Source organism: Perna viridis, chromosome 2 (assembly GCF_037379345.1).
Source record: "Perna viridis isolate PV_CMFRI_1.1 ecotype Kerala chromosome 2, ASM3737934v1, whole genome shotgun sequence".
NCBI lineage: Eukaryota > Metazoa > Mollusca > Bivalvia > Mytilida > Mytilidae > Perna > Perna viridis.
Genome location: NC_142446.1, coordinates 6,547,235 through 6,676,069, shown reverse-complemented (window position 1 = coordinate 6,676,069; position 128,835 = coordinate 6,547,235). Strand labels below are relative to the sequence as shown.

At 33.4% G+C, this 128,835-nt stretch overlaps 3 protein-coding genes across 12 annotated transcripts; 2 read left to right on the top strand and 1 right to left on the bottom strand.

The window, feature by feature from the left end:
• Nucleotides 1-15,620: 15,620 nt before the first annotated feature.
• On the bottom strand, nucleotides 15,621-40,332 carry LOC148623474 (uncharacterized). Its single transcript, XM_088565282.1, has 5 exons — nucleotides 40,054-40,332; nucleotides 38,052-38,127; nucleotides 31,074-31,564; nucleotides 23,701-23,763; nucleotides 15,621-19,139 (listed from the first exon to the last, which is right to left on the bottom strand). Exons 1-5 carry the CDS (start codon nucleotides 40,138-40,140, stop codon nucleotides 19,026-19,028), a joined length of 831 nt encoding a protein of 276 aa, XP_088421408.1. The 5' UTR covers nucleotides 40,141-40,332; the 3' UTR covers nucleotides 15,621-19,025.
• Nucleotides 40,333-47,237: 6,905 nt separating this feature from the next.
• LOC148623473 (uncharacterized) lies at nucleotides 47,238-64,706 on the top strand. Of its 4 annotated transcripts, none has more exons than XM_088565278.1 (2): nucleotides 47,238-47,395; nucleotides 63,847-64,706. In XM_088565278.1, the coding sequence occupies exons 1-2, from the start codon at nucleotides 47,271-47,273 to the stop codon at nucleotides 64,541-64,543; spliced, it is 822 nt and encodes a 273-aa protein (XP_088421404.1). In that variant the 5' UTR covers nucleotides 47,238-47,270; the 3' UTR covers nucleotides 64,544-64,706. The 4 variants fall into 4 exon arrangements, with proteins under 4 accessions (XP_088421404.1, XP_088421407.1, XP_088421406.1 ...); XM_088565281.1 differs by lacking the exon at nucleotides 47,238-47,395 and adding an exon at nucleotides 51,961-52,061; XM_088565280.1 differs by lacking the exon at nucleotides 47,238-47,395 and adding an exon at nucleotides 56,747-56,897.
• Nucleotides 64,707-64,781: 75 nt separating this feature from the next.
• On the top strand, nucleotides 64,782-121,726 carry LOC148623472 (mirror-image polydactyly gene 1 protein-like). 7 transcript variants are annotated; one of them, XM_088565274.1, is made up of 13 exons: nucleotides 64,794-64,918; nucleotides 66,035-66,221; nucleotides 81,375-81,614; nucleotides 95,443-95,504; nucleotides 95,673-96,145; nucleotides 96,435-96,543; nucleotides 98,366-98,495; nucleotides 99,954-100,017; nucleotides 105,909-106,073; nucleotides 106,507-106,578; nucleotides 113,843-113,937; nucleotides 116,603-116,794; nucleotides 118,465-121,726. In XM_088565274.1, the coding sequence occupies exons 3-13, from the start codon at nucleotides 81,583-81,585 to the stop codon at nucleotides 118,529-118,531; spliced, it is 1,461 nt and encodes a 486-aa protein (XP_088421400.1). In that variant the 5' UTR covers nucleotides 64,794-64,918; nucleotides 66,035-66,221; nucleotides 81,375-81,582; the 3' UTR covers nucleotides 118,532-121,726. The 7 variants fall into 7 exon arrangements, 6 of the variants coding, with proteins under 6 accessions (XP_088421403.1, XP_088421400.1, XP_088421399.1 ...); XR_015919445.1 differs by lacking the exons at nucleotides 64,794-64,918; nucleotides 66,035-66,221 and adding exons at nucleotides 71,008-73,075; nucleotides 111,785-111,837; XM_088565277.1 differs by lacking the exon at nucleotides 66,035-66,221 and having other exon boundaries at nucleotides 64,782-64,918.
• The last annotated feature ends 7,109 nt before the right edge of the window (nucleotides 121,727-128,835 follow it).

The window sequence follows — 128,835 nt, the reverse complement described above, 5'->3', positions numbered from 1 at the left end:
GGCCTTCTAATTCCACATGGAAATACTATACAAAACACGGAGTATTTATACCAAAATAAAATACTACTCACGAGTGGAAAATTTAGGACATCCAACCCCAATGTATAATTTAACCAGTAACAGTAGTGAGAAGATTTTAGGCACAATGTGAAGTAAATGCAAAATACAATGAAGCGTATAGTAACTCAAACCACTGTAGAGAACAGATCAAATTTAAAAGAGTAATCAAGGGAACCAAGATTATAGCGGTAATCAAAAGAAGGTAATCCAGGGACAAAGACCAGACATGGAAAACAGACATACACAACAAAGAACATAAAGTAACTAAAATCATACATACAAAGTAACAAAAGTAAATGAGCAACTCGGACTCCACTAAAAACTGGGAGCATGGACCAGGTGCACCGGTAGGGTAAGCGTCCTCTGCTTTTCTAGAAACATCCGCCGAGTTGCTCATAAAAAGTCAAGTCCGGAGTAGACAAATGAGGAAAGGAAAACTATGACCCGTTGAATAAATCAGGTTTCATGGTGGTGATGGATACACCATAACGATCCACGAGTTCATGATGACGACCATAAAACTTCTGTAGTGATGACTTCAATCTTGTAGCAATAACCCTGTTCCAGAAAGAAATGGAATATAATGGAAAACATAATTATTAAACTAATAAAAAATCAGCTTGTCCACCTACTCCCAAGCTGAATGATTATCGTCTCGATACACAATGGAAAATCTACTCCACATACTCCCTTCAGTAAGCGGAGTATTAGCAAAATGTAAACACATACAATCATCAAAACCAAAATGACAAATGATTATAAAAAAAAATATGGTAGTCAAAAATACTAACTACTTATAACAGAACATACTGATAAATAATACTAATAAAAAAATTACTCTTGTACTACATCTTGGAACAATTGCAATATATATATGTATATTTTCTTTTAATTTCAAGTTGGATAATCCGCACCCTATATATCAAGTGTAGTTGCACTGATTTCAGCCCAGCAGTTTCAGGTGGTATATAAGGTCAATATCTAACTTAATTAAACCATAACCAATATATTCATACTATAACATTTATCTTAAATAATGTCATTTTCAATTTTTAATAAAAAAAAATATATAAATGAATTAAAGTAAAATTCATCTCCTGAGGTGGGGTTCCACAATGCAATATATTTATACACATCGTCTCACATTTTATTTTTTTAATTTTTTACTAGTACTATTCATTATTCTTTTTTATTATTCGGACGAGTTCAAAATGGGACCCGCCTCCTCATTAGCGTCGTCCTATGCATTGGAATCGTTAATTACATAAAACCACTCCTTCATTAGCGTCGTCCTATAGATTTAAATGTGTTAATCGCGACCAATGAAATTTAAATGATTTTAATTGTGACCAATACAGAGATGTTATGATAGGGTCGATTACAAAGCCTTCGTCCATATATGATCCACAGAACACTGTTACATTACAAACGTATTTGTATTCGGTCTCCATTTGTCGTCGTGGATTAGGACCGTTTCAGGAATATTTTTGTACACGTATATAACTCAAGTACTTCGATCACCTATGAACATTTTAATATTTTTGTCGTATTTGATAATTGATGGATTAATTGTTGTAGCTTGATATATTGGTGTTCTTTCTATGTATAAGTAAGGACAGTGCCCCGTATGGGGTTCTGCGAATGAATCGTGCGTAACTTACATCTTGGTACCTCTATTGACATGTTACTTCCGCCATCGGCTATAATCGTTAAATGCCACTCCATTTCTATACAAGTATTGGAGGATGGGGAAAAATTGTATTAAAGTTATTGCACAACAATGTATCTGCCTTTTCGATACCGCAACTTCATAAGTCTTCTGTTGTATCTTCTCCCTTAAAATTTACTTTCACAGGGACTCTCTGGATTGCCGTCTTTCTCTTGGTATACTGTGCTAACTATTTTGTACGACACACAAGTTTGATTAATGTTGGATAGCTCCAAACGACAGTTATAACCAGCTCCATGGGTCGAGTCTTCTTGTATCTGTCTTCTTTTATCTGAGAAATCCATGTTGATCAACCTTGGGTTTGGTCATTATCAGGGAAATAAGGCTTCTCATACGAGAAAAAAAAAAGTGTTTTGAATTGAATTGAAAGTTTTACAATATCATCTTTTATGACTTTATTAAGGTATCTTGCACTTTATGTCCTTGTTTTTAGGTCCAGCCTTCAATTTGGGTCCTAATTGTTTATTGAGGTCATCTTGTACAACACATTTAATGTATATCATACTTGTGACTATGTATAAACTTTTTTTGTGTATGAAACAAAGTTTCAAACATCTGTCTAACCCGTGAGACATCTATTCAAATTACACAATCTTTGAACACAAAGGAAATCAAATCAAAATTTAAAATCTATTCGAACTGCCCATTCAATTTGATATTATTACACAAAGACAATGAAATTACAATTAATTTACAAAAAAAATGATTAAAAACCATTAAAGATAATGAAAATGTAAAATAAAAAAATATATAAACAAAGAAAGATAACTCTTGTCATAATACACTCCCCTTTTTATACTTATCTATTTATAGTATACTATATAATGACACTAATTAGGACACTTAATGAGGATATCAATGGAGGTGGTTTCCCCCTTCCCAACATTTAAGCCCCTCCCTTTCCTACTTCAAAAGGTTCCCCATCTAAGTCCACTTCCGGTCCCCTCCCTCTACCGGTCACTTCCTGTCCACGGTCACCGGATGTGACGTCATGCGCATTGGGGTGCTCCACCCGAAAAATAATAAGCCTAGAACTCATAGTATACTACTTACACTTGTTAAATTCTAAAATTTGATAAACCAATGATAATCAATCCAGTTTTCAAACTTATATAAAAAAAAGTTGCTCAACCCATTCACCAGTAGCATCAGCTGGAACGGTCTTGTGTGGCGTTAGTAAAACTGTACTAACGTCGTGTGCTAGCACGGTAAAATACCTACGCCCGGCTAGACAAGGCAGTCTAAATTTACATACACTTTGGCTCGGCATAAACTTTTCAGCATTCTAAAAAAGCATACATCTTTGGTTACGAAAACTCTAACATGATCAATTATTAAATTTGCACTTCGCCTTTGGATATTCACCAAACCACACCCATTTAATTCTAAAACACATACACTATTTGGCAAACTAAATCACACAGGTCTTCAGGTATTCCGCCTTCTGGCTCCGACTGGTTGTCCTTGGCTCTTCTCCATCCAATTTGGCATTTTCCTCCTCTACATGGTCCATTTTCAAATTTCATTTTTACTATTTAACATTTAATATCTAACATTTCAGCTATTCATAATTTACATTACCTTATTCCTATGTATTTGTTTTTGTTTTTGTATTTGTTTTTCTTTTTGTTTTTTTTTTCAACTTATTATTTCTTCTTTTTTGTTAAATATACAATTTAAATAAATAGCAATATTATTTAAAGCCCACCAAATTGAGCCATCCGTGCGAGACCCGACAGGGTAGTCAAGGACGTTAAATATACATATAATCGGCTTGGAACGGGGGAGCCTCGCATTTCCTACCCGTTCCGTCGCCTCATCACATATCTTCAATAATTTTCGACAATGTACCTATATTGTTTTTATCCTGTTATATTAATAGTTTTGTGCGTGTGTTCATTTTTAAAATAAAATTTTAAAATGCATATCCCCTAAGGAGCCCCGATCGTTAAACCCGAAGAAAAAAATTAATAGGCATGGCGCATGACTCAGTAAACTTTGAAATTCAATCCACACCATATAATCCGTCAAAGCTGTTTGAAGAAAATAAGCAATGTATCAAAATGTATTTAATTCCAAGAGACAAATAAGTAAAATGAACAATAAATACAAATATTTTGAATGTTGTAAAGTCGATTTTAAGAACATTAAAGTTTTGAATTTCGCGAGGAAGGTGGAAGCTGACTTGTTTCTGTTTGGTATATGGCAGTAGAGTTCAGGGGTGAAATTTGTGCACTAGTTTCTTTGGGATTTGAAATATTTGTTTGAGATTTTTGAAGAAGAGGAGGGAGTTGTATGGGCAGATCTATAATGTAGTGTTCCTCTGATTCATTATCTTGGGGTTTAGGCAGTAATAAATCCAAGACCATAACAGTTTCCTGGTTATTTGTCTATTCAAGACTTTTTATCATATTATAATGCTTCAATTTCTTTAAGTGGGGACCAGTTTATGTTAAATTGTGACGGACACTCTGGCTCCGAGTTCGACATGACTGAAATGACAGGGGAAGTCGTCTGCAAACTGATAATGAATCAAATCTGAACGAGATATGGGATTTGCCATATATATGACCGTGAAAAAAATACAAACAAAATCATTATTTGGTTTAAATAAAATCTTTTATTTCATTCAGGTGAAAACGAAACAAAACAGCAAAAAAAAAAAGATTAACCGGATACGCAATCGCAATTTGTTTATATCGTATCTATGGTGGAGGCCATGAGTAACTTACGCATACCAGAAAAAAAAATAGTTCCGCCGATCACGTGAGTTGGGAGGAGCCAGAACGTCGATAACCTGCTAATGTACGGATACAGCAAAAAATAACCGTATACCTTTATTCGTTTAACAAATAACCTCATTGCAGGATAAAAAAAGTTCATTCTTCGAATGTCAAAATCCTTTGATCTATCGACAATTTACCTGTAAAATTTTGTTGACGTTCAAGGAATAAGTGTTAGTGGTTATAACAACAAAAGTGCATGCTTATCAAAACTACTTAATTAACAGATAGGTAAATTACAGGTGACTTATTTCAGTTCATATTTCAGATAGTTATTCCAGTTATTATTTTATTTATTTATTTTTTTTTGGTTGTTTCTAATCAAGCATTTCTTCACAAAATTATGCATGTACATGTATAGCACAATAGACTTTTGAATTAGTTTTGTAGTCCAATAACTTGGATATTTCAATCTATCTTTCTACTTTATGTAGGAATACTAGTACTAAGCATTAGTACTAGTTACTAAGTATGAGGTTTTTGTTCAATTTAATAAAAAATATTTGTAATTGCTACACAATTTAGAAGATCCATTTTTGTTGCAAGTGGTTTAAGGACTATAGTCTTATTACTATAATTTGATACCGTATTAGGTATAAAGAGTAGAAAATAAATATATTCATATTAATTAGTTAAAACGTTAGAATGATAAAGAATGAAATTAATCATAGTCGTCAATAAGTTCAGAGTTTAAAATAATTTTTATTGATGTTTAATTTCTGAAGTTCTTAAAAAGTAAAAAAATGTTAATATTATATTTTCATAAATTTTTTAATAATTCAATTAAATTATATTCTTACATATTTTTAAAAATCTGCTTTTTCATTTAAAACTTCTATTGTTATAATATAAACATCTATTGAAATATTTTTGTTGGCATTCAAGGAATAGGTAACATATAAAATATTGACATTCGAGGAAGACACCGTTAAAAACCCCCTTAGTTAGGTAGTCCCGTTGGGTTCACTCTTCACGTTGACGTACTCCCAAACAGTTAGAGTGGGGAAACGCTCTCGGACCCACGCGGGGTCTGGGAGTAGGCCAGAGCATCAACACAGCAGCCCAGCCGCTGGTAGGACATACTCTGAGTTCTTCGGTCAGGTATCCCGAAGGCTGGGCTCCGCTACCTTCTACTACTAACCGGCATTACTAACAGAATGGGGCGGTCGTGCGAGGTCCGTAAGGATAGTCAAGACCGTAAAAACCCCTAATCATCATCCCGTTGGGTTCGTTCGTAATTAAGTTTTGTTTGCACTGTGTACTTTTTCATTTATTATTCCATTTTTAGTTTTTAGTCTATTTTTATACCACCCCATATATCTTTTAATTTATATATAAAAGTAAAAAACCGCACTATTTGTTTTTTTTTTAAATCTGTTTTTATTTTTATTAAAACATAATATAAATATCCACCGTAAATCTCATTTGTTTCAATTTATTTTTTTTTCTTTCAAAACAGGAGGTTTGATGTTGTATTTTATCAAATCTTTATCAATCCATTATTCATTATGGCTAGTATTAAAAGAAAAGACAGAAGCCCAACAGGCCCAAAAAGAGTTTCTTGCTACATGTGCCTTCAGGAACTATAAGATCAAAACTCTTATCTTTAAATAAATTAGGTTCATTTACGGTAAACTTTTCCAAATATGATAAGAATCATAAAAATAAAGTTCAAACTCGCACCACACTTCAAGGTGACAAAACTAACTTTACTCAAAAAATAATTAAAGTCACTTGGAATCCCATCCAGGTACAATTTTTAAACTTAAAACAACAAGAAAACTTGTTGAGACAAAATGGGGTTGACATTAAACTTAAAATGGGCAGTAATCCAAATTTTATTTTGGAGAGTCTGGATTACAAGCACAAGGATTTTTCCACTCTTCCATAAAAAAAGAAAATCTTAGAGTCTGAATTGATAAGGTATGTTGGGTACATAATCTTAATTATGAATGCCTAAAATATGAGTTTTACAGTGTCGGTATGCTGTGAATGACAATCATGTTTGATACTGAGACCAGTTTTCTAGGGGTAGGGATACTATTTTTATCATTTTGGAAAAATTCTTTCTTGAAAAATATTTTTTCGTGGTTTATTTTTGTAGAAAATTAAATCATCTATCGAATCATACCAATTTTGAGACGTTTTAGTGGAGCAATAACTTGAAAAGTAGAATTTATGTGAATTTTTACGGGAAAATCGAAAATCCCATTTTTTGCATTTTTTGACAAATTCTGACTACGAAAATTGTCACTAGTCATCAGCAGAACCCGAGAAGTATTAACCACAACTTTCTGGATACCATTGTATGGCCGAAATATTGGGCTACATTTTACTTCAACGAGCTAGACATAAAGAGTAGCCAAAAATACAAAAATGTCTTAGTTTATCTTTTCTCGACAAAATAATTCGTTAATGGGAGATATAAGGGTAGCTAAAAATCATATTTTGTTTGGGGAGTGGTGGGTGTATCTCAGCCCACATCAACAAATAATCCACAAGGAGTATAATTAAATCAGTGGGTTAGTTCCTGAAAGTTCACCAAGATTGGTTCATATAGTCAATAGTCTAATCAACGCTATCTAGTAAACGTCCAGAATATGGTAATAGAAAAGGATTTATAGTCCGTATGTTTATTCTGAAAGACAATTCATCAAATGATCAATGGAATCTTAAGGAGGGAAGTTAGTCATAGCTACTGTCTTTAATACCGCTACAAAATGTAATTCCTCGTATTAAAGAAAATAACTATTTAATCGACTGTGTATGGAAACAATTTCTTTTCAGATATATAGGTAATCACAATATATATACTTATATATTTGTTCAATATGTGTACTACTATATATATATATATATATATATATATATATATATATATATATATATATATATATATATATATATATATATATATATATATATATATATATATATATATATAGTGGGATATTGTGAATTTTTTGGAACCCTTCATTCCAAAAAATTCACAATATCCCAAGAAGTAGTCTGTTACAATACAGGGCAAAGAAAAAATGTAAAAGAACCCCTTGTGTTCTAACATACCACCCCTGCCTTAAAAACAGCCACAACACCATTCGTGAGCACTGGGCCTCTGTCGAGAGAAACTCAACATTATCCAAGGTCTTCCCGAACCACCTATGATTGCTTTCAGACAGCCAGGCAGTTTGCGTAGTCTACTTGTGAGGGCTGAAATATCTAAGCCCAACTTGACTCCAGGCGAGAGTCGCTCCTGTGGTGACAAAAGGTGTAAATGTTGCAACCAAATGCACCACTCGTCATCATTCACCAGCACAGTCACGGGGAAACGCTACAAAATATTTTGCAACGTGCACTGCAAGAGCGCTAATGTAATATATTTGCTCCGCTGTCCTATCTGTGGCCTTCAATATGTTGGTGAATCTAAACAGCCTTTTCACAAGCGCTTGAACGGACACAGGAGCGACCTAACAAAAAAGCATTTACTTCCAGTGAGTCAACACTTCAGATTACCTAACCACTGCCTCGATGATTTCAACAAAATGAAAATCTCCATCGTGGAACAAAACACGATCTGGAGCGATCTACAGAGAGTGAAGCGGGAGGGATTTTGGATAAAAGAACTCCGTGTTTTATACCCATACGGAATTAACAAAAACATTAAGTTCTTTCTATTCTGTATAGTTTCTTATAACAGTGTTTGTAAATATTTTTATTTTTATAGTTCAGTATTCAAGATCAACATACAACGTGTGTCTATAGCACAATGTTCAAGATCTTTGTTACTGTCGGTAAAATTTTATACGTCACAGGTATTCACCTGATTAGGTAGTGAGTTGTGTTCACAGACCATTTACTTTCATACACACTCAGTTTATTTTAGGCACTGAAGAAGGTCATTTGTTGACTGAAAATTTTGCCCATTATATACTTAATTATAGTGTGTTAACATTTTTATCGGTATCGTTGTACAATCCTTTAGACTTATATAATTATTTTTGTTTGTGCTGATCGTCATGACTGGACGATCCGATACCCATTAAGTTTGCTGGTTGGCAGATTCCTTTAGACTATATATTAGTTCGTGGAAATCAAACTATACGTTGCAAAATAAGGAGTATCCTTTTCTATTACAGTAACCCTTGGAATTATATATTTACAGGTCACACGCGTGACACCACCCCGAAGTGCTTTGTTTAGATTTTGAGGATATCAAACCTGTTATAGAGCATCTTTGTAGACTCACTGTTCTGCGGAAAACCAAAATAGGTGCATCTGAAAAGGTTTTAGAGAGCCTGTGAATTCCTTATTGCATCTGGTTCATATTGATAAAAGCAGGATGGTATAAAGGTACCCTCTTGCCTGTTTTTAGCTATTTATTTTAGAAGATTATTACGGCTAATGCTGTTAGGTCGTGAAAATCCCCTCTCTATGTAGACTGATTTGTAGCAATTCTTAATGTCTATTTACGGTCTCGTCAGATAATTAAATGAAACAAAATCGGAGAGCTTGGCTGTATTGTATGTTTTTAGAGCAGTGTTGTTCGAGAAATGTATTGGCGACTATCGGTTGATTCATTGTATTTTGCCGTCGATTAGTGAGTGTGATTTTAAAAACCATCTACAAAAAAAAAAAAAAAAAAAAAACAACAAACAAACTAGAACTAGACTCTTTCGTCAGTTACGGTGTGTCCATCCCCCTTAATCTGTTGCACCATCATACTGTGTTACGGCATCAAAACTGCTCAGAAATATGACTGTGAAATCAACATGTTCCTAAAACATTACTCTCTATAAGTCAAGTTAAAAGATGGTCGGTCAGAAACCAAGATGTTCCTAAAATACCACTCCCTATAAGTCAAGTTAAGGATGATCGGTCAGAAATCATGTTTAAAAAACATCACTTCATATTAGTCAAGATAAGGATGGTCGGTCAGAAACCAAGATGTTCCTAAAATACCATTCTCTATAAGTCAAGCTAAGGATTACAGGTCAGAAATCAACATGTTCCTAAAATACCACTCCCTTTAAGTCAAGTTAAGGAAGATAGGTCAGAAAGTAACATGTTCCTAAAACATCACTCCAAAACTATTTTTTTACGACGGTTATGATTGCATTTGTTTGTAACAGTATAAAGAAAATAGAGGTTATCTATTGACCTTCTATAGCGGTATTGATTGGGTCTCAGCCAGTCGGATCCAAAGAAAAACCACTCTCTGTTTACCCAGAATGAACTTAAAATTGTCGATTTCTAAAAAGGCTTTATTACTTTTTTTGTGTATGTGAAAAAAGATGGGGGTTCGAACTAAAAAATGGAGCGTGGTGTGGAGTCTTTTGATAGTACAGCACCAGAGTACGGTCAACATTCACCCTAAATCATATTCAAATTATATATATATAAATGTCGTTAACGGAATTTCAGAATTTGCATTGTTGAGAAATCCCCCTTCCATTCGTATCGAAGGTAAGTTGAATTATTTCTTTTTTTTTAATCTATCAACAAGAGGCCCCGAGGAGCCTGAATCATTCACCTGGTTAAATTTTGCCTTTCAAGGGCAATAACTTTAACCAGGAGTTGTCCGACAATTTTGATTCAAGAAGACGTTGGTATGACTTACAATAGGGACCATTTCGGCAATTTAAAGTTTGTTTATATCTATCATATTTATCAAGATATTGACTGAAAATTGTAAAAAAGGTAATTTTCACCTTTCAAGGGCAAGAATTCTAACGAGGAGTCGTCCGACAACTTTGAACCAATGCAGACTTTTGTAGGCCTTATAATAAGGACCATTTCGGCAATTGAAAGAATTTGGCTAAACCTAACGGTTTTGGAGATGTAGTGAGAAAAACTTCTGACTGACCCCTTTGTTCTGTTTTTAGCTCACCTAGCCAAAGGTCTGTCGAAAAGCATGACCGTCGTTACTAAAAATAGAACATAGGGGTCAGACAGTAGTTTTTCGCATATATCTCTAAAACCGTTCGGTTTAGCTAAATTTGGGTAAAAGTGTCCAGCACGATGAGATCTATCTGTGGTCAAATTTTCGTTATAATCTGTGAAGCCAAGTTGGAGTTATTGCCTTTTTTCGACTTTTTTTTTCGCAAATTTAATGTTATTTCTTTCTAAAATCTCCTCTGGGCTACTTGACGAATTATAACCAAACTTGGTATGAATGTTCTATGGGGTATCATGCACAAAACTGATGTGGGGATTTTTGATCTGTCGAAAAACATGACCGCCGTTACTAAAATAGAACATAGGGGTCAGACAGTAGTTTTTCGCATATATCTCCAAAATCGTTAGGTTTAGCAAAATTCTTTCAATAACTGAAATGATCCTTATTATTAGGACTACAAATGTCTACAGGGATAAAAGTTGTCACACGACTCCTTGTTAGAGTTATTGCCCTTGAAATGGGAAAATGACGTTTTCCTGTTTTTTTACGGTTTACAACCAATATCTTGAAAACTGTGATAGATAGAAAGAAACTTTCAATTGCTGAAATAATCCGTATGATAAATCCTACCAAAGTCTTCTTGAGTCAAAATTGTTGGACAACTTCTTATTAAATTAATTGCCCTCGAAAGGCAAAATTCATCCAGGTGAGCAATTCATGCTCCTGGGAGCCTCTTGTTTTTGATTTTTTAAATGTTATTTCCATCAAGAATCTTCTCTGACACTACCAGACCAATTAGAATCAAACTTGGTATGAGTGTTCCCTGGGGTATCTTGCATAGAACTGACGTGGGGATTTATGATCTGTTGAAAAAAAAACATGACTGCCGTTACTGAAAGTAGAACAGGGGTCAGACAGTAGTTTTTCGAAACCGTTAGGTTCAGCCAAATTCTTCAAATTGCTGAAATGATCCTTATTATAAGGCCTAAAAAGTCTCCAGGTATAAAAGTTGTCAAACGACTCCTTGTAAGAGTTATTGCCCTTGAATGGTGAACAATGACCAGTTGCGCGATTCTGGCTCCTGGGAGCCTCTTGTTAGTAATAGCGCCCATGGTTTTTCCGATGAATAAAAATCCCCAATCAGATCTATGCAGAATACCCTGAGGGATACTCATACAAAGTTCGGTTCTAATAGGTCTGGTAGTTTCGGAGGGGAAAAATTTAAAGAAATAACATTAAAATAGGGAAAATGTAGAAAATGGACAATAACTCCAACATGGCTTAAAAGATTAAAACGAACATTTTACCAGAGATCTCGTCACGCTGAACACTTTTACCAAAGTCAGAATTTGGCTGAACTTAACAGTTTAGGAGATATATACGAAAAATTTCTGTCTTAACCCTTTGTTCTATTTTTAGTACTAGTGGCCATGTTTTTTCAACGGATAAAAAATCACCACATCAGTTCTATGCAGAATACCATTAGGAACAGTCATACCAAGTCGGATTATGAGATAGTAGTTTCAGAGGGGAAGAGTTTCGAAAATTTGTTGACGACGACGACGGTCTCCAAGCGATGGCAGTTATACTCACATAAAAGGGCCAACTGAGCTAAAAAAAAAAAAAAGCGAACGTGGCTTGGTAGGAACACGCAACTAAATTGATGTCGAGATGCTTTTTAGTTGATTTTTCGTGTTCCAAAACTTACCGTCACGTGATTTCTTTGATTACACGTCATTGACAAATGCACAAAATATTAATGGGACTAATACGAGTTAATTACAATAAAGGCTATGAGTCCATATATTGTAATAGTTGGTCATAATTGAAGCTTTTGCTGTATAAATATCATGCATTATATTTATGCAATTATACTTTCTTTAACAGGATAAAAACATAACCGATTCAGGGTGTATTTACAATTAAACTCAATTTGTGCACTAAATCGGAGAAAAATCTTCCAGTTTGGCACATTTTTATGTCCTGCCTTATGCTTTGGGAGGTTACTTCCTTTATCTTGTACAATTTACTTCCTTAGTAAAGACAACCTGGTACAGTTTACTTCTTTCGTAAAAGTAAAGACAACCTGCTAGTTTTCCGACCCACTGACGTCAGGTTAGGTTTGCCTAAGGTAGTACAATACAGTTAGGTCATTTCTGAATATTTGGTCGCATTTTGTTGAAATAAAGCTATTTTGAGGCAGTCCATACAGAAATTATGTTTTGTCAAAAAAGTGCATATTTTTGAAATACTTGATGTGTGGAAGTTCAAGTCATTTACAAGTAATTAAGTGATTATTGTTATAAAATCTAGTAGCCATGGTAACATACTGAAAAAAATATTACTGAGTTTTAGTACAAATCAGGGGTGCCTTTCCAAAACTAACAGCCAATTACTGTTTTATAAAGTATCAGGCACATAGACGCTACCACAGGATGAAAGCATGCATGGAGTAGTTGGGAAAAGGGTAAAAATAATAAGACCTTTTTCGATTCATTCTCTCACAATTTTAGTTCCAAAAGTTCGTGCGGAATAAGGTATTTTGAAAATCAGCCATTTGATGCTGAGGAGAGAACCTAATACGGCAGGGGACTGAAACGTTCCGGATACCATTCTTCCCTTAAATTACACCTTTTTACCATTACATATATTACATCTGTCTATGTATAAATGCTTAATTACATTTAAACAATATATGCACCAAATTTCAACTTTTAATTTTAAGTTTTACAAAATTTGACCGGGGTAACTTGGTGTGCGAAACAGTACGCCTTAATGTAACTGTGTAGTGCACCCTAAATGCTTAAAGGCTTTCGGTCCAGATTGTTTGTCCGGAATGGTAAGCAGATGCAGCTTGATACGACAGCAGGGGTAGAACCCTGAACAGTTGGGGAAAATATGAACTTAGCATTCAAACTTGCTGTGAATTCTTAATGCGATCTAATGTTTCACGCAGGAAAAGAATTTGACCAGAATCAAAGAGACCCCTTTTTGGCTAATTATTCAAAAATTGTTCCTGTCATAACCACTAAAACCAACCCAGCCTTTGCTTTGTTGTAACTATAAGGATCATTTCGGCAATTGAAAGAATTTGGCTTAAACTAACGGTTATATGGCAATATAAGAGGATCAAAGTGCTGTCAGCAGTGGCGTTTTTTGATTCTTGTGAAAATTGTAGCATAAAAAAATTTCGAAGATTACACGATGTACATTGTAAAATAAAACTATGATAATAAATTTGCATTTTGTCGTATTTAATATCAAGAACAGTTTTTTTCCATGACATGTATAAACTGAATGTCAATCCATACTTCGGATCAAAGTACACAGAAATACAAATTTTGTTCCATTTCACATTTTAACATAAAGTTTTAATTTGCATTAACATTGAAAAAAAACTAAAGTAACAGATTATTTATTATACTCAAATAAAGCCAATTTCAGCTTAAGAAAATAATTTCCTTGATTAATATAAGATTTCCAAACACTTGACACTTTTATCAATTTGAATTTTCCCGCCAATTTTACTTAGTTAAAATCACTGCTCTTCACTTCCTGTTTATTAATAGTAAAATATTAATGACAGGATGCAGAATTTGACTAATAAGTGTGTTAAATGGAACACGCGCAACACATTTTATGCTTCTTGACATATTACTGCACGAGTTGAATATCCTAAATGCAAATTTATTACTGAATATCATTCAAGGCCAAAAAAAGAAGTCCCTCACATCTTCAGTTGATATGAAGGCTAGATCTAAATTCTATTTGCAGAAATAATAGAATCTTATTGAGCTGAATAATTGCAAGAAACATATTTACTGGTTATAAAAAATGGTTTTGAATGATATGAAAGGAATGTCATTCGGACTACATTTTTGTGTAGTGTTCAGAAATAGTAGGGAAGTTCCAGTGATAGACCTGCAACATAAGGTATTTTGATCCTGAAGGATCAAAACCCCAAAAACTTCTGACTGACCCTTTCGTCATATTTTTAGTAACAGCGGGCGTGTTTTTTTTTCACAGATAAAAAAAACCCATAACAGATCTATGCAGAATACCTCAAGGATATATTCATACTATGAGTTGCAATTGGTCTGTTAGTTTCAAATGAGATTTTTGAAAGAAATGGTAATGGGGTTAAAAGATGGAAAAGGGAAATAACTCCAACATGGCTTAGGACTCACTTACCACTTCCGGGTCAAATGGCCAACCGTATGTAGTACCAAAAACACAATGACCCAAGATCTATGCACTGCAAGTACTTAATTTGTGTGTATGATGATCAAAAGTAGTCAAAATAAAGCTGAGAATGTGTACCGTAAAATCATATTCGTAATTTACTGCAAAGGTTTAAAATGTTTATGTGAGTAAATGGCCTCCATACTGTCAGTAGAAAATGTAACATGAGGCTCCCAGGACCCAGAATCGCTCACCTGGTTCAATTTTTGCCTTTCAAGGGCAATATCTCTTAACAAGGTCTAGTCCGACAATGTTGACTCAAAGAAGACTTTGGTAGGACTTATAATAAGGATCATTTCATCAATTGAAAGTTTCATTTCATCTATTATGGTTTTCAAGATATTGGCTGAAAGCTGCTAAAAACATAATTTTTTTTGCCTTCCAAGAGCAATAACTCTAACAAAGGATCGTCCAAAAACTTTGATCCCCATAAACTTTTGTAGGCTTTACCATAAGGATCATTTCAGCAACTGAAAGTTTCATATCACTTATTATAGTTTTCAAGATATTGGCTTATTCCTGTGAAAAAAAAGAACACATCAATTTTGAATTAACACCAATTTTTCCCCTATTGCAGATCAATAATGTCATTGACCCCATTTTAAAAAAGCAAGAAACAATACATAAAGAAATCACCACATTTGGTTCAATACAACTTAAGTTATCAATGACAACATCATAACATAATATGACTGCAATATTTGTTGTCATATAAACCTCAAAATACCTGTAACCCAGAATCATATATGAAAAACCAGGGAGACTTGGTTCTATTCATTACCAATATAATACATCAATTCTATAGAATATACTACTGTAGAACCAAAGCATCTTTTACTTAATTAAGATTGCAAAAGTTCTAATGTTTTCACACTCTTCTTGACACAACTATATACTATGTAACAACAAATCAAAACATCTTACTTTATTCAATAAGTATTACAGTGTAACACCATACCTCAATCATACATTCACTTGAGGTAGAACACGCTGAGAATTTATTTCAATATCCTATATCTATAAAATTAATACTTCATTCTATTATCCAATATCAGCCCAACTAATACCTTTATCTACAATGCATTATTCAATATCTGCCCAACCAATACTTTGATCTATTGTCCAATATCAGACCAACTAATACATCTATCAAATGTTCAATATCATCCAAACTATAAACTTGATCTATCACACCTTATAACCTTTGGAACAGCTCATGTGAGATATTTTCCCCATTGTCTTGTGAAAGCAAACTTAACCTCCCACAAATCTTACATTTCTATGTGGGAAATTCTAAAATTTTCAGTGATTTTACAGCAGTCCCTTAATGTTGGAAGGTTAACAGGTATGGGCCTATTATCCAATATCAGCCCAATTAATGCCTTGTCAAACACCACTCAATCAGCAATACACAGATCTTCATTTCTTACTTATTTAATCTTGTATGGAACTATGAATTTTTGAAAATATTATTATCTCCCTTGATAAATATCACACATAAAATTATCCTGAGATCCTTTCAATGTAATAACTGCTAGTATAAACAACAAAAATGGTTCAAAATTATCTGGTTACAATGCAGCTTAAGGAGCAGAATGGGAAGACTTATCAACTCACTTATAGTCCATACCAAATGCTGTGTAGGGTGCAGCTTAATACAACCACAAAAGAATGTTTAATTCTGAACTGTAAGGGCTAATACCACAGATGTAACACAGAATAGTTAACACTGTCAGGGTTTCTTTTTATCAGCTATTTTTTTTTTAGTAACTTATATGTTGGCCCCAATGTTTTATCAACAACCCCAAACATAATTTTAATAAAATGCTTCAAATGGTACAGCTTGATGTGACTTCAAGTTGAATAAGAGTTCTGACTTTGGATTGTGATGGAAAGTTAGACATATAACAAGATTTTGACCAGAATTCCTAAATGGTTCAAGTCACAACCCTCAAAATCATTACAGCATTATTTTTGTGGTGTGGCACCTTGTACAATTTCAAAAAGATCCATACACTTGAGTTATTATCCAGACTCTAAATGCCTATGGACGCCTCCTCAAACAATCTTGCCATACCAGTCTGTTTATCATGGTGTCCCCTGATCTCCAGCACAGCTAAAACAATACACAGGTATGGACTATAACTGTATAGAAGTAGCATTCTTAGAATGTATCAATAACTGATGACAATATATCATACTAAAGTTCTTAATATATTAAGAGATTTTCATCAATTTACAGAACAATCAAAAAATATAAGCTGCAAGTAAAGGAGCCAGCTGTGTCCCTGATTCTCTATGGCACTTAAAAAATCCTGAGAATTGACCTCTACTCATTTGCATATCATCTAAAATTAGCTACCTGTGTCTTACTGAATTCATACTTAATCAGTAAGTATGGCCTGCCACATCAACAATAAACTAATAATCACTACAAAAATGACAAAAAATCATCCGCATAGTAATGAAATTAACCCTTACTTTATTGAAAGGGGTAGGGTGTTTGATAAAGTCTGTGGAAAATTCTAGTGATCATGACATTCAAGAACAACATTTCAAAATTTCTTTCCGTCATGAAACACACACAAAAAAAAACCATGGTGACCTTCAAGTTCACTTAGTCTAGTTGACCTAAAATGCAAAAAAAATCCAAAAAACAGGGTATGGATCTGACATGATGATATACCAATAGTTAAATCATCCTTTTTCTTATAAATAAAGTCCGAAACGCCATAACAATAAAAATTCAAAATTGCTGCTGGTAGTTTTTTTTTACTTATTTTCAGAAAACCATTCCAATAACTCAAAAACATAGAACAGGAAATTTATAAAAATCAAAACAGAGCTAATGTTGATTAAAAAACAATTCACCAAAGTTTCATGAAAATTGGAGTGTTTTTGAGTTATTGTGCTGTGTGAACCACAAGACAGACAGACTATGAATACCGCTTGTGAAAAATTTATATACACATGCATACATGTCATTTTGAGAGCCAAGGGAGGGAATTCTACCACCTCGGTCAGTGACTTAAGATTGATATGGCATATTGTCTGTTTTCAAGATAATAAAGATGCCAGAGAGTACTTATAGTCAAGCGTTAAGAAAATAAAGGTTCATAAATTGAGAAATATCACATAGTTTTCAGAAGCAGATTTTGCATTCTATTAGGCAGGTTTTCATCAGTTGAAAATTAAAACAATTAAAGTCACATTATTGCTCTGTTTCATAAAAAAATCACCAAAAAATTTAAATGGCAGAGGGTCAAAAGCCTGTATTGCCAGAGATTCCAATGGCTTATTTGGATGCCTGATTATAGCAGAAATATGTATGAAAATATAGATGTTATTTACACACATTATCCTCTTTAATCAGGTATCCAAACAGGTCATTTAGTTGACATGTAAAACCATGACAGACATATGAAAGATTGACTGAAATATGAAAAGACTGACAATCACCTGACAGACATATAAAAAGACTGACAATCACCTGACTGAAATATGAAAAGACTGACAATTACCTGACAGACAATTATCTGACAGACATATGCAAAGACTGACAATCATCTGACTGATATATGAAACGATCACTTGGTATGATAACATCAAATGTCAATGCATTATTGCTTCTCATTATTAATTCCTTTCTCTGTACATAAAATAAAAAGTTTTAACATTTAACTTCCTCAAGTGTCTCTTCTTAGGCTTACAATCTGTTCATCAAACAAATTAAATGTAATGCCAGTAGTGTAGGTCTGGGCTTCTAAAATAAATATACTTTTATGGGTCATAAACAATTTTTTTTTACTTGTTCAATTTATAATGGTTCTTTGACTTGGGAAACTATTCAAGCATTGTGGAACTGGAGTTCATAGTACACATCAGTAGCCTGGATGATGTAATGCTAATTAGGATCTGTTGTATGTGTGCAGCAAAGGTCTGCTGAAAGAGAGTTGTACTGCAAGTCAAAATTTGTTGCCTGTGTGATGTAAGTCAGGACAAGATTTTGATGATCTAATTTCATTGTAACACTTGTTTGATGGTATGCAAGCTCAAATTAGTTGATTGTGAGATGTACTGCTTAATCAGCATCATCCAGTCTGTTTCCTTTTAAATAATCACTTTACCAAGATCTCCCACTTATATATTGTACAGTATTGTGCTACAAGCCAAAATCTGTTACCTATGTTTCTAGTTCTAACTGAAGACAACTGTGGAAGAATTGCTTTTTAAAAGTAAGAAAGCACATGGCAAATCCTCCCATTGGAGATATTGTATACAAAAGTACTTCTATGTGAGTTGTTGCCCTCAATAGTCAGAAAGCACATGATGGTTCTTCCACTGGAGTCATAGCATTGTAAGAATTACTTATAGATTTGAATGTAAACATCCCTGGTTCTGGTTTACAGTACTTATTGCCATTAACTGTCTGAAATAAAAGATAATAGAATCACTAGACAAATAAATCTATACAATTAAACAGGAGGAAAAATGTGGGTATCACAATTATCCAAATACACAGCAATGCAAGAGTTTAAAACAGAGAACATTTAGTGACATAACAATATGAGAAAGAGACTTGCTGAAATTCTAATGCAAGCTCCATTGGCAAACATTCAGCAAATAAAATAGCATTATAGAGTGAATCAGTCATAATCATACATTCCTTTAGAATATTGGAGGATTAACTGTGATAAAATAATTATAATGAATTATGGTGAACATTATTAGATAAGTATGTGGAGAGATATTAACACAGTGATTACATAATGATTCCATCAATATGATTTGCAGGCATCCTATAAATAGTAACAGCTAGGTATCTCCGTGAGAAAGTTTTCTTGAACCACCTGTCTATAATATCAAAGTAAACTGAACAAGATCAGGTGCTATCCTGAATGTTTTGCCCATTTCGTTTCTCTCAAAAAGATCCAACCAAAGTGCCTTGGACAAAGCTTCCAGACAAAATTAAGGAAAGAATCAAGTGTTAGAATGTACTGAGACGAGTGCAAATTAAAGCTTTTAAACTTCTTCATTCAAAAAACTCACCATTGAGTTAAGCAACATTTAATAAGTGCAGTTGTGTACTTGTACCATCTGCCACATGAAACAAGTCACTTCACATATTTAAAAGTCCAAGGCAATGTCATGTACATTGTAGGAGTATGGAAGGCATCAAGATGTGGAAACAATTATTTACCAGTGCTTATAGATAGAAGTAAGTGAATGCTATACAAATTTCACAAATGACAATACAGTAATGTCAATTTCCCCTTCAATATTCAACATTTAAATACAGTATTGTTTTAAATTTATAGAACAAAATTCTTCATAGGGCATAGCTTGACACAACAGTAGAGGTTGAACCTTGAAGAGTTTGGACAATTAATTACGACTGTAATCCAATGTTTGACAAGAATGAAAGTGGTCCAACTACATTAAAACATAAAATATGAGCAATTTATACAAATTTAATGAAATGCTTATTTATGACTCCTTCTTGGCCCTCATTTCCTGAAATTTAAGCGCCATAACCTTTTAAATCAAAGTCTATATTTTTTGGTATGAAACTTTATTTCATGATTTCATAGGGATTACGGGTAATACACCTTTTCTTCTGTTTGTTAAAAAACAAGAAATATGCTAGTTTTTAACCTTTACTAAATGGTTCTGGTCATAAACCCCAAAATTAACCCAGTCAGATCTTTACAGTATAGAATTTTATGGTACAAAACCATAAAGCTCCACATGCTTACACTTGAAGTTGATGTACTATGACAAGCTTGTTTTGGCCACTTTTTACCTGTAATTCCAAATGGGTTTGAGCCATTATCAGTACCGGATCCAAAGAGGGAGGTGCAGGTGGTTGGCAACGCCCCCTTTTTATAGGAAAATCTGTCATTTCCATGTGTAATATTGACAAACAAGAGGCTCCCAAGAGCCTGAATCGCTCACCTTGTTAAATTTTTCCTTACAAAAAGACATAACTTTTTGCCTTTCAAGAGCAATAACTCTGACAAGGTTTCGTCCAAATACTTTGATCCCCACAAACTTTTGTAGGCCTTATCATAAGGGTGATTTCAGCAACTGAAATTTTTATTCTGTATATCATAGTTTTCAAGATATTGGCTGAAAACTGAAAAAAAAAACATAATTTTTTCACCTTCAAATGGCAATAACTCTTACACAGAGTCATCAGACAACTTTAATCCCTTGGAGACTGTTGTGGGCCTTATGATAATAATCATTTCAGCAAATGAAAGAATTTGGCTAAACCTAATGGTTTTGGAGATATATATGAAAAAACTACTGTCTGACCCCTTACTTCTTTGTTTAGTAACAACAGTCATGATTTTTGATGGATCAAAAATCGCCAAATCAGTTCCATTCAGGATACCCCAAGGAACATTCATACCAAGTTTGGTTCCAATTGGTCCAGCAGTGTCAGAAAAGACAATTTTTGAAGGAAATAACATTAAAAATAGCAAAAAAAAAAAAACATTGAAAAAGGGCAATAACTCCAACATGGCTCAACAGATTAACACAAAAATTTGACCACATACAGATCTCATCATGCTGAACACTTATATCCCTGTCAGAATTAGGCTAAACCTAACACTTTTGGAGATATATGCGAAAAACTACTGTCTGACCCCTATGTTCTATTTTTAGTAACAGCAGCCATGTTTTTTGCCGGATTGAAAATCCCCATATCAGTTCTATGAAGGATACCCCAAGGAACATTCTAACTAAGTTAGGTTCCAATTTGCAAGTAGTGTCAGAGGAGAAGAATTTTGAAAAATTGTTAACGATGACAATGGACGATGATGCCAAGTGATGGCGATCCAAAATCAATCTAAGTCTGACCATGGTCATATGATACCTTGTGATAAAAGTTTCATAAATCTATACAATAACACTTTAGTTTTCAAGCTGAACTTGAAAAAATGTCAGTTTTTCATCCCCTCATAACTCAAATAAAATTCATGGAAGTGCTAAGGAGGATGTGAATGTGTAAAACACTAAAACAACTGTAAAATATTATCTTAATGAAAGTTACTATGGTCCTTCTTTCTAACAAATAGGAAGTGTTCAGGTAAAAGTCCAGGTACCTATTGGTGCACATACAAAGGTGTAACTATCCACTTTGTGGCATAAGATCACATTGTGTTAATTACATCAGGCCTAAATGGTCATGGAATCCATGGAAAACATTTAGTATGATCAAACAGAGTATGGATATCTTGTTATATATTGTTTGTACCTGCCAAATTATTCTCCTTCTATCTGCTCTGATAAAAACAATATTTGTGTAATTGTTGAATCAGCCATTTCAAATTAGCTTGGCAGGATCTCTACAAAGTTTGGCATATCACCAAATAGTGTAAAATTTTACAGATATAGTAAGACTAACTAAATATTTGTAAAATGATATAAATTCAATTGTCCAACCTGTTTTGTGTATTTTTAGACTAACAAATTTGATAAGTTACTGTATTATAATTATGTAAAATCCTATGATAATGGTTAAGTGGTTCAGTTCAATCCTCTTTGGAAAGGACTGGTTTCAGTTTTAAATGCAAATTTCAGTTAGCATTTGTTATACTGATTAGAAATTCAGCTTTATATTGTAATGTAAATGTAAGAGATAAATAGCTGTTGTGCATCAGTCCTAACAAAGTATGATAAATGGTTACAATAGACACCTATTGGTTCAATCACAGTAATAAGGAAACAGCTGCACCCTAAAAGGCCTTAATTCCATTTGTACTGCAGTCTTGACATTAATTCAATGTGCAGTGCATTTAGTTTGGTAGAACAGTATGTTATCAATTACCATTTATAACCATATAGCCATTTTTATCAAAATTCTTCGGATAAAAATGCCCTGAAAGATCTACTACAAGATACACAAATTTTTAAGATTGATCAAGGCAAAAAAAAATGGTCACCAGAGAAGCTATATATTTTTTTCCCATAAGAATATTTTCTGGAGACTCAGAAAAACAAACACATTTTCTACCTTTGCATAGCCATGATACCTGTACAATTTTTTATAAACTATGACCCAATTTACAAAGAGAAACCTGGACTAAAATATACAATGTCCATATAATAATGGTCAATCATTCTAAGTTTTAATAATACAAAAATTCATTGCATACTGGTAATTAAATACTTCATAGATTTTTCGCCAGTCCCAAGTCAGAAATTTCTGGCCCCAGTATGGTTTGTTTCGTTTTTACTTTCAGTTTCCTATATAATGCTGGAGTATATGGGGACAACTATTTTGCTGTAATACTGGTATGTTGTTTTGGGGCAGCCTGCCCTGTGGTGTGAGGGTTTCCTCATTGTTCATTGAAGACCCATGGGTGGCCTTGAGCTGACATTTTTCATCCTGGAGGAGTTTCCATTCTCATTATAAATTCGTATTTTTATAAAATGCTTAAATGATTACTAAACATCTATTTTTCATGTGGGGGCATAAAAAGTATGAATATAAAGCCAGAGAACATAACACAAAACAGCTAATCAATACATGTATATAGTTAATGTGACATTTCCAATAAAATTTACATTTTAAGGTATTTCAATGACCTTACTTCAGATAAATGAACATACAACTGTTCACAATATACAAAAGTCCAATCAATAATAATCTGGTAGAAAATAAACATAATTTACATACAAACATCAATTAATCACAAGTCAGTTATATACAACATATATTGTTTTTTCAAAATATCAAATCTTCATATCTACAATGAAGGATCAACTGCTGCCTTCTTTTATTTAAGTTTCAAACTGAGTTCATATCAAATTCTATGGATTACACTAATCATTTTTTTATTTTTTGCCTTTTATGGAAATAATGACAAGTTTTACAACCTTTTGATTTTTGTAATTGTCAGTTAAGTAGAACTAGAATATAATAAGATTTTCTATTTCAACGTGGAAGTAGCCAACATGTTATATATTCATGTACAAACCTTAATTTTCACAATCTTGGCTCTGCCAATGCCTTGTGTACACTGTTTCTTCACAGCATTTTTCTACAGAAATAAAAATATGTGGAATGTCAAAGAACTCCTAAACAATAACTATATGTGTGTCATACTAAGAATTATACATTTTGTCTTGTGGTATTCAACATGATTAGAAAAAAGTAAAAGTAGCAGTCTTGAAAAGATAATTTTTGGTGAAGCTAAGAATTTCAATTTTACATTGTTCAATTAAATTGCAGTTAAGATCTGTTCATATTTAAGGAATCTTGTCATGCATGGCAAGGGTAATGCCCCTAAATCTGCTTGTTATAATTCAATGTTGATTATCCACAACTTAAAATTCTGAAACTTCATTACCTATTTCTCATTAAAAACACAGAAGAGTGCAATCAAATTTACTATGATGCATTATAAGCTACTTATAACATGTTCTTGTTTTGATATTGTTATTCAATGTTTATTTCCAACAACCAATAGAAAAGAGATTTAATATATACCATTTAATATTTTTGGATCATCGCTTTTAGTTAAGATTGATGATTATACTAAAACAAATATTTAAAAAAGCACAGGTCACCATCACAGTATATTTACATTGTTCATGCCATTAATCAATTGAAAAAAACTAAAGTTCCCATTACACTTTTTGTCAATTAAGATTGAAGATAAGAATTGACAAAGCAGTTGCCTGAGTCAAGAGATATGTAAAACCTAGAACTTCTACTGCAGTAAAAACTTCTTTCTCCAAGTCCATGGGATTTATATAACTTTTTTTCTCTCATTATTTTAAACAAAAATGTATATAGATAATTACATGTTATGAGACTTAATTACCAACATGTACATGTATACAGTGTATGTGCAGATCAATTTTACTTTCAGATCTAATCAGTGTCTAGGTTTACTTTATCCACACCTGACTTCCACATTTGTAGTTCACTCATTCATCAGTGACAGTTGTAATTTCAATATAAGGACATCATAACTAAGGTGTAAAAATAAATGGGACACTATGACAAGTCACCCCTAACAAGTACCTTTACTAACATTTTGCATACAGGTATTCATCATATGAATATTGTTGTGATAGAGAATTTCGTGCAATTGCAAGTTTCTCTTTGATATACATGTATACTAAATGACCAAGTCATTCATGCTAGCAATATTGATTGGTGCAGTATTGCAACTGACAACCAAGACAGCAGTGGTGATTGATGGAAAATATTCCACTGCTGCAGTGCTGTGATTCACAACCAAGACAGCAGTGGTGATTGGTGGAAAATATTCCACTGCTACAGTGCTGTGATTTACAACCAAGACAGCAGTGGCGATTGGTGGAAAATATTCCACTGCTACAGTGCTGTGATTCACAACCAAGACAGCAGTGGTGATAAGTAGAAAATATTCCACTGCTACAATGCTGTGATTAACAACCAAAACAGCAATGGTGATTGGTGGAAAATATTCCACTGCTACAGTGATGTGATTCACAACAAAGACAGCAGTGGTGATTGGTGGAAAATATTCCACTGCTACAGTGCTGTGATTCACAACCAAGACAGCAGTGGTGATAAGTAGAAAATATTCCACTGCTACAATGCTGTGATTAACAACCAAAACAGCAATGGTGATTGGTGGAAAATATTCCACTGCTACAGTGATGTGATTCACAACCAAGACAGCAGTGGCGATTGGTGGGAAATATTCCACTGCTACAGTGCTGTGATTCACAACCAAGACAGCAGTGGTGATAAGTAGAAAATATTCCACTGCTACAATGCTGTGATTAACAACCAAAACAGCAATGGTGATTGGTGGAAAATATTCCACTGCTACAGTGATGTGATTCACAACAAAGACAGCAGTGGTGATTGGTGGAAAATATTCCACTGCTACAGTGCTGTGATTCACAACCAAAACAGCAGTGGTGATAAGTGGTGTCTACAGCACAATGGACATGCTTATTTATCTTGCTTTGTTTTGTTGTGAATACAGCACAAAGTACGTTCCCATTTTTTGTACCTCTGTATTATTGGCAACGCTAATATCAGTGACGTCGCCGTGAACTATATCTTGTATATTAATAATGATTGAACTTGACAGTCAACTTGTTACTTTATTTCAAGTTACACAACATCTTTATGTTAACTGTTATTTTATTCTCTTTCATTCTGAGTCAAAGATTTGATCTTTAATGTGTGATTCGTGTATTTCAAAGATTTATCACCTGAATATTCATGAATTATGGTTTTCAATTTTGTGATACTGCAAATTTCGGTACATAATCATTTATATAAACTGGGTCTGACAAGTCTGACTACTAGGCTGGTGAATACTCTCAATGCCACTTTGGAAATGTAACCCTGAATAGTAGGGAAGATTGTGTGGACCCTAACCTTATTTGATACCATGATTTAGTGTTTGACACAACATCGTTTCTTAGTGAACAAGAGGCTTCTAGGAATTCACTAACCTACAAGTGACGTCTTAATACATGTATGGTTTAGGTAAACCAACACAAATAAAACTAGTAATACTGTGAGCAAGCTCAAAAAGAAAACACTGCCACTTCAACTGGAGTTAAATATAAAATACATGTACTTCTGATCAATTATCTCCCTTTGAAGTCCCCATGAAGTAATATATTACTTCATACACATATTTAAAGGATGCCATTCTTCCTAAAAACATCAAAAACCTTCGATTGTTTTTAGGGAGAGTAGCCATATGAATATTTGATGTCAGGAATAAAGAAAATATTCCAAAAATTGAAACCAACCATGAACAGTTGGGACAAGTACTAACAAACCATTTAAGCTTGATACACCTCTGAAATTTTTATTCAATAAGAATTTCACCAGAATCAAAGTTAACTATTATTGGCCTTTATTCATAAATGATTCTAGTAACAAACCCCAAAATCAATCGCAGCCTTCTTTTGGTGGTATGGCACCTCGAGATCCATTCTCTTGTCCAGACATACATGTAATGATAATTCTTGTTTCTGGCCACTTTTTGGCCCCATATCACAAAACAGTTACAGTCACAACCCTAAATATCATGTCCAACCTTCTTTATGAGCTATGGCACCTTGTGGTGCTAAGAGATTCATTCACTTACATGTATAGTCAAGTTATTGTGCAGCATCATGAAAATACTTCTTTCTGGTCACTTTTAGATCCCTCATTCCTAAACAGTCAATCCAAAAATAAATCCCTGCCTTCCTTTAATGATATAAATCATATCATATGACACATTGTGGTACAGTTTAAAAGAGATCCATTTACATTAATTAAGTTTTAGTCTGGACTGTCACATCATGAAATGTCTATTTCTGGCCCCTAATTCCTAAACAGTTTATGTCATAAATCCCAGATCAATCCAAGCCTTCCTTTTGTGATATGGCACTAATTGGCACCTTGTGATTAAATTTAAAAGAGATTCATTTATATTTACTCAAGTTATTGCCGAGACATTATGGAAATGCATGTTTGTGTCCCCTTTTAAGACCCCTAACACTTGAAGGATCAAGTAACAACCCTGAACTCAATCCTGCACTTTTTTTATTGTGCCTTAAAAATGTTTATTTTTGGCCCCTTTTTGGCCCTTTATTTCTAAAAGGTTAGGGTCAAAAACCACAAAAACTCAATCCCAGCCTTCTTTGTGTGGTATTACACCTTGTGGTATAATATCACAAAGATCTATTCACTTATACACTGTATACTTAAGTTATTGTAAATATGAAATGTTTACAAACTACAATGATGCCATTGCTATGGACAATGACAATGACAATATGATACATATGATGGCAAACTCTTTATGGTCATAAAAACTGCCAAAAAAATCATTTTCTGCCATTTTAATGGTAATAACTCATCTGACTCCGTGGAGACTTTAGGAAAGTTCTTCACGCCAAAGCAAGAAAGTCATTTTAATATTCTCAACCTACATTTGGTATCATAGTATTTTTTTAAATACACTGTCAACCAAAATTTCATTACTTTTCAAGATTTCTTTTTCAACTGAGAAATGTTATTAAACTGCTAGAACCATTAAATATACCTTAAAAAGTATAAAGACAGGAATAGTAAACTACAGATAATTTTTTGAAATGGTGACTCCACTGTGGAGAGTAAAGAAATTGAAATTTTTGTTGACAGTAGGGCCACACTATTTAATTTGTTGGTTTAAAGATCCGCCGACTTGATTTTTACAGCTCAGGGAAAAAAGATAAAATTGGAATTTCAGTTTTCCAATTTTTATTTTTACTGCCACCAACTACAAAATTCAGAGACTGAAGTCTTCAAAGTCGCTTATCATCAAATATTCTCTGCCATTGATTTTGGCTCACTTCCAACATCCAAAATGGCACAAATGTGATATGCTCTAAAATCCAGTGACTTCCCCTTTCGTTACCATGATGACCCAAATGATTTCAATCAAAACAACTGGTTTCTAGAAAAACAGAGGACGCTTACCTTACCAGGGCACCTGGTCCATGCTCCCAATTTTTAGGGGAGCCCAAGTTAGTTATTTACTTTTGTTACTGTATTACTATATTGTTAATGTATTATTTTAGTTACTTTATGTTCTTTATTGTGTTTGTTTTCATGTCTGGTCTTTGTCCCTGAATTACATTCTTTTGATTGTCAATTTTGATTCTCTTTAATGTAAACTTCCCGTTCTCATACAAGCAAAAAACACAAATAGACATGTGTATGATATTTTTTAAAAGAGGTACATTTTAGCGATCTTTGGTTTGCTTATGATATTGATCAAGGAACCAGATTAGGACCCAGATTAAACTATTGGTAATGCCTATTTATAGACATAGAGCCCAGCTAATGTATATGACCTATATAGTCTTGTAACAAGCCCCTGTGCCTGAATCTGAAAATGGGTAATGTTTAATGCTAACCGATCATTTCATGACAACTTCCCATTCCCATACAAGCAAGAAACACATGTAGAATGCATGTGTATGATATTTAAGAGGCACATTTTTATAATGTATGAAGTTAGAACTATGATGCAGTGACGGTAAATACAACACAGATCTGCAGCATAAAGTGGAGTATTCATATATAATTATGCAAATAAAATGAAAATATGTTTAATGCTAACCGATCATTTCATGACAACTTCCCATTCCCATACAAGCAAGAAACACATGTAGAATGCATGTGTATGATATTTAAGAGGCACATTTTTATAATGTATGAAGTTAGAGCTATGATGCAGTGACGGTAAATACAACACAGATCTGCAGCATAAAGTGGAGTATTCATATATAATTATGCAAATAAAATGAAAATATAAAGTACTGAAATTATGAGTGCAAGGACAATATTAGCGACTTAAAAATTGGCAAGTGCAAAATTGTAAGATCTACTTTTTAAAATAAAGTCACAGATGATTCCTACTTCTAGTTTTGTTCATTCAACAATTTGACAAAACAAACAGAAAGCTGAATGAAAATGGCTGCACAAATTTCACCACTTCAATAAAATCATGATAAAGGGTTTTGGTAGTTTGGGAAACAAGTAAACACTGGCTACAGATGATAAAATCAAAATACCTTTAATTGAAAAGAATGTAAACATTTCCTGTAAATGATTTTTGAGTTGAAAAACCTTATGGGTCTGTTTTATTCCCAACAGGAAGTACATAAAGGGGAGGTAAATGGCAGGAAAATCAAAGCTATGAAGTTTTGTGTGGAAATATAAAACAATATCAACATTAAAACATGACTTGTTGTCTTCCTTTTTTGAAGACCATTTCACCCTTTATAATTATTGAAATTTCATAAATAATTTTTAAATCACAGGATAACTATAAGGAAATCATGGTGAAAAAAAGACAACTTTCTTAGTCCTCAAATTAATGACAAATTACTAGTTTTTCATGTATTTTCAGATTTAAAAACCATTAGTCAATTTAATTTCTTATTAAGCTTTTTTCTTATAAATGTTACATGTATGAAATTCCTCAGTATAATTGTTAACTGAAAATAGAAGACAAATTTTTTTTTTATTTTAATGAAATCCGTCTGCATACTCAATTTTCTGTCCATGAATTCATCCTGTACCATGTTAGTTTTTTTTTTTCAATAGTGACTTTTCATCAAGCCCTTCTGTAACACAACTTGTTTACACCAAAACAATGCTCAATGATAAATTAAACAGTTTATATTTGGACAAACCCTGTTTTAAAACTTGAATTTCCACTTTGATTTCAAATGTTAAGTCACCTTTATCTTAACCTACAGTGTAACTACATGTATATCATACTGTAAGGTCTCACTAACCACTTCTGGGTCAAATGGCCACTGCCTATGTAGTACCAAAAACACAATGAACCTAGACCTATGCATTGTAAGTGCATTATTTGTGTGTATTCTGATCAAAAGTAGTCAAAATTGAGATTGTGTACTACAAAATCACATTTGTACTTTACCACAAAAGTGTGTGAATATTGTTAACATGTGTGAGTAATTAGCCTTCTTGCTGTCAGTTAGCAATAATGTGGATTTTCAGTATTATTTATTCAAGTAAATTTTGTGAAGAAATTCAATGATCATTGTACCATTAGCATAATGATTTTGAAAGTCTTATTTTAAAGCTTTGCAATGGTATGCAACTTGAAGATGTCATTTGTCATGGGAATTCACAGTGAAACTTTCAAAATTATGCTTTTAACATGGAAATTAATGTAAACATTAGAAGTGGTTAGTGAAACCTAAGGAAGGTTATATGCCATACAAAAAATTAGAGGAAATTATCATTGTTTAAATATTGCACATTGAATTTATTGGACATTTAATCAACTTGAATGAGAATTTGTGTTTATAAATAATGTGTAAGTACATACAGTAGATTAGAATCCCACTTCTAAACCATGTCAGGTTAGAATGGAATTTTTAAAAATAGAAAAAAATGTCTTTATTTAAATTAGAAAAGGTAAGTAAGTATTTCTGGTTCCCATATTAATATTTTTTTTGCTGACCGACTGACCCAATTTCTTCCAGTCAAAAATCAATAAACCAAACTGTGGCATAGTGTACATGTATACATCACAATAACTTTGAAATAAGTGGCTTTACTCTAATGTTCTATCAATAGGCATGGACACCTTGTTTTTTCACAGATCAAAAACCAAAACACAAATTTCGTTGAATATACCTGATGGAATACTTAAAGGTATGTAAATTTTCATTAAAATCAGACCATCGTTTCAGAGTAAATGTTTGAAGAATTGTTAACAGACAATGACAGATACCAAGTCCATTTTTCAGCTGACAGTCTATTGAAGCATTGCAAGTTACAAGAAAGCTAAAATCATAACAAAATAATTACCTGCATTTTTTCAAAATCCAGACAAGGTCTATGAAAACTGGACTCCTTAGGGGAATCAGAGGTAGTGTTACGTCTAAGACGTTTCCGTGACGATATTGTCATTACTGTGACTGGAGTAGGCATGGAACAAGGAGGTTTCTCCTGAACAACTTTTGGTGGGGAAGAACTGAAGTTTATAGGTTGAGGTTGTAACATGAATTCCTTAACCTCTTCATCAGAACAACTATCACAGAGACGAGTTGGTTGCAAACGTTTTCTCTTTTCTGCAACAACCTCTTTATGAATAATTTCTAACTCCTCCTCAGAACTATGATGTTCGAAGTCTAAACTTTGTCGCTCATAATCTGAGGTACAACTTATACTGTCCAGATTGTAATCAGAAGTGAAATCTAAATTGTGTTCACTGATTTCATGCGTAGAACATCGCTCTACAGATTGATGCTTTATAGCAATGGGTTGAGATCTTTGGAATTTATTATTATTATATTCATCTGAAAGAGAGAAACAACTATATCATTATTTTAAGTAAATGCAGATCTCTATAAAATATTCATCAAATATTGAATTTTGATGCTTGCATTTTGCATATTCAATAATACCGATGTAAAAAAAGCTATCAGTGCAGAACAATAACTAGTTATTAGTCCAGTACAATAAAATTGAAAGTAAAACTACAAATAATGACATATACATGTACCTGTACTTCTTTTGTAATAACTATTTATGATCAGTGCCATAAGTCGCAATTTTTTGTAATAAAATAAAGAACTAAATTTCATATTTACTTTGTTCTTTCTTGATATTTACATGTTTGGTTTATTTACATTTAGTAGGAGTCTTTATAAAATCAGAGAGGAGGTGAATCATGCAAAAACCCACCAAATTCATTTTGTCAATGAAGCCACGACAGTGGCTGAAATTGACCTAGGCATCATGTGAAAATCTTGCTAAATATAAAAAATTGTGAATTGCGGTAGCACTCACATCTCACATGCATCCGCGATCAATACCATTGTGAATGGAAAAGAGTGAAAAGGAAAGGAGTAAAAATAACCATGAAATTGATAGTCAATCAAACAGCATGCAAAGGAAATTTCGCATTTCCATTTTATATAGATATCCATGTAATATTTACACACTATTTAATGACTTGTTTCTTCGGACTGTTGATCACATGAAGAAAAATTGTTATAGTCACCGACCATCTCATGCATATCAATATCTCACGTGACCTTAGAAGAAACGTTTCTGAAGCTAAAGGGGACACCAAACGGGAAATAGTTTGATTAAATAAGGTGGGTTACTGCACGAAAGCACTCCCTAATGTAGACAAAATTCTTTCATTACAGATAATATTTGCGAACAAGTTTTGATTATCTTGAGGGAAAGAATGGATATTTTTTGCTGTATCTGTAGCTCCCGCTAGTACTCTTGCGTCATCCCGCCACCTTGGATTTCTCCAGTTGCACATCATGACAAATCTAAATATATTGTTTAATTTGCCTGACAATTTTCAGATGTAGACTTAAAATAGCTAAATATAGTATTTGTGAGACAAAGTTTTATATATTTTAATATTGAAGGGAAAATGAATCCTTTTTTTTTTTTGCCAGTCAACACGTTAGTACAGTACTTTCGCGTCACCCCACATGCGTCTCAACAGACGAGCATCATGTCAAATCTTCTGTATTAATCCTGTTTAATTTTTTTAATATCATTGATGTACAATATTTGTAAAATGTTCTTTGTACTCTGTTAGTTTATGATAAATAGGTATGAATCTATCATGAGCTCATAGTCCTGATAATTTACCCTTTTTTTGCTGTGTAATGTATGATTATATTCATGTTACAAACTTAAGAAGGTTTGAACTTTTTGAATCAGTTTATAATTATGCAACAACAGCTAAGGTATAGGTATTGCATGCTATACATACATTGTATGTACCAACAAATACTTGTAATATGTATTCTTTTACCAACGCAGTTATTTCCAGAATGAAATGAAGAAAATTATAAGTAAAAAGAACAAATTTTACTGTGTTCGCTTTTTTTTTTTTGGAAAGATAAGACTTGTTTACAATGTGTTACTTGTAAACAGTACAAAAACTTAGTTTCAATTGATGTATTCATATCATTGTTTGTCATCTTAATACATATACACATATTTACAATTAACAACACATGTTGAAAACTGTGCAACGTACTTGTTTTGTCTAAGTTTAGAATAGATAGTAAAAATGTTATTTACCAAAAGTTCTCAGTTTCTGTTTATTTAGAATATTCTGACAGCATTGCATTTAATAGGGATGGAACTTGCTAGTTACCTGATTTAGCCATTAAACAAATATATGGGGTCCATTAGTACTGAAAGATACAAGTTGTTTGAATGACATGAAAATATAGATAGTTTCTATCACAGTCTTGAATACCCTTTTTGCGTCTCTCAGGACTGCTCCATTTTATGACTGTTAGTAACTCTATTTAGTACAGGTGAAAGAACCTTGACTTTGGGTGAACTACTATGTTGATGCTTTGGTCTGATTGTATGGTCATAATTCATTTTGAAAATAATTAGACAGCAAAAATGGCAAATTTACATGCTTTGACACAGAAACACAGGATTAAACAGTGGTTTAAGAGTCTTTGTCCATGTATGACTAAGGAAGAACTTGGAGCTGTATAAATACATGTATTTGCTACAATTCTATGATAAGTAAAGCAAAAGCTATGTAGTAAAGCAAAAAAAAACGTGGAAGAGTGGATTAACATGTATATTTTATAAATGTGTATCGTCAAATCTGTGTGTGTGAAAAGTAAGAAAAGGTTGTGAGTCATTTTCCCCCATTTGTCTTGTTAACTCAAGAAGCTACGGGTGCTCGGTTAATAAACAGTCTTTGAAAAAAATTTCTTCTGAAAAAAAAAGAATGGTAAAATATTACTTTCCCTACAATCCTTTTTTATGATTAGAAATGTGATTGTGCACTAAGAAAGAGAGCAAACTATGAAGGATTCGCTGACTCAGTACTTCATTAATTTGATTATTTCTAATTCAGATTTAGTTACAGACCACAGAACCACTTTACTTGGTCATTCAGTTGTTGCACTTCTGATATGAAATTTTAAAATGTTGTGATCCTGCTTTTCCTAACGTTAACTTTCCCAAAATAATGTTCTTACTTTTCCCGGACTTTTATAGGGAATGACGTAAACTTCCGCCTAAGGGATAACAGAAGCAAAACAGACAACAATCTAAATGTGGACACTTTATAATATTGCTGTAAATGATGTGTTCTTATGTATAAAGAAGTGGTGTACTTTGATGATCCAGCTTTGATATTCATTTGTACCTTTAGTTTAGTAAATCAGCTTTTTATATAGTTATCTGTGTTCGTGATATTTTGTTTATGGAAAGAACTACCACTCAGACTCTTTCCATAACAATTGTGTATGAAATTGGCACTTTGCAAGAGTAATCGTTCTTGATTTTGTTTGATTTCAGTGGGAGATGAATGTATGGTTTTTTCAAAAATACCAATCTGAATGCAAAAAGCACTATTGTTATGTAAAAATATAGCAAATGTAGACTGAGAAAAAAAATTTTTTTCAACACCATGAATCACCTCTACCCTTGGCAGTGTCTGAATTTTATATGAACAGGTACTTAAATTGTTGATTATTTTAAGCCATACATGTAAATAATAATAGGTTATTACATGGAGGTATCCACATCAGCCTGATATCAGCTTAATATGGGTGATATGGATCAAAGTGCTGTTAGCACTGCAGTTTTTTATTCTAGTGAAAATTGTAGAATGAAAAAAGTTTAAAAGGTTACATGATGTAAAATAAAACTATAATCATACATTAGCATTTATGGGTAATATTGATTACATAATTTTCGTAAACATCTGGGTACCATACTGGAGACTATAAGGCCAAACCTATATTGGAAAAGTTATTACTTAATTATCGAGACTAGCAAATATTTTCCGAGACTGGTTTGGCTCTCAATCGCACATATACAGTATACACAAATGAAGCTGCCATTATGCTGTTTTTCAGCTCCTGAAAATGCAGGTACAAACCGGATATTCATGCTTTTTCTTGCCATAAGTATACAAAACCAAGTTGATAATACAACCATAAACGTTCCCTTCGGGAGCGTATTACTGCATATCTAAATCTCAAATCTTCAGTCATTATAAAGACGAGATTTTAATTTTATTTGCAGGAATAATAGAATATCATTGAGCTGAATAACTGCCAGAAACATATTTACAGGATATAAAAGATGTACAATGATATAAAAGGAATTACATTTGGACTATATTTTTGTGTAGAATTCAGAAACAGTAGGAAAGTTCCAGACATGAACTGGCGACATAAGGTATTTTGATTAATCAAAAACCCAAAAATGCCATGTACATGTAGTAATAAATAATTATTGACCTACAATGTATACCCATCTACTACTATACATCATACATGTACTCACATGTACCAATAATCAATAAAAAATTCCTTTGATAGCCAACAAGTAGGAGTTATTATATGAACGTACATACAGTACTGTACATGTACATGTATTGTACATGTACTTTTTTGTAAATGTGTGATAACTAATGGAATTTATAATGATAGATATATGAAATAAGATCATTTGCCAATTATATTAAGTTCACCTGTTAAAAACCTTGATAAAGAAAATACAACCATAAGAGTTAATGCTTGATGGCACATAGATTTATGTACATGTAACCACAGGTCAAACCTTGAACAGCTGGGACAACTAGGAACACTATATTCAAGCATAATTTTCTAAATTTTTATAAAATTTTCAAAACAAGATAGGTTTCTGACACAATTTAATGTGGTCATGAACTAAAAAATTGATATTAGACATAATCAATTATACTCAAGTATTTTCAGGACATCAGGAAAAATGTTTTTTTTTTCCTCTTTTGGTCATATAATTCTCAAATGCTTCAAGTTACTACCCCCAAAATCAATCCCAGCCTATGGCACCTTGTGGTACAACAACAAAGATATCGATTTACTTATACTCCAGTTATTTTCTACTGATAACAACAATGACAATGAGCATTAATTTATTATGGTATATATATATATACATGTACATGTATCTGGAAATGTTTTGCCTAAGAATAAAAACTACTCTTTGAAAGATGCTCCTGCTCCTAATCCAGTAACTATATGAATAATAATGGTCAAAATATAAACAAGGTTGTCAAACAGCAAGTCTATCAGAGTACATGTATGTTGCTTAAATCTAAAATTGAATCTGTTCCAAAGAAAACTGTAATAATAAAAATGTGGGCAGATGAACATCATAATCACTAAATATCGCTGGAAATGTATGCCCTTTGTCAGTCTGTCAAGCACTATTTGGGTAAAAAAAATAGGATATCCGGAAATAATTTTCTTAAAAATCAGGAGGTTATCAGGAATTTTTTAATATAAAAACTCACGTTATAATACAAAATTCCATGAAAATGGCCTCCTTCCACCCTTCTAAGTAAGAGCTTTCTAGAAATGTAGCAATTTGAGAAGCAACACTTTGAAAGAAGTTAGAACTCTTTGAATAAAATACTATGGTATCATTAACCACTTTTAACGTTTTCATTACTTAACATGTTATACAAGTAATTTTCAATGTTTCACTGTGAATTCCCAGGACAAATGACACCTTAAAGTTGCATACCATTAGAAAGCTTGGAAAATGAGGCTTTCAAAATCAAATGGTACGATGATGGTAGAAATTCTTCACAAAATTTACTTGAATAAAAAATACTGAAAATCAACATTAATGATTGTTACCTTTTCTGCTAAATGACAGCATAGAGGCAAATTACTCACACATGTAAACAATATTCATATACTTTTGTAGTAAACTACATATATGATTTTAAAGTACACATTCTCAGCTTTATTTTGACTATTTTTAATCAAAATACACACAAATAATGCTCTTACAATGCATAGGTCTAGGTTCAGTGTTTTTTTTTTTTGGTACTACATAGGGGGGTGGCCATTTGACCCAGAAGTGGTTAGTGAGACCTAAGTAAAGGATGTCATATAAAGTCAAAGTTTGTCTAATATACTAGAATTTTCCTCACCTCCTTTTACTATGCTCTACATAACAAAAGTGAAAAAGGATCAAACAAATTTGATTTTAATGTTTTGGTGAATATTTTGGCCTATAACATATTTTGGTCTATGAGTATTTTAAATAAAACCAAAAACAAAAAACAATTCATGATATGATCTACAAGTGTATCAAGTTTCATAAAGATTAATTGTCCTCCAGTTTTCAATATCAATACAAAGATATAAAATAGACAGATAACAACAAAAGACAATCCCTACTATAGCTGGCTACATGATGTGACATTGATTGAGGAAAAGTCACAATTCTAATGTATAACAGAAACCCAATGAATACACAACATCATTCTTAATGATATACATTCAGTTTTACTTGTATAACATTATGAAATAAATAAATATTTCAACAATTTTTTTTGTGGTGTAAAGATTTAAAATCAGGAGATATCAGTAGCTTCTCTGGAATAATCAGGAAAGAATCAGGAATTGCTAAAAATCAGGAATAATAAGGAAAATCAGGAGACAGACTGCTTTGTATACTGGTAGTCAGTGAACTAAGTTTCATCAAATTTCATTCAGTGGCATAGGAGTAACAGATAAGAGATGGATACCCCTCTATGTAATGGAAGGAGGAAGGAAGGAAGTACAAGTGTATGGATAGACAACCCTATTACTGTATTTTTTTGTATAAACCCCAACTTTGCAAGTGAGGGGTATTTGTAACATGGATAACTAAATAAATATACAACCATTGTTTGTGTACAAATGTACATATATGCTGGTAGTCAATATCTCTTCTATCAAAATAATAACAAGGTACATTGTATTTGTTTGATTATATTTTCATTACCTTCTATGTTGTCATCTTCATTTTCTTCATCAGATTCTGTTCCTGAGTCATGATCATCATTATCAACATCATCATCCTTAAAAAATAAACTTTTCTAAGTAAAAAGTCAGCCAACTAAAAGAAAATTCCACCATAAGACATGACAACAAATCATGAAGAAACATTGTGCAAGTAACGGGGGTATACATGTACATGTACTACAGGAGTTTGACTTTATCATTTTGTATATTCATGTCACTTGCTCAGTTGTTATGTCATGCATCATACGATTATCATATGAATCAAGCACCATATGATAATCATAATCTTTAGTGCTTTAATCCAATAAGCTTTCTTTAATTGTACATGCACTATGCCTTAGTGTTTTCCCCGGGAATTTGATGATTGGGGGTTTTTACGGTCTTGACTATCCTTACGGATCTCACACGACCACCCCTTGCGGGGATTCTGTTAGTAATGCCAGTTAGTAGTAAAAGGTATTGGAGTCCAGCCTTCTGGATACCTGACCGAAGAACTCAGTCAGAGTATGTCTTACTAGCGGCTGGGATGCTGTGTTGACACTCTGGCCTACTCCCAGACCCCATGTGGGTCCGAGAGCGTTTCTCCACTCTAACTATTTGGGAGTACGTCAACGTGTAGAGTGCCCAGGACTTTGTGACAGCATGGTTATTTAAGTATTTTGAGGGCACTCAACTGTCACAGAGGGTTTCGTTGGGGGCACCCCACCTTGACACTAGGACAATTTATTTACTGAAACCTGCAATAAACATCCTTCACCCTGGTATGGTATTGTAAAAGTATCACAAATGGGTGTCAACACAACAGGAGTACACGTTAACATGCAAATTAGTTCAAAATAACTAAATTAATCTTTTAACTTGAGAGTTGAGTGTGGCCACCTGGGGGCACATTGTAAAATTCATGATGATGGCAGCATGGTGCTAGTAGATGAAGGAATGATGCAGCACCATGCTAAATTGATCTAGGGAAACCTCTATGCCTGTTGTTTTTAGTGTGTTTTTTTTCTTCAAGTACATGTACTTACAGTTTAGCTTGTAAACTAACTGGTAACCCTCTTGGAATAAAGATATTATTATTGTTATCGTTATACAAAGTTCACTGCACTGCACATTATACAATGTACATCCAAAATTGATACAAGAACCCAACAGTCATAGCACATTTGATCCACTCAACCATTGTATTTTCATGTTCAATTCTGTAAAATGCCCCCATTGAGTCACTGATTTGTGAATTAAGCATTTGTATTCTTGTACCATAAGTGCCAACTCTCACACACTTTGCATGAGACTAACATATGATATTTGTGCATTTTGAAGCTGATATGGGAAGGTTTTCCTACGATCTATTGTCTTTTTCAAACTTTTGCTGAATCTTTGAAAGCTTGGCAGCCCTGCATGGACATTTGTACAACATTTCCTGCTATGTTAAAATCATGTAGGTAAACAAAATGTTAGAAGTTGATAGACAGCAGATGACAGTCAATGGACACAAAGTCTCATTTACATGTACGTGAAAAATATTGTGTGCAGTGTTGATACATGTACAATGTATGTGTGTAGTGAAGATATGTGTACAATGCACATGTATACTGAGACAAAATATAAACAATATCCTCCCTTGTTTAGCCAAGATATGTACCAACTATACAGATACAAAATGTATGCACAAACTGTGTATACACATGTACTGAACATAAAGATCAATGTCACACAAAGAGACTTGGAATACAATTGATAATTAATCTCTCGACTAGGTTACTACTGTGTATTTCATACAAGTACATACACATATATTTAAATAGATTTTTTTTCAATTTTACTACGTCGTGTGTGAAACAATCTTAAGCAGGTCGTGTGAATGCATTCTATGCCCCTATATACTGACTGTGATGGGGCCATGGTAAAAATAATATTTTTCTCCCCCCCCCCCAAATGGCCCCTATTAAAAGGAAAAAAAACAGATATATAAGTATACTTACTTTTTCTGTGTATGGTTGTACTTCGTTTAATGTTTGAGATTTGAGTTTCTGGGTGAGGAACTTAAGCATGTTCCGTCTGGACGACATGTGAACAACATTGGAGGTAATGTCCCTAAACAATAAGCACACTTTTGTACTGATAACAATATAAATCCACCACTATTAATTTATTTTGTTGTCACATAACTCCAACAAGTATGTTTTACAAACTCTGCAACTAAGAATGTGTAAGAATATTGACATTGTTTATTGGTAAATGGCGCATTAGAAGGAGAAGGGGTAGTAGGTTCTTCAAAATATAGGTCAAAGTAAAATACACATTCGTAATCATATATATAATAGTACTACACATCAGTTTGTATTTTTGTTTTTACGTCATATAGCATCTTATTGACTTTACATTTACAAACGAAGTATTTGATTAATTTCCATTTACCCTAGATTACCTTTTTTATTGGAACATTCCAAATTTTTGTTGCATCTGATTGGTTGCCAGATACGCGAAAAAATAGTTGGCTTTTTGCCAAAAACAAGGTCGCCGAGTGGATGAATGAAATAGTTTTTTTTATTGAAATGCTAAAACAAAATGCTTGGTGGTTATCATTACTAAAATTTTATTAATAATAAGTCTCATTTACATGTAGTTTTATTTTCGATTATTTTCATAAAATACAAGGTGATCAAATATCTCTAAGGGTTTTCTTTCCTATACATGTGTATACACCAAACGTGATAACTATTATCTCGGCACTGTAATATTAGAACAAATATTAATTTTGGAAAAAAGTATTATTGGATTATAAGAAGCGGACCAGAAGACGGGCACAGGGCGTCAAGGTGATCAAATATCTATATATATATATATATATATATATATATATATATATATATATATATATATATATATATATATATATATATATATATATATATATATATATATATATATATGGGTTTTCTTTCCCATACATGTGTATAAACCAAGCGTGATAACTCTATTATCTCGGCACTATAATATTAGAACGAATATTAATTTTGGAAAAAGCATTATTGGATAATAAGGAGCGGACCAACGGACGGGCGCAGGACGTACGCACATTCCAATAAAACGGGGGAGGGTACATGAAATCTTGATTTTTCACTAATATTCTACCTCCAAAAATTATTAATGACCCCTAACCTTAATACAACGTTGTTTCCCCCATTACATAACAATAAAAACTTTAACTATGGCTGCTGCGCATGCTGAAAAAAAAAACACACGACACCAAATGATATTACATAACATAACCTGTTGTATATTTTATATTTTTTACAGATGTAACCAATAGTTCCAGCATTCTATATTATTGAGAAGTTTTATTTCAGACGAGTCTTTTATACTGTAAATAAGGAAATCTTCTGTACATTATATATAAGCTACCCCTTTACAACGGGGGCACCAGCTACCAGGCTAGAAGTAACGGTGCGTTTATCATAGTTACAAAATGTACAACAGCACTGCTAGAATATTCAGCTGCAATAACAATAGAAAATATCATCGTTCATCAATATAAAATTCCTTTGAGAAACACATGGTTATCATAGTACATAAAATGTTATTTCTGTGATTAAAAATATCAGCAATTTTCAAGAACATCATCGTGCGTAAAATATCAATCTCAGTGAATGAGTCGTAAAATATCAATAAAATCTAGTTTCAGAGTAAAAGATGACATAAAAAAACAAAAACCATCATTTCCATTAAAAAGTACTAATTAAGAATACTGTGACGAAAGTTGAATAATTCTACAAGGTACATTCTACCATAAAAATCATACGACAAACCAACATCATCGCTAAAAGCATAACCTATATCACCAATAAGAAATAAAACTTTGGCACTTGGCGACAGTTCACTGAAGTTCAAGCCAGTATTTACAACCGAGTTGAAAACCGCGTTATATTTTGACCGTATATGATCGAGTGCTGGGCACATAAGTAAAAAATGTTCTAAATCCTCGGCGCTATTCGAATCGCATAGCGAACACCGATCAGTTTCAGACATCTGCATTCTAGAGAGATTCTTATTTAGACTTAAGCAGTTCGTTCAGGCAAGCAGTTTTAACCGCGAGGATCTAAAGTCGCTAGTGTAATTTAGGTACATCTGCATTCCAGTTTTGACATGGCAGTGCTGGTAGAATCCAAGACTACTCTTCGATGCAACATCAAGAAATAGTCTCTGTCTTGTGACACTGCCATACTGCCGATCGAAATTTTCCAGACAGGTTTCACCCATTATCGTGTTAATCTCATCAGAGTAATTCCAAAATTTTTTGTTCCGACGAATCATTTCGTTTAATACCCGCTTGCACAGTCTGTCATTTGGAAGGTCAGCAAGACGTTTAAAGTATGCAACTTTTTGTCGTTTTATGAAAGCGCTGACTGGCTCCTATCCTAGTTAAAGAAAAAGAGCATTCCACGGGATGCTCATCTTTGTATTCATGACTATCTTGGCGACGCAGTACTGCCAACTGTCTAATGGGTCTTCATTTGTGGCTGACAGTGGCATCGAAACGGAGCATGCATGTGCCAGAGAGGCCGTACAACCGAATTCCACAAAACGTTTCCGAAGCTTACTCGGTTAAAATCTCCGTGCTCTCCAAGTAAATGTACAAGGTAATTCCGCATGTTATCCATTTTATCTTTCAGGAAACTATTTACGAGGAAATTCGACTTTAGGGTTCTACTCATATAATAGCCCAAATACTTGTATTCATTTACCTCATAGATTTTGTCAACCAAAAGGATCCAACTACTATCGTGATTTATTCGCTTACCGACAACCAGAACTTTGGATTTCTCATGGTTGAATTTCAGATTCCATTTAGTTGCAAAATCGTAAGATATATGAAGTAACGTTTGAAGTTCCTGTGGTGATTTAGCAATGAGGACAACGTCGTCTGCAAACAAGAGACAATTAAGAAATTGTTGTGCTAAACTAAATCCTATACCATGCTCACTGAACATATTAACCAGGTCGTTCATTAGCACTAAATATTAAATATTGCTGCTCGGACGTTAAACCCCAACAAACAAACAAACAAACATTAGCACCAAAAATAACGTAGGTGATAGCACAGAACCCTGCTTAACACCAAATTCCTGATCGAATCTCAATATTTCCAAAAAGAACTTTATTTTCAACATAACTATAAATGTTTCTCACTAGACGCCAGACTTTACCTTGTATACCGCTTTGCCATAATTTGACAAATAGACCATCTCGCCACACTCTATCGAATGCCTTCGATAGGTCTAGAAAAGCTAAATATAAGGGCTGTTTAGCGGAACGTGACACGGCACACATTCCCTGCAGAGCAAAAATTTGGTCTTCGATGCGTCTGTCTGCTCGGAAAGCACCTTGACTCTCGCCAAGAACGTTATTTTCTCGAGATAGTCAACAATAACCGATTCCAACGTTTAGGAAAACAAATTATATACATTGGACGAAAGAGTCACGCCTCGATAATTGTCTAACGCGTATTGTGTAGCGGTTTTATAAGACCCTTTTGCCATTCTTTTGGAATTTGCTCAAAGTCAGATATGAAAGTGAATAGATCGCAAAGCGTTTTTATCATTATATCTTCGCCATATTTCAAGAACTCGTTAGGAATTTCATCAAAACCAGGTGCCTTTCCTGCTTTCAGCCAACGTAGAGCATTTTCTATTGATTCTAGTGAAAAAGTAACAGATAAATTATTCTCGCCCCGACCGCGTGTTTCACAATTTCAGATAACTGATCAGTAACTAGTGATCTGAAAGCGGGATTCACATTTGTGTCTTTACCTATTTTACTAATTTGAACTTTATTCTCTATATAGTCTTCTCTGTTATTAGGATCAATTATTCGACTCGGGTTTGTGTCATCCCGTGGTCCTCTCAGCAATTCCAAAATTGCTTCGTATTCGTGTTCTGTCGCATATTCTTTACGGACAGACTTCTAACTTTTCTATCTAGCTCCTTCCGCTTAATAGCTTTGTGTAACGCGTTCTTACGTTTTTTTATAAACCTCCGATAAGTGTCTGCCGAGCTGACTATCATGCTGTTGCGTTTTATTACGTAGTCGTTGTAATCTATTCGCGACAAGCCTCTCCTTAAGCAGTCGATCGAGATCTTTGTCCCAAAATGATCTATAATTTTTTTCACCACCGGAACGCTTTTTATGATTGTTTCAGCGGCAAAATTTACATTTGACTTCCAAATATCCCAGATTTTATCTACATCGTTAGATGTTTCGTGCCAATTTTCACTGAAAATCTGACATAGGTTCCTTTTGAAAAAATCCCAGTCAACACCTCAGTTTTCCACACGAAGCGTTTTGGGTTCTGTTTCTTTCGGGCACCGTCAGATGTTTCACAAAACTGGACACGCAACAAAACATGATCACTGTGGAGGTATAAAGAGCCTAACTCATCTACGAAGACAGATTTCATGCCATCACATAGTCCGTCCCAAAGTAAAACGCAATAAATGGCCGATTTCTGGTCATTTAATATTCTGGTATAGAAACCATCACAACATTCGAAAAGGTTTACAAGTTTTAAGCCAGCGGCTTCTTTAAACTGATTAAGTCTAGTTCCGTTGTAACTTTGCTTTCCGTCAGAGGCTGTCGTTTTGCCAGTATACTCGAATTTGTTGACACACCTGCCATTGAAATCACCCGTTAGACAAATTTCGTATCCAAGACTGTTAAATAAAAAACAATTTTCGAGGAGTTCGAAAAACAATTTATCAGTAGTAGGCTTATCTACTCCGTCGTTTGGGAAGTAGGCAACGCCCAAAGCCGTTTTAACGTTATTTAAGCAACATAAATCCAAAGCCGTTCTAGATCATCATTCTTACTGCCAACGAAATTATCGTCAAGAATTTGGAATGGGGTACCCCTGGCGTGTTACATGCTGGGTTTGTCAGGCTATAATACGGAAAACCTGACCGCAAACCATAGTGGTGCACCGTGTTGGGAAAGATGCCACGTTCCTCGCACGTTAAAGAACCCTACTGTGGTATTCTCCCGGAGTAGGAACCATAGGGCTCCGCCACAGGAGGCTAAATTGCTCGACCCTACCCACCTCTCCCTATTTCCAGTGGCAATCAAAATTTGTCGACCCCATTGTCCTTGTGTCCAATCCCTTTTTCATTTCATCATCTTTTCATGTTCAATTTATCATCAATTTCATGTTCATCGTCTGAACAAAGCTGAAATATTGCTGCTCGGACGTTAAACCCCAACACACAAACAAACCATTTCAAATCAGAACAATTACACAAATATGAATTTGCCACCAAACTGAAACATGACCAAGATTATCCAATAGAAAACATAATTTAAGTACTAACTAATCCAAGGTCAAATGTCAGTGCATGTACATTGAAAATGTACCTATTAAGGACAGTGTTCAGTCTTCACTGAACCATGAAACTGTAATCAAATATCTATACAACAATGACAATTGTTGACAATGGATTTAAATTGAAACAACAAATTAAATCATTGCATATGATTTCTTTAATAGACATAAATGATAATATTCAAAATCAAATCTGTACAAAACAAAAAAATATTAAAATCACCGGTCATGTGACAATACCACATATACAAGGAGAAGACACTATAAAAACTTTCAAGTCTTATTATGGGACATATATACAATTTGTTGTGTCGCAGTTAATTATAAACTAAGAATAAGATGTTTTAAGAATTTTACACTGCTGAGACTGCAAGACAGATAAATCTCAGACATTTCAAGTTCTCTAACGAGGCACTATCCAGTTTGTGAAAATTGAAATCTTACCCTAGGATGAAATTTCCTTATCTTGAATTATATTTGTCCTATTGTCCAGTGGCGGATCCAGGGGGTTACAGGGGGTTGGCACCCCTTCTTACTGAACAAAAAAATTTGACACTTCATGTGAAAAATTGACAAAAATCGCAAATAATGTCATAGCACCCCCTTTTTCTGACAGACCTTGTCTAGCATCCCTTCCTTTTCAAAGTGTCTAGATCCGGCCCTGTTGTCTTAAACTGATATCCATGAATAAAAAGATTCCAAAGTTTAAGGTTTAAATTATGAAAATATTACAGTAGTATATTTTTTCACTTCATTTTCTAATATATGTTTATTCTAATCTAGGTTTACAAAGAATCCTTATCCTGGGTGACTTACAGTCAGTAGTCTTAGAGTTAGTGTACTCTTTGAATTGTCCGATGAGGCGTGTTCGTGACCATAAGCGTATTCTAACCATACTTTCACATACTCACTGCGATCTACTAGTTATTTGCACATACCCATACAGAATGTATTTATCCAAAGAAATTTTTAAAATGTGTAAGTTTATTGGGCTATCTATTTCAAATATAGACAAGGAAAAGACACTTTTTTTGTCAGATACACATTGTGTCAAGCTTTTGTTCTATATCTGAAACGCGAGCCTGCAAAATATATAGAAGCTGAGAAAATTTACAAATACGGTTATTTTTTCACCATCTACGTTTCATCAAACATGAAGTTGTGGTGGGACAGAACTTAGAAAAAAGAGGAAGACAGTTAAACTCGTCAGGTCAAAGCTGTGTTCCAAATATGAAATAATCGAGAGAAACAGATATCGGACGAGCAAGGAATTGAAGGGTTAAACGGACAGACAATAGAAAAAAAGAACAGATATGCCGGTGAAACACCACAAATGCACCATCGTATAACCTTGAGTAAATGCTTACAGAGAACACAAGGTCAATAAGTGTACACACTTTAAGTAAGCTCTGAAAGGCCCTGACAACGTTAGTAATAAAATCCATGGTAACAGAACGATGACACTTCTTACAAATAAAGCTTAATAAACTGAAAACTGAAATTACGACACGAAAACACACTAATGACCAACATCTCTTGACTGTGGACAGGCGCATGTCTGCGGTGGGGTTAAACCGGTTTTTATACGGCTTTAACCATCCCCTCTTCAATATAAGGTCAAACATGAACTGAAACAACAAATAAATACACCGTAAAATTCACTCTCCTTCATTGAATACTTCAACATAAAACGAACAAAAACCATCAAAATTTCCAGCATTTGAAATAAGCGGTGGTGGACTGGATAGTAAAAAATGAGTCAGATTGACCTAATTGTTTATGTTATTGTGACGAAGTAGTTGGTGACGCTGGAAACCGCAAGATCGTATGTGGCTCCGTCAATGGGCTAATCAAATGTTTCTTCATACTCAAACAGTCCGTGATTTATTAGGACTCGGGAGTTGCACGCCACGAGACATCGGAATTAGCCATGATGTTCAAATTACTAAGAGGTGAGCCTGATATTTATTGAATCATTGACTCCACTCATCAACTATATTATGTACCTATAAACCTAGCTCCCACTTACGTTGTATAGGAACATGCATAAAAAATACTATTTTGTGCACACAAAGTTTCTATCTTTGGCTCCACATTGTACACAGTTTAAATTAAAATAGGATTTGAGTATTCTTCGTCGACAAATTGATTCGTAAATACTAAAACCATTAAAGACAACAGAACTTAACGGCATACAGGATTGATGGCAGGTCGAGCTCAAAAAATAAGCACGGTACATTCATTGTTAAACACCAAATGTTAAATTTTTCAAATCGTTCATGTGAAGTATTGCCATGTTTATTTAGGAGAAAAAATACAATGAACAGTTGCACCACGAGTGCATGATACGCCCGTCGTGTGAAAAAATACATCATAAATGTTTTTGGAATAACACGGGGTTCTACAGGATATCATGCTAAGTATATCCTGACTCATTCCTTATTCCCGCTCAATAGGAAGTTTATATAAGAGATCGACAAAAATGCTAACATCGTGTATATTTGATACCAAATTGAAACAATAATTCTGATTAGGGACCAAGATTTTTGCAACGAAAATTTTGCATGTCAATACATAAATTGAAAATTTCAAAATTCCATAAAACGGTAAGTTGATAAAGGAGAAAAACAAAAAAATTAGTTACATGTTTCAGTGTTCATGGTATAATATTTCTATTAAAAAATTCTTCTTCTTTTTGAGGGCTATTCAATCAATAAATATATGGGAGGGTTGGAAGCCAGTTTTTTGTGATCCTGCCACCCATTTAAGGATTAATGCACCCCCTGAATTCGCTTCACACGGCGTGAAATATGAAAAAAAACACCCACCTTTTTCATAAAAAAAACTCAATAAAAATAAAAAAATAAAATGAAGAATCATCACAAAAAAGTATACAGATCTTCAGGTTAATATAATTAACAAGTGTGTAAAGTTTTATACAAAAAAATCATAAATAGTTTTTAAGATACGGCGCGACATTTGAAATAAACACCCCATATTTTAGTTACAAAGTCCCGTATACATCAAAAGTATACAGACCGTTTGATCATCTGTAAAGTTTCAAAAGTAATCAAGGGAACAAATCAAAAGAATGTAATCCAGGGACAAAGACCAGACATGGAAAACAGACAAACAAAACAAAGAAAATAAAGTAACTAAAATAATGCATACAAAGTAACTAAAGTAGATGAGCAACTCGGGCTGCACTAAAAACTGGGAGCATGGACCAGGTGTAATGGTAGGGAAAGCGTCGTCTGCTTTTCTAGAAACATCAGTCGGGGTAGAGCACAGGTACTTGGGGTCGGGATTTTTAAAAAAAAATTTTGTTAAAAAGACAAAAACGAAATCATGAGTTATAGCATCGAACAGTGCATTTATACTATCCATATGAAGTTTTCTGATATATGGGAGTCGACTGGTATATAGGACGTAGAAGGCTCGCAACTCCGTCATCCACCATATTATTTTCATCACCACGTCGATGGGGTTTCCCATTATTTATATATTATTAAAGCATTTGCCTGGTCTAACTATCGCCTGAGAACACTGACAAAATCCTTTTGAGTTGAATACAGCCCCATTTCAGTGCCAATGATCTCCGACACAATTGCTTCATTTGATTGTTTTCAACCACCGAGCAGTCGTTTCAAACATCAACGAACGGAAGTAGTCAGAGTGATATCTTTAGAATTAGAAAACCCGCGAAGACTTCTTCCGAGTGTTTAACTTTATACGGTAACGCTAGAGAATTACTATTGTGGACGAGGACCAAAACAATGTTCTGAATTTAGCTTTATGAAAGCTTCGCCCTGAAGCAACAAAACATTTCACGGAAATATTAATTCGATTGACGATCATGCATTAAAAAAGTTCACAAACGGTAAAATCTATCAGTTCAAATCATTTCAAATTAATCCCATGGCATGTTTCCGATTTATATGACGAAAGATATAGGACATACGGACACACGAACATACGAACAGCAGTAAAACCTAATGCCCCAACTTAAAAGGGCTTGAAAGATTTCAAACATTTATTACATTGGAAAATTTGAAACTTTAGACCCAATCCAAATGCACTTCGTCATATAAAGCTGTTTTGAATTGTAATATTTAAAAAAATGCCAAAAAACAAGTAAATGAAAGAAATACGAAATTCCGAAAATTAACCCTCTTTAATCCACCTTCTAGCCTGGGTTTCTTGAAAAATCTCAAATAGGCCTGTAAGTCGCGTTCTAGTTTCAGTTTCTATTCCAGAAGTTCCGAGGTAGAACGTACTGAAATCCGAAGACCGATCGGTTTATTATTGGGATCTCGAAACACTGCATTACAATGCAAATCTTCTATTTTACGCTTTTCTTAACAATTTTATCATGTAGATAAATATTTTGTCATTTTTATCGGTATTTTTACACTGGAAGACGTTATACTTTAAATACTGAACTCATCGATTTGAAATAACAGTTTCCATGCCTTTGAATGGTAGGTTAACCCATTCTTGTGAAACCACGGAGTCAAGTGAGGCCTTACATACCCAAATACTTGACCTTAAAATCTTCAATTTCAGGTGATTTGATTAGTCGAAATTTGAGTTGAGGAAGGATTTGAGGAGAATTTCAATTTTGAGATTCGTTTATGAAACCGGGCCCAGAACTGATGGGACATATTAAAATTATAGGCTACTACACCGCATTTTCCTTATCGCCCTCGGTACATGTATCAGCCGAGACTCCCATATCCCAACAAAGACGTAGTCGAGGGTTGGTACCAGGGCGATTTGATAAAAATCGCATACATTTATCACATATTTATGGTTTTAAATATACGTTCATAGTAATTAACAATTCAATAAACCAAAAATGTACACATCAACAAAACAAGAAAGAACAATAGCTCTATTCTTGTCAATATGAAAACAAGATCTATTTTATCACTAAATTTTGTCATTTACGTGGTTTTTATCATAATTATAAATATTATTTGTCTCATTTTCAATAGAAGCATCATGAATAATTAATTGAAAATTTGAATCCAAGACGCTTTAAAGCGTTTATATCTATGTCATCTTTTCCCCCATTTCATTACTTATATAAGTCCGATCCATAATATTGTATTGTCTTTAACGATATCATTATGTGCATGCTTATTCAATAACCGGGACCTAAAAACCCGCATAATCAACTCCGGGCTTGTGTTAGTCTGTTTTCCATGTCTTGTCTTTGCCCATGGATTACACTCTTGATTTCCGCATAGTATCTTGGTTCCCTTGATAACTCTAGTAATAATATATGTTAATAAGTATGTAATTTCATATTGGCCCTTTATATCCTTTTAGTATAAAATGGAAAATTTTTTTGAGTTCCTGCAGCTTTTAGTCCTGATGATCAAAGTTCATGAAGTCCAATTCTAACTCAAAATGGCGGTGTCAAACGACCGGAAGTTATGATGCCGTATTGGCCCTGGTTTGACCCATATTGGCCCCGTATAGATGCCCGGTTTGAATTCATATCAATTGGTCAGTTTTTGACATATTTTTACGTATTTTGGTTAGTTGGTTATTTAAGTTATTTCGAGCAGCCGAAATGCAGATATGCTTTGAAGAAGAGTTATATAAATATCTGTTTTATAGGGTTATGCTAGTGGTAATCTATTCAGTTGTCATGCATAAAGGATCAACTGTTATACTATTAAGCAAATAACTATCAAATAAGCCATTTTTCATTGAAGCTTAAATATTCTAGGGGTTACTTTGCCAGTTTGAGCAATGCATCTAAATGATAAACAAAGGTTACATTTGCAATTTTCTTAATACCACATCCAGTAAGAAAATGAAAAACTTACCTACCATTACTATACCCATATATGTATTGATAGAATTGACTTCTTAAACGCAGAAGTTTGAAGAATAGAAATACGTTTGTGTGTGTGTGAGTGTGTTTTGTCTTCATTTATGTTTTAGGGGATTATATTGGTGATAATAAGCGTACCAAAAGACCGTAACCTTGTTTTAAAATACGTAGGGTTGGATGGGTGGTCGGAAGGGGATTATATTGCAGCGCCGCAGCGTTGGTTGCGTGGTCGTACGGGGAATCACCTCAGCCCGCGTACTGTAGCGGTGGGTTGGTGATTGCACGGTCTCAGTCCGTGTGCTGTAACGTTTGGCTGGACGGTCGCATGGGGGATCACATCAGCCCGCGTACTGGCTTGATAAAAAGCTTGAAACAAGAAAGCAAAAAACAAAATTTGGAAAGACTGTATATTTATTTGAATTGACGACCTCAGCTCATTCTACGCAACAGAAGATAACATGAGATAACCTATTCAGTCTTTCAATTTTGATATTGAAATATATTTCGGTTCATTTTTATTTAATCAAGACATTTTTTACAAACTAAAGATTTCAATTAAGTCGTTAATGAAAAGATATCGTGATTCTCTGTTGATGATAACGTCACTCAATAGGCCTTTAATACTAAAGAATGTGTAATGCGGCTTTGTAAAAACTGTGTGTTTAACTGAAATAACAACATATCTTTAAGTATTTTATCTGTTAATAACTAGACATACTATTAAAAGTAATAACGGGTGGGAATCATAGTGGAAGTTTACATCTAAAAGGGTAAGTCAAGAATAGGTTCTATATATTCATTTTGTCAGTAGTCGATAGTCAAACTGTATGGATGGCAGTCAGTGGTTAAACTGATAGTGATAAATATGACTGGTAGTCACTAGCTGAAAGTTAAACTGACAGTGATAAATATGACTGGTAGTCAGTAGATGAAAGTTAAACTGACAGTCATATGTACTACAGGTAGTCAGTAGTTGCAGGTTGTAATGCTTGTTCGGTTGTAGCAACTTACTGTCATATGTATGACTTGTAATCAATAATTGAAAGTTACACTGAACGTTTGGTAGTCTGTAGTTCAAATGACTGTCATGTGTATGTATGGTAATCAGTAGTTGACAGTTCAACAGTATATTTGGTAGTCAGTAGTTGACAGTTCAACAGCTCTTTGAGTAGTCAGTTATTGGTAGTTAAACTGTATTTTTGGTAATAAGTAGTTGACATATAAATTGTATGTTTGTTAGTCAGTAGTTGACAGTTAAACTGCATTTTTGGTAGTCAGTAGTTGAGAGTTAAACTCTATTTTTGGTAGTCAGTAGTTGACATTAATTTGTATGTTTGTTAGTCAGTAGTTGGCAATAGAACTGTATGTCTGGTTGTCAGTTGTCTATAGTTAAACTGGCAGTTATATGAATGTCTAGTAGTCAGCAGTTAACAATTAAACTGTTTGCCTGGTAGTCACTAGTTGACTGTTAAACTCACAGTCATATGTGTGTCTGGTAATCAGTAGTTGACAGTTAAACTACATATTTGGTAGTCCGTAGTTGACAGTTTAAATGTATGTTTCGTAGTCAGTAGTTGACAGTTTAATTGTATGTTTGGTAGTCAGCAGTTGACAATTAAACTGCTTGTTTAGTAGTCAGAAGTTGACAGTTAAACTATATGTTCGGTAGTCATTGGTCGACAGTTAAACTGACTCATATGTATGCCTTATATTCAAGTACTAAAAGTTCAACTGAATATTTGGTAGTCAGTAGTTGACAGTTAAACTGCATGTCTGGTAGTCAGAAGTTAACAGTTGAGTTGTATGTTCGGTAGTTAGAAGTTGACAATAAAACTGTTTGTTTGGTGGTCTGTAGTTAACAATTAAACTATGTGTCTGGTAGTTAGTAGCTGAAAGTTCAAATGACAGTCATGTGTATGTATGGTAATCAGTAGTTGACAGTTCAACAGTATATTTGGTAGTCAGTAGTTGACAGTTCAACAGCTCTTTGAGTAGTCAGTTATTGGTAGTTAAACTGTATTTTTTGGTAATAAGTAGTTGACATATAAATTGTGTGTTTGATAGTCAGTAGTTGACAGTTAAACTGCATTTTTGGTGGTCAGTAGTTGAGAGTTAAACTGCCAGTCATATGTATGTATTGTAATCAGTAGTCGAAAGTTAAACTGAACGTTTGGTAGTCAGTAGATTACAATTAAACTGCTTATTTGATAGTCAGTAGTTAACTATTAAACTGGCAATCATATATCTGACTGGTAGTCAGAAGTTAACAGTTGAGTTGTATGTTCGGTAGTTAGAAGTTGACAATACAACTGCTTGTTTGGTAGTCAGCAGTTAACAATTTAACTGTTTGCCTGGTAGTCACTAGTTGACTGTTAAACTGACAGTCATATGTATGTCTGGCAGTCCGTAGTTGACAGTTTAACTGTTTGTTTCGTAGTCAGCAGTTGACAATTAAACTGCTTGTCTAGTAGTCAGAAGTTGATAGTTAAACTATATGTTTGGTAGTCACTGGTCGACAGTTAAACTGACTGTCATATGTATGCCTTATATTAAAACTGAACGTTTTATAGACAGTATTTGACAGTTAGTCATATATATGTATGTTTGGTAATTAGTGGTTGACATTTTAATTGTATTTATGGTAGTCAGTAGTTGACATTTTAATTGTATTTATGGTAGTCAGTAGTTGACATTTAAATTGTATTTATGGTAGTCAGTAGTTGACACTTAAACTATGACGAGAATAGGTATGATGAATATGTCAAAGATAATTGTCCCTATATACTCGAGTAGCATAAAAATAAATTGAGGTTAAAAAACGAAACATGACATACAGAGACTAGGAATTCCTAACTTCGGACAGGCGCAAAAAATGCGGCAGGATTTAAGTACTTTGGAGAGATCACAACCCTCTCCCTTTTAATCTGGCTACTTTGGAAAAAAATATTACGCAATTAAACAGACCTAAAAATCAGTTAAAGAAGGTCTGAGTCCCTTGTTACAACGGAAATAAAGAAACTGAATATAAATTACACAAATGTACATACTAAGGACTACTAGCATTTAACTGACAAGCCAACTCCAGACCTTATTAAACCAACTAAAAGTTATGTGTCCATTGTATGTGAAATAAATTTTTCCTATGTGGGGTTGAGAACCCTGGTACATCGTAAGTCATACAATAAGGACACTACCCATTTCATAACAAAACCTGCTTTTATATAGAGTGTTTTAATTTCTATGCAACGACCCTATGAGCGAATAAAAAATGCTATTCTTGACATTTAACAACAATATCATAACTATTACGAATAAGCCTATTCAGCGGTTTAATTAACTTACTGCTTTTCGTGCTTTGTGTAGAATATATACCGTAAAACAAATGGCGGGAGATACCCGCACGTATTAATCCATACAAGTACATCTATATTTGAGAACGAATTACTTGTATCGGTTGAAAAATTTTGTGAATGTTTTTCTTAGGAGCTTGTGATATCGAAAACCTTGATGTAGTAATTTCTTGGTTATATAAAGATTTCTTTCGCGAAATATTGTTACAAACACGAACAAATCGAGCCAACAGTGATATGTTAACATCATGTGAAGACGACGTCACTATCTAAAAACGGATAGTGAATGAAAAATCATCCCTATAATCGTAAATTTTAGTATAAAGCTTACCACTATCGATACTAGAGGATGCCCGCAAAATCGCGGTCGATTGAGCAAAGTGTGGACACAGTACTAATTTGACGGATCCAAACAAAATGAGTAATTGCTGTAAATGGTCTACGATCATCTATCATACATCAATGGTGTACAGTTTTGTTCAAATTGCTTTAGTGGTTTAAGAGGAGTTGACCTTTCAGGAGGACTTGGTTTTCTTTTTGACTCAGTATGGTGTTTTTTTTTTGCGCCAGCGCGCAAAACTATGTACTTTTGTAACGCATGTAAGCGAATTATTGTTTTCTTTTTTATTCACATTACGTATTGCTTAACCCTTCTTTACCAAATTATCTCAAAAGTCAGGATCGAGCTATTTTTATCAACCCCCCAAAAAAAACCCTGGAAAAATTGGTTAATTCTGGTACTAAGAAGCTGTTTTATTGGTTCTAGGTTTAAGACCCAGGGGTATGGGAGGAGCTGATATTTTACGACGACGATGATGACACCGACAAACGCGAAGTGAAGACTTTAAAAGTTGATATGGCCCGTTTAGGGAAAAAATATCTATTTAAATACACTTGCAATAAACAATCTGAAGGTCTACCCCGGACTTCAGGTGCAGTTGACATGTTTTTATTACACATAAAAGGGGAAGGTTTACCTCGACACATTCTAAATGTGTGAAAATGTCATTTCCTGTCTGTTTGTGATTGATGATCCAGTCTTTTTTTGTTTTTGTTTTTGTTTTTGTTTTTGTTTTTTTTTTTTTTTTTTGGGGGGGGGGTGGATTCTTAAATTACTCAAAACAGTTGGTAGGGGGTTTAACAGTCATGCCAGTTTACCCATAAAAAGGGGGGTCAGAACTTCGGGCGCAGATGTTTACACATAAGAAGGGGATGTTTATTTCGGTGCTTTCTACGCCTATCCATGTCTGGACAGTTTTGTACTACAGGAAAATGGTAGATGTCGTTTAACGTTTAATTAAGCAGAATAATGAACTTGCAATACTCGTGTAACACACGTACACATGATCCGGGCAGTACGTCGATTGAGCATGCGCGAAAGCGTATTAACACACGGACCGATAAATGTCTTCGAATTTTGATATTTTCCAAAAAAAATTGACGTTTTCCGCAGAAAAAAATAATTTTTCAAGGACAAATTTAGGATGTACGCAACACTGCATTTATACCTCATGTCACAAATATATTCGACCTTGCATGGTTTCAGAGGAGTTGCGGCTAAAAAAAAATCAGTCTCTTGCTTTAGTAGTATAGAATATACAAATACAAATATTTACTCGTTCAAACACATTACGATAAATAGTTATGACACAATACACAAATCCAAACATACAATAAATGACAGTTCTAATAACAACCATATCGAAAAACTGGAGCGGAGGTGCCATAAACTAATACTTTATTTAATTGACAAGGCTATACATTTATTTATATATTCAATTAAGGCTTTTAGAATAATCACACAGTTACTGTTTGATTTTAAAGATATATTATTTTTTGTCATTGAAAAGAAACTTTTGTCTGTTTTTTATAGATTAATACTAAGATCAAGAAACGGGCATTTATTATCAATATAAGCTTTATTCGAAGAGAGTTCTTCATGACCTACATCTTTAGTATAAATATTGAATCATTGTTGCTTATAGGCACACTATCGTCCAAGAATCTAAAGGTGTTATTTTTCTACCAAATTTCGTTTGGAAGGGTCTTTATTTATCCTAACCATAAATTGTGATTCATAACAGTACAGAAAGGGGTCCGCAATAAGTGGTGCACAATTCGGAATGGGAATTTCCAATAACTTGACGATAAGCTGTTTCGCCAAAGCGTACGAAAATGTTCCGGAACATATGGACATTCAAACAGGGAGAAGTCAGCCTAGATGCACGCGACAACTAAATATTGCACAAAACTAAGGTATGCCGATATAGTATCAATATACAATGACCATTATTGTCGTAAATAAAATCCAGATGTGTCATCCAATTTGTCCCGAATCTTTAAATTTATATTTTTTATAACATTTATTTGTGTGATTTATTATTTTTTAACTCCCATTGGTTACTAGAATATTAAATTAGTAAGCTTATTTTTTTTTCTAACTAAAAACTTTTTTTTTTAACTATAACACATTTGTATGTGTAATATTGTTTAAAAATCATGAAATATTATTTTGCCTTTTTATCATATAAGTTACTGTTAATTGTCAATAAACAGAAAAAGCTTTTGAAATATTCATACCTTACAAAGGTACGACTATCTAATATATCCAGGACAACTTTTTACAAATATAGGACAAATAGGTATAAACCAATTCAGGTTTGGTTATGGTAGGTCTATTTACGGAACCCGAGAAATACAGATAATAACTTTCACAGTATCGGGCCGAGGGAGTATCATTTTTGTTAATAAAGATCGAAGATCGGAATTTACATAACCTGAGCCGAAAGATATGTAAAACTGTTAGAGCAATCCGCGGAAAATTGACAATTGATTGAGTCATCGATTTTATTGAAATCAATAGATATTTGTGTTCAATCTTTCAAAGGAGAAATGTATAAATACAGGTACCTTCGTATTATGAGACCTAATTACCACAACATGTACATGAATATGTGCAAATTAACTTGCTTTCTGATCTAATCGGACTCTGCTTTCTTTATTCGGATCTGACTTTAAAATACGTAAAATTTATTCATTCATAAATCTTTGTGGCAATTTCCATATAAGGACACAATAATCCAAATGTAAAGAAACGAATGTTTTGGACAGTCGACACCATTACAAATCGTCCCGTTTCTAACTGTAACCTTTTTAGCATTTTGTCATGACAGGTCTATGATTTAGCAAGCACCTATTCATTATTCATATTTATTATATTGTTGTGAGCATTTATCAGTTATAATGCATGTCTAACGAGCAAATTAAAGAGATTTAATTTGAAATATTTACTTTAAATAATACAAAAAATACCAATTTACTGCTTTCATCAGCAGCATTAATATAAAAATATAGGAATATCTAAATCCAAAAAACGATTGTATACAAGAAGTACTCTAAACTATCAGGAAGCAACATACACCATATGCAATACCTCCTTGAAGCCTCAGTGCTTTAGGTCTTTTGAAATTTGTAATACTGCAGCGAAAACTGCCCCAAAGTCGGTCATTTCGCGTAATTGAAAATGTATTATTAATTTTACTCGAACAGGTATGCCTTAGGCATGTTTCATGCATATGATTGCATACAGGTGTTTCGTGTGTTAGAACAATAATGTTTTTATTACTAACGAAAAATATATGTAGACCACAAGTACATTTGAACGATATCTAGAAAATTAGCCAGTTAACGAAATCTTATGGTTTGTTTGTTGTAAATTTACCGGTTTCCATGATTTTTGTTGTCGTCACCTTTGGCACTGACTAAGGTTCCACTATACAGATAGATCACGGCAGATAACTTTATGACAATTTGAGTAAATAAAACTATATTGAGACACTTTAACAGGCAAATACAACATTTTTTTCTGTAAAATGTATATATCTTTTAAAACCGTACATTATGGAAATCCATGAAAAAAGATAGATGTTCTTTTCTATCTTGTCATGAAAATCTGTATCCATGGTAACATAAAAAAAAACATATCAGTTATCATAACAAATTTTGTGGTGCCTTCCCAAAATTAATTGTCAAAAAACAGGTTTCCTAAAACATCAGGCTATTTTAAACTGCCAGAAAAGTAAGCGGGCATGGTATTATTGTAAAAAAAATAAAATAAAAAGTGTACCTTTTTCTGCTCATTTGTTCATGATTTTAATTATTATTATTATTTTGCCTTTTTGAAAACAACCAGTTGGTGCACGGAAGAGAACCTGAATCTTTCCGGATTGCTTAAAGCATGCATTTAATTTTTTACATCTCGTTACCTTCACAAGTATTGCATCTATTTATGTGTGAATGCTCTACTACCCACAATCTATATTTCCACCAGGTTTCACCTTTTATTTTTAAGTTGCACGAAACAGTGCACCTCAATCCCATCTGTATTGTTCAACCTAAGTTGTCGAATACAGCCAAGAAAGGCAGTTCACTTCAGATAAAACGTCAAATGTATCCATGATGCTTGATTAAAGTTGTAGAATAAAGAATATTGAATAAATATGTCTTATTTCAATTTGCATTCCCAATGTTGGATGTGTTACCGACAAAGGATCACTACGCTGACTATGTATCTTACAGACATCGGCTCACCACGCTAACTACGTGTCTTACAGGCATTGGCTCACCACGCTCACTACGTACCTTACAGACATCGGCTTACCACGCTCACTACGTACCTTATACAGACGTCGGCTCACCACGCCAACTATGTATCATACAGACATCGGCTCACCACGTTAATATGTATCTTACAGACATCGGCTCACCACGCTCACTACGTACCTTATACAGACATCAGATCACCACGCTCACTATGTATCTTACAGACATCGGCTCACCACGCTCACTACGTACCTTATACAGACGTCGGCTCACCACGCCAACTATGTATCATACAGACATCGGCTCACCACGCTCAATATGTATCTTACAGACATCGGCTCACCACGCTCACTACGTACCTTATACAGACATCAGATCACCACGCTCACTATGTATCTTACAGACATCGGCTCTCCACGGTCACTACGTATCTTACAGACATCGGCTCACCACGCTCACTATGTATCTTCACGTAAATTAATGATCATCCCCTATTCCTATTTTATAACCTACAAAATGCGTCTTCTCAGTCCAATGAATATAAACAAAGTGTTTGGTGGTCTTTTCATGTCTTAATCGACATTTTCAGACATCTAATCATTTTATAACTATAATACCTTTAAACATTCAAAGAGAAAACTCGAAACAAAACCTTAGTCCAAAAATAAACTGTTTAGAGAATCTTTCGGAATATTTAATTTAGTACTATTGCGATTACGAATTTTAACCCTTAAAATTATAATTGAATGGATAAGACAAAACAAATAAATAGACTTTCAAAATTTGGGCTAACAAGTTAAAACTGGCCAGTTTGATATCTACCACTTGTTGACACCGCCCTTTAAGCTTACTTAACCTTCATCGCAGGTATTATGTAAGTTATACAGAATATATTTTCTTGTTTTTTTTTCTCCTTTAGAAATCGGTGTTTTCGATTTCAAACCCACACTTGAATACCGGTACACCCCGTGCTACATGATGCAACCATAATGGAATATACGATCTAAAACTATTTGTATTTGACAAAAGAGCTAACTGAATGAACAATGTGTTTTATAAATAGTTGTTAGTATTTGTATGATCCTGTGAATATATATTAAGTATACGATCATTATATAAATGGAGTTATCTCTCCGTTCAGTTCAGTTATTCAAACGGTTCATGACTTAGAAGAATAAAACCAACATCGTTGTGAATACGTTACACTCCAATACAACTCTAAAGATTATTACAATGCACAGTAAATAATATCACACAAACAAAGTAGAAGTTTAAGAAATAATCAGTTACCAACAACCTGAGTGTGGTATAACTTTAAGTGATTTTGTGAAAATGTTTGCCAAGAAAACGGCTTTGTTCCGCAACGAGTAAGTGATAACTTAAGAATCTCGTAACTCGGTTAATAAACTATCAATTGCACTCTAGAAGTGCGAATTCTCGGTGGAATCGTTTCTGATATGGATTAGATAAGACTTTTTTACACTAATTTTGGCCCGATTTCAAAGTCCTACTTACGAATTAAATTTGCCGTCAAAGAATATTCTCGTGTTTTTTTTTTCATTATAAGCCTTTTTTCATTATAAGCCTATCTTTGTACCCCACTGGGTCAAAAAGTCAAGATTTTTCGGACTCCATTGCCCGAGCGTCTAAGCCATCACTGGGACATCAAATACGAATAAACTAAATATAGAAAGGAATAGTCGCGTAGCACAATGTCTCAGCTTTTCAGTGATATAACAAAGATGCTCTAACACTTGCGCTTTTTGGGTTATATGTGAAATATGTACCCCTACCCCACCGAAAATTTTATATTGTTAAAACCCTTAGAGTGATGAATTACTTATTTGGTATTTTTTATTATTTCTATAACAATTGATATTTCTGATGTTCTTTTGGTGACTTGTGGCGATTTTCATAGTTTGAATTTACCAGAACTTGCTAAAATTGGGATTTTTTTAATTTTCCATAATAAGTCATATACATAAATTCGATTCTTCAAGTTATTGCTCGACAAAAACGTCTCCAACTCGAAATCATTCGATAGATAATTTAATTTTCTACATCGTACAACCAAGAAAAGCTTATTTTCATGAAAGAGTTTTCCTAGAATATTAAATATACCCCTACCCCTAAAAACAGGTTTAAGTAAATAAAATGCTAATTTATTACTTACCAACAATGTAAAACTCATATTAATTACTTCCACATTTAAAATAACGAAGTATCCACCATAGGTGTTCAGTTGAAGGTGCATAGATTTTCCTTTTTGGTGTTGTAATTATTTTATAAAGGTATATGAAAGGTGACTTTTCAGAATTTCTGATTTTCTTCTATTTCATCCGTTTTGTCAATATGCTGAAATACCGTAGTTCAAACAAGCTTTTATATTATACAGTCTTAGTTTTCAAGTGAGCCAAAGTAATACATATTTGAACTATTTCACTCCATTTGGGTGAAAAATGCTGCCCCAACACCTGAAAAAATCACCTCAACATGAACCAAAATGATAACTTTTTGCATATTTAAACGCTTTACGAAAGACATTTTGGCCACTGCATGTTGTTATAGTTATCAACGTATCTATCATATCTTCTAATTATAGGTGCTTATTTCTCAGTTTTAAAATAACAATATTGACTTTTCTAAAGTGAGGAATTTTCGGAATTTTATATTTTCTTCCATTTTACAGTTTTTTTTGTCAATTTGTTTTTATATGATACAGTACCTTTTTATAGTGTCTTACTTTTAAAATATAAATATCTGAACCATTTCAACTCCATTTAGTTGAAAAATTATTAACCTATCCCTGAAAAAAACCACCTCAATGTGAACCAAAATGCTTATTTTAGCATATAAACACTGTATAAAAGACAAGCCGGGCACTATTAATACATGTACAAATATCGATGTATCCAAATTACCTGTTCATTCCAAGCGTGCTTAACCCTCAGTTTCAATCAAGGTCACAAAAATGACTTTATCTGAAAAGGGGGAATTTTCGGAACTTTATATTTTCTTCCATTTCATCTGTAATTGGTATTTATTCGTCTGTAATTGGTATTTATCTTCCAATTCTGTTTTTTAACAAGCTTTTATACATTCAAAAGCACTTAAATAAGATCTTAGACTTCTAATGAGTTAAAGTGTTGAATAATTAACACATATCCAATGCCATTTATCCCTTAATCGCTAGAATATGCTTCAGTCTGAACAAAAAATATAGTTTATAGCATGTAAAAACTGTACCAATCTAAATAAAAGCCGATCTCGCAGTTCCTGGTATTCTGTTATGTCGCGTGTGACATAACAGAAAACCGGGAACTGCGAGATCGGCTTTTATTTAGATTGAAACAGTATATAATGCCTTTCTGGTCGTATAATGGAGATATTAACGTAAATCATATCGCCTGGCATGCATGCTTAATTTCACTTTCACAATATTCCAAATTTCTAAATATTTTGAAAACGGAAGTCGTAAGGGTAAATGGCATCAATAGATTTCTTCTGTGAATTATACCGTCTAACTGCGTGTCTGTGGATTGTGAGAAATTCTCCATTCTAAATATCTAATTAATTGCAAACGCATTAAATGTCGGAGTAAATTGTGTTAGCGACACGACATCCATAAGTATGAACTGAGTATCGATAACGACAGAACTTCTAATGGCGACTGAGTTTCTTTAGATCTTGCTTTTCTTACTTAGCAAAATAAAAAGAATCTGACCATGAGGAATAGTAACTTAAACATGGATGGTAAAGGAAAACTATTGACTGTACGACAAACGTCATGACTTTTCATTCAGAATTTTCAACTTTCATTTCGTCTGTGGCAACATCCCTTCAGCACCTGCATATGGAGTGTTCATATCACAACTCATACGTTATGCCAGAGCTTGCCGAAACTACGCAGACTTTTTGTATCGCGCTAGAACTCTAACATATAGGCTTCTTGAACAGGGTTATGTTGCTACAAGATTGAAGTCATCACTACAGAAGTTTTATGGTCGTCATCATGAACTCGTGGATCGTTATGGTGTATCCATTTGCACCATGAAAACTGATTTATTCAATGGGTCATAGTTTTCCTTTCCTCGTTTGTCTACCCCGGACTTGACTTTTTATGAGAAACTCGGCGGGTGTTTCTAGAAAAGCAGAGGATGCTTACCCTACCGGTGCACCTGGTCCATACTCCTAGTTTTTAGTGCAGTCTGGGTTGCTCTTTTGCTTTTGTTACTTTGTATGTATGATTTTAGTTACTTTATGTTCTTCGTTGTGTATGTCTGTTTTCCATGTCTGGTCTTTGTCCCTGGATTGCATTCTTTTGATTACCGCTATGACCTTGGTTTCCTTGATAACTCTTAAATAAAACAAACAAAAAATCAAAACAAAAAAACAAAACGTTAATCCAAACAAAACATTTATTGATCATAGAATATGTCATTTTACTGACACCATGGGCTACTTCAAATTCGATGTAAAATGTGACTGTACCTTCGATAATGCAGGAACATGTACATATGCTTTTTTTAAATAAATGCCTCGACACTTTTGTTATTATTCATATTTTTTTGCAAAATCTAATACGCTATAGTTATCTTTTTAGGACACCCCCCGGTTCCGCCCTCTCGTCCAATACCTCTCTGTCAGAGGAGATGGAACTGTCCAAACAGAGACACAGACATGATGCTATAATTAAAGCAAGAAAGAAAAACATGATCGCCAAAAGTCAGTTGCAGGATAAAATTCATCGTATAAATCGGAATCACAACCTTCAATTTAAACAGCTTACGAAACAGAAACGACTATTGGAGGAAGAATTAGGCAAGACAACGTCAAGTAATGTCTCACATCTTCCTTCTATTACTCCAAATGTTACTTTAACAACATCGGAGACTTCCTTATATACAGACACTCCGTGTTCTAGTTGCTTATTCGGCATCACCAAAACGTTTCGCTGTCAGAACTTTCCATGTTGTCTTCCTCAAACTTATCACACCATTGGTGCTCAAAACAGTCCAATGTCTTATTCCAAACTAAGTAATTACCATGAGCTACAGGGGCGGAGTCGAGATGTTCGACCACCAACCTCAAAAAGAATACGGACAATTAGGTCGGACAGCAGCGAACCTAACCGTTCTCCGAGAAAGTCGGTCGACGATAAAATTAGAGGCCTTGGATATCTGATACGAGAAATGAGAGAAGAACACGAGAAACATAAACCAATAAACTGGTCTACAAACTATGGCGAACCTTTCCCAAAAAGACTTTTGTTGAAACCTATCGTAAAAATGTCATCATAACTTTAAAAAGAATATTTAAAAATCTTGTTGAAATCTATTGTATTTTTGATAAATTTGCACAGACTTGTTAAAACCTACTGTACCAGTAGATGACCGTGACTGCCAAGTCTTGTTGAAACCTACTTGTATCAGTGTCTTTATAACTTTAAATGACTGTGACTGCTTTGTCTTGTAGAAACGTACTATATTAGTGTCACCAAAACTCTTACAGCAGTTGTCAAAGACCGTGTAAAAGTATAAAAGAGCTCATTAAGAAATGCCAAAGTATATAAAAATCACAATTTTTTGTCGCTGCCTTTTAAGCCTTGATTTAAAAGACCCTAGAAGTTTCAGTGGTTAAGGAGTTGCGGATACCAGTTGGTAACCCTTGTCTGAGTAAGTAATTTAGTCCATGTTATATAATAAAATTTAGTCCAATATTAAACGCGTTTAAGTACACCAAACAAAGTATTTTTTGTAAAAATCCACCAAGAAATGGAGGTGTCAAAGTTGCAAAAAAGTGACGAACGAACGGATTGCGTTTTTAACTGATGGGGGGGGGGAGGGCACGGTGGACCCTCCCAGCCCATGGACTATTTTTTACTGACAACTCTCTAAAACGGAAGATACTAGTAAACTGATTATAAATTGTGTGGATAATGTTATCCGACCATTGTTGATAAAATAGCAGGTGTCTGTTTCTTTGTGTCGATCGTTTCAAGAAAGTGCTGTTATAACGGAACATGTACACATATAAATGAGGTTCTTGGTAAGCTAATATGTTTTACATTGAATGCTACTATAAATGAATGTATCAATTATTATATTTCTTTTCTTTGATTGACAGATGAGTCGTTAAACGGTCTAGTGTTTTAAACATCTGTAAAACACGATTACTTCTTTAATCACCGTCCCTAATAAAGTCAGTCCTATCACTACAGAATTTCTATGGTCGATATGAACTCGTGGATCGTTACGGTGTGTCCATCTGCGCCATGAAAACTGATTTGTTAAACGTGTCATAGTTTTTCTTTCCTCTTTCGTCTACCCCGGACTTGACTTTTTTGAGCAACTCGGCGGATGTTTCTAGAAAAGCAGAGGATGCTTACCCTAACGGTGCACCTGGTCCATGCTCCCAGTTTTTAGTGGAGTCCGAGTTGCGTGTGTCTGTTTTCCATGTCTGGTCTTTCTCCCTGGATTACGTTCTTTTGATTACCGCTATAACCTCGGTTTCCTTGATTACTCTTTCTATGATTTTCCGAGTTACCAGGTATTAAATATGCTCGTTGTCACTTACAACTAAACTGGTGCATTTCGCATTATGGGAAGGCTATGATATATTTCAATCAATTGTATTAAGTATTTAAAGTCCTTTAAAACTTTTATTTAATTTAAACAAACGACTATGAAAAGCTACGATAAACTCATTGTTAGAAACCTATGATCATTTTCTTTGATAAAAATTTAAGGTAGATTAATACCTTTACTTTTTTCCACACGATTGGGTGAAAGTTGACAATTAGACATTGTTAATGTACGAAAAGAACAATAGCTCGAACAGACATGTCTGCATTTTGAGAGAACAACTCAAAGTTCGACAGCAACACTCTACCGAAAAGTCAGTCATATGAGAGTGTACACAGCGAAAGTGATATTATTTTTACATCATATTGGATATATACTTAAAAATAAAATACAGGTAGGTCATGTATATATTATATACAGAGAATATTTTTGAATTGTAATAGGAAGATGTGATTGACGCGAATACACATCTAAGCTTTCGGATAATTAAATGATATCAATATCGATTGAGTTCCTTGTGTAAGTTACAAATAACTTCGTTGGAATCATTGTTCATAAGCTTTATTAACTGTAGAAAAAAAAAAAAACATGAAAAGCGAACAAGCGTGAGATATTCCGAAGTTAGCCAACAAGCATGAGATATTCCCAAGGTACCGGACAAGCTTGAGCTATTCTGAAGTTCGCTAGCGGCATTGCTTGATCAGAAAACCTTATTAACTTGGGAGATGCAAATGAAAAATATTTTGTACACATACTACAGTTTTGTGCGCAAGCTTCATGATATTTTTGCACACAAATTGACGAAGTGATAAATTAAACACTGACCGTTTTATTAGAAATTCGTCTAAATTCCAACTGATTAAATTTTCAGAAAGTGAAATTATGAACAAGCACAATCTCTCGCTATCTCTTTACAAGCTGAGCCTCGTAGATCTTACAATACACTGTCTTCCCAAATCGCTTAAAAATATAGATTTATTTCCTCTTCAAGTCATTGCTCAATAACCAGGCTTTCGACTTACTAGTGTGCTCGAAACCATAAACAAATCTATATTTTTTAAACAAAACTTATGAATATAACTATTTCTGGATTGTTATAAACCCGCTTGAAGTGCTTGATAAATTACATTTGCCAATATGGGATCTTTCGAATTTGAATTTTTACCCTCTACACCACACTTCCACATAATCTCATAAAACAAAAATTGTCATATCTTATCAAATAGTCCTTTGATAAATCGGGATATGAATATATTTGTTCGAATTCTTTCAAACCATTTTAGTAGACTAAGGATAAACATAAAAACTACTTTAATTGAACTTCTTTTGATATGCTTATAACACTCGAATTCCTTTTAGACATCATTTTCGTTCGCTTTGTCGATACCGTTTATCGTCAAGGTATTGGAATTGTCATGGGGACCAATTGTGCACCACTTATTGCGGACATCTCCCTGTGTTTTTACGAATCACAATTTACGACCAAAACAAAAAAAATCCCTTCCCAACAACATTTGGTTGAAACACCTTCCGATATTTGGACGATATTTTGGCTCTTAACAGCGACGACTTCAATATTTGGACTAAAGATATATATCCTGCAGAACTTTCTTTGAACACAGCAAATATTGATATTAAAGAATGTCCGTTTCTTGATCTTAGTATTCAAATCAATTATGGCAGACTTAATACTAATTTACCATAAAAGGGATGGTTTTTCATTCACTATTGTTAACCATTCGTTTTAGATGGTGACACTCCATATGGTGTTTACATATCACAGTTGGTACGATTTGCTCGTATTTGTAACTATGTTTCGGATTTTAACGAAATAAATCTTATATATAACCGAGGAATTACTACATCAAGGTTTTCGATATCAGGAGTTCGTAAAAACAAATTGTTCAACCCATACAAGGAACTCATTCTCAAATATTGTTGCTGGAGTATATAGTGGTAACTGTTTCGTTGTTATTGTGTATAATGTTGTTTTGGTGCCAGCTGCAGCCTGCCCTGTGGTGTGAGGGTTTCCTCGTCGTTCATTGTTCAAAGACATATAGGTGACCTTGAGTTATTTTTTTTTCATTTCCGGTGGGGTCGTTGTCTCTATGACATATTCAGTACATCCATTCTCGTTATATTCAGTAGATATTCATATGAGCTTAAGTCATAATCTAGCGTATTGTGGACAGGATTTGGAGTAGTAGCGTTCCCGTTCTCATACAAGCAAAAAAAAAAAACAAAAAAAAAAACACATAGGCAAAAAAAAAAAAACACATAGGCATGTGTACGATTTTTTTAAATAGGTACATTTAGCGATCTTTGGGTGGCTTAATGACCATGGAACCAGATTAAACACCTGGCAATGAATATTAATTCATATATATCGGGGCCCTGCTAATTTATATGACCTATATAGTCTTGTAACGAGCCCTGTGCCGGTAATGTTCAATGCTAACGATCATTTCATGTAAACCTCCCATTCTCATACAAGCAAGAAGCACATGCAGAACACGCGTGTATGATATTTGAGAGGTACACTTTTATCTCGTATGAAGCTAGAACTATGACGCTATGGCAGTAAACACGGCACAGATCTGCAGCATAACGTGGAGTATAAGTTGTCAACTTTCCTTTCATCTGTGGTAACATCCCTTTAGTACCTGCGTATGGAGTTTTCATCACAGGTACTTGGGATCGGGATTTTTTTTGTGAAAAAAAAAAACAACACAAAATCATAAATTATAACAGCAAATAGTGCACTTATACTATTCATATATCAGAAAACTTCAGTACTATTATAAGTGTAATATTTGCTGTTATGATTTATGATTTATTTTGATTTATTCCACTTCGTCCATGGGTGGACATAGGGCGACTACAGTTTCTCTCCATTCACTTCGGTTTTGGGCGATGGTGTTACAATTCTTCCACGTTAGTCCTACTCTCTTCAGTTCAGAGTTCAAACCCCTCCTCCATGTGTTCTTTGGTCTTCCTCTTTTTCTTTGCCCTTGGGGATTCCAATCTAAAGCTTGCTTTGTAGTGTTTTTATTGTTCTCCCTTAAAGTATGACCAATCCATTTCCATTTTCGGGTTCGAATGGTGTTTTCTATTGGTTGTTGTTTTGTTCTTTGCCAGAGTTTCTTGTTTGTTATTTTTTCTGGCCATCTGATATTCAGTATATTTCTTAGGCACTTGTTAACAAAGACTTGTATAGATTTCATGGTGTTTTCTGTTTCTCTCCAGGTCTCGCAACCATATAACAGGACAGACTTAACATTGCTGTTGAAAATTCTGATCTTAGTAGCCGTTCTCAGTGTTCTACTTTTCCATACTGGCTTTAGAATGGAAAAAGCCTGTAATGCTTTCATCTTTCTGGCTTGTACATCTTCTTTGCTGTTATAACACACGAATTCGTATTTTTCCTTCTAAACAGAAAAAAAATCCCGACCTCATGTACATGTATTTTGTTCAACGTGTCAGTTTTCCTTTCCTCTTTCGTCTACCCCGGACTTGACTTTTTATGAGCAACTTGGCGGGTGTTTCTAGAAAAGCAGAGGACGCTTGCCCTACCGGTGCACCTGTTCCATGCTCACATTTTTAGTGGAGTCAGAGTTGCTCATTTACCTTTGTTACTTTGTTACTTTACGTTCTTTGTTGTGTTTGTCTGTTTTCCATGTCTGGTCTCTGTCCCTGGATTACATTCTTTTGATTTCCTCTAGAATCTTGGTTCCCCTGATTACAAGTGCAAGAAGTCATTAACAATATTAGCGAGCACGGCGAAGCGGTGTGAGCTCTACGGTTATTACGGGTACTTTCTAAATTTCCCTTAAGGTTCCCTAATATTCCCTACTTGCGGAGCTCGGGATGCAGCCATATTTTATCCTGTTTTTGCAGAGTTATCTCCCGTAAGAGCAGGTGTAATTTCGAAGTCTCTCTAATCGATGTTCGGATTCGGGTGGAGAAAAGAGAGGTAACTCGAATGGAAATGGAATTCCCAGCAGACAAACACAACGATGTTTCTAAAGTTTACAGAGTGTTTCATTTTGTTGGTAGGTTACATAAGGTTGATTTTCATATGTATCCCGGGTAAAGAAAATTTATGGCAGGGTCAGTAGAACGAGAAATTCCTTTTTGACTTTCAAGATTTTCTAAAGTATCGTCGATATCGGATGGAAAACCTTATGTGTTCCGAATAAACACCTGCTCCAAAGGGAGATAAATGTTGGCAAAATGTTGGTCCGTAAGTCGGGAATACTAACGAAAAAAAAGTCATGTCCCGGAAGTAATAACAAATGACTGTCCTTACGGAGAAAATTCATCATTTCCTTCGATCAAACAAATAAAATAAATATAGCTTAAGATTACGTTACAGTAAAAATAAATTCATCTTTTCTGATAATTGTCAAGTGTTTCTCTATTTTTTTTTAAATTTATTTGTGAATGTGAAAGTGAATGTGATGTTTTTTTTAAAACTTCGGGAAACACGTGGATGTATGTACGTGTATTCCCACTGTTCCATTGTCGCTGTTGCCAAGAACCTAACCAGCCTTGGAAAAAAATATAACTCCGATTACATGATCAAAATCGAAGCATAGCTTTGCTAAGATAGGAAAGGCAATCATTTTCTTGTTTTGAATTTGCAGCTGTCGTCTGAATTTTGTTTACGTCACATGTGTAAAGAATAATCAAGGAAACCAAGGTTCTAGCGGTAATCAAAAGAATGTAATCCAGGGACAAAGACCAGACATGGAAAACAGACATACACAACGAAGAACATAAAGTAACTAAAATCATACATACAAAGTAACAAAAGCAAATGAGCAACTCGGACTCCACTAAAAACTGGGAGCATGGACCAGGTGCACCGGTAGGGTAAGCATCCTCTGCTTTTCTAGAAACACCCGCCTAGTTGCTCATAAAAAGTCAAGTCCGGGGTAGACAAACGAGGAAAGGAAAACTATGACCCGTTGAATAAATCAGTTTTCATGGTGCAAATGGATACACCATAACGATCCACGAGTTCATGATGACGACCATAAAATTTCTGTAGTGATGACTATTTGTTAGAGTTCTAGCGCGATACAAAAAGTCTGCGTAGTTTCGGCAAGCTCTGGCATAACGTATGAGTTGTGATATGAACACTCCATACGCAGGAGCCGAAGAGATATTGCCACATATGAAATGAAAGTTGACAATTCCGAATGAAAAGTCATCACGTTTGTCGTATAGTTTGGTCAATAGTTTTCCTTTACCATCGATTTCTAAGTGTAGGTCAAGATATGAGGCCGACTTCACAGTGTCTGTAGTATCCTTTATCTCAAGTTCTTTTGGATAGATGCGATGTATCAAATCCCCGAAATTAGGATTGTTTAAAGATAATACGTCATCTAAATAGCGGAAACTGAGATTGAAGGATCTAGCCAAACGATATTCTTTCTGATCAGATCAAATAGAAATAATGATTTCACTTGCTGCTTAAAGATAAATAAAAATGTGCACTTGCGAAGCAAAAATTTTTTTATCCGGATCAACCACCCTCTTTGTAATGTCCTTTATTATTTTTACGAGTTTTGCACGGACGGTACATTTATGGTAAAGCTCACGGTGCTCGCTGATTTAGGCATTGCCTATTCCATATTAACAGATAATAGGACCATGTTTTCTTTTTATGATGATTGGGGGTTTTACGGTCTTGACTATTCTTACGGATCTCGCACGACCGCCCCTTACGGGGATTCTGTTAGTAATGGCAGTTAGTAGTAGAAGGTAGCGGAGCCCAGCCTTCGGGATACCTGACCGAAGAACTCAGTCAGAGTATGTCCTACTAGCGGCCGGGTTGCCGTGTTGACGCTCTGGCCTACTCCCAGACCTCACGTGGGTCCGAGAGCGTTTCCCCACTCTAACTGTTTGGAGTACGTCAACCAACTAAGGGGGTTTTTAACGTCCTTGACTACCCTGTTGGGTCTCGCACGGACGGCCCAATTTGGTAGGCTTTAAATAATTTTGCTATTTATTTAAATTGCATTTTTCACCAAAAAAAAAAGAAATAATAAGTTCAAAAAAAAATTTTAAAAATATAAAAAATGCTAAGAATCTTTTTGAAATATCCAGATGGCCCTCAAAAGGGCCGTTTAAATATGTGGAAACTGACATCTGAGGCACAGGTACATGTTCACTGTCCAGGGATTCTAGTATGAGTCACAGTCGGGGTGTTGACTAGTTGCTTTCAAGATGAACTTGTGACAGCAACACTCGGGTATTGTATGTTCGGCTTGACTTCAGTCCTTTGCGATTTCTCCTGTATGATCCCGCTCCCGCTACCATGGGTTCTCGCTCCACTTGAACCTCAGAAGTTGATAGAAGTATATGTTAATTTTGCATTTTTGGGGGATAAATTCTGACTACGAAAATCGCCAAAAATCATGAAAAGAACCTAAAAAGTATAAATTGTGATAAATGCTTAACAGAAAGTAGCAAAGAAGCCATTTTGATTAAAGCAAAAATACTCGAGGGGTTTTGACATTGAGAAATATGTCAATTTAAGTGATTTTTTCGGCGGGGTAGGGGTACATTTTATCCATTTTACCGCAAAACCCCAAGTATTACCGCAACTGTTTCGGTACTATTGTAAAGTTGATACATTGGGATACATGATGATACATACATATGTCAGTTTTCTTCGTTCTGTAGAAAGAAGAAGTTCGTAGAATAAAAAAAAAATTAAAAAAGATTTTTTGCCTCAACGAGGTATCAAAAGTAGCAAAAAATATTGCATTTGCGAAGCAAACATTTTCATCCGGGTAGACCCCCCCCCCCTTTTGTACTGTCCTTTTTTATTTTTACGAGTCTCACACAGACGGTACATGTATGGTAAAGCTCTTGGTGCTCGCTGATTTAGGCGATGCCTACTCGATATTAGCTACTTAAAAACTTATTTTTAACTTGATGTGGGTTATCTTTCTTACCTCATTTAGTAAGTCAATTTGTTTCCGTTAGTGATTCACGATATTATTACTGATATTTCCTGTTCCCAAAATGCACCGTTGTTTACATGTAGGCAAGCTACACCATGACTGATGCAGACAGTCCCAACGTTATTATATATCACAGGAGAAACGACAGAAGCCTAGAGAAAGAATTTGACAAGCGTGACGTGTCAAATAAAAAGCTCTCATGTGAAGTGAGGAGAGCGATAGAACGCACACGAAACAAGATTACCGAACTGCAAGATGAAGTAGATGAAAGGTTTTGATTGAATCATATTTCAAGATTTGTCAGTTCCTCCCATCCTAAGCCCCCTTACCTATAATATATTCAATATATTCAGTGGCGGATCCAGGAAGGTGCGTGGCCCCCCTTAGAAAGTTGCAATTTTAAAAAATTGTTGTTGACAGTTCAAGATACCCTAACTGGCCTAATGCAGGATTTGAGGTTTAATATTTCAAAATTTTCTTGGGGAGGGCATTGCATGGCCTAAATCCCCCTAGCAAATTGGGATCACTTTGTTATCCCCAATGGTGATCCTGTCTAGAAATTTTTGTTATGGAATTAGCTTTACAGCACAAGAAGAAAAATGCCCGTATAAAATGTGCTAATTTTTTTTCTTTTCAGAAACAGTTTGAGTTTTTAAAATAAAATGAGAACTTTTTTCACAGTGTTTTGAGGAATAGGAGGTAATCCTGAGAAAGACTATATTTTTTGCATACATTCCAAATGTTCATAGACATAGGTTGAATTGGTGGTGTGTAACTTAAAGTCTGCATGGTGCCAAGGTCAGGTCTCTGTCGACTGCCTTCAAAATGAATCAAGAAAAAACTTATTTTGTTTGAACTTTACTACTTATTGGCTTGTTGTTGAATTGATGCAGTTCTTATAACAATTTTATTTTAATCAAAGAAGTGTTTCAATAGGTTCAACAATGTCTGATTGAAGTGTTGTCGCTAAATAAAATTGATTTGTAATGATCTCCGGTGGTTTCATACTGCGTCTGATGCTGTCTAATTAACGTTAGCACATGATAATGTCTGGGACATTATTACACAGAAATGCCCTCGTCAAATTATTCAATGAAATAATTTTTGCTTTTGTAGAGAGTATTGGCAATAAATTGATTGCCCTTGGTAAGTGATATTGCCTTCAACACTTGTATCCACCTGTTGCCTGAGGCATTATCAACATTTCAGGCAATATCACTGTCCCTTGGTCAGTTACAATGTAATTCGCCATGATAATGTTCTCTTCATAAGTAACTATTGTATAAACGAAAATAATATATGTTGTGAAGTGGCTCATTAAGTGTAAAATAAAAAGAATAGTTTTTTTCTGTGCAGTTGAGATCAAATTTGGATTGGAGGCCCTACTACTTTGCCAATTAGTCTTAAAAATTTGCTTATTAGCTATAGTTAATAATGGATTTAACAGGTTTCTTACCATACCATTTATTACTCATTTTTATAAAAAGAATTTAAAGCCGATTTTCAGTGAAAAAATAGTAAAAACACATTTTCTACCCTCTTGAGACCCCCTGCTGTCTCACTGGTAACCATGAACCTGTTCCTGCAACCTGTTTCCTTGATTTTTTTTGTATATTTAGGATACATTTTTTTTTTTTTTTTTTTTTTATAATTTTTTATTTTTTTTCCAAAATTTTCAACATACAATATACATACAATACATTACACAATTATACATCATAATCATCTTTTAACACAATATGTATATATAAATGTTCAAAAATTGGTGTTTTTCAATTTATAGAAAAAGAATGAGCTACAGAAAGATAAAAAAGGAACTAGGGATAGCATATAGAAAAGATTTAGAAAAGAAGAGAAAAAAAAATTAAATGAATAAGTTGTTGTCCTGTTTACAATATTGACACAATTATGTTAAAACATTTTGGAATTGTTGCCATTTCTTGTTAAATAGTTCAACTCTTTTGTTTTTTACAGATAACATTTTTTCTATTTTATACATGTATTTAAGTTTTTCTTTCAGAGCAGTTAAAGATAACATTTGTTTAAAACAGCGTGTGTTATAAATATATTGTTTGATATTTAAAATTATAATATTATATGGTTCTCCCTTGGAAGTATATGATGTGTTTCCAAAAATGAAATTTAACTTAGTTAATGGTATGCTTATGCCATGTATCAAAAACCAATTATCAATTTCACTAATAACATTTTGTACAAACTCACAATTCCAAAATAAATGTTCAATAGTTTCTGGTTCTACATTGCAGAATGTACAAGCAGAATCATTTAGGATACATTTTTACATTTATGTGGTTTTATCAGGGCCTCACCATAATAATCAAAGTGCTAAAGTGATTAGTCTGTCTCAGTCTGCCTGTTCATCTGTTCACAGCAAATCGTGTCTAGGATGTTACTTTCTATATGGCTGCTCACAAGTTATCATTTTCATTTGTGGTTTCTTTTTATTGGATACTTTGCAATCCAAACTTACATATTATAATGAATGAATGGGAGGTAAATGATGTGAGAGTGAAAAAAAAAGAATATAAGTGAAAAAAGGTAACAAATCTCTGAACTTATATCATGAAGTGCCTTTCCTGCAGAAAAAAGGTTGGGATTAAATTTTGGGCTTGTGACTGATTATTGAATTGTAATAAAGTTTCAGAGCTGTATCAAACTTGATTCATATGTCCATACTTGTGCCAACTGTTTGGGGTTCCAACTTTGTGGTTGTATCAAGCTGCACATAGTGAAGCATTTTATTTGTCTTTTGATATTTGGCATAGGGCCAAAAAAATAAGTCTGTTTAGGGTTACATTCATCCCAAAAATAGGGTAGGTCAGTAGGCATTTACATTTTATTTTTTTTTTTCATTTTATTTTTTATCGACTAAAGTTGAGCCTATATTTGTAAAATAGCATCATGTTTAGGTCGTGAAGGTGTAAGTTTTAAGTAGAAAGTTTAATTGTTAACATACACATCTATTAATCATGTCTTTTAATACAATACACTTATTTTTTGTAGGAATTTTGAACAAAATATAAGTACACTGCAGTGTGGGAAACCACCGCTCGCAAGCACGCCAAATACCAGTAGATGTGTATTTTGGCAAGTTTTCATTTGCGTTCACTCGTCAATTTGGCAACTGTCATTGGCAACTTCCAAGGAAAGTTAACCAGCCAACAGGTTATTTAGTAAAACATCCCTTAACATCATACATTAAAAATATGTTCCCTACATTTTAATAAGTTTAGCTTGAACATGTCAAGTGAATTTTGGCATGATATGCACAATTTTAAGTACGAGATCACAATTAATTCCCCTTGACTTTTCTTTGTATACGAATATAGTTCCTTTTTTTTAGTGTGTTCCTTCCTGATGTTTTTCTTTGCTGTCATAAACTTTATTGCTTAGTATTGACTGCAGAAATATAGGGCAAGGATCAAATTTACAAGGGATTTTTTTTTCATTTTGTAATTTTATGTGGAAGTTGTGATTTTGTCCTATGAAAGGAGGTCAAAATTTAGGACATTTGGCAGTGGTCACTTTTCATGTCTACAGGGTCTCCAAAGCAAAGTTGCTAAAAATAAATGTTGGCGAATTTTTCTGGCACTCTTATAGAAATCTGCTTTTATACATGTGTCCATATTGGTGAAGTGTTAATGAGGTTGAAGTGGTGGAATTTTTTTATATGTCAAGATGGGTCTGTTGAAATGTACTACGAAATTAATTTTGTCCTCGTACCTTTATTTACTTGTAAAGCATTGTTTATGATCTGCCATTTTAATTTCTGGTAAATGGGATGTGCCAAAACCTATGCGACAGTCCCAATCTCGTATTAGTGTTCAAACAAAATTATCTTGGTAACTTAAGAATTGTTACCTTGCAAATTAGTTGTTTATTGTCATAATAAAAATGAACAAGAAGCAAATGATAAATATTTTCTTGTTTCATAATGATGAATCTGCTGAAATACTATTTTATTTTTCAGTTCAGAAATGGAGTAATTATTTTGTTACTGTAAAGTACATGAAAAACTTCAATGGGAGGGAATATTCAAAAATGGAAAAGTTTTTGATAAATTTAGAAACCAATGAAAAGTTTTTGATAAATTTAGAAACCAATGAAAAGTTTTTATAGCCACCTGTTCTTATTCTTTGAACTTCCAAACCTGTGGTCTAGTTTCTGTACCAATACTGCGTACTCCCTTCTATCTGCTTGCGTCAGACTCATGTAGAATAATCTAGCCTGACCCCTAAGGTTTGCGGCTAAAAATAAAAGCTTTGTGTGGTTATCCCATTGTCCTAATTCTGCACAGTCTTCAAAGGGCGAGTGATATTCTTCCTAACTTTCTTTTCCATAATAAGGCTCTGGTTTGAATGTCATGTTCATTGGATTAATGATTGGTGTGTGATACTCACGGTGATCGCCATTATTCCTGTTTTGTCGTAGACCTTGCATTCTTCTCTGGAGTCCTTGATTTGCGTTCCTATTCCGCTCATCGTCTTCCGTATCTCCTTCGTATTCCTCAAAGTCTATAAATTGGTTCTGTTCAATAGCTGCAGGTCGACCACCTCTGTCTGTGTGAAATTCTATTTCTGAGTCTGGGGAGGATGCTCTATCTTCGGCCATAACTCGTTCTATCTTTTGTTATTCTAATAAAAAATTCCGAATTTTTTTAAATTTTTTTTTTTTATTTATTCATGAAAGCACAGTATCCACCATGTCAGGCCTTTTTCCATCCCGGTTGTTATTTATTTGTACAGACAGCTTTAACATTCTAGGTTCGGATCCTGGATACTTATTAGAATTTTAGTATCCCACTTCTGACACCAAATTGTAAGCCACTCGCCGGTATCCTGTCTGTAATACCTGCCCGTGGTTACCATAATGTACATGGAGAACATGTAGCGCCATATTCATATAACTGTTCGATTTTAATAGTTGTATTTGTAGTTTCCATTTTTTATGGGTTCACTTTTTATAGGTTTTACTTCTGTGTATATATATATGCATAGGGTTTTCTGGTATTAGTCTTTGTCCCGTGAGATCGGATCTGGTATATGTTCCTTTGTTTTATTGTGACCATGGATTCCCAATGTTTGTGGTAACCCAGATACTGCTCATAAGATAGGGTCTTTGTTGTTAACTTCAAAAAGTTTATTATAATAATAATAATGTTTATATATAACGACTATATCAACTGTACGAGTGGTGTCCGACGTGGTGGGAGATAGCACTGTGCTTTCATGAAAGCGGTTTTATTATTTCGTTAAACTTTCCGCATAAATGGAGAGTAATATTAGCAGCGGACATACGAAATCATTATCTTCCTTAAGTAAAATCCATATTTGGTATAATTTCCTCACCTAAAGTCTGGAAAGATTTCTGGCAAAAATTCTGGATTTGTAAATTGCTGCCGAAGCCGCTATCTGCCATGTTGAAATACTTTCGCGTTTATATATGTTGGGATTTTGTACCAGGTGACCTAAAGCGACCAATGGCAGATTGTCCTTTTTGTGAGGGGCAAGGCGTATAGACAATGGGAAATACTTAAAACAGCAAAAATAAGTTATGTCAACTTGTTCGCTAACTGTCTTTAGTAATATATTAATGAAACAATTTGAGTGAAAGTAAGAAATGGACAAGTTGTCATAAAATAAACTATTGGACACCTCTTTCATAAATGCACATCAATATAGCAGACAAAACAACAATGCATAAGTTTCCTTTGACAAAATAGTACCCACTACTATTCTTTATACCAAAATGCATGTTCAAGTTTGGCAAGGTGCACCTTACATAAAAATGAAAACTGGGACCTTTACAATGAACCTAATGTGATAAAATTATTTTACATGCTGAAATAAAAGAGATTCTTTGACGTTTCACTCCTATCCCCGAAAATGGCAACTTGTTGACACTGAACAAAACAAAGTACAAAAAATGTTGAATAATGGCCGTGAATCATAAGTGGGTAAGTGAAACCTTGCCATAGTGAACACTGGTTTGACAAACATACAAAAATTGAAATTACTATGAAATAGCATGTGTAGTGACATGTCAAATACTGCTTGTCTTGTGCCACAAGCATATCAAATATATTAAATTCCTACCCCCATCCCTCCATTAAAAAAAAAAAGATTAATTTCCCAAGAATAAAAAAAGTTTCCTACTGTTTCTTACAATATATTCACCATAACTAAATGACCAGTGATGGTTGGAAATAAATCCAATGACAGGAGAAATTTGAAATGCTTGTTTATGGCCCATTTGAAATTTTTATCATTTTTTACAGTACCATAAACTCCATCTTTGTATGAATTATGATGAGAATATGAAACATAAGGATTGAAGATGACTCATATACAAGCTGTTACAATCCTCAACAGTATATTCATTGATTGTTTTCCATTGTAGTTGGCAATTAAATCTTTTAAGTTACAGATAAATTAAATGTCAATAAAAATCAATTTTTTTATGCATAATTTAACTTTCATTTGTTTTAAGTTGGTATGTATTTAATTCTTAACTTGTAGTTTATCATGAACACTTATACTTGATTAATGAATTCTTGACATGTTTTTATGTGTAGTTGTATATGGTTTGATACCTAAAACTAGACAAAATTTACAACACCTATTCATAATTGGAACTGATAATAACGTTGAGTATTTGTTTTTTCATAGCCTATCAAACTCACTTTCAGTTAAAAAAAACAGCATTTATGAAATGTGTGACACTGTATACTGTTGGCTATAGCAAACGGAAAGTAGAAACGTATGCCATTGTCTATATTGTTGGTTGTATCAAACAGAAAGTAGAAATGTACGATACTGTCTGTTTTGTTGATTTTATTCAGAATTACCAACTTTCCTTTCATCTGTGGCAACATCCCTTCAGCACCTGCATATGGAGTGTTCATATCACAACTCATATGTTATGCCATAGCTTGCTGAAACTATGCAGACTTTTTGTATAGCACTAGACTTCTAACAATAAGGCTTTTGGAACAAGGTTATGTTGCTACAAGATCACTAAAGAAGTTTTATGGTCGTCATCATGAACTCTTGGGTAGTTATGGTGTATCCATCTGCGCCATGAAAACTGATTTGTTCAACGTGTCATAGTTTTCCTTTCCTCGTTTGTCTACCCCGGACTTGACTTTTTATGAGCAACTCGGCGGGTGTTTCTAGAAAAGCAAAGGACGCTTACCCTACTGGTGCACCTGGTCCATGCTCCCAGTTTTTAGTTGAGTCTGAGTTGCTCATTTACTTCTGTTACTTTGTATGTATGATTTTAGTTACTTTATGTTCTTTGTTGTGTATGTTTTCCATGTCTGGTCTTTGTCCCTGGATTTCATTCTTTTGATTACTGCTAGAACCTTGGTTCCCTTGATTACTCCTGCTAAAGCAAACAGAATGTAAAAATATATGATAGCGTCCATGCTACATTTTGTATGAATATGGTATGCGAGGTGTTGGTGTCGTATAGACTCTGGACATTAACATGAGTATATTGTACCATGACGTGTCATTCCATTAGAGAAAGGTAAGAATTGGATTTGAGAAATATGACGATTTGGACCAAATGAGGCCAGAAACAAGCATATTTTCTGATTTCTGGACAATAAGTTGAGTAAATGTGTATGGATCTCCATGATATTTTACCTCCATGTGCCATACCACCAAAAGAAGGCTCAGATTGATTTTTTGGGGTTATTACTTGAACCATTTAGGCTTAAGGGGAAAATGGGCCATAAACAATCATTTTATTGATGACACAATAACCTAATAATAGTAATAGTGCTTAGAGATGACTGCCATTTTCCAACTTTTTATACTTGCTCATTTCAACGATTTTTGGTTTCTGTTGTCTGTTTGTTCCTTATCTAAGATATTGACATGGTATAATCTAAAACCAACTACAATTCTATATTTATTTGTTCAGTCAGAATCCTGTAATGAAGTGTGTCATACATCAAATTCCAAATTCAGAATTGTATCACGCTTGAAAGTTGTCGCCATTCTTGCTCGAACTGTGAAGGCTTGTCCTCAGCAGTTCTATCAAGCTGTACCGAGCAAAATATTTTATTTTCTGTTTCACTAGCTAGTGTAGTGGCATTCTTAGTGACCACTCACTGTTAAACCATTAGAACCAGTTGCTAATATTTAAGAAGATGACAAGTAAAGTCTCTATTATTGACAACTAACCCATGTTTATGGATACTTTATGATTTAACTTAAATCATTTAAGGATACCATGATCAAGTTTGCTACCATTTTACTGATGTGTATAACAGAAAAGTATGTAATAAGGGATATTGCTTTGCCAAGGATTAAAAAAATAATCTGTGATAATTTTGTCTTTGTTGGAATGTCATTTTGATCTTATTTTTGCTTGATACTTGTAACCTCATTTCTCATGCTAAAGTTATTGACCTTTTACTGCTAAATTTAAACATGAAATATGATTTATTTAATTTATATTCTTTAGATTGTGGTATGTATTTTTTTTGTTCATAAATTCTTTCTGTGACATATTATATAATCCATTTTGTGATTTGATAGGGATTCATTGATTGAGACAGAGCGAGCCCTAAGAATTGATGTTGAGAACAGACTTCAAGAATGTTTAGTGGACCCATACAACAATTCAGAAATAAACGATGAATTAAGGGACCGTCTTCCAAGAGCAAAGAAGGACAATCCTTTATTATCAAACGAGGAGAATAAAAGAGATAAGTTCACTGGTGATTCCAGGACAATAACTGATGCAATGGAATCACAACAAGCTCTGCAAACAGACAGGTAAACAAAACACTTAGTTGAATAAACTTCCTTGCTACATACACCCTTAGCCATGATAATACTGACAAAAAGTGCAAAAAAATGTACACAAAAGTACAGTGTTAACTCTTAGTGAAAATGCAGATAGTATTTAAGTCAGAGCTATCTTTGACTGGTAAATAAATGTTGAGGTTTCTCACACACTGGTCATCTTGTCTGCTACCAAACCTGACATTGTATTAACAGTCCTCTTGTCTGCTACCAAACCTGACATTGTATAAACTCCTCTTGTCTGCTACCAAACCTGACATTGTATTAACAGTCCTCTTGTCTGCTACCAAACCTGACATTGTATTGACAGTTCTCTTGTCTGCTACCAAACCTGACATTGTATAAACTCCTCTTGTCTGCTTCCAAACCTGACATTGTATTAACAGTCCACTTGTTTGCTACCAAACCTGACATTGTATAAATGGTCCTTTTGTCTGCTACCAAACCTGACATTGTATAAACAGTCCACTTGTCTGCTACCAAACCTGACATTGTATTAACAGTCCACTTGTCTGCTACCAAACCTGACATTGTATAAACGGTCCTTTTGTCTGCTACCAAACCTGACATTGTACATGTATTAACAGTCCACTTGTCTGCTACCAAACCTGACATTGTATAAACAGTCCTTTTGTCTGCTACCAAACCTGACATTGTATTAACAGTCCACTTGTCTGCTTCCAAACCTGACATTGTATTAACAGTCCTCTTGTCTGCTACCAAACCTGACATTGTATAAACAGTCCTTTTGTCTGCTACCAAACCTGACATTGTATAAATGATCCTTTTGTCTGCTACCAAACCTGACATTGTATAAACTGACCTTTTGTCTGCTTCCAAACCTGACATTGTATAAACTCCTTTTGTCTGCTTCCAAACCTGACATTGTATAAACTCCTTTTGTCTGCTACCAAACCTGACATTGTACAAACAGTCCACTTGTCTGCTTCCAAACCTGACATTGTTTTAACAGTTCTCTTGTTTGCTACCAAACCTGACATTGTATAAACGGACCTTTTGTCTGCTACCAAACCTGACATTGTATTAACAATCCACTTGTCTGCTTCCAAACCTGACATTGTATAAATGATCCTTTTGTCTGCTACCAAACCTGACATTGTATAAACTGACCTTTTGTCTGCTTCCAAACCTGACATTGTATAAACTCCTTTTGTCTGCTTCCAAACCTGACATTGTATAAACTCCTTTTGTCTGGCTACCAAACCTGACATTGTACAAACAGTCCACTTGTCTGCTTCCAAACCTGACATTGTATTGACAGTTCTCTTGTCTGCTTCCAAACCTGACATTGTTTTAACAGTTCTCTTGTTTGCTACCAAACCTGACATTGTATAAACAGACCTTTTGTCTGCTACCAAACCTGACATTGTATTAACAGTCCACTTGTCTGCTTCCAAACCTGACATTGTATTAACAGTTCTCTTGTTTGCTACCAAACCTGACATTGTACAAATGGTCCTTTGGTCTGCTACCAAACCTGACATTGTATAAACAGCCCTCTTATCTGTTATCCAACCTGAGATTATATTAATAGTTGTCTTGTCTGCTAACCAACCTGACATTTCTCTTGGGATACTCCTAACCAACTTGACACTGTTTAGACTGAAAAATTCATTCTTGCAAAAAAAATTGATATTTTTTTTTATACAACTGCACTTTTTTTTCAGTTGTATTAAATGGTATCACCCTGTCATTGTTGTGTCCTTTAACTTTAGTTTATTTATGATAACTTGACTAAAACTTATCTGATCTATTTGAAATTTTAACACATGGTTTTTAGGGTCATGGTAGATAGCCCTATAATTTTTGAGGTTTTTGCTCCACCCCTTTTGAAGTTAAGGGGTTAAAAGGGGAAAAAGGGGTGTTATCATTAGAATAGATAGAAAAAAAGTTTTGATGATTCAGATGCATATGTCAATGTGTTCCTTTTGAAATTTTGTTGTAAAAGTTTTAACATAGTAGACTTACGTTAAAACTTTATGGATTTTAACAAAGGTGTATGAAATTTGGCCACGCAAATAAAATCAATTTTTTAGCTCTCCTGGTCATTGCTTGTTCTTCATTGTCATTCACAACTTCTGCTGAAACTACTGAACAAATTAGAACCAAAACTTGGTATGAATGTTCCTTACGGTAAAAGTGTTAAGCACGATGAGACCTATCTGTGTTCAAATTTTCTTGTAAATCTGTTTAACCACATTGTGGTTATTGCCCTTTTCCCACATTTTTCTTCACTATTTTGAATGTTATAACTTTTCAAAGTCTTCTCCTATGCCAATACTAGACCAATTAGAACCAAACTTGGTATGAATGTTCCTTAGGGTATTCTGCATAGAACTGATGTTGGGATTTTTTATCTGTCAAAAAACAATGGCCACAGTTATTTGAAATAGAACATAGGAGTAAGACAGAAGATTTTAGCATATATCTCCAAAATTGTTAGGTTTATCAAAATTCTGTCATAGGGTAAAAGTGATCAGCATGATAAGATCTATCGGTGGTCAACTTTTCCTGTAAATCTGTTAAACATGGCTGCTTTTACAAATACTAAATGATGCTAATTAAGACAGGTGAGCAATTAGGGCTCTTTAGAGCCTCAAGATTTAATGGCCACCTTTGCTAACCATAGAACATAGGGTTTAGACAGAAGTTTTTTTGCATTAATCTTCAACACCATTAGGTTTAGCCAAATTCTAACGGGGTGGAAGTGTTCAACATGATATGATCTTTCAATTTTTTGTGTAAGTTATTTAAGTCATGATGGAGTTATTGCCCATTTTCAACATTTTTTCGCTATTGTTAATATTATTAGTTTCAAAAATCTTCTCTGTCACTACCAGACCAATTAGAACCAAAATCTTCTCTGTCACTACCAGACCAATTAGAACCAAAATCTCTGTCACTACCAGACCAATTAGAACCAAACTAGCTTTGAATCTTCCTGAACTGATGTGGCCATGTTGTTTTGATTTTCCATGTCATGAAGTCAGTTAAGTCATGATCTCAGATTTGTAGTTCAATGTCATGATGCAAGATAAGTTGTATGAATTGTAAATAAACTGCAAGCAATCTTGTAAACTTATAATCTGAGCTAGAATTGAAGAGTGAAATGAACCAAGAGGAAGAAATCTTTTTCCTTTGTAAACAAGAGTTATTTTTCTTTGACTTAACAATTGGTATCAGTCTTGTATTACATATTCCTGAGCAGGTATATGTCAAAACATGGAGGCTAAAAAATATAGTGCGTTTCTTTTCTGCCTTTTCTTGTTTTTTGTTTCTTGGCGAATGACTATCATTTTTCATCACAAGTACAGGGTAAATATCAATCTATGACACAAAAAAAATGTTTTTGAGGAAAAACAGTATTTTCATGAAGAATAGTGCTTCAGAAAAGGGTTTATTTTATGAACTCAAAATAAAAATGAAAGTAGAAAAAGTCTATTTTTAGTTTAACCTATCCTGGTGTACCAAAGTTAATGCCTTTTTTTTCTAAAATGGACCTAAAAATTATTTTTGACATTTCCTTAATTGGTAAACATGGTCAAGAGTTAGATTGAAACTCCTTCTCTATTTTTTTTTTTAAATCATGAAAATTTAAGGTATACTATAAAAGCCTATGGGGCAAAGAATACAAGACTGAGACCAATTATTGTAATGGTTGGTCTGTACTTTCCAACATAGGTTGTCCTGAGACAAGAAATTACTTATGTTTGTGGTTTGCTTGGAATACAGATTTTCATGTGAGTTTGAAAAAACTTCAGTTGAATAATGGCATTTTTCAAATCTAAATATCTGTAACCATTTATAAATTGAGAAGTTTTCTCAGATCCATTGTTAATATCCTAACTAAAGAGAATTGAAAATAATTTTTACACCACCTTGTTAGCTTTCAAACAATTTATTATATTTCATTGTTGTCTGTGATGATAGGGACTCTTTACTTGGTAACAATATGAGCTTTTGAGCCAATGTAGACCTGTTCTCTACAAGCTAGATAACTGATATGTAATTCATCAGAATACATAGACAAGTATAAATATCTCATATTCAATGTCTCTTGAACACTGTTTTTAATGGCAGTATTTCAACCTTAGTATCAGTGTGTCTTATCGTTATTTGTTCTTCTGACAAAATGCTTCACTAACATTCTATTAGAAATTCTTAGGGTCAAATAAATGGTCAAATAAATCTTTAATATCAAAACTATTTCTGATGAATATTTAATTGTATTGTACAGTTGTAACTAATAAGTAGGAACTAGGTTATGTATTAATTTTTATATGGTCTTGATTAAAATGTAAGTCTGCACATGCAAATTATGAAGGGATATGTCACCAAGAGCCAGTGGAGCATGAGGTTAGGGGAATTAACTCTGTATGCTTGGCTCCAGTGACTTGGGATATGTGTGTAGGTTAAGAGTCTTTTACTGATATGTGGCAAAGTAACTACAAATAAAGTTTCAACAATTTAATAATAACAATAGCCAAAAGTAACCAAAATATAAAATGCACTATTAAGATTGTCACAGTTTCTTGTTCTGTAATATTAACTTTCAAATTTAAAAATGTCCAAATTCAATTTGAATGAATTTTGATAAAGTCCAGAAGGTTAAGTTCTGACCCGGCGAGTACTAGAATCTGTTCCTTGAAAGTCAGATGGATCAGAACCGTTTGCGGATAGCTGGTTATGGATGATTCGGAGTGACTGGAAATAGGCGACTCTGTAGGTTCTACTGTATTCCTTCTGGACTGATGTTAACTTCACTGTTACTGTTTCTAATTCTATTCTATATTTTACCCAAACATTTTATTCGTTTACTTTCTTCCGTCTATTTATGGTCCAAAACTGACAATTGCTCAAGACTGGTATGTTTTTGAACAATATTAACATTTTTTTTAAATATGCCAAAAGCTAATTATGAGATATTAATTAAATGAAAGATGAAAAACATGGTGTCATCCCAGTTGCCCCACATTTTATAATTACAGGTAAAAATGTGTGGGACAAGTGGGAATTGTGTACATGTTAATTAGTTGTTTTCACACCCTTATTACAATAGGTAATTATGTATAGTCTTTTTCTGAATATTATCTAATTGTATTATGTAGTATCTATAGATAAATTGTTCCTGAAGTATATTTATTGCTATAAAATATGTAACTTATTATAAAATAAAATAGATCTTTTCCAATCCTTTGTACTGATGCCTGGTAACAGAGGGAGATATTCCATGTGGATAGTTTGAATGCATTTTGAACTGTGCTTTTTGATGATGCTTTTTCCATTTTAATATTTTTCTCCTTGGGTGATAATTGAAACAACAATAATTTTTTTCTAATATTTATTAATTGCTTTATGATATATTTCAATATTTATGAAAATAACAAGATTCACAAAAATTAACAGAGAATGATAATAATGCACTATTACAGTATAAAACAAACAGTAAAATGTTCATACACTTCTACCCAAGGTGAATAAGCTGAGATGCTGCATCAGCATAATTGATAACTGTGATTTCCCCGTTGCGTAGTCTTTGTTTTAGTAGTTGCAGTCTGTTGTCAATATTTCTGTATTTGCGGCGCTTTCTTGTTGGTAGTCCCCCTGCTCTAATTTGGATGATATTTACTTCATTGGCTGACTGGATCTGCTTGAGATGAGTAATGAATGTGTAGATGTTCGGATGTGCCTGCTGTATTTGTTTCTTAATCTTGGAATGCCATCCCTGTAAGTGGTTGGTTGTTATGGATTCGTCATGGTCAAAGTGGTTCCAGATTTGCTGATCAGACTCTACCCACTGCGTTGTTACATAGTCTGTAAATGGTATTGTGTTGATGTTAATATCGGCATTTTCCAAGTCGGTCAAAGCATTAAACCACACATCTTCTACACTCTGCAGAGGAACTAAGGGTAGCACTGCTGCTCTGCGTACCAGTGTCTTGATGACTTCATTTTCTTTGTACTGTGTTTGTAGTCCTGATTGCTGTGTCTTCCTCCAAATACACTGCGTGAAATGAAAAAAACACCCTCGAATTGCAATGTTAGGAAAGACAGTCTTTGCTGCATTGATTGTCGCAGTCTCGAAGTCCAGAACAAAAGTTGAAGGCTGAAGTTGAAGTTGCTGGTTTGTGCAGTTGGTATGTACAATACTAAAAAACCTTCTGTAAACGTCCACTCTTGCCAGGGAGTAGACCATAAACAAGAGGATACATCTCACCATTTACATTCCATTCAGGTGTTCTCAATTTTGCTACCTCTTCATCATAGAGTTTTGGTACAGCTGTTGCTTTCTTCTCTACAACTTTTTTTGATTGTGTTTAACACCTTTGCTGCCTCTAACTTATATGGCTCTGCTCTGTGGTTGTGTTGAATGTTGTAACCTATTGGTATGTTGTTTAAGGTTCTTATAGTAGCTGGGCATGTTCTGACAGCACACCGCCAGTAAACCCTTTCTTCACGACGATTCTTTACCTGGAAACGGTAATTGTTGTGAACAAGACTTTGTCCACCTCTACTGTTCTCTATGAATACTATGTTTAGCTGTGCATTAGCCATGTTGACTTTGATTCAAGTTGACATTTTTACTTTCTATATATACCTCTTTTGAGATGTGTTCACATTGATTTCAACAAGCTGAAGTGGCATGTTGCTCATAAGCAAGCCCACTTAGAAAGAAATTGATGAGCCAATTAATGTGGTCAGTTATTAAAAGTTATTATATGACTGCTGGTTTAATTAGTTAAAATAATTAACTTCACTTATTATTTTTATTATTATTATTATTTTTTTTAAATCCAATCAAAAATATGTATCTACATGTATATGACTAGATGGTGATAGTGGAGTACTAGAAAAAGACTATAACTTCGTCAAAAACACTAATTAATTATTTGTTGTTATAAGAATGTTGGACAACTGGGAATATAGTTTTTTTTCAATTGTGGGACAAATAAACCGAAAACATTTGTCACTCTAATTAAGCTATTGAACAATAATAATTTAAAGAGAGTAACTTTAATCCATCTGTGACATTTGACATATTAATCTCAGGTCTAATTCCTTAATTGCTTACAAAAATAATATAGACAAGAGGAATGAAATTTGATTCATAAAATTTCTACAAAAATGTTAAAAAATTGTGCAATGAGTTTTGCACCTATGACATATATATTCACCAGCCACTTATGATAGTAATTTCTATTGAGTCTCGTCTGAATATAGCTGAAATATTGCTGCTTGGACGTTAAACCCCAACAAACAAACAAACAAACATCTATTGAGTCAAATTAAGTGTAGAAGTAGATAAAATAACATACAAAGCATTTCACAATAAATATTTTTATTGTTTCGATGTCATTATGAATTAATAACCCTGTACCTGGGACAACACATTTTATTTTACTCACATATTGACCTGGATATATTTCTATTGTTTTTAAGTTCTACTACTAAATTTACTCTAAAAACTTCAAACAAACAAAAATTTCTCCAGATACTGTCTAAGTCCTTTTCTTTTCAAAATAACTTAAAATTTATCAACTACGACTAATATTTGTTCAGAGAGTCTCTTTTACCATAATAAAAAACAGTTCAGAAGGAAAGCATTCTTTTGATATATTATTCTTTGGTGCTTTAAAAACTTTTAAAATATTACAGAATTTGACAAAGTAAGGTTTCCTTGCCATTTTGTAAAGAGACTTGTGAATTGATAACACTGCACTTTGAAAAAAAACCTTTAAATTGTGTTTATATATAACAATTTTTTGTTGATTATTTGAGACAATAATACAGTCTGGGGTGAGAACAAGGTCAGACATTCAGACCCAGTAATCATTTGGAAAAAATCCATGAAAAAGTGCAGTTGAATACAAAATGTTTTTGCAATTCCACCATGCTGAATGGCATGCTGACTTTTAATCAATACCCCCCTCTGTGTAAACATCTACCTTTAAAGGTTTCATTATTGTGTTCTGTATAGTTGAGAGCTGTGGTGCTAGAAAAAAAATTAGGTACAAAGAGGCGATATCGCGTTTTCATTTTAAATACAAAATAAGACTTTGGTATAACATGTGGTTCAATACTAATGATTGGAAGTTTTTTGTGAGGTGTATAATAGTTTATGGCGTGACGATATAACAGTTTAGAAGTACCGTGGGATATTATCTATCCTTCTACAGAAGGTGGAGATTATTTTCCATTTCGATCTTAAAATAAATTTGAATATACTTTTTAATTTGACATCTTGAATGAGTACCTCAAGCATTGTAAAAGTATAGTATTTTTTAATATCTACTAAACTACAAAGCTTGGTAGAAAATTATGGACTTGACAGAATTCTACAACATTTCACACGTTAAAGAGAACATTCTTCTGAAACCTGTATAAATAACTTACTACTAGCATAAAAAAAACATTGGTATCAATTGTACAAGCTGTTAGCTGTATTAAGTAGGTACAAAAATTGTATGGTCAGTGTTGATAATTTCTGAAGAGCATTAATAAAATGCATATGTATTTCAGTATTAAAATCAGATTCTTTTTTATTTATGATTAGAGAATATTTTTATGGAATGATGATTTTATTTTTTTTTCTCCTATGTAGGCTTTTATGGTATAAAAGAAAAAAAAACATGTTAGAAATTTAAAAATGTCAAACTATATGTGAAAGAGAAAGGTACACTAGTATGAATTTTATTGTTCAATATTTATGAGATGTTTGTTCCTCAGTTCGTTGTTCTCTTCAAATCATTTGTTATGAGATTACTGCACTCTACCGTCTTCTAAATAGCAAGTTTGTTATTTGTATTATTGAACCCATGTAGTACTTTGGTTATGACTATATTTTGATGCTTGTATTTCAGTAGAAACTATTCCACAATAGGTAAACAGATGTGTCTGTTGATTTTGTCATCACATTAACTTATTTCATTAAATTCTCCTATAATCCTTCAGAAATGAATGCTCTGTTTATTGCCAAATAATTGTAATTAAACTTGTTTAAACATAATAAACTAAAGTAATTCTCCAGTTGCTGGGTGATCAAGTGGCTTAGGTTTGAAGTTAGTAGTCATAATTGTGATGTATTCAGCTCATATCATAAAATTGTTTTTTTGTCAGCTTTGAGAGGTACATTAATTTGTTCACTACACCGTTACTGTAAATCAGCACTATTATGTCACAAAGTTCTAAACTTCAGAATTCATGATGCATGTATACTTATAAGTTGGTCGTTCGCTCCACAGGACTCAAACTTGTACCGCTGTGACATCTATGGCAACACCGCATGCACAAAGTCCTGCGCCCCAGGCCACTCGGTCAGCTAGTACAATAGGTACAAAACAAATAATATTACTATCAGAGAAAATTACCACAGAGAACTAATAACATAGTGATGTTTCTTTATTATTTTACTGTTGCGTGTATTTGTTTCAGCGTAATTGATATTTATTTGTAGTTGCCTTGCCAGTTTTAACTTATTGACGTTTATATGTAGTTGCCTTGCCAGTTTTAACTTATTGACATTTATATTTAGTTGCCTTGCCTGTTTTAACTTATTGACATTTATATTTAGTTGCCTTGCCTGTTTTAACCACTATATTGCTACTATAGTTATTTGTTTAGTTCAATTTTGATAAGACTTAATGTAAAATTTAATTGAGTTACAAAAATGTGAATATTTTTCAAATACTACCTATGTTTTTTATCGTAATTTGACAGCATAATAGTTCTGTGATAGTTCATGTTGTCCCTGATTGAGAAACATTATAGAGTTTAAAAGAAAAAGGAGCATTTGAACAAATTGTTAATATGTGATTAAAAGCACTTTAATTATATTTCATATTAGATAAATCCATCTGTAATTGATGTTACCAAGCTATACCATTCCCTTTGGTTTTTGATTAATAACTAATCTTTTGATGGATGTAATTGTCAGAAATATTTTTTAATAGACTGCAGTACTATGAAGACTTGACAATAAATATAGTGCTCCGTGATGATCCTCATTTAAGCTTGATTGTATATTGATTTTCTTATGAAAGGTAAACGATGGACAGAAATGGAAAATACAACAATTTAAAAGATCTTTTCAGGCGTAGATTATTGAACAAGTCGCAATGGAACAATGAGAGCAGAGACCCGGAGAATTAACCATAGTGCACAATGAATTGATTGTTAAACATTTGAATGATGCTGAATACAGTTTGTTTACTATTCTTCTTCAGACTCCAAGCACTGATCATATTTCTTCGATTCTTTTCCTTCAATCATCTGATCAGAACTTTTCAAAGGGATTATTATTGAGGGTAAAAAATTTGACAATTTGAGATCTTTTTTTCTACATTGATGATTGATTTACTCATTAACTTAATTCTCTCGGGACAATGGATTATTTTAATTGCAAACTGAAAAAATCAGGTTTTTTTCTCACTAGATTGTAATTTATGCTACCATGTTAGTAAGTAAACATTGAGAGAAGTGGAATGGAAGCATGAAGCGATTAGAATTGATTGTCTGGTGGGCCATAATTCCCTAAAGGTTTATATTGGTAGGGTAGCGCTAAAACCAAGGGAAATGATCTAGTAACATTTATTTGATCTGTCATGGGTGTCGGAGAAAACAAACACAAACTTATTCAATTATGTTTGATGAAATTTGTGCAATTTTTACAGTGTAAATACACTGTAATTCATTTTTGTTTGAAGAGGTAAATTTGGTCCCATACTTTAATTAACCTCCACATAGAAGATTTCTGTAAGTTAGGACAAAATAATTCATTTGAAGGGGTCAAATGTGAAAGAATATTAGCTTAGTATTCTATCTAAATGTTGATGATAGCAGACAGATTAATGGTTCATCATATTCAACTTCCTGTTTAGCCAATAAGGTTGTCGTTTATTTATGGCCTATTTAATGAATAAATATCAGTTAGAAGAAAAAATTAGCATCTTTATTATCCAGAAAAATGAATTTCATTTTCTTTCTTTTATAACAATTGGTTACATAGCTCTGCCCAATTTATTTGTACATAGTATCTGACTTGATATTACTTACTTAGCCATACTAACAGTTTTCCTTACTTAGCCATACTAACAGTTCTCCTTACTTAGCCATGCTAACAGTTCTCCTTTTGATTACTTTCATTGTTAAAATATTATTTTGTACCAACAAGGTAGATACTTCATTGATAAATGCAATACAACATTTAAGTATTGAATTGATTTCATAAATGTTTTCATATATGTATTGTAAAAACATAAATAGAGGTTAACTAATATATATACAATTAAGACCAATAAATCCCTTCAGACAGTGATCAGTATTTTCCTGCATTTGTATATATCTAATTCTTTCCCTTTTCTCACAGCTAATAATTGATTTTACTTGTATTTTGATGGGTTTCTCTATTTTGATATATGATACTGGTATTTATTTTTGATATCTCAATATTTTTTACATTGTAAGGTAAAACAATAATAGTCTTTTTATTTAATTACTATTTTTATTATAAATCGATCAGTTTTAGTATTCAAATTGTCAGCAAACATTTTATATATACATTTATAAGATTTGTAAATGTATTTTACCAGTTGTCTATAAATAGACCTGTAATATATATTGGTCATTAACATTTTTATACGTCCATCTAAGACGTGATGTATTATTGTATACTGTTGTCCGTCCGACTGACCGTCCATCCATCGTCCACACTTTGGTGAATTTATCTATATCTATTGACGTAAGCTTCCTTTTGATTTTTATAAATTTCAGATTTTTCGTTTCCATGTAATCAATTTTTATACTTAAAAAGGGGGAATTTTCAGGTTTTCAGACAATAACTCAAAAACACTTCTACCAACTTTTATGAAACTTTGTGAATTGTTCATATCTATTGACGTAAGTTCCCTTTCGATTTATATAAATTTCAGATTTTTCCTTTCCGTGTTATGAATTTTTTTACTTAAAAAAAAAGGGGGATTTTCAATTCTTCGCATAATGACTCAAAAACACTTTCACCTACTTTTATGAAACTTTGGTGAATTGTGCATAAGGACAAGTTAAAAAGGCAACGGGCTTATCATGCACTTAAAGCACAGCTTTTTATTATATAAAAGACTCGCCAAAGAAAAATCTTTTTCATCAACAGTACCAATATCTAGATTCAACTACATATAATTGAAACAATATTTTTAAAAATATTTAAAAAAAAAAAGTATAAAGTATTTACAGTACAAAGTATTTACCCAGTACATTATAAAGTATTTACCTAGTACAGTATAAAGTATTTACCCAGTACAATCACTGTTGTATTGTTACTTTATCTAAATTTTGAAATATACTTAGAAAAAATGGCTGTACACTCTGGACTGTATTTTTTCTATATCAAGGGCTTATTACTCTCCCTATAGTTTTCCAATTCGAAGAGTGATTAAGGAATTGAATTCTTAAGATTATTAAAAAATTCAAGATTCCCCAAAACTTTACATAATGACATGGTTTTAATACTTGTAAAAAGTGGTAAATTCTTACTTTATATTATAAAGTGTTTTCAAGGAGAATAAACTTTAAAAAAATTATGTTATATTAATTATAAAATATTAGAAAAAAAAATAATGCTGAATTATCTCCCTTTGTGTTGACACAAAACAATATTAGAGGTATTATCAACTGTGTAGTTATGCAAGCAATAGAAAGATCATCTCACTGATTATTTCCCAAACAAATATTTCTACTAATACAATTTTTATATGTGCAAATGTCACTATTCAAACATTGACAAAATCTCGTCCAAATAGACACAGTGGTTACTCTACAATATAGTGATTGTTTAATCCAGTCACTTTACACAATATTATCATCATTGACTTTAGGTTTTATGCATACAGTGAATTGTTGAAATTTCTAATCAAGCAGTAGTTGATAGATAAATGATTTTAAACATTGATAACCCTGAACACACAATTTGATAGTTTGCTGTGCAAATGATTTCTGTTGATTCTGAGATAGAAATGGATTGCCCCTCATCTTCTCTTGTAAATATGCATTTCATTTCCAAACACTCTTAGTCCAAGCTTAGGGTAAACATACCAGTCATTAATAAATCTTGCTTGTAAATATACACATCATTTATAAAATATATTTACAAAAATGTTATTTTTTATGTGGTTAGTAAATATTGTTATTATAACAGTTAGTTTTATTTTATGTAAATATTGAAACAGATTGTTTGTTGCCTAATATAAATGGTAAAATTGATGTCAATATTACTGGATAAAATGTGAATATGTTTAATCTGATCATTTTCAGGCAAAAAAATATCAGAGCATTAATATTTGAGGAGAAAAAATTTAAGTAATGAAATATTATTAAATGTACTTATTAAAGTAAATACTTCTTCTCAAAATAGAATGAAATTTTAATTGATTTTCTTATAGAGCATTCTATTTTATGGATTTCCATGTTATGAATGAATGAAAATAGAAGAGGAGAAAAATTATTTGATTATTTATTTAATGCTGTTTCATTTGTTTAATGATTTATAGTTCATAATTATTTTGTGAACTGTTTCATGCATATCAAAATACAATTATTTATTGTAGGATTTTTGTTTCTTAGTTTATTCCTTAAGGCCATTTGACAATATAAATCCAGTATAAATATTTGTAGAAATAAGAGGTTGTCTTGTTAGTATAATAACACACCTCTGGTTTCTACCCTTTGAACTAAGTTAGAGGTATTATATAGGTTACCACTATTCAAATATTGTTATATATTTTAGACCACCCAGTCCAGACCAAGTAGCACAATTCAAGTCACCAAATCAAGTTAAAACAGCCTTAGGTAACTTTTACTTGATTTTAATATCCCTTCCTTCTATTTGAGTATTTGTCTAATAAGAATAAAAACAACTATTTGAAGTGAGTGTAATTATCTTAAGTTTATTAATGCAGAATAGTCCTACATTATAAAAAATAAGATGGTATACCTAGTACATACTTATCATTGTAGAATTGAAAGAGAAGACAAAGAGTGATACAGTCAAGTCATTTAATTATCCTGTTGCCAAGTTAGGTTTACCTCAGTTTATGCCACAGCTTTATCGATCTGGAGTGGTCAACTCGTTTACTTCTTCTGGTGCCTATTCATATAACCTTACCTCACCTCGAAATCCTCTTCAATCCCCTATGAGAGGGGGAGAACAAGCTGATGACCAATCAGAAAAGATGGATACATCTCTAAGCGTTAGTGAACTTCACACAGAAGAGTTACCTCCTAGTGAGACTTATCATCAACCTCATCCTCAGCCTCAGACACACCATTCATTTTTCAAACTCCCCCACAGACCATATGTAGCACACACCTCTTCTTCATATCGCCCAGAAAACATATCATACACAAGTCAGCTGAGTCCAGCAGACCAATGTAGGCAGGTGACATTATTGTTGTCTGAATTAGATACAGCCAAGGCACAGAACAAAAAGGTATATATAAAAAAGATAATATCAAAATTCTGAAGGAAAAAACGAGACTTGAATATGAAATTTCTTTTGAATAACAAAGGATATATTTGTTATTATTCTCGTTGCTGATATTAGATTCAGTAGATGTTACATATAAAGGTATGTTTTGTTTTATGAATAGTTTTAAACTCTATTATCATACTGCTAGGAGATAAAGACAAGTATTCCACAACCATGTTATCATTTAAGACATTTAAAATGAAACTTTTATATCTTTTCTCATTTAATATTTGGTTGAAAAACATTTAAGCTGATGGACAAACTTATAAACATGGAACTGGATTTAGAGACAGAAAAAATTAAGTCCAAAGTAAGGGAAGCTGATGAAAAGGGCCAGACTGATGCAGCTCTTGCTGCAGGTGAGTTGAAAGTTTTTCCTTTGGGAAAAGTTGCATTGTAATGCTAATAACCTTACTGATGAATGTAATACTAACCATACCTCATCATAACTAGTTTTTGTGTGAGTGAAATCCCTCGAGTCAACTCCTGCATTTGAAAGAAAAAAAAAGGGTTTTTGACCCATCTGCCATTCGGTGTGTTTGTTGTTTTGTCATAGCATGTTGTCACTTAGATATTGCCATCATTTTTTGGCAGATTTCCTTCATATTTTGGTGAATGGTGAAAAACAGTAGCAGCTTTCAAAAGATTATTTTCATGGAAAACAGTTAAGGGTATCACTTCTTAGGAGGTATTTGGCTTGTTCCCTGGATAGTGCCTCCAATTTATTGTCAGATTTCTTTCAAACTTTGATGAGTAGTTAGTAGCAGTAAAAGCTTGGATTGGCTTGATTTTCACATAAATCTGCCAAGATGGACCAGTTTTTGGGGAGGAGGTCTTTGTTAAAAATTACTGATTTAGGCTTGACACATGCGTGAATAGTGGCTATATTTCTTGTTTGGGAATCAAGATGTATATGTGTGGTGTGTGGGTATTGCTCACTAAGGTTCTTTGATTTATACTTACTGGAAAAGTTATATTTTTGCTGCAAGAGAGTAGAAAACATCTACATGTAGTTCTATTAGGTTACTTGTGCTTCATGTAGTAAGCTGAATGTTAAAAAATAAGTCAAAGAAATGAATGCTTTACAAGTCAACAAAATGATCGTTAATAAAGAGTGGGTTTTCTACAGATACCATAGGCCATTGCATCACAATTTGGTGTATAATTAAAGTCTAAGAATATTTCAAAGTAATAGTGATTTAATCTAACTTATTTTATTGTTGTCAGTCGTGGAAGACTATTCTTTGAAAGCTAAGTGGTGACTGAGAAAACCAAGATCATATGTCAATGAAATATTTTCATGAATATTTCCAAAGGTTCCAAAGTCAAAATTTAGATATAAGATGAAATTTGTTAGTTGAAATTTTTTAGTGAAATCACAAACTGCATGGAGCAAAATCTGTTATTGCTAAAATTTGATCTGAATAGATAGTGAAATATCAATAAGCTTAGCTCTTATAACTTTTCAATACTCGTTATTTTTTCAACTGTAAAGTTAATTTAGGGAATAGGATATTTGTGATGAATTTCTTCCTAATTATGTCCAATTAAGGTAAATGACTTTACTAATATATTCCAGGTGAGATGATATGGTTACATTGAGAAAACAATACCAGCTATCTATGTCCAATCTAATGTTCCCATTACCTTGCTAACTATTGATTGGAATTTTGCTTTTTGATTGATCTGTGTGAATTAATTGCCTTGCGGCAGTTCCTATTAAAGTAGACAATAATTTACTGTGATGTGTCTCAATCGTCATCAACTTAGTCGTAATGAGTTTGGCGCATCACTCATATAAAACATGGTTTCTCATTTCCGTATTATCTGGTTTGGGCGATCTTTATTACAACAAATTGATAATTATTGTGACTATTTACAAAATTTTACAGGAAAGCCCAAATGAATTAGTATAGAGATTTAATAATGGTACAGGTCATTGTAATTATACAATTGTAAAAAAATAAACATCAGTTTCCTGTTTTTATTGTCATATGACAACATCTGAACATTCTCTTGAAGTCTGTTTCAGTAGGTAAAAAGCAGAACTTGTATCAACAGGCTTCATGAAGGCCACATAGGTTTAATTTTACAAATGAATTGGTTGCTCTTCCTTTCTTTTTGACTCACTTGTTACAAACAGGTGTAACTGTTGTTTTATGTATCATCACATATCTGTAGATTTAGTCCAGGAAGTTCACAAGGCACAAAAACGGAAAGAGGAAGCTATGATGGGAAGGATAAAGGTAGCTAACCAGGAGAGGGATGAGTCCATGTTCCGATTGTCGGAAATGGAAAGGCGATACGAAGAGTAAGTTTAGGAATGCTTATGGCAAGACATTTGAAGGTCTCTAGGGCACAATATTTGAGTTAATATCACCTCTGTAGTAGATATTCCTGAATTTCTTACATTTCCTTAGATTTAAATATTTGATACAACTGTACTCTAAACAATTTTTTCATGACAATAATATGAGGACTGTATTATACCAAGCTCTGCTCAGTTGATTATATAAAAACTTGTAGTAGTGTGTTGGCTCTTAGTTCTATTCCTCCCAAATCCAGGAAACTGATGCTCTGGACTTTCTATAATTTTCTGATAATATCTAGTGATTAATAATTTGATAAAGTGGCTCTGCTTTATTTCTGTGACCCAGAGAGTAACTTTTACAAAGTTGTATTTAATACCAAGTCATTCTGGAGGCTTAAGAATCTGTCTCATTTCAGCTGCATAGCTTTAGTTTTCCTATAACATATTTTGATAGTGAAACTTGTACATATAGTTATTTGTATTTGACATTTGATCTTTAAACTAAAAGTGCTTCATAAGGTTTTGAAGGTTTATTCTACTTGTAAATCAGGTTGCACTATTATATTAAATATATTTATTGACATATAACAATGTAGTTTTTGAGGTCAATAGGTCAATAGTTAAGGCTACTTGAGTAACTTGACACGTTTTGGACAATGACTGCTGCATGGCTTTGCTCAATCTGAATTCTCTAAATCTTTTTTACTTCAGACATTCCAATTAAAAGGCAAACAAGATAATTTTGAGGAAACTCTGTCCATTGGTTCGTCTGTTTGTCTGTCTATCTGCTGTTCATAAGTCCAACCACCTGGCCATGTACCTTCATGTAATTTTATATAAAGATTGGATATCATATGTTGGTTTACATGAACGTGAAGGTTGGGTATCATATGTTGGTTTACATGAAGGAAGATGATTGCAGTCAGATAATGATTGTAGATAATCCAACTTAAGGTTTTACATGCTTAGAGTCCAAGTTGTCTTCTTATGTGAGTCTGCTAAAAATTTTATACATATTTAGTATAACCACGATGTGTAATTGAAATTTGTTATAACAGATTTCTGTGCTTCTATTAGAGGGCATGCTTAGGGACTTAGTGAATTGCTATTGCATGATGACTTGTACTGTGTCTTCATTTTCCAGATTTGACAGAAATTGATGAGTAAATGTATTCTTAGCATGACATAGCATGCTACATCTTGTTATACCTTCTTTTTTATTTTGCCAAGTCTTGATATACCAGTTTACTCAGTCATTGGGCCGTTCTTACATTTTTATCTGGAGCCTGTGTTGGAATAGTGTGTGATGTAACATAATTCAGCTTGTGTAAAAATAAGGAATTGTTAACTAATAATCAGGTGCTTAAAGAATTAGTACATTTTAATAGTAGTATGCAGTAAGATCCTAATGATATATATGTTTGTATGATGTAAAATATTATGTTATTATATTTATAGAAGTATGAGTCGAGACAGTCGATCAGATACCGATGACATTGAAGAGGAATTAGATTTACATGAGGTATGCTTATTTTTTCCTCCATTGTAAGTCACTGTCCTTCTTCAAACAATGTCACTCTAAAACAGTGTTTCTTTCATAATTTTTTAACCGAATTACAACAATTTCTGAATAAGTAGGAATATCTGGGTAATTAGGGAAACATTTCAGATCCAATATCCATTTCCAGCTCAATGATTTTTCTATACAAATGATAGGTCTTCTACTCTGCCATTTCCAATACACTAATACACAACTTTGGGTGCAGAAAGAAGAAATTCTTCTTATATTGTTTACCAGAAATCTCTGGGACAAAATAAATTTTGTTCAAGGTTGCAATAAAGATTAGTTAAATATCAATGCAGATCAGGTAACTTAGGAAAGAAATTTGACAAGAATGGAGGAGAAAAAAATTGAACTAGTCCAGTTATACCTTTAATCTGGGAAACAATTAGATAGATTCTTGCACATAGTATATACAAAGTTTTCTCAGGTGTAACCAGAAAGACTTTGAATTGTTTATACAATCACACATTTTTGGCCCATGTATTAGGTATATGTTTATACAATCAAACATTTTTGGCCCCTGTATTAGGTATATGTTTATACAATCACACATTTTTGGCCCATGTATTAGGTATATGTAATTGAGTTGTAGACTTAGTATCATTGTTCTTATATATTTGGTTTCAAATTGAATATAAAGTGTATGCATCTCTATGAAATTGTTACACAAGGTTTCATACCACGAAAAAAGGTGGAAATTATGTATGGAGTTAAGACACTAACTATTTAGGAATGAGGAGCCAAAACTCAACCAATAACTTGAGTAAAGGAGTATCTTAATTAAGTTGTTCTACACTGTCCTATTCCACAATAGAACAGTTGGAATTGTTTTAATGGGTTATGAATATAACTGAAGGAAGTATTATTATTTTACAAAAGGAATGTTGGGATTGATTTATAGTGAAATGCCAAAAAGTGGCAATTAAAAAGTATTATCTCAAACCTAATTGTACTAATTACCTATTTCTATCAATGGCTTGTAATTCTGTCTTACATTATAGCAGTTCTTTATTAGGGCCTCACTAGAAAAAGTGGTCTCATCTAGGCTAAATCTAACTTTGTTTTTAGAATTTTTGGGCCCTGTTTTTTAATAGGTATATACTGAGGTCCGAAATATCTGAAATAAAGCATTGTTGATTTTTAATAGACGTTGAATATTCTTTGTGTTTCTTAAGATTTTGGTTTTAGACCTTTTTTCTTATTTGACCACATTGACATTCAAAGGGTCCAGATTTATAACACCTTCATTTTTCTGTCATGTCAATCCAACCATCACACTTTTCTGTAACAAATTTCTCAGTTTGTATTGATGTGAATTCTTAGATAGTGATTGGTTTTGTATGATGACTTGTACTGTATCCACTTTCTAGGTTATTTGCTTTTCAACTTTTGACTTGGTAATTTTTATATGCCCATTGTCCGTCCATCCGTCGTCCACACTTCGGACAATAACTCAAAAACACTGTCACCAACTTAATGAAACTTTGGGGAATTGTTCATATATATTGACATAAGCTCCCTTTTGATTTTTATAAATTTCAAATTTATCAAGTCTGTGTTATGAATTTTTTACTAAAAAAAGGGGAATTTTCAAGATTTAGGACAATGAATCAAAAACATTTTTGCCTACTTTTATGAAACTTTGGTGAATTGTCTATATCTATTGACATAAGATCCCTTTCGATTTTTATTAATTTCAGATTTATCCTTTCCGTGTAATCAATATTTATACTTAAAAAAGGGGGATTTTCAAGTTTTTGCACAATTACTCAAAAACACTTACACTAACTTTCATGAATCTTTGGTGAATTGTTCACATCTATTGAAGTAAGCTCCCTTTTGATTTTTATAAATTTCAAATTTATCAAGTCTGTGTTATGAATTTTTTACTAAAAAAAGGGGATTTTCAAGTTTTAGGACAATGAATCAAGAACATTTTTGCCTACTTTTATGGAACTTTGGTGAATTGTCTATATCTATTGACATAAGATCCCTTTCGATTTTTATTAATTTCAGATTTATCCTTTCCGTGTAATCAATATTTATACTTAAAAAAGGGGGATTTTCAAGTTTTTGCACAATTACTCAAAAACACTTACACTAACTTTCATGAATCTTTGGTGAATTGTTCACATCTATTGAAGTAAGTTCCCTTCCGATTTGTATAAATGTCAAATTTTACGTTTCCATGTTATTTAGTTTTACTCTTTCAAAAAAGGCGGCAACAGCCAAGGAAATTTTATTCGTTGAAAAATTGTTGAAAACGGACCATTTGTTATAATGATTGACTAATAAATATAAAAGATACCTAGTAACCTTGTCAGAAAAGTTTGTTTTGAACAAGAATTGTATAGATGAAAAATCAAGACAACAAACTTAGTTAACTTGAGGTAGCCTTGATAGTGCCAAATTTTTTGTGCATTTTTTATTTACTTTTTTTATTGGAGGTGGGGTGGGTGGATGGTAATTTGATATGCACTCAAAGCGCAGCTCTTTATTATATGATGCAAAATGGAAATATTGTTACCAAATTTGTCTGCTGCTACATGAGGGAATGCTTAGATGTTTTGCACTTTGCTTTGCATAATGACATGTAAAATGCTTTCCCAATCCAAGGTCCTCACTTATCCACTTCATGTTTACTGTAAATGGTTGAATGGCGGTATAGTGCAATGTTTTGTTATTATTGTTTACAGATTTAAAAATGTATATGTTTTTCAGATGTCTCAATCTCAAAATTAAAATGATCTGAACTTCATTTTCAATGGCATAAAGAGAAAAAAATAGATTCACATACTATATAGTCATATCTAAATCCCTTAAACATAACCCCTGATGGGCAAAGGATTTTCACCAGTAAACTAATAAATATTTACAGATAATTTATCAGTAACAAGGAAAGAGATATCCAACTATTCAGACTATTTGTACTCTGTTATTACAGTAGGAAATAATTTGTCACAAGAATCTTCTAGCTTTTGGTATCGATTGTTAATTCCTGCTGATTACTGTCTTCCTTGACCAGGCTTTTCCAACGATTAGTTCATGTTATTTTCCACATTTCACACTCGACCCCTCAGTAAAGCGATGATTGATCTTCATTATTTCACCTTATATCACCGATTCCAGGATTGCTTGTCAAAATATCTGACTTATTTCATGTTATTTAAACTTGAAGAGAAATTTCATCCTCTGCACAACTAATTACTCATTCCTAAGAATGTCTTTAAACTGTTCAATAATCATGACAAAGATTTATAATGTCGTAGATTAAAATCGACAAAATATGACCGTTACTAAAGAACAATTTATGAAATGTATCGATTTCATCCTTTTTAATCTGAGATGTAAATGAAATATGGTGTGGAAATGAGAAACTCTAAGATCAAGATCACAGACCTTAGATATTTACCATCTTTTCCAGGTGCCTTTGATTTTTGCCAAGAATATTTTTATTTGTCAGATGAAAGGGACCCTATGACATTTTACAATGTAACAAGCTCTTCAAAAATCAATAAACAAATGTTTTATCAGATTTTAAGAGGTTTATTTCCACCAAGCTTCATAATACCAAAGATATGATGAAGAAAATTTGGTTTGACCACAACTACTTCAATTTTTAGAGCAAGAAGCTCCTGACAATGAGTTTTTATTACATTATTGGGATTTTACAAGTGATCTTGTTACGGACCTTAAAAGTCTAAGTTAAATGGTTTCTTCAGACGATAGCTGATTCTACTGAAATGGAATAGATACAAAAATGATGTCCAATTTATATTACACACTTTAAATAGTTTTGTAAATGCAACCAGCTAAAGGAATTAATTTTTTACAGACTTTTCCCATGTAATTTACATGTTTTATTATTGTGTTAAACCTCCAACTCTTCTGAGAAATCTACAAAGGCTGGTTCTTATATTACCAAAATAATCAACTGCAAAAGTTTGGCTGATTTTGGGAGTTATGACCTTTTTTTGAGAATTAAGTCTAAAAGAGTCAAACATTAGTGTTTTTCTTGTTTCCAAACTGAAGGTTTTAATTTTGATGTTTTAATACTTGTCCCAACTATTTAACATTTTATATCAAACTGTACCATGTGTTGGTCATCTTGAAAGTTCACATAGATATTGGAATTTTCAATTGGCAAATTAATGTTTGACATTAAATCATTTTCAGTAGTCATACTTTGAGTGTTTTCTTTTTTCTTTTTTTTTTTGCTTTACAGAAACAAAGATGTGTCTAGGGTACTCATACTTTAAGTGTTTTGTGTCCATGTGGAGTGCAGGGGAATCATTTGGTCTAATTTAAATTTGAATTCTCAAATTGTTACTAGGTCATCTTTGAGAAAAATCTATAGGCCAAAAACTTTGAGAAAAATCAACCTTGTTTGTCTCATCAAATGCCCTAGTTTTAGTCTGGTATAATGGTATCCTGCTGTAGTCATTGTCCTCTTCTGTAGACATGTCCGCACAACAACTTTAGTAATCTTGATGAGATTATACAGTGCCATACTACAAATAGAGGCCTGAGATAATTTTTGGGGTTATGACTTTAACCATTTAGGGGCCAAAACAAGCATTTTCAATTTTCATTTCTTGATTTATTGTGAATGGATCTCTGAAATTTTATTACAAGGTGTCATACCACTAAAGGAAGACTGGTATTGATTTTGGGGGTTTTGGTGAACTGTTTAGGAATTAAGGGCCAAAAAGGAGCCAGAATTAACCTTTTTCATGAAGTTTGGACAGTAACTTGACTATAAGTGAATGAATCTCTTTCAAATTGTACCATAGGGTGCCATACCACCAAAGGAAGGCTGGGATTGATTTGGGGGTTATCACTGGAACTGTTTATAATTTAGTTACCAAAAAGGGGGTCAGAACATGCATTTCATGTTGACGTGACAATAATTTGACTAATATGATTTTAGGCTATGTCTATGAGGGATGGAGATATTTTTACTCATATTACATTTAATTTTATTGATAATACACTGATATGTTGAGATATTGCTGATGACCCACTGGAATATGCAAGATTTCTTATAACATAGATGTGTGTCTGTGTTAAACAATCACATCCTAACTGCATACATCACTTCTGACAGAGAAATTTTTAGCCATTTCAATGTTTGCCATCCATAGGTTAATACATGTGTCGCATTGTGTTTCGTAGGTTAGAACATGTCAGTGTTTGCCATCCATTAAGGTTAGTACAGGTATCACATCATGTTTCCTATGATAGAACATGTCAAGGTTTGCCATCCATTAAGATTAATACATGTATCACATTGTGTTTCCTATGATAGAACATGTCAAGGTTTGCCATCCATTAAGGTTAATACGTGTACCACACTGTGTTTCCTAGGTTAGAACATGTCAAGGTTTGCCATCCATTAAGGTTAACACATGTACCAAAAATGTGCATCGCAAATTTGACAGTTCTAACATTGTTGGGAATTTTTCAGACCTTTCTATACTTTTACATATCTTCCCTGTATCAATTTGATCCAATGGAGCAGTGTAGGGAATAGAGTCGTCACATTCTGAGAAGTTTGTATAATATCGATTTGTTGTGACATTCATCATTAATTTGGTCCTCTATCCTACATAATAACATCTAAAATTGAACTGTCCCTTACTACCATACATTGTGTACTAAGTTACAGCCCTAGATTAATCCTACAAGGAGGAATGACCCGGCAAGTGAAAGCTATATTTTTATATACCCTAGCTGACCGAGTGGTCTAGGGTGCTGGACTTTGTGCAGGCCGTGTTGCCATAGATATATATATATATTGCATTGTTGTTTGTCATTGTTACCTATTGATGTAATATTTTTTTTTACAGAACTTTGATGATTTGATGACTAGAGTTGGTCATTATGACTTCCCATCATCTCAGGAATATACCTCAGTGATCCACAAACTAGAGCAGATGAAACAGCGACAGAGGGAAATTGCCTCTGATGAAATGCAGGCAATAATGGAACAAAGGGATCTTGCAATGGCAAAGGTTGGTTGTATAAAAGTATAACAGAGAGATATTTGCATGGCAGAAGTTAGTTATTTTCAGATGAAAGAAGATGTTTTGACATGGAAAAAGTTGATTGTATAAATAACAGAACAAATGGATCTTGCATTGATATTTCGATTGGTTGTATAAATATCAGAGTAAGGGGATCTTGCCATGGCAAAGGTTGATTGTATAAAAAACATAGAAAAAGGGGATCTGGCCATGGTTAAGGTATTTTACAACAAAGAATTTTATGACCCACTTTAAAAGGAAGTTCTCTGAGTATTGTTTTATTTTTGTATGTTCTCATTGAAATTATGCTAATTATAGATTATTTTGGAAGTGTGATTTATTACAGCCTGTTTTTTATAGATGGTTATTTGATAAAAATAAATATGTTTGCTTTTGATAATCAAGTATTTTTTGTATAAAGGCTAGAAAATTAGAAGAAGAACTGATGAAGAGACAAAGAGAAGAAAGTTACAACAGTGACCCAAACTTATTGGTAAGTTGGCATTAAGTCCCTGATTAGTTTTGTTGTGAATATTAAATCATTTCCTTATAAGACTAAATAGAATTGAATACACAGAAGCCATTGTTGTATCAAATTTTAAAGGAGTAGATACAGTAAGGACCCTTAAATGTGCATTTTCTAAATTTTGATTAAAGCTTATTTTTAGACAGTAGTAGTATTACGGTATAATGTTAATACAAGATGTTTTTGACAAAAATTTTAACGTAATATCAGAAATAACAGTGTGTAATTATACAATCTTTACAAAACCCTCATAATTTTAACATTTCTGCAATGTGGCAATGGTTTTCATGTAGAACAGAAGTGGCCACACATGTGTTCACTAAAGATATTTTCATTTGAGTTGTAATTGACTATTATACATACAATAATTGAAGCTTGAGATAGTACACAGATGTGGCCTATGTTGGAAGAGCCAAAAACTGCACAAATTTGGCGTTTATCAGCATTTTTCTCAGATATTTCTAATTTTAGCCAAGTATCATGGGCTTATATGGCCATATATGTTCAAATGATTACCAGTAAATATGCATTTAAGAGTTTGAGAAACATCATACACATTTCTTCTGATTCACTTTGATTTCTAGGGAAAATTTTGACCTTAGCAGACATACACCTTTAATATCCACTTTTTTCATAAATAATTTTTTGTCAAATAAACTTTCTGAATTTAAATTTGGTGTTAAAATGATGAAAATGATGTATTACTAGCCTTTTTTGTATTAACAGAATGACCCCTTCATATATAGGTCATAAAACAGTAGATTAACTTCCTAGAAATTCTTCATTATTTCCCTTGTGTTAGGACTATAAAGGTTTCAGTCCCTAACACCTATATTACTAGCTGTTAGGACTATATAGGTTTCAGTCCCTAACACCCATATTACTAGCTATTAGGACTATACAGATTTCAGTCCCCCAACTCCTACATTACTAGCTGTTAGGACTATGTAGGTTTCATCCCCCAACTCCTACATTAATAGCTGTTAGGACTATAAAGGTTTCAGTCCCCATTGGACTTTACAGGTTTGGTCCCCAACTCCTACATTACTAGCTGTTAGGACTATACAGGTTTCAGTCCCTAACACCTACATTACTAGCTGTTACGACTATATAGGATTCAGTCCCTAACACCTGCATTACTAGCTGTTAGGACTATATAGGTTTCGGTCCCTAACACCTACATTACTAGCTGTTAGGACTATAAAGGTTTCAGTCCCTAACACCTGCATTACCAGCTGTTAGGACTATATAGGATTCAGTCCCTAACACCTACATTATTAGCTGTTAGGACTATAAAGGTTTCAGTCCCTAACACCTGCATTACCAACTGTTAGGACCTTATAGGTTTCAGTCCCATATTCCTATGTTACTAGCTGTTAGGACTATAAAGGTTTCAATCCCTAACACCTGCATTACTAGCTATTAGGACCTTATAGGTTTCAGTCCCCAATTCCTATGTTACTAGCTGTTAGGACTATAAAGGTTTCAGTCCCTAACACCTATATTACTAGCTGTTAGGACCTTATAGGTTTCAGTCCCCAATTCCTATGTTACTAGCTGTTAGGACTATAAAGGTTTCAGTCCCTAACACCTGCATTACTAGCTATTAGGACTATATAGGTTTCAGTCCCTAACACCTCTATTATAAACTGTTTGAACCATACAGGTTTCAGTCCTTAACTCCTACATTACTAGCTGTTAGGACTATACAGGTTTCAGTCCCCAACTCCTATGTTACTAGCTGTTAGGACTATAAAGGTTTCAGTCCCTAACATCTGCATTACTAGCTATTAGGACTATATAGGTTTCAGTCCCTAACACCTATATTACTAGCTGTTAGGACCATACAGGTTTCAGTACTCAACTCCTACATTACTAGCTGTTACGACTATACAAGTTTCAGTCCCTAACACCCATATTACTAGCTGTTAGGACTATATAGGTTTCAGTCCTCAACTCCTACATTACTAGCTGTTAGGACTATACAGGTCTCAGTCCCTAACACCTATATTACTAGCTGTTAGGACCATACAGGTTTCAGTACTCAACTCCTACATTACTTGCTGTTAGGACTATACAGGTTTCAGTCCCTAACACCTACATTACTAGCTGTTAGGACTATACAGGTTTCAGTCCTCAACTCCTACATTACTAGCTGTTAGGACTATATAGGTTTCAGTCCTCAACTCCTACATTACTAGCTGTTAGGACTATATAGGTTTCAGTCCTCAACTCCTTCATTACTAGCTGCTAGGACTATACAGATTTCAGTCCCCAACTCCTTCATTACTAGGTGTTAGGACTATAAAGGTTTCAGTCCCTAACATCTATATTACTAGCTGTTAGGACCATACAGCTTTCAGTCCTTAACTCCTATATTACTAGCTGTTAGGACTATACAGGTTTCAGTCCCCAACTCCTATATTACTAGCTGTTAGGACCATACAGGTTTCAGTCCCCAACTCCTATATTACTAGCTGTTAGGACCATACAGGTTTCAGTCCCAACTCCTCTATTACTAGCTGGATTCTCCTGAAACTTTTGTGTTAGATCTATTTAAAGAATATTGTCAAGAAATTTGGTTATGTTTGACTTTGAGTTATTCTACCATGTGTTTGATATGCAGCTAAATGGATGTTTTAGTTCACTAGAAAATCAAATGCTGATTCCAGAACTGGTTAAAGCCTTTCCATTTTTGTTTTTTTACTGTGTTTTACATTTCAAGTGTAACTATGTGTGGGCTCATGTGGTTCTTTCTTTCTTTGATAAATACTGTCCTTTGATCAGGATCTTGTTCTTCAATTCAAACTTCCTTTTATGACAATTTGGCTTCAGAAAAAACAAGCTGGACATAATAGAAATATGTGGTTATCATTTAATATTACAGACTTTGTTATAGGTATAAGTATTTCAATGTAATGGATTAAGGACAAGTAATTGATCATTTGAATAGAGGAAAATAAAATCTATGTAAACCCAGAAAAGACTTATTTGTATTAAATATAGAACAGCACACATGTTTTCCAAAATTTAAATTAAAAATTTAATAAAATGAAAGATTTGGTGGCCTTTCTTCATTTTCCTGTAAATTTGTCAAAGAAATCCACCCAAAACATGTGTTTCTGCTATTTAGACAATTATAAAAAGTGTGTGATTGTGATGGATTTGGGTTCTGTAGAGAAGTTAAGCTTCACATAAATCATTAGATGTCTTGGTCCTTATAAATTTGTTTTATGAACAATTCAATAACAATGTAGAGAATGTCAGCTGTGTTACATGTAATCCTCGACAAATATTGAAGTATTAGATAGATTAGGATATTGGTTTCTGTTCTGTTTTTCTATTCACATTAAATTGAATTTGGATATTTAATGCCTGGTGAATGGGATTTGATTTAAGCTAAAAACAAATAATTTTTTCGTCTGTACAATGAGTAAATAAAAAAGTTGTCAAAACTGAACCATTTAAAACCAATCCAAAGTTTGGCTGGCATATTGATAGCTTTCAGGAAACTTGTCATCAGCCCTGTATACCTGTAATTGAAGAAAATCAATTTTAGTTTTATTTTTTTTTTGTTTTGTGTTTTTTTTTGGCTTTTTTTTGGTGTTTTTTTTTTTGTATAAAATGTGGAACTGAACACCCAAGCTTTGTAAATAGTCAACCACACTCATGAAATATTAAAGAATATATTTTGTTGTGATTTTGAAAGAGTAATCAAGGGAACCAAGGTTATAGCAGTAATCAAAAGAATGTAATCCAGGGACAAAGACCCGACATGGAAAACAGACATACACAACAAAGAACATACAGTAACTAAAATCATATATACAAAGTAACAAAAGCAAATGAGCAACTCGGACTCCACTAAAAACTGGGAGCATGGACCAGGTGCGCCGGAAGGGTAAGCGTCCTCTGCTTTTCTAGAAACACCCGCCTAGTTGCTCATAAAAAGTCAAGTTTGGGGTAGACAAACGAGGAAGGGAAAACTATGATCCGTTGAATAAATCAGTTTTCCTGGTGCAGATGGATACACCATAACAATCCACGAGTTCATGATGACGACCATAGAACTTCTGTAGTGATGACTTCAATCTTGTAGCAACATAACCCTGTTCCAGAAGCCTGTTTGTTAGAGTTCTAGTGCGATACAAAAAGTCTGTGTGGTTTCGGCAAGCTCTGGCATAACGTATGAGTTGTGATATGAACACTCCATACGCAGGTGCTGAAGAGATGTTGCCACAGATGAAAGGAAAGTTGACAATTCTGAATGAAAAATCATCACGTTTGTCGTAAAGTTTTTGTCAATAGTTTTCCTTTACCATCGATTTCTAAGTGTAGGTCAAGATATGAGGCTGACTTCACAGTGTCTGTAGTATCCTTTATCTCAAGTTCTTTTGGGTAGATGCGATGTATCAAACCCCCCCGAAATTAGGATTGTTTAAAGATAATACGTCATCTATATAGCGGAAACTGAGATTGAAGGATCTAGCCAAACGATATTCTTTCTTTCTGATCAGATCAGCTATAAAATGTAAAGACATTTGACATTTTGTAATAGAACTGATGTGTTATGTAACCTTAATAGTCACTTTACTGTATTAGAATAGTAGATAATAAGAGATAAAGTTACATGGAAATCTGTTGTACATTTTATTAGCAGTATTATAAAGATAAAATATGATAAATTATGAATCACAGATTGTAAAACTGATAAAAATTGTGAGATATTGAATAAGATGAGAATGCTATCAATGATTTCATGTTGGCCTGGGACTTTGACAACTTTATTAACTTTATAAATACTGTTAGATTATGTTATTTATGGTGGGTTTTGTTTTATCAAACAATTTAACCTACTATTTTTTCTGAGTGTTTATCTCTGTAAAGACTTAATTGTGTGGATTCTTGCTAATTCAAAATTTAGATGATACCACTTCAGAAATGGGAAATACTTCTCAGAGCACACCTTTCCTTAATAGATTTAAAAGGTTGATTTTCAGATTTGACTTTTAATTCGTTTGAAAACATTGAGGAAATATTTGATACTCAACACATATTATGACATACATATATAGATAAAAACAGTTAAAGGAATTTTATTTGAACAAGTCATGCATTAATCACAAAAATCATACAAGTCTTTGTTGATGCTAATTGTCTTTGATTTCTATAGTCTACTTCACCAGAGCCACCATTTCGTTTGCCTACCCCTCCTCCCTCCCCTAGGTAAGTTTGAGTGGATGGCTATTGTGGTTTATTTTTTTTTGTCTTTGGTGTGATTGTTTGGGCTGTGGTCTTACTAAATGAACAAATGTAAACATTTATTTTTTGTAAGTTTTTCTTTAATATTTTTTCTCTATCCTTAAATAACATAAAATTTGTAAAAATACAATTTTTTTAGCTTCAACTAAAATATTGGGTTAACTTTTAATATATTGCTCAGATGTATATATGTATTTTGAATCATTAAGTTCAATTTATTGAAATATTTATTTTTACTTGTTTGATAGAATAGACTTTCAGTATGGTTAGGCCAGTTACATCATCAAATCAGCATATGTAAATTACAGTAGAATTAATGACAATGTTGTTTAACCATAGTTTAGAGGACAATTGTTAAGTAAATAGCAGTTTTGGAGACTATTATTGAGTTGTCTATCTAAGAGGAGGAATGAATGAAGTTTGTTTGCCGAATATTTAAGGCAATGTTTGCCAATAGATTGTTGTACAAGCTAATGAGTGTTGACACAAATTGGCCTTCCATACACGTTGGGTAAATATGTTTTGTATATAACCTGTGAACACATCTCGCTGGTAAACAAAAAGAGTAAATACCCATGATGACTTAAATAATCAGTTGAGATAAAGTAAAAGTATCATGTTAATGAAGGTCTCGTATGTTGGTGGTCTTTATTTACTTATCATCACTTTTACTTTTGGGTCGGTCTATAGTATGATTTTTAATGAAGTTTAAATTCCTGGGAAAATGTATGGTATAGGTGGCGATGGTTCTTGTTTGTCATTTCTAAGTGTTTGTCAAATCTACCCTATGTAAATTTGTTCTCTACACTTTTTATCAGATTCATCATGTTGGAATAGTTGTATTTTTGTTTGCGTAAACTAACAGGGCTTGACCCAATCCACTTGTAAAGGTCTACCAATATCTGAAAATTGATTGGTATAGAAGATTTGTGATTTCTGCAGGTAGACATATCTAGTATTGATAGACAGTTAGATGGCAGGGCTAACTTAACGTACACATGGGTTCCCAGAATAGCAGGGCCATTTCAATTTGACATAGGGGTTCCCTTCAAAATGTGTTCCACTAAAATTTGAGACTAATATTTTTGTTTGTTCAATAGTATGAAGAAGTCATTATAAAAATTTCCTTGTTTTTATTTTTGACAAGAATAAAATTGTCTCACTTATCCAGTAGGATAGAAAGTGACATTAATCGTCAATTTGGTACTTCTGTTTTCTAGATTTACAACAGGTAGACATTGTAACGCTTTCTTCATCACATTTGTCTAATACATGTACTAAAATACTTTTCATGTTTTAGTTAAATACAGGTAGGTCCAAACTTATCTGAGGTATATGAAAGTTCTTGGTGATGTTAAGTCTGTAAGGATTAATGTCCAATGATTGGTCTGTTTAGAAATGGTAATATAAGGGATCTTCATGCCATAATTATCAATGTTCCCTTACATAATAAAGTACAAGTAATAGAGAGCATGATTATAGATTGTTTAATCGGTTGTCACCATCGTCACATGACACTCGTTTTAATAGATTAGCTAAATTATATCAGGACATAGTTAATATCCTTCTTTATTATGAATAAACTTCATTATTTTTCATGTCAAAATTTCCATTTTATTCAAGTTTTCTAAAAATCTTGATGCAGTGAGTCATTATTGATATTGTATTGATAAATTGATAGAGATAATGGAAGACATCCCTCACATACTTGGAATGTATATCTCTCTCCTTGTTAACACAGTAATGTTACATCTCAACAATAATTTATTGTCTTGTATTGTTTTATTTTAATGTTCTGTTTAGGAGAAACTTATTTCATTTTGATCCTGTGTACACTATGTGACATACACATGGTTAATAGATATCTCTGTTACAATTGATTCTGATATTTTTGTGCATATCTGTATTTTATTTGAATTGCAGCCTGTTATTATGTTATTTCATGACACTGTTCCTGTTTTATTTATAGGCAGAACTGGACATTGTTAAAAAAGAGCGCGAATTGGCACTTGCGAAAGTTAGACAACTCCAGGATGAGAATGAGACAATACGCATTTACTGCAGGTATTATGTATTCTCTAACAATCTTCTATTCTCAAGGAATATTTCTCTAACAATCCTCCATTCTCCAGGAATCATTTCTCCAACAATCTTCCATTCTCCAGGAATCATTTCTCCAACAATCTTCCATTCTCCAGGAATCATTTCTCTAACAATCTTCCATTCTCCAGAAATCATCTAACAATCTTCCATTCTCCAGGAATCATTTCTCCAACAATCTTCCATTCTCCAGGAATCATTTCTCTAACAATCTTCCATTCTCCAGAAATCATCTAACAATCTTCCATTCTCCAGGATTCATTTAATCCATGTTCATAATGAAGCAAAAACTGCCTGTAAAATGTTCATTTTTGTTTATGAAATAACAAGCATGAAGTTATAAATTTGAGATTCTGGAGTGATGTTGGAATTAAACATTAATAGAAAATGAAGTGGATTTCAAAGTATTATTAACATGCAATAAGGTTTATCCATAATGGCTGCTAAAACATCGCCAAATTTGAAGACCAAATTTGTTGTTATTATAAAATTAATGACCTGTATATATGCTCTAAAATCAGCTTGGATAAAGGGTACTTTTTCAAACAATTTACAAAACATATTGAACTGGACACCTGTTGGTGTGTATGCACCAAGTACAGCATATAACAAAGTTTTAGGATACAGTTCATTAATTTCAGAACATACTCAAAATGTACAAACATTACTCAGTAGACAGTTTTCCTGATACTGTAAACATATTAATTTTCGCTCTATTCCTGTAAACAGAAAAACAGTGTGAAAAATAGTACCTGCGAAATTGAGATTAAATTACTAAATACTATGTAATACTAATCGTTATTTTAAACCATGAAAATTCATATTTGCCAATGTGTTCACTTGACAGAATCTGTGAAAATTAGCAATCACAAAAACTAACATTTTACAGTAACAAAAGTGAAAAAATAGCAAAAAAATTTCAAATTATTTTACTGGATTTATTTCTTTCAGTTCAAAAAGTGGGTGTCAAGTGAACAAACAAAATAATGTTATCTCATGGTAGTTAAGGATATGATGTTGTCCTTATTATTCCTCATTTACAGAGTGACACTAAGAACAATTTTAAGTTGTTTAATGGTATTGTGCTGTTGTCCAGTTATCCATAGAAACTTGTTTTTCAGTCCCCTACCAGTTACTTTTGCTGAGTTATGACCGTTGCCATTGAACTCCAAAAATGAATGCAAAATCTTAAATAGAAGAAAATCTGAAATTCTGAAAATTCCACCCTTTTACAATGCCCAAAATGTAAGTTTTACAGTGTTTGTATTCTGTGAACATACTGAGACCTTTTTTTATTGAGGTAAGAGAAACATCTTTAGTTTTCTTGAAAAATTCTTATAGGAAAATTAGTTTTTCTTGTTTGCATAAAGTAGAAAATTTGAATTATCTATCAAATGATACTAAATTTGAGACATTTTCAACATGCAATTATTTGTATGAAAATTTATCAATCCTTTTTTTTGTAGTTTTTGATAAGGCTATGGAAGTCATTGAAGAACCCCAAAAGTATCAACATTGTAGAAAAAAATACCTAATAATCCAATTTTTTTATTATTGAATAAGCATTAATACTCAAAAGGTTTTGACATTGAAAAATATGTAAATTTTATAATTTTTTTGTTATTTTGCATGTAAAACCATAAGTGTGGCTGTTACTTTTTCATACCAATAGAAAGCTAACACATGTAGCTGCATGATAATGTTGGTTTACATTGTTCCATAGAATTTAATAGTTTAAAGAATCAAAAACCTATTTTTTAGGTTTTTCTACAATGCAGTATAAAAAGTGGCTAAGAAATAAAAAAGTTCTTCTGTAAACTTTTAATCTACAATTTGATGTGTAAATGGGAGGCATAAGGATGTAAGGGCAAATTCTTAGTAGTAACAAGTGATTCAGTTCTGTAACAGATATTGTTAGGGGTCCATTAATGTTTACTTGATCATACATCCATTGTAACATGTTGTTTCCTGCATAATCCCCATTTTTTTACAGATTTTTTTCTAACTTAGTTAACAGTTAGTAGTTTCAAAAGCTTGGATGGAATTGATTTTAACGAAAATCAGTCAAGGAGGACCACTTTTAGGAAAGGAATTAACATGGAGGCCTTATCCAGGGGCCTAAATGATAAATTTTGTTTTACTAAACCAAGTATCTTTCAGACTTTGGTAAACAGTCAGTAGCTATAAATTTGGATTTGATTGATGTTTACAAAAATTGACCATGGGAGGATCACTTTTGGGGAGAGGACTGAACTTTTATAATGCACCAGGGGGGAGGGGAGGGGGCTGTGATTTGATGTTGGTTAAGGAATTTGTTTTTCTCAAGTGCAAAATCTTTATTAATGTTTCAGCAGCAAACTGAATCAATATTTCTACGTGAAAATCTGCTTTGTTAATTATGGAGAAAATATATAGGCATTATTTTTATTTTTTTCAATGGAAGAGTAAAAATAAATTTTTTTCCCAGATAAGGAACAAAAAGATGTTAGCCCCCCCCCCCCTTCGTAATAAAATAATTGGTGCCTAAAGAGTGCAAATATTGGGGCATTGGGTATTGTAAGTATTATCACAAAAACTGTTTAATTTTTACTTCTTTTATTTTTGCTGTTTTATTATTTCTTTTGTTTAGCCTCCACAAGTCCCTCTCCCAGGAATCCATTCATCAAGTCAACAACACACTCAACTCTAACAAAACCAAAATGAAAGAAAACAATACTTTAGTGGCTGAATTACAGGATATAACTATACACAGAGACCAACTCCAGGCTGACTTAGATAAACGTGACAGGAAGTTAGAGGAAACACACACTCAGATTAAGAGGTAACCATCTAAAAGAGAAAATTCAAATGATTTTGGAACATAATTTTTTTGTATCAATGAAAAATCTTAAATATTTATTTGTACAAGTGAGACTGAGGACTGTGGATTTTATTGGCTGTCCTTAGATATGATCAATCAGTTTGGGAAATTGTTCTACATCTTAATCTTTCAAGACGGCCATAATATGAAGAGAAGTTTAATGGAATGTATTAAACAAAATTTAGTTATACTATCTGTATCTGTATTGTACAATTTGTATTGATCTACTCACATGACAGTAGTGTTTTATAAATGACAGTGATAATGAGGGTATTCAACATTAAGTTGATTTTTAAATGGTACTATTTGAGTATTGTTCCATGGTAATGGCCCTGGTAATGGGAGACTTTCATCAACAATAGTCGTTTCATTCCCTGAGTTACATTGTTGTCTCCCTTCAATGGAACAATGATATTGAACTATTATCCAGCTGTGTGTAAGTCATTGCCAGGACTTGTAAGAGGTGTAACCGTTAAATGCTTGACTATACCCTAATTTATAACCAATTGTATTCTTCAAATCATCCTCTCGACCTAAATACAAATGTATATGTCAATTCATATTTCTGAACTGCAGGATAAAAAACATTTTTTTCTGTTCAAGGTCTTTAACCTTTTGATTGTCCTAAACATTCATGGTGTCAATCAATGGGAGTAGTCTTTTCTATTTCTAAAGGCAAGAAAACTACTTTTTAAAATCTATAATAATTTTTTGGGGGGGGTTTTCAAGGGGAACAACTCATTTTGTAAATCATTAATTTCTGAGGAAGTACAAACACTGATAACTAGAGCTACAAATGTTTATATATTAATACCCACCACAAAGAATTATGGGGGGGGGGGGGGGGTAAATCATCTTGTCTGTCCAAATATCTTGTATATGCAACACCTCCTAAACCCCTCAGCGCATTTTTATGATATGCTATAGTAATGTTAACCATTATATGTAGATGTGCAAAGTATTGTCTGATGTCTGCAAGGAGAAAAGCAACCTGAGGGGTTATAACTAGGTACTGTGTTTAAACATGTATAAATATATGTTAAAACGCAATTCCTATTACACCATTCATTGGATTTTGATCCAATTTTTAGAGAAGGTTAGACAAGATATGTAGATTTCCATGAAGGAGGAGGATTTTTGTCCAATTCCTACAAAGGAAGAAATTGGAAATGATCGGTTTTACACCATAAAGTCTCATTGTAAGCACTACTTCTAACCTGTTCAATGGATATTATTGAAATATGATAGGAAGGTTGGCATTATAAGTAAATTTGTATTGATGGAATCAGCTGATGTAAGGTCACCGCAAGAGAAGATTTATACAACTTTTGAACAGGATTTTTAGTCCACTTCTCTCTGGGAGACTGTTTTGACATAGTATTTCTTGTTATACATAGAATACCATATGTATCCTCATCCTGTATTGTGAACAGTATCTTGTATTTTATTTGCTTTAAGTTGGAGGCCTGAAGAGAACACTGTATAACCTTTAATATACAAAATGACACACACCAATACTAAACTCAATACAACAAGAAAGCTCTAACCTTTTAACATATAATTTTATACAACTGTGAATTACCTGTTACCTACGTAGCTTTATACAAGTTTGTTATTCCCTATTCTTTCAGGCTAGAAAGATTAGTGACTCTATTAAGGAAAAAGTTGAGAGGTTGTGACAATTTAACAGAGGATTGATGATGGTTTTATTGAGACTTGGTTTGCAAGCCTTAGCACAGTACCTCAAACTGATCTGTACGTAATATATGGCCATCTTTAATTTGATGATACTGTATACCGGATAATCACAAGTTATTGCATGTATTTATATTATTAACTGTAATTCTGTTCCAGAGTTCTTGTTATTTTGGGAGTAATCTTGACACATTAAAAACAAAAAATGAGGTTTAATTGCAGTGAGTGGAATCCTGTCCTGATACAATGATTTCCAGATGGTCAATATTTATTCTGTATAGTAAAAGAATAGGTAGGTTTTATTCCATATGTGTTATTATCTATTCCATTCTTTGCGTACAGTAAGAATAGTGATAACCGATATTTCATCATTTTCTGCCCTTTTTTTACTTCACCTTGACCAAAGGTCCTAGTGAGCGTATGCTATCACTTTGCCTCTGTTGTCAATAGGTTCACATTTTGCTGAACTACATGACAACACCTCAACCAATTTTAAGCAAAATTGGCAGAAATGATGTATGGAAGATCTTCTACAAAAGATGCACTATTGGTTCCATTTGATTAAACAAAGATCTTCTGATTGGCCTATTTTCGAAGATCAGTGCCTCTGAAACCACAGGTTTAAATGTATTAAATACTTGATAGGTGTAATTACCTTAATTCCCTCTACAATGTTCTTTTTGTGTGACTCGAGTGGCTTAGGGGATGGCTTTGGCCATTCATAAGTTACCATTGAAACCCTATTGGGAAACACATTTTGGCCTATAACTGCTTTTACGTGGCTCAGGAGGTTCAGTGGATGGCAGGAATGATGTAAGTATTAGGGAACTCTCTAAATCTTTTGTTTAAATGATCAACTGATATGACCACATTATTTCAAATTTTCCAGATGAGTGATTCAGGCTCTTTTAGAGCGTCTAGTTTCTTATAAGACTTTATTCTCTAATCATAGATTACATTTATGACAGATGCTAAAACTGACTTGTGCATTGTGTTATCCAATTCTTTTCAACTGGTGCTATAGATGTTGTAGGGACTGTCTCAGTGTTATGTATTTTGCTGGTTTTTATACACTTATCTTTTAGATGTATTAATGTATAATGTCCATCTCTTTGTCCTTTGTTCACACTTAAAAACCATTTCAGCAATTTTCATGAAATTTGTTGAATTATATATTTCTATTGATGTAAGCTCCATTTCTGATTACATTTTTGAGTTATTGGACATTCTTCAATCTAGAATTAGAGTGATTACTCATTTTGAGACAAAAATTTAAATTGCTTCCAGTAATTTCCATAAAAATTTGGTTAATTGTTTATTTCTATTAATGTAAGATTCTTAACCAAAAAAATTTCTGCAATTTCCATGAAATTTTGGTGAATTGTTAACTGTATTGATATTATCCCACTTTTGATTTTAAAAAAAGATTCCAATTTTGATTATTTTTTGTTAATGATTTTTTGTATGTTTTCACACAAGGAAGGAAGCCCTCTACAATTTTCATAAAATTGATGTTGTTTATTTGTATTTAAGCACCTTTGATTTTACATGTTCATTTAAAGTATAAAGACAAGCTGAAAGGAGAAGTTAGGTTTATATACTGATGACCTCTTTTAACTGTCAACTTAAAGATAAAACTGATATATAAGATCCAGATTTTTTAAGTTTTTTAGTTCATTTTCTAGAATTTACCAGTAAATTATTTTGTATGAATGAACTGCTAACACTGCCCTGATTATGGTTCAATGCTTTGTACAACAATAGGAAATTATGTATTTTGTGTGATGTGTGATTACCTCATTTCATTTCCTGATATTGGAGGGAAATAAAGGATTGTTATACCAATCTGTCTTTTTAGGTAAAATGGACTACATAATACAATATTAAATAATAAAAAAAAAAGTGTTCTTTTCCAAATATATTTGCATAATGCTTGCATGGGATGTTCAGTGTTGGGCCCATCAGACTACATTTTTTTTTCTAATTAAATTTTTCTATTGATATTTTACTTGCCAGAAAAGAAAATTATCCAATAAAACATGTTGTATTTTTACACAGTTGTATTCTATACACGATGTTAGATTGTTGTGGTTCAGAAAATTGTTGATGGAAATCAAATACAATAGTATACTCTCACTCCTTGTTCAAACAACTACAATAGTATACTCTCACACCTCGTTCAAACAACTACAATAGTATACTCTCACACCTCGTTCAAACAACTACAATAGTATACTCTCACTCCTGGTTCAAACAACTACAATAGTATACTCTCACACCTCGTTCAAACAACTACAATAGTATACTCTCACACCTCGTTCAAACAACTACAATAGTATACTCTCACTCCTTGTTCAAACAACTACAATAGTATACTCTCACACTTTCTGTTGTTATTGAATTATTATTTTATTATTATATACTATTATAATATCTTATTATACTTTACATATATATATGCAATATTTGTAATGCTTAGATTTTTAGTATTATATACTTTGCAATATGTTTCACTTGTGGTATATTTAGCTATATACATTTGTTTGCATAGAAGACAATTGAAGTGATACATCCATATTGACTTGTATTTTATACTGTGTTATTTTATTGTGATTCCTGATGTGATATTAAGACTGGCAACACATTTTGACTGTTTAATGGTTTATAGAGTAGGAGTTAACTAGTTAGAATTATTGTACATTCCATCTCCAGAACCCAAGAATCATTTTTACATGATTATATATAATTCTCATTTTGATTGTCTGTTAAGGTATTAAATTGTTTATTGAGTATTTGTTATTTGTCCTCCAGTATAAGTATTAGTGTACTAGGTCTGGGAAGTATTGTCTTGATCATCAGTTGATGTTGAAGATAATGTGAGAAAGTTAAGCAGTGATTTCACTATTATTTCTCCTAAAAGGTCCAACAAAAATTTGAACAGGACAAATCTATTAATTTTTAATTGAACGGTATGTAACTTTTTCCGACGCAGTCAGTATAGTTTTGCTTTTTACCCTTTTACCTTAAAGACGCTCTTCCATGGAAATGCAAGTCACCTGATCATAATTTTGTTTCCCAGTTGGCCAAATACTGATAACTTAGTTGCGTTCGAAAAAACTGTATCGAAAATTAAAATTGCATGCCATGTGTTATTTCCTGAATGAAATGTAGAAAATTATAAATAAAATAACAAATTTACTGCTTCAACTTTATTTTTAAAGATAGTAGTTGTTTCCCTTGAACTGACCAGAGAGGTGTTTAAAGCCTCTAACCTGTTCATAAACACTGTAGAGTACTGAAAAATGTTTCCCAATGATATGTTAGTCATCTTTCCTCATTGAATATAATAAATACTACATGTAGTATATTTAACCACTACCAAAAATAGCCAACAAAACTGGATGCAACCAAATTTTAGCCACAGGCAAATATAGCCTACAACACTGGATATAACTGTTTCAACCACTACCAAATATAGCCTACAAAACTGGATGTAACCGAATTTAACCACTGGAAAAGATAGAGTGCAAAACTGGATATAACAGAGTTTCAACCACTCCCAAAGATAGCACACAAACACCAAACAACCAGAAAAAAAAATACAAATGATATGTATTGTATAGTTCCCTCAGACATTTGACTTACTACCTAGGATAGTTACCTCAGATATTTGACTTACTACCTAGGATAGTTCCCTCAGACATTTGACTTACTACCTAGGATAGTTACCTCAGATATTTGACTTACTACCTAGGATAGTTCCCTCAGACATTTGACTTACTACCTAGGATAGTTCCCTCAGACATTTGACTTACTACCTAGGATAGTTCCCTCAGACATTTGACTTACTACCTAGGATAGTTCCCTCAGATATTTGACTTACTACCTAGTATAGTTCCCTCAGACATTTGACTTACTACCTAGTATAGTTCCCTCAGATATTTCCCCAGTTTAACAAATAAAAACAACACCTGAAATGCTCTCCCTCAAAGAAAAAGAAAGAAGCCATAATCTATTTCATCATTTTTATGGTTTTATTCTATACATAGTTATATTCACACTTATTTATATCGTTCTTTGGTTTGTAGTCTACATCTACAGGAATTTAAGGCCTTTATATAATCTGATACTTCTGCATTGTCTCTGTCAATCCTGGACCATGATTAATTTTAGTATCAAAATGTATATTAGGGTTTAGTATCCTATGGTCGGTTGTAACCTGGGTAAAACATGTTTGCATTACATGCTTCTCGATTTAGATATAAAAATAGTGCACACATGAAGTCATTTACTGCTGTCATTAACTTGCACATTGCTATTTCCTATGTCAAATGAACGGTTTACTAGAATATTACCACAAACCTTAGGCTGTCTGGATTTTTGGGGGAAATTTCATCCTGTGTATTATAATTGATAATAGAATTACGTTCTTTGAAGTCACCTTGATTATAAAAAAAACAATCACATTATATCAGGTGTACTATTCATCACCTGTACGAGCAGAAATTCAATTACTTTTAAAACAAATTCATCAATCAAAGTATTCGATATTTTCAGATATTATTTCCATTTTACACCAACATTTATTTTAATCAAATTAAAGGTATGCAGTGAATATAGAACCACATGTGATTTCAGAAGATCACGATTGAGATTTGTTAAAACTATTACTTTCTTTCAATGATAAATTTAATTTTCATATTATAGATAGCGGTCTCAAGAGACAAATTAGCATCTCAATTTATTGGTAGGAAAAAGTCATATAATAAAGGTAAAAAAAACAATATAAATGACGCTTCTAAAGCAGCTGATCTGCGTAGACGATTGTCGCTAACCATTCGATGTCCCTCTGGGTAGATATGTTTGCCGATCTGATTGGAATAACTGTTTTAGTTATTGTACAAAATGAAAATTCGTGGGGATTAATTAATACAGTTTTGCCTTTCAGCTGTCTTTGACAATGATGAAGATCAAATTCTGAGTGCAAGCAATGCAATAAACTCTACAAAACGAAAGTTGTGCGGAACTATCCTCGGGCTCCTATGACATTATTGGGAGACGTATCAATAAAACGGTTTGTCTCCATCAGCAACCTTCATGACAACGGATATTATATTTTTAAGGGTGTTTTATTGCTATTTTTAATTTTGATTGACTGTTTATGAATTTTCTCATTTCATTTTAACGGTTGGTTTGTGGTTTTGAAGGAACTGATTTACTTCATTTGAATTGTTAATTCTTTTGCTTTAAGATGTTATCTAGCGGTATAGTAGAACCTTTTAATAAACATGACAGAAAGCCTCAAGTCATATTAACCAATTTGTAATTTTTACCAATCTTCTTGGGTAACAAAGTTCGCCTAAACGGCTTTCTGTCAGCTAAACAAAGGTACTTCCATGGCTTAGGCATGCAATTTCTCCTGGCAAGCAACTTCTTCAGTCAAACTTTAGGTGGCAAGCAAATTTTTACGTTAAAAGCAACATATCCAGTCGAACTTTAGGTGGCAAGAAACATGCGAGCAACATTTTATGTGACAAGCAACATCTCAAGCCGGACCATAGAAATAACCCAGAATACCCAAGAATACCCTAGAATACCTCAAAATATACATTTGAACCTCCAATTTGATTGAAATATGAAAGATGATAATCGATTTGTTTTCTTTGATGTATATTGACTTAAATCACGGTGATGTATCAATAAATCGATGTTTTCAAGAAAATGTTTTCAATTTAAATAAATAAGTTTCGCGCTGGCCACGCGCTGCATTATCCTTTGATGTCATGGTCAGGTTACGATGTTCGGTCATGCGAATCCGTGCTGGATGCATTTAACCCGTCTGTCGTATTGACAATCCGTCTGTCGAACTCACCAGTTTAATATATATATATATATATATATATATTAAATTTCCATTAAAAAATATCACGTCTCAATAGAAAATATATGTTTTCTATAATAATCATGATTATTCTATAATGTTTTGGGGTATTCTGGGTATTCTGGGGTATTCTTGGGTATTTCTATGGACCCTCTCAAGCCACACTTTTATGTTCTCAATAAAAAAAATGTAGTTATTGTATCTGTGGATATACCATATCTCGTGTATTTCTTTGTGGGGGAGGTTAACATTTTCGTCGCAAAAATCACCGAAACCCGTAATTGGAATTAATTTGAACTTTTGTGTCCAACCTCGGTCACACGGGTCGTACCATCTGTAGGTTTGTCGCCTCTGTCTGTCTGATGCCGTATCTTAGGTTGTCTCTTTCATAATCTTTCGTCGTAAAAATCTGAGGAACTCTTCCTACGAATTATGTGAATTTTTATGTGCAGGAACAACCAGATGTATTATATATACTGTGTGTAAGTTTTTCAACTCGGTCAGATATCAATTTCTGTTTATTATTTTGTTTTTTCTTTCATAGTTTTTTCATTGTTCTTAACTTTTCCCCCACAAAAAATACACCATTTTTGATGAATCCAAATTAAGCTTCAAATTCTTCACCTGTATGGGTTGTACCACATGTTAGATTTTGATCACACTTATTATGTTTGAGACCTTGTGTAAGTGCTTTATTCCCTTCCTGTTTATCCTTCCTTTGAATTTTAGGGATGACATGATGGACATTCGTGTCCTATGGAAAAATTTTTTTTTTACAGAAGTTTATTATTAAAATAAGCCACAACCGTAGCAGTCGTTTTTTCTTTCTTTCTTTCTTTTTATACCTATGTAAATACATTTATTTCTTATGCTAATGCGTGGGGGACATTTCTGAGTCTAAAAATCCATTTGATAAGGTTAAAACCCTGATCAATCGAAGGAGGGTGATTAACTAATTCATTTATATTTTATTTATGTTTTCCCACTAATACGCATATTATAACAACTTTTCTTTGTAATCAAGCGAACTGTACTGATTTGTTTTCATTAAAGTTTACAGACAATGTCCCGGAAAGTGGACGATGTTTTTATTTTGTTAAAATATTGACATTTCTTTGACAATGTTTGTAATATATTGCGTGACATCAGCGCGGCGGTAACTCTAGTTTAATACCTGGATAATTTCGGATTACTTTTTTAGCTTATCTGGTCGAAAGGCCAAGTGAGCTATTGCCATCAGTGTGTCCGTCGTCTGTCGTCGTTGTTCGATAGCCTTTTCAAACATCTACTCCTCTAGAACTACTTGATAGAATGTAACCAAACTTTGCATGAATACTCCTTAGGGTATTTTTAACAATTAACAATCCATGATTGGGGATTTTTGATATAGCAAAAAAGAATGGCCGGCGATACTAAAACAGACCATAGGGGTCAAATTGCAGAATTTTGGAAATAATTCAAACTAAGGGATGCGTTTAGCTAAAATCTGGCAGGGGGTAAAATTGTTCAGCATGTTGGGATTGACCTATGCCAAAATTTCCAGAAAGATCCGTTGACAAATGGATGAGTTTTGGGTCCAGAAATGGATTTTTACCCGAAATTTACATTTTCAACTTTGAAAATCTTCTCCTCTGAAACTTCTACATGGATTGAAACAAAACTTAGCATGAAATCTATTTACAACATCTTTAACAATCTGTGCGTGGAGATTTTTGATCTTTCGAAAAACGTGGCCGCATTTACTAAAAATAGACAATAGGGTCAAAGTGCATAATTTTACATATATTACTCAAAAGGAGTTGGGTTTATCTAAAATCTGGCATAGAGTAAAATTGTTCAGCATGATGGAAGGGACTAATTTTCAGAAAGTCTCTTTAACGGATTAATGAATTATGATTCATGAAATGGATTTTTTCCCGAATTTTACATTTCCAACTTGGAAAATCTTCTCCTCTGAAACTACTAGATGGATTGAAACAAAATTTAGTATAAATATTACGTAGAACATCTTTAACAATCAATGCGTGGGGATTTTTGATCTTGCGAAAAACATGACCACCATTACTAAGAATAGACCATAGGGTCAAATTGCAGAATTTTGCACATAACTCATAAACAGTTTGGTTAAGCTAAAATCTGGCAGGAGTAAAATTGTTCGGCATGATGAGTTGGACCTATGTCGAAATTTTCAGAAAGATCCATTGACGGATGGAAGAATTATGGGTCCTAAAATAGAATTTTTTTCAGAATTTGTGTATCTCCAACTTTGAAAACCTTCTGCTCCTAAACTACTGGGTGAATTTTAACCAAAATTGGCATGAATGTACCTTATGATATCATTAACAATCTATAACAACCATGGCCAATGTTATTGAGATAGACCATAGGAGGTCAAATTGAAGATTTTTGGAAATAACTCGTAGACAAATGGGTTGAGCTAAATTCTGACAGGGTAAAATTGATTAGCATGGTTAGACCGAACTGTGCCGAAATTCATATAGACCTTTTGACCAATGTCGGACCAATTGCCCTTAAAGTGTCAAAAATAACTATGAGAGATTTATTTTATAATATGAATAGCGGGTAGATAACTAAGATGCTCTCTGTTGATTAAATAATTCTCGTGACAATAGTACAGTAAGGTCAAGAGTCCAGCTTTATAAAGCTAAAAAGACTATTTTTGAACAGGTGAGCGATCCAGGCTCTCCAGATTCTCTATGTTTTAATATAGTTTTCTTTGCCAAATACGCAATGATGAAACCTAAACACCATAGACCTAGAATGAATTAGTTTTATCTATAGTTCCGCCAATTTCGTTTCATTGTTTCATTTTTACGAAAGGAGTTTTGGTTAACAAAAAGTATTGTGTTTTTCCGTCCTATTCATCACCTTAATAGATAACCTACCATATTCATTCAGATAAGTAAAAATGCCTAACTGCATTTTGATTTAAATCAACTGTTTTGTGAAATGGGAGCTGCTGATGAACATTTGGTGAGGTCACTTATGTTACCATTCAGTTTTCCCCATACAGTGATACGACTGTATATCGCAGTTCAACTTTTGCACAATTACCAACATTTTCACAGAAATTTTATTTTGACGTTACATGTTGTTTTTATGTACCAGTATGGTGGATTGTCACACAATACTGTACTTTTCTGTTTTGTACATGCATCATCAACTAAGAAGTCATAAAAAGTTCTTTATGTAACCAAATTGAGTATATATAATAATCACCCCATATTTAGTGATGTGTGTTTATAACAGCCAGTTAAACCAATAGATCCTGCACATTTCAATAAACCGGGAATACTTCGTGTGTTGATTAAATCAAAGTAGTTAGCTTTACAGCTCTAATTTCCGTTTAATGTCACTTTAATCTGAGTACTCAAAGATTTGAACTCTTTTACCCAGTTATTGAATCATTGGATTTAAAAGTCATTCTAGTGTAAGAGAACAGTCTTGAGACCAGTACCTCTTTTAAACCTCCCGGCAGAACTCAAAACCGCATTTTACGTCAAGCGCCATAACTTAGTTGTGGTTAAACACTTCCGTTATCACCCCTTGTGATATTTTATTTGTAGTGTTGATACTGATGATTGGTGATTAATGGTCAGGTTAATTCCGTGTTCGCTTTCCTTTGTCCTGGCGTCGCTTGGAAATGCCACATTATGTAGATACTTGAAACTAGTTTTGATTGCACGAAATGATTTTAATTATCCAGATTAGGGTTGTAATGTCATTTTGATCCCGTCTGCGACGACAGTCGCTGAAGGCGAGTTTAGGATATTGCTTTTCCGGTGTCGGCGTCGATCACGTTAAGATATTATGTTAAGTTTGATGAAAGTGTCAGTTAGAGCTAGTCAGGGTCTATTGACTTTGAAATTTCTTTTAAAGGTCTAATGAAGTCAGTTGAACATGAACTATACTCATGTTAGGTCAATTGTATTTATTATGCAGTTGCATAAGCATCAATACATTACACTTCCATATCTGTTTCATGCACATGCCCCCGCAGTCGAGTTTTCACGTTTTAAACGTAGTAGTATTTGCAGGGTTGAAAATTTTACTCTGTACATCGATTGCTGAAACTGTTCATGGGAGAGAGTAATCAAGGGAACCAAGGTTATAGCGGTAATCAAAAGAATGCAACCCAGGGACAAAGACCAGACATGGAAAAAAAGACATACACAACAAAGAACATAAAGTAACTAAAATCATACATACAAAGTAACAAAAGCAAATGAGCAACTCGGACTCCACTAAAAACTGGGAGCAGGGACCAGATACACCGGTAGGGTAAGCGTCCTCTGCTTTTCTAGAAACAACCGCCGAGTTGCTCATAAAAAGTCAAGTTCGGGGTAGACAAACGAGGAAAGGAAAACTATGACCCGTTGAATAAATACGTTTTCATGGTGCAGAT

Excerpts from the sequence above, each read along its gene's own strand:
- LOC148623474 (XM_088565282.1), bottom strand. The coding sequence starts at position 40,140 with ATGTCGTCCAGACGGAACATGCTTAAGTTCCTCACCCAGAAACTCAAA. Across the intron at positions 38,128-40,053 it reads TACAACCATACACAGAAAAA|GATGATGATGTTGATAATGA; the intron begins GTAAGTATACTT and ends TTATTTTTTAAG. Across the intron at positions 19,140-23,700 it reads CCAAGATTGTGAAAATTAAG|ACAGTTAATGGCAATAAGTA; the intron begins GTTTGTACATGA and ends CTTTTATTTCAG.
- LOC148623473 (XM_088565278.1), top strand. The coding sequence starts at position 47,271 with ATGTGGCTCCGTCAATGGGCTAATCAAATGTTTCTTCATACTCAAACA. Across the intron at positions 47,396-63,846 it reads GATGTTCAAATTACTAAGAG|GACACCCCCCGGTTCCGCCC; the intron begins GTGAGCCTGATA and ends TTATCTTTTTAG.
- LOC148623472 (XM_088565271.1), top strand. The coding sequence starts at position 72,900 with ATGACTGATGCAGACAGTCCCAACGTTATTATATATCACAGGAGAAAC. Across the intron at positions 95,505-95,672 it reads TCAAGTTAAAACAGCCTTAG|AATTGAAAGAGAAGACAAAG; the intron begins GTAACTTTTACT and ends TTATCATTGTAG. Across the intron at positions 96,544-98,365 it reads TGATGCAGCTCTTGCTGCAG|ATTTAGTCCAGGAAGTTCAC; the intron begins GTGAGTTGAAAG and ends ACATATCTGTAG.